The sequence below is a fragment of the Ranitomeya imitator genome, chromosome 4, assembly GCF_032444005.1.
Source record: "Ranitomeya imitator isolate aRanImi1 chromosome 4, aRanImi1.pri, whole genome shotgun sequence".
NCBI lineage: Eukaryota > Metazoa > Chordata > Amphibia > Anura > Dendrobatidae > Ranitomeya > Ranitomeya imitator.
Genome location: NC_091285.1, coordinates 275,710,096 through 275,854,274, shown reverse-complemented (window position 1 = coordinate 275,854,274; position 144,179 = coordinate 275,710,096). Strand labels below are relative to the sequence as shown.

At 43.9% G+C, this 144,179-nt stretch overlaps 1 protein-coding gene across 1 annotated transcript; it reads right to left on the bottom strand.

Annotated features, from left to right (window-relative positions):
- Positions 1-30,593: 30,593 nt before the first annotated feature.
- Positions 30,594-105,840, bottom strand: RAP1B (RAP1B, member of RAS oncogene family). Its single transcript, XM_069764640.1, has 8 exons — positions 105,687-105,840; positions 68,648-68,732; positions 60,663-60,731; positions 52,345-52,401; positions 51,932-52,072; positions 47,416-47,559; positions 35,833-35,948; positions 30,594-32,650 (listed from the first exon to the last, which is right to left on the bottom strand). The coding sequence occupies exons 2-7, from the start codon at positions 68,702-68,704 to the stop codon at positions 35,862-35,864; spliced, it is 555 nt and encodes a 184-aa protein (XP_069620741.1). The 5' UTR covers positions 68,705-68,732; positions 105,687-105,840; the 3' UTR covers positions 30,594-32,650; positions 35,833-35,861.
- Positions 105,841-144,179: the final 38,339 nt, after the last annotated feature.

Sequence of the window (144,179 nt, the reverse complement as noted above, 5' to 3'; positions counted from 1 at the left end):
GACACCTCATTTATATCATTTTTTTATGTTTTGGCGCTTTTATACGATAAAAAATATTTTATAGAAAAAATAATTATTTTTGCATCGTTTTATTCTCAGGACTATAACTTTTTTATTTTTTTGCTGATGATGCTGTATGGCGGCTCGTTTTTTGCGGGACAAGATGATGTTTTCAGCGGTACCATGGTTATTTATATCTGTCTTTTTGATCGCGTGTTATTCCACTTTTTGTTTGGCGGTATGATAATAAAGCGTTGTTTTTTGCCTCGTTTTTTTTTTTTTCTTACGGTGTTTACTGAAGGGGTTAACTAGTGGGCCAGTTTTATAGGTCGGGCCGTTACGGATGCGGCGATACTACATATGTGTACTTTTATTGTTTTTTTTTTATTTATTTAGATAAAGAAATGTATTTATGGGAATAATATTTTTTTTTTTTTCATTATTTAGGAATATTTTTTTTTATTTTTTATTTTACACATTTGGAATTTTTTTTTTTTACTTTTTTACTTTGTCCCGGGGGGGCGGGGGGGGAACATCACTGATCAATGATCTGACAGTTTGCATAGCACTCTGTCAGATCACTAATCTGACTTACAGTGCTGCAGGCTTCACAGTGCCTGCTCTGAGCAGGCTCTGTGAAGCCACCTCCCTCCCTGCAGGACCCGGATCCGCGGCCATCTTGGATCCGGGTCTGGAGCAGGCAGGGAGGGAGGTAAGACCCTCGCAGCAACGCGATCACATCGCGTTGCTGCGGGGGGCTCAGGGAAGCCCGCAGGGGGCCCACTCCCTGCGCGATGCTTCCCTGCACCACCGGCACATCGCGATCATCTTTGATCGCGGTGTGCCAGGGGTTAAAGTGCTGGGGGCGGTCTGTGACCGCTCCTGGCACATAGTGCCGGATGTCAGCTGCGATAGGCAGCTGACACCCGGCCGCGATTGGCCACGCTCCCCCCGTGAGCGCCGCCGATCGCGCTGGACGTACTATCCGTCCGTGGTCATAGGGGCCCACCCCACCTCGACGGGATAGTACGTCCGATGTCAGAAAGGGGTTAAAAGTCTATTTTATTTGTAATATTTTTTATGTTTTCCAATGTGGGCATGATTTTTGCTTTCCAGATATTTATGCCCGATTCATCAATTGTGACTTTTTAAAGTCACAAAATGTTGCCATATTTGTACTCCAGGAGTGATTTTACCTGTGCCTGAAATGTTTTCTTACAAATTTAGCAATATTCATAGTCAAACCTGCATATTATTTTCTATACCAACACACAAATAAGATAAGACAAAAATAAGCATTATTGATTTTGCACAAAATTCATGAGCCATGTGCTCCATTTTGCAGAATTTGGAGAAAAAGAGGTCAAAGAATACTACAAGATGCAAAAATAAGAGTGACAGTATGATGGCCTCCACACCCACTCATTCAGTATGATGGGCTCTCACAGCTCCCCCACACCATGTATGATGGGCCCCACAACCCCTCAGACAGTATGATGAGCGTGCAAACTATGTACAATGGCACAACACAGTATAATGGCCCCTCACCTCACACTATATACAAAAGGCTCCCAACAGCCCCTCCTACAGGTACACCTCTTTCAGATGCGAATACATTTGAACACTTGGGTGCAGCCACATGAGCAATGCATTGCCCATCATCCTGTCCCGACGTGCAGCAGCGTGATGACATCAGTACACTGCTGCAAGAGCAACAGGAGCAGAGACGTCAGGCACTGGTAATAATAGCTCTACAGAAGGGCTAAAGATGAAATGTGGTATCACTTTAGATGTGGGAGGGGAGAATATTGGTGTCACTTTCCAAAGCATATTATAGGACAATAGGTCACATTATAATACTTTAATTCTTAATGGTACCATGTCAAGATTTGCAGCTGAAGACAAAGGGGGAGTAAAATCTCATCTTGGCATCTGTGCTACATGACAAAAAGGATGGCATTGACTTCAATTGGAGATGTCACTTATAAGGTACCTGGATGCAAATGTTTACTCGCGATACTGACTTTGACTCCTCAGTACTGTGGTTCCTGTATTGCCCAGAATCTGATGATGACTGGTAACAACTCCCAGTATATCCTTACCATTGTTAAGGACATACTAGGAATTGTACTGTAGGTTCAAGTACTGCAATTATACAATTCCTGGCAAAAAATTATGTAATCACCGGCCTTGGAGGATGTTCATTCAGTTGTTTAATTTTGTAGAAAAAAAAGCAGATCACAGACATGACGCAAAACTAAAGTCATTTCAAACGGCAACTTTCTGGGTTTAAGAACCACTAAAAGAAATCAATAACAAAAAATGTGGTAGTCAGTGATGGTTACTTTTTTAACCAAGCATAGGGTAAAAATTATGGAGTCACTCAATTATGAGGGAAAAATTATGGAATCATGAGAAACAAACAAAAAAAACACTCCAAAACATCACTAGTATTTTGTTGCACCACCCCTGGCTTTTATAACAGCTTGCAGTCTCTGAGGCATGGACTTAATGAGTGTCAAACAATACTCTTCATCAATCTGGCTCCAACTTTCTCTGATTGCTGTTGCCAGATCAGCTTTGCAGGTTGGAGCTTTGTCATGGACCATTTTCTTCAACTTCCACCAAGGATTTTCAATTGGATTGAGATCCGGACTATTTGCAGGCCATGACATTGACCTTATGTGTCTTTTTTCAAGGAATGTTTGCACAGTTTTGCAATATGGCAGGATTCATTGTCATCTTGAAAAATGATTTCATTATCCCGAAACATCCTTTCAATTGATGGGATAAGAAAAGTGTAAAAATATCAACATAAACTTGTGCATTTATTGAAGATGTAATGACAGCCATCTCCCCAGTGCCTTTACCGGACATGAAGCCCCATATCATCAATGACTGAGGAAATTTGCATGTTCTCTTGAGGCAGTCATCTTTATAAATCTCATTGGAACGGCCCCAAACAAAAGTTCCAGCATCATCACCTTGCCCAATGCAGACTTGCAATTCATCCACAGTCCACGATTGCTTTTCCTTAGCCCAGTGTAACCTTGTTTTTTTTGGTTTAGTTGTTAATGATGGCTTTCGTTTATAGCTTTTCTGTATGTAAATCCTATTTCCTTTAGGCGGTTTCTTACAGTTCGGTCACAGACGTTGACTCCAGTTTCCACCCATTCATTCGTTTTGTTGTGCATTTCCTGTTTTGGATACATATTGCTTTAAGTTTCCGGTTTTGACGCTTTGATGTCTCCCTTGGTCTACCAGTATGTTTGCCTTTAACCCCTTCCCGACCTTTGACGCCACGTAGGCGTCATGAAAGTCGGTGCCATTCCGACCCATGACGCCTATGCGGCGTCATGGAAAGATCGCGTCCCTGCAGATCGGGTGAAAGGGTTAACTCCCATTTCACCCGATCTGCAGGGACAGGGGGAGTGGTAGTTTAGCCCAGGGGGGGTGGCTTCACCCCCTCGTGGCTACGATCGCTCTGATTGGCTGTTGAAAGTGAAACTGCCAATCAGAGCGATTTGTAATATTTCACCCATTATAACGGGTGAAATATTACAATCCAGCCATGGCCGATGCTGAAATATCATCGGCCATGGCTGGAAATACTAGTGTGCCCCCACCCCACCCCTCCGATCGCCGCCCCCCCCAGCCCTCCGATCTGGCCGGTACACTGCTCCGGCTCCCCTCCGTCCAGTGCTCCGCTCCCCCCCGTGCTCTTGTCCGCTCCCCCCGTGCTCCAATCACCCCCCCGTGCTCCAATCACCCCCCCTGCACTCCGATCCACCCCCCCCCGGTGCTCCGTTCCACCCCCCCGTGCTCCATTCCAGCCCCCCGTGCTCCGTTCCACGCCCCCCGTGCTCCGTTCCACCCCTCCCGCGCTCCGATTCCTCCCCCCATGCTCCGATCCCCCCCCCCCGTGGTCCCCCCCCACCCCATCATACTTACCGATCCAGCCGGGGTCCCGTCCGTCTTCTCCCTGGGAGCCGCCATCTTCCAAAATGGCGGGCGCATGCGCAGTGCGCCCGCCGAATCTGCCGGCCGGCAGATTCGTTCCAAAGTGCATTTTGATCACTGAGATATAATCTATCTCAGTGATCAAAATAAAAAAAATAATAAATGACCCCCCCCTTTGTCACCCCCATAGGTAGGGACAATAAAAAAATAAAGAAATTTTTTTTTTCCACTAATGTTAGAATAGGGTTAGGGGTAGGGTTAGGGCTAGGGTTAGGGGTAGGGTTAGGGCTAGGGTTAGGGTTAGGGGTAGGGTTAGGGTTAGGGGTAGGGTTAGGGTTAGGGCTAGGGGTAGGGTTAGGGTTAGGGTTAGGGGTAGGGTTAGGGCTAGGGTTAGGGTTTCGGTATGTGCACACGTATTCTGGTCCTCTGCGGATTTTTCCGCTGCGGATTTGATAAATCCGCAGTGCTAAACCGCTGCGGATTTATGGCGGATTTACCGCGGTTTTTCTGCGCATTTCACTGCGGTTTTACAACTGCGATTTTCTATTTGAGCAGTTGTAAAACCGCTGCGGAATCCGCACAAAGAAGTGACATGCTGCGGAATGTAAACCGCTGCGTTTCCGTGCAGTTTTTCCGCAGCATGGGCACAGCGATTTTTGTTTCCCGTAGGTTTACATTGAACTGTAAACTCATGGGAAACTGCTGCGGATCCGCAGCGTTTTCCGCAGTGTGTGCACATACCTTTAGAATTAGGCTATGTGCACACGGTGCGGATTTGGCTGCGGATTCGCAGCAGTGTTCCATCAGGTTTACAGTACCATGTAAACATATGGAAACCAAATCCGCTGTGCCCATGGTGCAGAAAATACCACGCGGAAACGCTGCGTTGTATTTTCCGCAGCATGTCAATTCTTTGTGCGGATTCCGCAGCGTTTTACACCTGTTCCTCAATAGGAATCCGCAGGTGAAATCCGCACAAAAAACACTGGAAATCCGCGGAAAATCCGCAGGTAAAACGCAGTGCCTTTTACCCACGGATTTTTCAAAAATGGTGCGAAAATATCTCACACGAATCCGCAACGTGGGCACATAGCCTTAGGGTTAGGGTTGGAATTAGGGTTGTGGTTATGGTTAGGGGTGTGTTGGGGTTAGGGTTGTGGTTAGGGGTGTGTTGCGGTTAGGGTTGTGTTTAGGGTTATGGCTACAGTTGGGATTAGGGTTAGGGGTGTGTTGGGGTTAGTGTTGGAGGTAGAATTGAGGGGTTACCACTGTTTAGGCACATCAGGGGTCTCCAAACGCAACATGGCGCCACCATTGATTCCAGCCAATCTCGTATTCAAAAAGTCAAATGGTGCTCCCTCACTTCCGAGCCCTGACGTGTGCCCAAACAGTGGTTTACCCCCACATATGGGGTACCAGCATACTCAGGACAAACTGCGCAACAATTACTGGGGTCCAATTTCTCCTGTTACCCTTGTGAATCAAAAAAAATGCTTGCTAAAACATCATTTTTGAGGAAAGAAAAATGATTTTTTATTTTCACGGCTCTGCGTTGTAAACGTCTGTGAAGCACTTGGGGGTTCAAAGTGCTCACCACATATCTAGATAAGTTCCTTGGGGGTCTAATTTCTAAAATGGGGTCACTTGTGGGGGTTTCTACTGTTTAGGCACACCAGGGGCTCTGCAAACGCAACGTGACACCCGCAGACCATTCCATCAAAGTCTGCATTTCAAAAGTCACTACTTCCCTTCTGAGCCCCGACGTGTGCCCAAACAGTGGTTTACCCCCACTCATGGGGTATCAGCGTACTCAGGAGAAACTGGACAACAACTTTTGGGGTCCAATTTCTCCTGTAACCCTTGGGAAAATAAAAAATTCTGGGCTAAATAATTATTTTTGAGGAAAGAAAACGTATTTATTATTTTCACGGCTCTGCATTATAAACTTCTATGAAGCACTTGGGGGTTCAAAGTGCTCACCACACATCTAGATAAGTTCCTTTGGGGGTCTAGTTTCCAAAATGGGGTCACTTGTGGGGGGTTTCTACTGTTAAGCCACATCAGGGGCTCTGCAAACGCAACGTGACGCCCACAGAGCATTCCATCAAAGTCTGCATTTCAAAACGTCACTACTTCACTTCCGAGCCCCGGCATGTGCCCAAACAGTGATTTACCCCCACATATGGGGTATCAGCGTACTCAGGAGAAACTGGACAACAACTTTTGGGGTCAAATTTCTCCTGTTACCCTTGGGAAAATAAAAAATTGCAGGCTAAAAGATCATTTTTGAGAAAATAATTTTTTTTTTTTTTTCATGGCTCTGCGTTATAAACTTCTGTGAAGCACTTGAGGGTTCAAAGTCCTCACCACACATCTAGATTAGTTCCTTTGGGGGTCTAGTTTCCAAAATGGTGTCATTTCTGGGGGATCTCCAATGTTTAGGCACACAGGGGCTCTCCAAACGTGACATGGTGTCCGCTAATGATTGGAGCTAATTTTCCATTTAAAAAGCCAAATGGCGTGCCATCCCTTCCGAACCCTGCCGTGCACCCAAACAGTGGTTTACCCCCACATATTGGGTATCTGCGTACTCAGGACAAACAGGAAAACAATATTTGGGGTCCAATTTCTCCTATTATCCTTGGCAAAATAGGAAATTCCAGGCTAAAAATCATTTTTGAGGAAAGAAAAATTATTTTTTATTTTCATGGCTCTGCGTTATAAACTTCTGTGAAGCACCTGGGGGTTTAAAGTGCTCAATATGCATCTAGATAAGTTCCTTGGGGGGTCTAGTTTCCAAAATGGGGTCACTTGTGGGGGAGCTCCAATGTTTAGGCACACAGGGGCTCTCCAAACGCGACATGGTGTCCGCTAACAATTGGAGCTAATTTTCCATTCAAAAAGTCAAATGGCGCGCCTTCCCTTCCGAGCCCTGCCGAGTGCCCAAACAGTGGTTTACCCCCACATATGAGGTATCGACGTACTCGGGAGAAATTGCCCAACAAATTTTATGATCCATTTTACCCTACTGCCCATGTGAAAATGAAAAAATTGAGGCGAAAAGAATTTTTTTGTGAAAAAAAAGTACTTTTTCATTTTTACAGATCAATTTGTGAAGCACCTGAGGGTTTAAAGTGCTCACTAGGCATCTAAATAAGTTCCTTGGGGGGTCTAGTTTCCAAAATGGGGTCACTTGTGGGGGAGCGCCAATGTTTAGGCACACAGGAGCTCTCCAAACGCGACATGGTGTCCGCTAACGATGGAAATAATTTTTCATTCAAAAAGTCAAATGGCGCTCCTTCCCTTCCGAGCCTTACCATGTGCCCAAACAGTGGTTTACCCCCACATGTGAGGTATTGGTGTACTCAGGAGAAATTGCCCAACACATTTTAGGATCCATTTTATCCTGTTGCCCATGTGAAAATGAAAAAATTGAGGCTAAAAGAATTTTTTTGTGAAAAAAAAGTACTTTTTCATTTTTACGGATTAATTTGTGAAGCACCTGGGGGTTCAAAGTGCTCACTATGCATCTAGATAAGTTCCTTGGGGCGTCTAGTTTCCAAAATGGGGTCACTTGTGGGGGAGCTCCAATTTTTAGGCACACGGGGGCTCTCCAAACGTGTCCGCTAAAGAGTGGAGCCAATTTTTGATTCAAAAAGTCAAATGGTGCTCCTTCCCTTCCAAGCCCTGCCGTGCGCCCAAACAGTGGTTTACCCCCACATATGAGGTATCAGCGTACTCAGGACAAATTGGACAACAACTTTCGTGGTTCAGTTTCTCCTTTTACCATTGGGAAAATAAAAAAATTGTTGCTAAAAGATAATTTTTGTGACTAAAAAGTTAAATGTTCATTTTTTCCTTCCATGTTGCTTCTGCTGCTGTGAAGCACCTGAAGGGTTAATAAACTTCTTGAATGTGGTTTTGAGTACCTTGAGGGGTGCAGTTTTTAGAATGGTGTCACTTTTGGGTATTTTCAGCCATATAGACCCCTCAAACTGACTTCAAATGTGAGGTGGTCCCTAAAAAAAATGGTTTTGTAAATTTCGTTGTAAAAATGACAAATCGCTGGTCAAATTTTAACCCTTATAACTTCCTAACAAAAAAAAATTTTGTTTCCAAAATTGTGCTGATGTAAAGTAAACATGTGGGAAATGTTATTTATTAACTATTTTGTGTCACATATCTCTCTGGTTTAACAGAATAAAAATTCAAAATGTGAAAATTGCGAAATTTTCAAAATTTTCGCCAAATTTCCGTTTTTATCACAAATAAACGCAGAATTTATTGACCTAAATTTACCACTAACATGAAGCCCAATATGTCACGAAAAAACAATCTCAGAACCGCTAGGATCCGTTGAAGCGTTCCTGAGTTATTACCTCATAAAGGGACACTGGTCAGAATTGCAAAAAACGGCAAGGTCTTTAAGGTCAAAATAGGCTGGGTCATGAAGGGGTTAGCAACCTTCCCATGTTGTTTGCATTTGGTCCAGATTTTAGACACAGCTGACTGTGAACAAACATCTTTTGCAATATTGCATAGGCTATGTGCACACGTTGCGGATCTTGCTGCGGATCTGCAGCTGCGGGTCCACAGCAGCTTTCCATGCGTTTACAGTACAATGTAAACCTATGGAAAACGCAATCCGCAGTGCCCATGCTGTGGAAAAAAAGCGCGGAAACGCTGCGGCTTACATTCCGCAGCATGTCAATTCTTTGTGCAGATTCTGCTGCGGTTTACACCTGCTCCTCTATAGGAATCCGCAGGTGTAAATCCACAGGTGGAATCCGCACAAATTCCGCATAAAAACCGTGGTAAATCCGCAGGTAAAACGCAGTGCCTTTCACCTGCGGATATCTGAAATCCGCTGCGGAAAAATCCGCAGCCCTAAAAAATACATGTACACATACCCTTACCCTCTTTTAAGAGTTTGATAATCCTGACCTTTGTTTCAATTGACATCTTTAGTGTTGGAGCCATGATTCATGTCAGTCCACTTGGTGCAACAGCTCTCCAAGGTGTGATCACTCCTTTTTAGATGCAGACTAACGAGCAGATCTAATTTGATGCAGGTGTTAGTTTTGGGAATGAAAATTTACAGGGTGATTCCACAATTTTTTCCCTCATAATTGAGGGACTCCATAACCCCTTTACCCCCAAGGGTGGTTTGCACGTTAATGACCGGGCCAATTTTTACAATTCTGACCACTGTCCCTTTATGAGGTTATAACTCTGGAACGCTTCAACGGATCCCAGTGAATCTGACAATGTTTTCTCGTGACATATTGTACTTCATGACAATGGTAAAAATTCTTTGATAGTACCTGCGTTTATTTGTGAAAAAAACGGAAATTTGGCGAAAATTATGAAAATTTCGCAATTTACATCAGCACAATTTTGGAACCAAAATTTTTTTTTGTTAGGGAGTTATAAGGGTTAAAAGTTGACCAGCAATTTCTCATTTCTACCACACCATTTTATTTTAGGGACCACATCTCATTTGAAGTCATTTTGAGGGGTCTATATGATAGAAAATACCCAAGTGTGACACCATTCTAAAAACTACACCCCTCAAGGTGCTCAAAACCATATTCAAGAAGTTTATTAACCCTTCTGGTGCTTCACAGGAACTTTTTGAATGTTTAAATAAAAATGAACATTTAACTTTTTTTCACAAAAAATTTAATTCAGCTCCAATTTGTTTTATTTTACCAAGGGTAACAGGAGAAAATGGACCCCAAACATTGTTGTACAATTTGTCCTGAGTACGCCAATACCCCACATGTGGGGGTAAACTACTGTTTGGGCGCATGGCAGAGCTCGGAAGTGAAGGAGCGCCATTTGACTTTTCAATGCAAAATTGACTGGAATTGAGATGGGATGCCATGTTTCGTTTGGAGAGCCCCTGATGTGCCTAAACATTGAAACCCCCCACAAGTGACACCATTTTGGAAAGTAGACCCCCTAAGGAACTTATCTAGAGGTGTGGTGAGCACTTTGACCAACCAAGTGCTTCACAGAAGTTTATAATGTAGAACCATAAAAATAAAAAATCATATTTTTTCACAAAAATTATTTTTTCGCCCCCAATTTTTTATTTTTCCAAGGGTAAGAGAAGAAATTGGACCCCAAAAGTTGTTGTACAATTTGTCCTGAGTACGCTGATAGCCCATATGTGGGGGTAAACCACTGTTTGGGCGGATGGGAGAGCTCGGAAGGGAAGGAGCGCCGTTTGACTTTTCAATGCAAAATTGACAGGAATTGAGATGGGACGCCATGTTGCGTTTGAAGAGCCACTGATGTGCCTAAACATTGAAACCCCCCACAAGTGACACCATTTTGGAAAGTAGACCCCCTAAGGAACTTATCTAGAGGTGTGGTGAGCACTTTGACCCACCAAGTGCTTCACAGAAGTTTATAATGCAGAGCGGTAAAAATAAAACAAAATTTTTTTCCCACAAAAATTATTTTTTTAGCCCCCAGTTTTGTATTTTCCCGAGGGTAACAGGAGAAATTGGACCCCAAAATGTGTTGCCCAATTTGTCCTGAGTGCGATGATACACCATATGTGGGGGGAACCACTGTTTGGGCACATGGGAGGGCTCGGAAGGGAAGGAGTGCCATTTGAATGCAGACTTAGATGGAATGGTCTGCAGGTGTCACATTGCGTTTGCAGAGCCCCTAATGTACCTAAACAGTAGAAACCCCCCACAAGTGACACCATTTTGGAAAGTAGACCTCCTTAGGAACTTATCTAGATGTGTGCTGAGCGCTTTGACCCACCAAGGGCTTCACAGAAGTTTATAATGGAGAGCCATAAAAATAAAACAAAAATTTTTTCCCACAAAAATTATATTTTAGCCCCCAGTTTTGTATTTTCCCGAGGGTAACATGAGAAATTGGACCCCACAATTTGTTGTCCAATTTGTCCTGAGTGCACTGATACCCCATATGTGGGGGGGAACCACTGTTTGGGCGCATGGGAGGGCTCGGAAGGGAAGGAGCTCCATTTGGAATGAGGACTTAGATGGAATGGTCTGCAGGTGTCACATTGCATTTGCCCCTAATGTACCTAAACAGTAGAAACCTCCCACAAGTGACACCATTTTGGAAACTAGACCCCCTAAGGAACTCATCTAGATGTGTTGTGATAGCTTTGAACCCCCAAGTGTTTCACTACAGTTTGTAACGCAGAGCCGTGAAAATTAAAAAAAAAAATCTTTCCCCCCAAAATTATTTTTTAGCCCCCAGTTTTGTATTTTCCCGAGGGTAAGAGGAGAAATTCGACCCCAAAAGTTGTTGTCCAATTTGTCCTGAGTACGCTGATACCCCGTATGTTGGGGGGAACCACCGTTTGAGCGCATGGCAGAGCTCGGAAGGGAAGGAGCGCCATTTGGAATGCAGACTTAGATGGAATGGTCTGCAGGCGTCACATTGCGTTTGCAGAACCCCTAATGTACCTAAACAGTAGAAACCCCCCACAAGTGACCCCATATTGGAAACTAGACCCCCCAGGGAACTAATCTAGATGTGTTGTGAGAACTTTGAACCCCCAAGTGTTTCGCTACAGTTTATAACGCAGAGCCGTGAAAATAAAAAATCCTTTTTTTTCCCACAGAAATTATTTTTTAGCCCCCAGTTTTGTATTTTCCCAAGTGTAACAGCACCTGTTCACACTCAGTCTATGTTTGGATGTGCAGATCAGGTTTTTTGAAATGTATTCTCTAGCCTTCTGATCGTGCACTCCCCGCCTCCTAGCTTCAGGTGTTTTAATTATAGTAGGTCCAATACCCCTCCACATAGAGAGAGAATTTGAGTCCAAGAAGAGGTTTCACATGTACCCATTCAGATGGAGACGTTTATTCTCAGTGAGGTAGGTCAAACGTAGGATCTCGTATAAGAGAGATGCCTTAACGTGGCTACGAGGTACACATAAAATTGGCCATTTTTGTGCGCTAAAAGCTCTCATTTTTCATATTTCTAGTGCAGTAATGCAGTTCAAATTCCGTTTTTTCAAGTTTGCATGTTTTGGCGCTGCAGTGTGCTGCCCTATTTATTTAACTATATACGAGTTGGCGACTCTGGGTTCAGCACCTGTTCACACTCAGTCTATGTTTGGATGTGCAGATCAGGTTTTTTGAAATGTATTCTCTAGCCTTCTGATCGTGCACTCCCCGCCTCCTAGCTTCAGGTGTTTTAATTATAGTAGGTCCAATACCCCTCCACATAGAGAGAGAATTTGAGTCCAAGAAGAGGTTTCACATGTACCCATTCAGATGGAGACGTTTATTCTCAGTGAGGTAGGTCAAACGTAGGACCTCGTATAAGAGAGATGCCTTAACGTGGCTACGAGGTACACATAAAATTGGCCATTTTTGTGCGCTAAAAGCTCTCATTTTTCATATTTCTAGTGCAGTAATGCAGTTCAAATTCCGTTTTTTCAAGTTTGCATGTTTTGGCGCTGCAGTGTGCTGCCCTATTTATTTAACTATATACGAGTTGGCGACTCTGGGTTCAGCACCTGTTCACACTCAGTCTATGTTTGGATGTGCAGATCAGGTTTTTTGAAATGTATTCTCTAGCCTTCTGATCGTGCACTCCCCGCCTCCTAGCTTCAGGTGTTTTAATTATAGTAGGTCCAATACCCCTCCACATAGAGAGAGAATTTGAGTCCAAGAAGAGGTTTCACATGTACCCATTCAGATGGAGACGTTTATTCTCAGTGAGGTAGGTCAAACGTAGGACCTCGTATAAGAGAGATGCCTTAACGTGGCTACGAGGTACACATAAAATTGGCCATTTTTGTGCGCTAAAAGCTCTCATTTTTCATATTTCTAGTGCAGTAATGCAGTTCAAATTCCATTTTTTCAAGTTTGCATGTTTTGGCGCTGCAGTGTGCTGCCCTATTTATTTAACTATATACGAGTTGGCGACTCTGGGTTCAGCACCTGTTCACACTCAGTCTATGTTTGGATGTGCAGATCAGGTTTTTTGAAATGTATTCTCTAGCCTTCTGATCGTGCACTCCCCGCCTCCTAGCTTCAGGTGTTTTAATTATAGTAGGTCCAATACCCCTCCACATAGAGAGAGAATTTGAGTCCAAGAAGAGGTTTCACATGTACCCATTCAGATGGAGACGTTTATTCTCAGTGAGGTAGGTCAAACGTAGGACCTCGTATAAGAGAGATGCCTTAACGTGGCTACGAGGTACACATAAAATTGGCCATTTTTGTGCGCTAAAAGCTCTCATTTTTCATATTTCTAGTGCAGTAATGCAGTTCAAATTCCGTTTTTTCAAGTTTGCATGTTTTGGCGCTGCAGTGTGCTGCCCTATTTATTTAACTATATACGAGTTGGCGACTCTGGGTTCAGCACCTGTTCACACTCAGTCTATGTTTGGATGTGCAGATCAGGTTTTTTGAAATGTATTCTCTAGCCTTCTGATCGTGCACTCCCCGCCTCCTAGCTTCAGGTGTTTTAATTATAGTAGGTCCAATACCCCTCCACATAGAGAGAGAATTTGAGTCCAAGAAGAGGTTTCACATGTACCCATTCAGATGGAGACGTTTATTCTCAGTGAGGTAGGTCAAACGTAGGACCTCGTATAAGAGAGATGCCTTAACGTGGCTACGAGGTACACATAAAATTGGCCATTTTTGTGCGCTAAAAGCTCTCATTTTTCATATTTCTAGTGCAGTAATGCAGTTCAAATTCCGTTTTTTCAAGTTTGCATGTTTTGGCGCTGCAGTGTGCTGCCCTATTTATTTAACTATATACGAGTTGGCGACTCTGGGTTCAGCACCTGTTCACACTCAGTCTATGTTTGGATGTGCAGATCAGGTTTTTTGAAATGTAACAGGAGAAATTGAACCCCAAAAGTTGTTGTCCTATTTGTCCTGAGTACGCTGATACCCCATATGTTGGGGTAAACCCCTGTTTGGGCACACGGGAGAGCTCGGAAGGGAAGAAGCACTGTTTTACTTTTTCAACGCAGAATTGGCTGGAATTGAGATCGGACGCCATGTCGCGTTTGGAGAGCCCCTGATGTGCCTAAACAGTGGAAACCCCACAATTATAACTGAAACCCTAATCCTAACACACCCCTAATGCTAATCCCAACAGTAACCCTAACCACACCTCTAACCCTGACACACCCCTAACCCTATTCCCAACTGTAAATGTAATCTAAACCCTAACTGTAACTTTAGCCCCAACCCGAACCCTAACTTTAGCCCCAACCCAAACTGTAGCCCTAACCCTAGCCCTAACCCTAGCCCTAACCCTAGCCCTAACCCTAATGGGAAAATGGAAATAAATACATTTTTTAAATTTTTCCCTAACTAAGGGGGTGATGAAGGGGGGTTTGATTTACTTTTATAGCGGGTTATTTAGCGGATTTTTATAATTGGCAGCCGTCACACACTGAAATACGCTTTTTATTGCAAAAAATATTTTTTACGTTACCACATTTTGAGAGCTATAATTTTTCCATATTTTGGTCCACAGAGTCATGTGAGGTCTTGTTTTTTGCGGGACGAGTTGACGTTTTTATTGGTAACATTTTCGAGCACGTGACTTTTTTGATCGCTTTTTATTCCGATTTTTGTGAGGCAGAATGACCAAAAACCAGCTATTCATGAATTTCTTTTGGGGGAGGCGTTTATACCGTTCCGCGTTTGGTAAAATTGATAAAGCAGTTTTATTCTTCAGATCAGTACGATTACAGCGACACCTCATTTATATCATTTTTTTTGTGTTTTGGCGCTTTTATACGATAAAAACTATTTTATAGAAAAAATAATTATTTTTGCATCACTTTATTCTCAGGACTATAACTTTTTTAGTTTTTTGCTGATGATGCTGTATCACGGCTCTTTTTTTGTGGGACAAGATGACGCTTTCAGCGGTACCATGGTTATTTATATCTTTCTTTTTGATTGCGTGTTATTCCACTTTTTGTTCGGCGGTATGATAATAAAGCGTTGTTTTTTGCCTGGTTTTTTTTTTTTTTTTCTTACGGTGTTTACTGAAGAGGTTAACTAGTGGGCCAGTTTTATAGGTCGGGCCGTTACGGACGCGGCGATACTAAATATATGTACTTTTATTGTTTTTTTTTTTTTATTTAGATAAAGAAATGTATTTATGGGAATAATATATATATTTTTTTTACACATTTGAAAAAATTTTTTTTTACTTTTTTACTTTGTCCCAGGGGGGAACAACACAGATCGGTGATCTGACAGTTTGCACAGCACTCTGTCAGATCACCGATCTGATAGGAGTGCAGGCTGCTTCACAGTGCCTGCTCTGAGCAGGCTCTGTGAAGCCACCTCCCTCCCTGCAGGACCCGGATCCGCGGCCATCTTGGATCCGGGGCTCGAGCAGGGAGGGAGGAAGGTAAGACCCTCGCAGCAACGCGATCACATCGCGTTGCTGCGGGGGGCTCAGGGAAGCCCGCAGGAAGCCCCCACCCTGCGCGATGCTTCCCTGCACCGCCGGCACATCGCGATCATCTTTGATCGCGGTGTGCCAGGGGTTAATGTGCCGGGGGCGGTCCGTGACCGCTCCTGGCACATAGTGCCGGATGTCAGCTGCGATAGGCAGCTGACACCCAGCCGCGATCGGCGGCGCTCCTCCCGTGAGCGCCGCCGATCGCGCTGGACGTACTATCCCGTCCATGGTCATGGGGGCCCACCCCACCTCGACGGGATAGTACGTCCCATGTCAGAAAGGGGTTAATTGTTACCCTATGCTTGGTTAAAAAACGTAACCATTACTGACTACCACATTTTTTGTATTTGATTTCTTTTAGTGTTTCTTCAAGCCAGAAAGTTGCCATTTGAAATGACTTTAGTTTTGTGCCATGTCTGTGATCTGCTTTTTTTCTACAGAATTAAACAACTGAATGAACATCCTCCAAGGCCGGTGATTCCATAATTTTTGCCAGGGGCTGTATATGGGGCTGGCATTTCAATTAATCACTGTACTAAGCTGGCTGCTATATACATATACTAATGATGGTTCTGGTGCTGCATTCATGTACTGATGTTGGTTCTGGCGCCACACATGTGCCAACAGCGGTTTTGATTTTGTAGACATGTAGCAATCCATAACGTGGCTATGTTAAACCGAAAAAATCCTCAAACCTTAAAGATTATGAGCATAAACATTACAAATCCATCTCAAATACTCAAAACCTGGTCCTGGTGATGTATTAATTTACTGATAGTGGTTCTGGTGATGTATTCATGTAAGTAGCCCTTTATGAGATTGGTTCAGTATGGCAATGTGGCCCTTGGACCAAAAAATGTTGGGATTCCCTGTCATACGGTTTAGTTTGAAGAGCCTATCAGAAATATGTATACATCAGAAAAATTCCTTTCTATACAGAGAATCTAGGATATGGAGCCTCTGTTCAAAAGACCCTAGAACATGTGTAAAGATGGGCCTTAAGGTACCGTCACACTAGACGATATCGCTAGCGATCCGTGACGTTGCAGCGTCCTCACTAGCGATATCGTCTAGTGTGACAGGCAGCAGCGATCAGGCCCCTGCTGTGCTGTCGCTGGTCGGGGAAGAAAGTCCAGAACTTTATTTGGTCGCTGGACTCCCCGCAGACATCGCTGAATCGGCGTGTGTGACACCGATTCAGCGATGTCTTCTCTGGTAACCAGGGTAAACATCGGGTAACTAAGCGCAGGGCCGCGCTTAGTAACCCGATGTTTACCCTGGTTACCATCCTAAAAGTAAAAAAAACAAACAGTACATACTTACCTACAGCCGTCTGTCCTCCAGCGCTGTGCTCTGCTCTCCTCCTGCACTGGCTGTGAGCGTCGGTCAGCTGGAAAGCAGAGCGGTGACGTCACCGCTCTGCTTTCCGGCCGCTGTGCTAACACAGACAGTACAGGAGGAGTGCAGAGCACAGCGCTGGAGGACAGACGGCTGTAGGTAAGTATGTAGTGTTTGTTTTTTTTACTTTTAGGATGGTAACCAGGGTAAACATCGGGTTACTAAGCGCGGCCCTGCGCTTAGTTACCCGATGTTTACCCTGGTTACCGGCATCGTTGGTCGCTGGAGAGCGGTCTGTGTGACAGCTCTCCAGCGACGCTGCAGCGATCCGGATCATTGTCGGTATCGCTGCAGCGTCGCTAAGTGTGACGGTACCTTTAGGTTGAATTTTGCTATACAGAGAAAAGGTTAAATTTTACAAATCAGAATGTATAAATGGAAACATTCACTACTTGATCAGTGTTTTTGGACCACCGGGTGTGTGTAATCTAGCTAGACTGGCATGGATTTGACAGACTACAATGAAGAGATGTATCCAGCAATGTTTGTTCCTATATAAATTAAACTTCCCTCAGGCTACAGAGTCAACATCTCCCTTGTAATGTGTGTTAAGGCAAGAAAATCTACGAGTAAACACATGGATGCAGCAATTGTTAAGATCTAATACACCACTGTTTGATATGTACTGTAAAACAGGAATTTTTTGTTTTTTTAAAGCGTCTGCATTGCTCAAGGACAAGTTGTGACCCAGAAAAAGGTTGGCTATTTACCATTGTTACTCATTACTCAAATCAAACATGCATTGTTGTTTTAACTAAAACTCCGTAGTATTTCACTGTAAAGGGTCACAGGCACAGCAAAACTCAACCCTCAATGACTGCAAATGCATTTACACTGCAAAAATAAAACTCTGCTGACTGTTCCATAATACCAAGTAGACAGGATGTCCTGGCGAGAACAGGAACTGGACATGTGCTGTGGTTTTGCTTTCAGTGTGAAATAAGTAAATGATTCACTTATTATTTTAACTAAAGAGGTTGAAGAGTTAGGTATAATCAAGTATGCTGTAACAGCTAAGGAAAATACTGTATACAGCCTATAAACTGTGGGTCTATATAATATCCTATGCCACAACACAGCATCTCCACATATATATATATATAAAACAACTAAAAATATTTATTCAGTAATCATGCAATCTATTCACTCAGGACTACAGAATAAATGAATGCAAAAATTATACAATATATCGCCACATTTTTATGACTATGAAGCTTCACATATAATACAGAAACCTGCATTGTCTGCATGGCAGCATAAAGAATCCCTGTAAATCCAAGTGGCATATTATAAACGTTCTCATATACACTTCCACTTTTATTAGAAAACACCACCCTAACATGTCATCTGATGGAGCTTGCCAAAATTTTTTGTCATCTGTTGTAATTATCATTAATGCTCTAATGTCTCTGTTCTTCAATAACTTATGCTTGGTGTAATACAGCTATATACAACTCAAGAGCCGGCATGGAGTACTAAACTCACTCATGTCCTAAGGAGATAATTGCATTTAAACAGATTTTCCATGATGAAAAAAAAATTCAGCAGAAAACCAGCCATATTTTTTAAAAACTCCCAGGCAACCCACTTAAGTTGTATTTTATTTTTTAAGAGACGTCAGCTCTTGAGCCATGGTGACTTGATCGATCTGTAGGAAGACCGATCTTGTGCAAGCGTAGATACAGTGCCTACAAGTAGTATTCAACCCCCTGCAGATTTAGCAGGTTTACACATTTGGAATTAACTTGGCATTGTGACATTTGGACTGTAGATCAGCCTGGAAGTGTGAAATGCACTGCAGCAAAAAAGAATGTTATTTCTTTGTTTATTTTTTTTTTTTTTTAATTGTGAAAAGTCTTTTCAGAGGGTCATTTATTATTCAACCCCTCAACCCACCAGAATTCTATTTGGTTCCCCTAAAGTATTAAGAAGTAGTTCAGGCACAAAGAACAATGAGCTTCACATGTTTGGATTAATTATCTTTTTCCAGCCTTTTCTGACTATTTAAGACCCTCCCCAAACTTGTGAACAGCACTCATACATGGTCAACATGGGAAAGACAAAGGAGCATTCCAAGGCCATCAGAGACAAGATCGTGGAGGGTCACAAGGCTGGCAAGGGGTACAAAACCCTTTCCAAGGAGTTGGGCCTACCTGTCTCCACTGTTGGGAGCATCATCCGGAAGTGGAAGGCTTATGGAACTACTGTTAGCCTTCCACGGCCTGGACAGCCTTTGAAAGTTTCCTCCCGCGCCGAGGCCAGGCTTGTCCGAAGAGTCAAGGCTAACCCAAGGAAAACAAGGAAGGAGCTCCGGGAAGATCTCATGGCAGTGGGGACATTGGTTTCAGTCAATACCATAAGTAACGTACTCCACCGCAATGGTCTCCGTTCCAGACGAGCCCGTAAGGTACCTTTACTTTCAAAGCGTCATGTCAAGGCTCGTCTACAGTTTGCTCATGATCACTTGGAGGACTCTGAGACTGACTGGTTCAAGGTTCTCTGGTCTGATGAGACCAAGATCGAGATCTTTGGTGCCAACCACACACGTGACGTTTGGAGACTGGATGGCACTGCATACGACCCCAAGAATACCATCCCTACAGTCAAGCATGGTGGTGGCAGCATCATGCTGTGGGGCTGTTTCTCAGCCAAGGGGCCTGGCCATCTGGTCCGCATCCATGGGAAGATGGATAGCACGGCCTACCTGGAGATTTTGGCCAAGAACCTCCGCTCCTCCATCAAGGATCTTAAGATGGGTCGTCATTTCATCTTCCAACAAGACAACGACCCAAAGCACACAGCCAAGAAAACCAAGGCCTGGTTCAAGAGGCAAAAAATCAAGGTGTTGCAGTGGCCTAGTCAGTCTCCTGACCTTAACCCAATTGAAAACTTGTGGAAGGAGCTCAAGATTAAAGTCCACATGAGACACCCAAAGAACCTAGATATCTTGGAGAAGATCTGCATGGAGGAGTGGGCCAAGATAACTCCAGAGACCTGTGCCGGCCTGATCAGGTCTTATAAAAGACGATTATTAGCTGTAATTGCAAACAAAGGTTATTCCACAAAATATTAAACCTAGGGGTTGAATAATAATTGACCCACACTTTTATGTTTAAAATTTATAAAAATTTAACTGAGCAACAAAACTTTTTGGTTTGTAAGATTTATGCATCTGTTAATAAATCCTGCTCTTGTTTGAAGTTTGAAGGCTCTAACTTATTTGCATCTTATTAAACCTGTTAAATCTGCAGGGGTTGAATACTACTTGTAGGCATTGTAGGTCCACCAGGGTCTTCTCCACCGTTATCTTGATAGTATCAAGCCATCATGTTGCTAGTCTGCCTCTTCGCCTTACTCCTTCTCTTCTTCCAGACATGAAGTCCTTCTCTTGTGATGATTACTATCTTCATATGACATGTCCAAAGTAGGACAGTTGTAGCTTGGTGATCCTTGCTGTGAGTGACATGTCTGGCTTGATTTGTTCGTTTTCTTACCATCCATGGCATTGGTAACATCCTTCTCTAGCACCACATAATGAAGGCATGTATTCTTTTTCTGTCTTGTTTCTTTATTGCCATGTTTTACACAGAAAAACATGAAAAGATAATCATGTATAGTTAAAGTCTTGACAACATGCCTCATGCAAATTTTCTTTCCCCCTAAATTTTAGACAATATGATTTGTAGAATGTCTTCTAACAAATCAGAACGTGGTTGAAATAGATTGTCATAGTGTGTAATGTCATGTCAACTTACCTGTTGGTATGGTATTTTTGGGGTGACATGAAGTGCCTTTTGGCCTCCAAACATGGTGTGTGTTATGGCATCCAAAGGGTGAATGTGGTCTGGTGAGACCAAAATTGAACTAAGTACTACAAAGGCTTGTCTAAATGTTGATGAGCTAATTTTAAACGCCGTTAAACATGTTTTTTGTTCAGCAATTGAGTCTTGCGTCATGAGTGTGCAAACAGGCCAAGGAGATAGAGTGCATTCCTTATAGTTTTCTTTGAAACAATTGTACCTGCGGATGACAGGTCTTTAAATAGCTTTACCCAAAGGTGGTCCTTAGACAACTCTTTTGATAATTCTTTCCACTCCTCTGTCTGAAATCTTGGGGAGAAAACCTGGTCATGGCCAGTTTATGTTGAAATTATGTTCTTTCCACTTCTGATTATGGCCCCAACAGCGCTCACTGGAACCTTAAGTAGTTCAGAAATTCTTCTGTAACCAATGCCATCAGTATGTTTTGCAACAATAAGATTGCAAAGTCTTTGAGACCGCTCACTGGCTTCACCCCATCATGAGATGCTTTTTGTGTGGCACCTCAGTAATAAGACACCTTTTATAGGCCATCGGTTGAATTGGCTGATTTTTTTCCACTAATCAGCAGCATTACTCTGTAATTACTGATAGATTTCATCTAACGTCATGACTTTTCATGGCATTTTTGTACCTCTCTTCATGTGTTGAATACTTTTTGCTTGTGTCATTTTACATTATTACACAACTTAATTTATGGACATCTATGGTTTGATTTGCCTGTTTGGATTGGATGGGTTATTGACATCTCGTGAGAATTTCATGTCGATAGCAAATTGGAATACAATGTAGGAGAACGTGGTCAAATTCTGCGCTGCTAAATCATGTATCAAAGGTATTATTAACCCCTTCATGACCCAGCCTATTTTGACCTTAAAGACCTTGCCATTTTTTGCAATTCTGACCAGTGTCCCTTTATGAGCTAATAACTCGGGAACGCTTCAACGGATCCTAGCGATTCTGAGATTGTTTTCTCGTGACATATTAGGCTTCATGTTAGTGGTAAATTTAGGTCAATAAATTCTGTGTTTATTTGTGATGAAAACGGAAATTTGGCAAAAATTTTGAAAATTTTGCAATTTTCACATTTTGAATTTTTATTTTGTTAAACCAGAGTTATGTGACACAAAATAGTTAATAAATAACATTTCCCACACGTCTACTTTACATCAGCACAATTTTGGAAACAAAATTTTTTTTTGCTAGGAAGTTATAAGGGTTAAAATTTGACCAGCGATTTCTCATTTTTACAACGAAATTTACAAAACCATTTTTTTTAGGGACCACCTCACATTTGAAGTCAGTTTGAGGGGTCTATATGGCTGAAAATACCCAAAAGTGACACCATTCTAAAAACTGCACCCCTCAAGGTGCACAAAACCACATTCCAGAAGTTTATTAACCCTTCAGGTGCTTCACAGCAGCAGAAGCAACATGGAAGGAAAAAATTAACATTTAACTTTTTAGTCACAAAAATGATCTTTGAGCAACAATTTTTTTATTTTCCCAATGGTAAAAGGAGAAACTGAACCACGAAAGTTGTTGTCCAATTTGTCCTGAGTACGCTGATACCTCATATGTAGGGGTAAACCACTGTCTGGGCGCACGGCAGGGCTTGGAAGGGAAGGAGCGCCATTTGACTTTTTGAATGAAAAATTGGCTGCACTCTTTAGCGGACACCATGTCACATTTGGAGAGCCCCCGTGTGCCTAAAAATTGGAGCTCCCCCACAAGTGACCCCATTTTGGAAACTAGACCCCCCAAGGAACTTATCTAGATGCCTAGTGAGCACTTTAAACCCTCAGGTGCTTCACAAATTGATCCGTAAAAATGAAAAAGTAGTTTTTTTTTTCACAAAAAAATTCTTTTCGCCTCAATTTTTTCATTTTCACATGGGCAATAGGATAAAATAGATCCTAAAATTTGTTGGGCAATTTCTCCCGAGTACGCCGATACCTCATACGTGGGGGTAAACCACTGTTTGGGCACACGGCAGGGCTCGGAAGGGAAGGCGCGCCTTTTGACTTTTTGAATGGAAAATTAGCTCCAATTGTTAGCGGACACCATGTCGCGTTTGGAGAGCCCCTGTGTGCCTATGCATTAGAGCTCCCCCACAAATGACCCCATTTTGGAAACTAGACCCCCCAAGGAACTTATCTAGATACATACTGAGCACTTTAAACCCCCAGGTGCTTCACAGAAGTTTATAACGCAGAGCCATGAAAATAAAATATAATTTTTCTTTCCTCAAAAATGATTTTTTAGCCTGGAATTTCCTATTTTGCCAACGGTAATAGGAGAAATTGGACCACAAATTTTGTTGTCCAGTTTGTTCTGAGTACGCAGATACCCCATATGTGGGGGTAAACCAATGTTTGGGCGCACGGCAGGGCTCAGAAGGGAAGGCACGCCATTTGGCTTTTAAATGGAAAATTAGTTCCAATCATTAGCGGACACCATGTCGCGTTTGGAGAGCCCCTGTGTGCCTAAACATTGGAGATCCCCCACAAATGACCCCATTTTGGAAACTAGACCCCCAAAGGAACTAATCTAGACGTGTGGTGAGCACTTTGAACCCTCAAGTGCTTCACAGAAGTTTATAATGCAGAGCCATGAAAAAAAAAAATTTCTTTTCTCAAAAATGATTTTTTAGCCCGCAATTTTTTATTTTCCCAAGGGTAACAGGAGAAATTTGACCCCAAAAGTTGTTGTCCAGTTTCTCCTCAGTATGCCGATACCCCATATATGGGGGTAAACCACTGTTTGGGCACATGCTAGGGCTCGGAAGTGAAGTAGTGACGTTTTGAAATGCAGACTTTGATGGAATGCTCTGCGGGCGTCACGTTGCGTTTGCAGAGCCCCTGATGTGGCTGAACAGTAGAAACCCCCCACAAGTGACCTCATTTTGGAAACTAGACCCCAAATGGAACTTATCTAGATGTGAGGTGAGCACTTTGAACCCCCAAGTGCTTCACAGAAGTTTATAACACAGAGCAGTGAAAATAATAAATACGTTTTTTCCTCAAAAATAATTTTTTAGCCCAGAATTTTTAAATTTTCCCAAGGGTAACAGGAGAAATTTGACCCCAATATTTGTTGTCCAGTTTCTCCTGAGTACGCTGATACCCGATGTGTGGGGGTAAACCACTGTTTGGGCACACATCGGGGCTCAGAAGGGAAGTAGTGACTTTTGAAATGCAAACTTTGATGGAATGGTCTGCGGACATCAAGTTGCGTTTGCAGAGCCCCTGGTGTGCCTAAACAGTAGAAACCCCCCACAAGTGACCCCATTTTGTAAACTAGACCCCCCAAGGAACTTATCTAGATATGTGGTGAGCACTTTGAACCCCCAAATGCTTCACAGACGTTTACAACGCAGAGCCGTGAAAATAAAAAATCATTTTTCTTTCCTCAAAAATGATGTTTTAGCAAGCAATTTTTTATTTTCTCAAGGGTAACAAGAGACATTGGACCCCAGTAATTGTTGCGCAGTTTGTCCTGAGTATGCTGGTACCCCATATGTGGGGGTAAACCACTGTTTGGGCACACGTCGGGGCTCGAAGTGGGGGAGCACCATTTGACTTTTTGAATACAAGATTGGCTGGAATCAATGGTGGCGCCATGTTGCGTTTGGAGACCCCCTGATGTGCCTAAACAGTGGAAACCCCTCACTTCTACCTCCAACACTAACCCCCCCACACCCCTAACCCTTATCCCAACTGTAGCCGTAACCCTAATCACAACCCTAACCCCAACACACCCCTAACCACAACCCTAATTCCAACCCAACCCTAAGGCTATGTGCCCACGTTGCGGATTCGTGTGAGATTTTTCAGCATCATTTTTGAAAAATCCGCGGGTAAAAGGCACTGCGTTTTACCTGCGGATTTACCGTGGATTTCCAGTGTTTTTTGTGCGGATTTCACCTGCGGATTCCTATTGAGGAACAGGTATAAAACGCTGCGGAATCCGCACAAAGAATTGACATGCTGCGGAAAATACAACGCAGCGTTTCCGCGCTGTATTTTCCGCACCATGGGCACAGCGGATTTGGTTTTCCATGGTACTGTAAACCTGATGGAACACTGCTGCGAATCCGCAGCGGCCAATCCGCTGCAGATCCGCAGCCAAATCCGCACCGTGTGCACATAGCCTAATTCTAAAGGTATGTGCACACGCTGCGGAAAACGATGCGGATCCGCAGCAGTTTCCCATGAGTTTAGAGTTCAATGTAAACCTATGGGAAACAAAAATCGCTGTACACATGCTGCAGAAAAACTGCACGGAAACGCAGCGGTTTACATTCCGCAGCATGTCACTTCTTTCTGCGGATTCTGCAGCGGTTTTACAACTGCTCCAATAGAAAATCGCAGTTGTAAAACCGCAGCGAAATGCGCAGAAAAACCGCGGTAAATCCGCAGTGGTTTAGCACTGCGGATTTATCAAATCCGCTGCGGAAAAATCCACAGGAGGACCAGAATACGTGTGCACATTCCTAACCCTAACCCTACCCCTAACCCTAGTTCTAACTCCAACCTTAGTGGGGGAAAAAAAAAAAAATTCTTTATTTTATTATTGTCCCTACCTATGGGGGTGACAAAGGGGGGGGGGTCATTTACTGTTTTTTTTATTTTGATCACTGTGAGGTTTTATCACAGTGATCAAAATTCACTCTGGAACGAATCTGCTGGCTGGAAGATGGCGGCGCCCAGGAAAGAAGACGGACGGACCCCGGGAGGCTCGGTAAGTATAAGGGGGGGAGATCAGGGCACGGGGGGGGCGGCGTCGGAGCACGGGGGGGGGGCGTCGGAGCATGGGGGGGTGGATCGGTTGGCGGGCGGGTGGATCGGTGTGTGGGCGGGTGGATCGGTGTGCGGGGGGTGGATCGCAGTGTGGGGGGATGGATCGGAGTGCAGGGGGGTGGGATTGGAGCACGGGGGGAGCGGACAGGAGGACGGGGGAGCGGAGCACAGGACGGAGGGGAGCGGACCACAGATCGGAGGGCTGGGGGGGCGATCGGTGGGGTGGGGGCACATTAGTGTTTCCAGCCATGGCTGATGATATTGCAGCATGGGCCATGGCTGGATTGTAATATTTCACCAGTTTTTTAGGTGAAATATTACAAATCGCTCTGATTGGCAGTTTCACTTTCAACAGCCAATCAGAGCAATCGTAGCCACGAGGGGGTGAAGGAAGCCCCCCCCCCCCCTCGGGCTAAAGTACAACTCCTCCTGTCCCTGCACGCCGGGTGAAATTACAGTTAACCCTTTCACCCGGCCTGCAGGAACGCGATTCTGCCATGACGCATACGCTGCGTCATGGGTCGGAATGGCACCGACTTTCATGACGCAGCGTATGCGTCAAAGGTCGGGAAGGGGTTAAAAGTGGTCTTTATTCAAAGCGTTTCTGAGTTTCAAAGAACTCCATCAGAAAATACCACATAAGAATTATACCACATTCTTACGTGGTATTTCCTGATGGAGTTCTTTGAAACTCAGAAAAGCGTTGAATAAAGACCACTTTTAATAATACCTTTGGACTACATGATTCAGCAGCGCAGAATTTGACCATGTTCTCCTACATTGTATTCTCAACGGCCGCTCCCTCGTGGATCTGCAGCAGCAAATCTTTCCAATGCTGGTCTTAAGCTACGTCTGGTGAATGCTTTTACCTTGCATTGACTGCTCAATCTCGGATAAAACCCTATTGCGCCATTTTCCTCCAACAGTTTTCATAATAGAAAATTGGAGACATGTTCAATATTTATTTCACCTGCTGTGTAGATCAAGGTTTTAGGAGCACTTCCCAGTGGTGTAAATATTTATATATACACACACACTACACAGTGAAGGAAATAAATTATTTGATCCATTGCTGATTTTGTAAGTTTGCCCACTGACAAAGACATGAACAGTCTAAAATTTTAAGGGTAGGTTAATTTTAACATTGAGATATAGAATATCAAAAATAAAATCCAGAAAATCACATTTTACATAATTTATACAATGTATTTGTATTTTGCAGTTAAAAATAATGATTTGATTCCTCTCGCAAACAAGAGATACTTGGTGGCAAAACCCTTGCTGGCAAGCACAGCAGTCAGACATTTTTTTTTATTGATGATGATGTTTGCGCACGTCAGGAGGAATTTTGGTCCACTTCTCTCTAAATCATTAAGATTTTGAGGCTGTCGCTTGGCCACTCGGAGCTCCAACTCCCTCCACAAGTTTTCTATGGGATTAAAGTCTGGAAACTGGCTATGCCACTCCATGACCTTAATGTGATTCTTTTTCAGCTCCTCCTTTGTTGCCTTGGCTGTATGTTTTGGGTCATTGCCTTGCTGTAAGACCCAGCAACGATCCATTTTTAATGTCCCGATGGAGGGAAGGAGGTTGTTACTCAGGATTTTATGGTACATGGCTACACGCGGTGAAGCAGTCCTGTGCCCTTAGCAGAGAAACCCCCCCAAAACATGTTTCCACCTCCATGCTTTGACTGTGGGGACAGTGTTCTTTGGGTCATTGGCAGCATTTCTCTTCCTCCAAAACGCGGCGAGTAGAGTTAATGCCAAAGACCTTAATTTCTGTCTCATCTGACCACATGGTTTTGTAGCCCATTCCAGATTTCTGCAGGTCTATGATTTTGTTTCTGAAATCCTTAGAAAGCTCTTTGGTCTTGCCCATGTTTTAGAGGTTAGTCTGAGTCTGAGGACAGGAGTCTTTTATAAAGGGGACTATGTAAGACAGCTGTCTTTAATGCAGGTAACGAGTTGATTAGGAACATCTAACTGGTCTGTAGGAGCCAGAACTCAATGGTTGGTAGGAGATAAAATACTTATTTCTCACTGCAAAATGCAAAAACAAAATTTATATAATTTATACAATGTGAATTTCTGGATTTTATTTTTGATATTCTCTCTCTCAATGTTAAAATTAACCTACCCTTAAAATTACACTGGTCTACAAAAAAAAAAAACATTTTTCTGGCATGGACTTTAAGCACAGTTTTAGACTAATTTGAGGGTGCTGAATTCAAATCTGATCTTATAATTTCTCTATCACATCACGTTTTTTGCGCTATAGGTATATAGTCCATTTTCATGAATTCCATGGTAAATATAAGTAGTTTATGAAAAGTGCCGGTTTATACGGTTCACTAAGGTAAATTTAGTTTTCATTTAGTCTCCCAATAAATGTGAAAATATCTTTGTTTTCTTTCAACATGCATAATTCCCATTTGTTATAACACCCTTGTTTTCTGTGCTACTGGGACAGTAGAGCTACAGCAGAGCATTGGGTGAAAACTGAATGGCCTCAGCGACAGTTTGGCATCTGGCGATAAGAACGTCATCCATGATCCTCTAGTGGATAGGAAGAACATTGTCTTTCCTCCCTTACACATAAAACTTGGATTGATGAAGCAGTTCGTCAAAGCTCTCAATCACAGTGGAGAATGCTTTAACTATATATGTTCAACTTTTCCTGGTCTTAGCGAAGAGAAGAAAAAGGCTGGAAGATTTGATGGACCTCAAATAAGAACACTTATTAGAGACCCAAATTTTATCACATCAATGAATGAGACAGAAGAAAGAGCTTGGAATGCATTTTGTAATGTGGTGCAGAATTTTCTAGGGAATAAGAAAGCAGACAACTATGAAGAGATTGTGGAAGAGCTACTAATGAGTCTGCGACATCTTGGATGTAGAATGAGTATCAAGATTCACTATTTACACAGCCATTTGGACTTTTTTCCAGAGAACCTTGGGGATGTGAGCGAGGAACAAGGGGAGCGTTTTCATCAGAACATTAAAACAATGGAAGAACGGTATCAAGGCCGGTGGGACTCACATATGATGGCTGACTATTGCTGGAGCTTGATGGGAGACAACCCAGAAGCTGTACATCACAGATCAGCCAAGAAAAGAAAGTTCAAATAACTGCCATTTGTCATTCATCTGTGTGCCATATATAGGTGTTTTTATATTTTGTAGTTTAATTCTGTAAGTATATTTGATTTGCTGTACATAGACTTAGTAATATTTGTTATTCCTTGATTAAAAATATACAAAATGTAGTACCAAAAATCATGTGTTTTTATCATAAAACATTAGGAGTAATTTTCATAAAAAATTGGAAATATCTCGAAATCCTGATGTGATAGCACAAAACGGAGTTCATATTCGTAATCAGCAGCCAAAATTGACTTAAAATATGTTTTAAAACCTTTTACTAGAAAATTTGCGTTGACCAGTGTTATAGATTGTTCATGTCTTTGTCAATGGGCAAACTGACAAAATCCGCAAGGGATCAAATAATTATTTCCTTCAAAATTTATATATACAGCTCTTTTAAAAATTTTATAGACCACTGCAAAATTTTTATTTTGTCTGATTTTTCTCTTTATAGGTACCAGTATATTTTTGAGTAAAATGTAAATTGCTCTTTTATTCTATAAACTACTGACAAGTCTTCAAACTTCCAAGCACTAAATTTTGTATTTATTTTCAGAAAATGAGAAATGATCAAAATAACAAAAAATTCATTGTTTGCAGAACTCAAATAATGCTAAGAAAACTAGTTCATAATCATTTAGAAACAACAATACTAATGTTTTGACTCAGGAAGAATTCAGAAATCAATATTTTGTGGAATAACCATGATTTTTAATCACAGCTTTCATGCGTCTTGGCATGCTTTCCACCAGCCTTGCACACTGCTTTTGAGTGACCTTATGCTACTCCTGGTACAAAAATGTAAGCAGTTCTTCTTTGTTTGATGGCTTGTGACTATCCATCTTCCTCTTGATTACATTCCAGAGGTTTTCAATGAGGTTCAGGTCTGGAGATTTGGCTGGCCATGACAGGGATTTGCTGTGGTGGTCCTTCATCCACACATTGATTGACCTTGCTGTGTGGCATGGTGCATTGTTCTGCTGGAAAAACCAGTCCTCAGAGTTTGGGAACATTGCCTGAGCAGAAGAAATCAACTTTTTCCAGGATAACCTTGTATGCCTCTTGATTGATACGTCCTTCGCAAAGATTAACCTGCCCAATTCCAGCCTTGCTGAAGCATCCCCAGATCATCACCGGTCCTCCACCAAATTTCACAGGGGGTGCCACACACTATGGCATGTACGCCTCTCCAGGTCTCCGTCTAACCATTAGACGACCAGGTGTTGAAAATTAGACTTATCAGAGAACATTACCTTACTCCAGTCCTCTATGGTCCACTACTTATGGTCTTTGGCAAGCTTCAGCCTGGCTCTCCTTTGCATCTCTCATTGATGAAAGGCTTATTTCTAGCTTTACATGACTTGAGCCCTGCCTCTAGGAGCCTGTTACGAACTGTTCTTGCCATGCTTTGTTGTCCCCAATGTCTGCTGCTTAACCTTGTTGTAATGGACTGCCGTCTTAGAAACTTTAAGGATGGAGGCAACATGACGCTCACTGTATCCCTCTGCTAGTTAAGCCAGAATAGAGCCATTCTTTTCCTCACGCAAGAGACTTTTCTTTTTAACTCCTTTGGCATGGTTAAAAGTTATTTTTTCATTCCTATTACTTTTGGGATATTACCAGCACTTGTTTTGCCATCCAGCTTGTCCTATTGCAAGGGGATTGTGAACACCATAGCAGGGTTTTTTTATTCTTTCTTTCATTAAATAAGATTTGGTTCAGGTGATCACCTAATCAGAAGCACATTAAGTAGAATGAGGTGTACTCTGGTTGGAATTCAACTGATACTGGAATGGAATGGCTGTCAGACATGTAGAGATGCCGATTTTTATAAAACTGTGTAGTGGTCTCTTAATTTTTGCCAGAGCTGGCTGTATGTACAGTATGCATGTATGTAATATATTTATTGTGTCCATTTATATGAAACTATATAGAACATAGTATGAAAAGGGGACATGTGGATAATATAGACCATTATGTTTACCGATCCTGATGAAAGATGAAGAACTTGCACATTAAATCCAAATGCATTTTATTTTGGTAAGAGACTCTTTGCTTATAACAGACACTACAGATTCAGACATATGTTGTGGCTAGTAATCGATGGAGCTAGTAAACAGAACTGACGTGTACATGCCACAGCCTTTAAGTTCGAGGATCATGAGACAAATCTGTATACAAGAAAGTACAGTATTTTATTTCCGTCTGTGTATAAGCAGAGTTCAGCCGTCAATTCGCAAAGGGGGAAAAAACTAAATAAAAACGATCTGTAAGCAATGGGGGGGAAAAAAAAAAGTTACAGGACAGGCTGCCACTTTGGCAAAGCAAATAAAAGTCACTTGAAAACTCTAGGAAGAATTGGTGTTCCTCCTGAGCAGAAAATATCCTTCAGTTTGCTGCCTGAACAAAATAAGCAGAAAGAAAACAATGAGATAATTAACCTTTAATGCACAATGTGAACAAAAACACCTGCAAGTCAAGAAAATCATTCAATTATTTACGCTGTCATTGCTATTTGTGATGTTTTCAAGAAGCGCTGCTATTTTTTTTTTTTTAGACTGCTATATGCATCTTCCAGAACAAAGAATTAAATTGACTTTTACAAAATATTCATGTATTATATCGCAGAACTGCCTGTGACACTGGAGGGCCCTATGTTTCTCCAAATTGGCACATAAGAGGGGAAGGCTGCAGAGTGTTTATGCGGTGCAATTCAGTGATGCCAGCATTACCAGGTGCTGTTAGTAGAAAGCACTAAAGTGGCAGATTCTCGTGATAAGAGCCCTTCCATGGCAATGCAAATTTATTGAGCTGATGCTGTTATACAAAATTGCACCACTTTATTTAAGGCTTTACATTTGGCCACCATAAAGCAGTTGCAGCATTAGGTTGGTCAATTGAATTACTGTGGTTCCCTGCTGGATATATAAACCATTTTTACACCCAATCATTAATGCATACAAAGCAACAAGGCATTGATATAAATAAACCAGGAAAAAAAGGTAATTACTGCAACATAGGCCTTGTGACTGATAACACAGGATTAAAAATTACGTCCCACATTCACATCCACTAGACTCTTCCACCATTAACCAACGCAACCAAAACAATACGCATGGGAAACAACCACTGACAAGAAAAGGTACTAAATCTGTATTATTTGGTATTGCAAATACACATATGCATGAGCAAGCAGGGGGAAAGACAGGGGATCACAGTGAGAATCTACAGCTGCAGAAGCCTGGAAAATGATTTACAAAATATTGATAAATCATTAAAAAAAGAACTCTTAAAATATACACTTCTTGTTGTAGACCCCTACTGTATACACATCTATAAACAGTTGTCCCTACGTAAACCGAGAGGGGAATGGAAACACTTGAGTAATAAAGAGAAAGGAACTTATGGGTGTCCCTCCAAAGAGCTATCAAAGGCAGAATGTTCAACCAAGACAGACTATGAAAAATACATTTATTGTCATGACTCCCTTGCGTCCAGAAGGGTGCAATGCAAGTCTCCACAGGATTCCCTAAAAATGAAGGAAGAAGGAAGGCAGAAAAAAAAAATCAGTTGTGAGAAGCACTTCATATAACACAATAGATGTTGCTCTTGTATTTCTTTAAAGGAAGAAAAAAAATAGTTACAAGAAGCTAGGAATACCAAAGATGCATGGTCATCGGGAGTAGTCTATAGAGGAGCTCTTTGGACTTTCTCGTTTAGTAAGCTAAAATAGTGGTGCTTTTCATTGTACACTCCGATAGAAAGGAGGGGCTCGTGAAAGAATACAGTACACGTTTTTGGACGCGTGAAAACATTGCTGCGTGAACAATGTCTCTGGTAGCAGTAATACTGGATGTTGGCTCTGTTGTTCCCAGTTGCATATGTGAATAACATCTCAAAAGCAGGCATCTTTCTTGTGACTTTAGGAGGGGGATCTGATGGTGCACAATCTAAGCTTGCAACTTCCATCCATACTGTAAAGGGTACCACCCCAGGAAAGTCCATTGGAGTCATTGACAGGATAATTTGAGTTGGAATGCTGGGACTGTTGTTAGACAACAGTTCTTCAGACCTGAAATGAGGGGCAAAAATCAGTGGAACTCCTTGAATAAGATTTACAAGATCAGTAGCTGGTTAGTTATGCTGCATCCATTCTTATCTGCACTGAACTGGTTAGTTGGAGTTGGCACAAAATGAACGTTTTATCTGCTAGCTTTAATACGACTGACACCGTAACCATTATTACCTGTATTAACAGAAATGAAAATCATATTTCCAATTATGGCCTATCCTAGTGGTGGCAAACCGTTGGCACTTTCACAGTTTTGCTAGACGTAGTGTGTGAGGATAGGGCATTGCTTTATTCAGAAGGGCAATGGATGTGAATATATATTTTGCAGTGTGTGTGTGTGTGTGTGTGTGTGTGTGTGTGTGTGTGTGTGTGTGTGTGTATAAAAGGAACTGGGATAAAGGTGTCACTCATGCGCTGCCAATGACGGATCGAAAAGGTAATAATATATCAAAACATTTATTGTGTAGGTTTAAAGAGTCAACGCATTTTGAGGTCATGCAGGACCTCTTCATCAGGACAAAAGCCTAGGTTTCTAGTTTTTTGTCCTGATGAAGAGGTCCTGCGTGACCTCGAAATGTGTTGACTCTTTAACCCTGCACAACAAAACGTTTTAATATATTTAATATATTACCTTGTCAGTTCCGTCATCAGCAGGGCATGAGTAACACCTTCATCCCGATTCCTTTATGCAGTTTGGCCCAGTTTAAGACCGGTGTCCTTGCAGCAGCTGATATATGCCCGTTACATGTCGTTTTTAAGCAACCACAGCAGGTGAGTGGATCCATTTCCTTTGACATCCCATTGTTATCGGATAAGACCCTATTGCGCTCTTGTCGTTCCCAGTCTTACATCTTTATATATTTTGCAGCGGGGCACAAGCATTTTGCAGAGGGGAGTGTGCGTTTTGCAGAGGGGAGCGTGCGTGTAGTATTTTGCATGTCTCCTGTGAAGCCGGCACCAGCCACAATGCCACTTGTAATGCCCGCACCAGTCCTGGGTTAAATTGCAGTGTTGGCCCTTTGTAGATAAATCATGGGTTGCTGTTTAGGTCTTTAAAAAGGTTTGCCATCACTGACCTATCCACATGAGCCATAAATGTCTGACTGGTGCTGGTCCCAAAAGTGAAAACCGCATTTAACGTCTATGGCAGTTTCTGTGGGTAAATGTTCTAGATAGAAAAAGCTACATTTAAAGGGTTATTCTATTAGCTCTAATTTTACTACTTATAAATTTATAAACAGATTTTTATTTAAACATGATTGAAGCCCAAATGTAATGTAATTCTAGCAATCGTGATCATAAATGATGCAGCATATTTTTAGAATGGATTGATTATTGTTGAAACCAAGTACAGGCGCTCAGTGCTTCACAGCATGGCCAAATCTTTTAAATACTTGTTCCCACCTGTTTGGTTTGCATGTATCTCCACCATTCTCTGGCTCACAAAATACAGAGCTGTCAATCAAAGATGAGGGGATGGAGATTGAGGGAATACAACTAGGTGGGAAGGTGTATATAATGATTGCCCCTGCCAAGAATCATCAAGCGGCTGTACTTCGGTAAAACAATTATCCTGTGCTGATAGAGACTCTTTAATCTTTTTCACAAAGACAACCCCTTAGAGACCCCCACACCATGAGAGTTAGAAACAAAGCACATCATATCAGAGAAAGAAAGTGGATTTGCTGTGCTCAGGCAACTTGTACTTGCTCTGCAGTGAGATCAGGGCTGTCAATAAGGCTACGTTCACATTAGCGTTCCGCTAATGTGCGTCGCTGTTGCGTCGGCGACGCGCCCCTATGTTTAACATGGGGGACGCGTGCGTTTTTTTTGTTGCGTTTTCCGACACGTGCGTCGTTTCCGACGCTAGCGTCGGACACAAGAAAATGCAACAAGTTGCATTTTTCGTGCGTCCGATTTTCGTCAAAAAACGACGCACGCGTCGCAAAACGCAGCGTTTTTGCGTGCGTTTGCGCGCTTTTTTTGTGCGTCGTGCGTTGCGTCACCGACGCACCGGCGCGCAACGCTAATGTCAACGTAGCCTTAATCTCACATAAGAGTAAACTGTCTGTTCTGGACTACTACTGTGAGATATTAGGACATCCTGCTCTGATTTCACTGCAGGGCTAGAATGAACACAATAGACATTAGTGTGATACTGACACTTTGAGCTCATCTCCAGACAGGCAATGTGGGGGAGGGCTGGTACAGCTAAGCTGACAGCGATAGGAGAGCTGATAGAAAGGTTTGTAATGCGACACAGCTAAACTCAGCTGTGCTGCCCCATCACCCACAGGGGCTTTGTTTAAAATAAAAAAAAAAAAAACCAAAAAAAAAAAAACCTGCACACTATTTTATTCCACTGTGCAGCCACAATTACATAGTGTGTCCAGTTCAACATGAAACAATTGGTGACAGGTCCTATTTAATATATGTTTCGACACAATGTGGCTTTGTGTAACTGGCTGTTTTATAGCCAGCTACTAGGTAGGTGTACAGTACATTAATTTATGAAGTTCTATATTACATGGGTAATGGGAAGCAATGCCCAGATTCCCATCTGCCCTGCTTACTAGAGATGAAGGATTATGTGCAATGTCATTGGCAAACACAAGAAATTAGCTTAATTGGCTAATAAACAGCTTAAAGGGGTTGTCCGGTCCAAATTGGTAAGTCAGCAGTCACTCTGTGACTGCAGACTTATGAATTCCCCCAGCGCGCACACTGTGTGCTGTGGAGATTCGCCAGTTTCTGAGTCGGGACTGGAGGGTATGTATGAGTTATACATACTCTCAGCCAGAGCTTGTCCAGTGGGTGCAGCCTCGCTTCATACAGTTGTATGGAGCGAAGCTGTGCCCCGACTAGTGACAGCTGTCCAGTGAGCGTGGTCTAGCTCCATAAAATTTTATGGGGCAACACTGAGGCAACTGGCCTGAGCTCTGGGCTGGAGTTTAACACATACATACCCTCCAATCTTGGGTCAGTATCTGGCGAATCCCAGCAGAGTACAGTGAATGCATTGGGGAGTTTCATAAGTCTGTAGTCAAACAAAGTGACTGCAGACTTGTTGATTTGGGCCGAACAACCCCATTAAAAGGAGGGAAAATGAACTTACTGTACCTAAGGTTTATTGCTTAAATTACTGATGGATCAGACACTAACAGAATATCAAGGAGTCATACCTGGCTCAGAGCTACAGCACATCTGTGTATTAAAGCAGCTGACATGTTGACTTTTTGCGTGCCTTGCCCGGTACAGGAGTTTTTCTGTTAATTTGTCGTACAAGATCATAAAAAATCTGTGAATGAAAAAGAAGAACAAAAGTAATTTGCTGGGAAAGGCAAACACATGGATTAAATTCACTACATTTTGGGGGTCAGTCGTCAGGTATGAATGGAATCTAAAGCTTTAAAGTTTTCTGGATCATGAAGGGTTTCAAAATATAAATAAGGAGGTTTGTTAACTAAAGCCTTATAGTTAAAATGCAGATTCTACGTGTAAAAGTTGTATCAAACATAAATCTTCTGGCTGATCCATGTTGCCAGCTGCATACAAGTCAACCAATAGTTATTGACTATCCTAACACAGGCAAACACAACAGTGATGCATGTAATGGAAATCACTGCACACTCAGAACCGGTATGATGCAAAATATTACACAAGTTTATTGTGTTCACAGTTAATGTTGCCACAAAAGAAAACGTGCTGATAGAAACCCTACAACAGTGATGCACACAGTTGATTCCTAATAAGACTGTTCTATTACCATGTACAGTACATACTCTTGTCAGAAAATCTCCTGATGGGGGGCGTGGTTTGCCAAGGGAAGAGAGCAGACGTTCTTCACAGGGGAAGCCTACAAAGAGCGGATTTTTGGATTCCTATATCATATACTTCATGCCAGGAGCCAGTCACGCAAAGATGGGATTTATTCCCAAGAAGATTAATACAGATCGGAACCAGAGAGGAGCTAGGATGAATGGAGGCCTAAAGACCCACAGAAGGACGCAGACCGGGTATGCAGGGACTAATCTGCTTCCTCCCCTCACCCAGCGTAAGCTGACTAAGCAGGGAGCACCACCGCACACAAAGCCCAAGACCAGCAAGACACCAACCGCTGGCACAATCCCAGATCAGCCCCGCAGCGCTGAGGAGAGTGGCCGGCATGGAGCAGAGGCACAGCGAGACGAGTGCAGACCGGGAAGCAAGATGGCGCCCGCCCTGCCGCAGCTGAGACACAACGCTCCGGAGTTTGTGCTGAGGCTGCGGGCGGCTGTCACTCCGAAGCTAAAGGACACTGCGGCGCCGGAGAGAGAGGATGCGCTGCTACAGCAGGACCGGCCCGGAGAGCTGTGCACCGATGAGATCCCTGCATCGGACGACTCTGTGCCGAGACTGCGGGCGGCCGCCGAACCTCCGATACAAGATGTAGCGGCGCCGAAGAGAGACGTCGCACAGCTGCAGCAGGACTGGCCTGGCCAACACTACTATGCCGGTAAGAAAGCGGGAGTACGCTGTGGAACTTTACCGGAGGCAGGAGATTGCAAGGGGAGGGGGAAAATGGCGGCGGTTACCAGCCACGAGACTCTGCAGGGGGATGGGGATACTCAAGAAAGATTCAACGAATATGATAACTGCGGCAGGCCTACTGCACAGACGAACAGCCAGCAAATGATTCAATTAAAAGCCCACAGTCTACCCACAATGACGGGGATTATTGCTGAATGCAAGGCTACCCAGACCATACATGAAACGGTGAGCGCTACACCGCTTCAACACCGCTACAGTATGAAGCAGCCCCATACACTTCAAAGGAGGTGTGCCACCCCTAAATCCCCTGATAGCTGCACGAAACTTTCAGGAAATATACAGGGGGACATTATATCTGGGGACACACCGATTAAAAGTCGCTACAAAGCACCATTAGCGCTGGTAAGCAGTCATAACTCTATTGATGACTTCATAGCTTACGTGGAGAGGCGTAGACTTTCATATAAAGCAAAAAATCTACACGCACACGCAATCAACACTGACAACGAGACTGTCGAATCGCTCGGATGGCTCTCTCGGTTCACGGGAGAATCTGGGGAGCTCACATTCAGAGGAATTCTTTATAGATACAGACTCATCAGACCATAAACTCAGTGACTCTTCTGACGAAAACTCGTCCTCATCTTCCTCTTCGGGAAGCGCGTCTTCACATGACTATTTTAAGCCAGCGGGAGACTCCAACCCCGGGTGTTCTTCTCCTTTCCCTTCACAAATAGATGAGATCCCTGCGTCGGATGACCATCCCACAGAAGGTTTCATGATCATGATACTTAAAGATTTGCTAATCTCAATAGACTCTTTGCCACGTAATAAAGCTAACCACAGAGCCATACCGGATGGCTTCAAAATTAATTGGCCCGAGTCCACGATAACAAATAACCCCAAAGCTACAGAAGCCTTTGTTAAAAAAATCATCCAGGACACATTAATGACAGCGACCATTGACAACCACTCCGCTTCATCCACAACCTCGGATAAAGCCAAATACGCTACTTATGAAAAAAAATAAACCCAGCTCTACGCAAACTCTTCCCACATTTTCAGAACCCATAATTAAAATCCAAAGAGATATCGCCTCCTTCAGATTCGATCTGGATAATTACGAGAATTATAGGAGAAAAAACAACATCAAGATTAGAGGAATCTCTGATTCGATCCAAACTTCTCAACTTAGGAGTTATGTTTCCTCAATGGTCTCTCATTCATTTCCTGGTACTCATGGGAGCCATCTGATTGATAAAGCATTCAGAATCCGTAGACCGCCTTCTCTCTCGCACGAATTAGCAACTGATGTCATAGTGTCATTCTACCCAAATTGGTTGAGAAATGCCCTCCTAGATGTGTCAAAGGAGCAAAAATTTCTCTCATCCCCATACAGCCACCTAATTTTTTTCAAAGACATATCAAAAACTCTACAAAAAAGGAAAGCTTTTTCCCAAACCACACGCGCTCTTCTACAAGCTGGGATTCCCTATACCTGGACTGGGTCCTCAACCCTCCAAGTGAAATATGCCTGCGAACTTATTCATATACTCCCTCCGGAAGAGGGAGTCGCTTTCCTTAAAGGTGCTGGAATCAAAATCTCAGCGGTCTCCTCCTTTCTACAAAAAATCTGGGTCTCCTGGATACTTGCTCCGGTTATCCTGATTAAAAGAACTCTAGGCTACTTCTTCACTACTATAAGAAGTTTTTTCCACTTTCTTAACTACTTCTAAGAACCAAACTTTCTCTCCATTCAGTTTAGGGTCGCCCAAGGGTGTTTCCAGACATGACGGGCCTACGTGTACAAAAGAATATAATGTACTTTTACTTTAATTTACTTGTTTTTCTTACAGGTTCTAGATTTACTCTGAAGCTTTTATTAGCTATAATTAGCTGTGTAATCTTCTAAAGCATTTATATGTACATTGATACGCCTGTCTTCTCTTTCCCATTCCCTGTATTACAGGGAATTATCTATCCTTCCCCCTTACCTTTCTTTTCCTTCCCCTTTCCCTTAACCCCATAAAAATTTGCAAAATCAATAAAACATATTGAAAAAGAATATCTCCTGATCACATGGGCAAATGTGGTGCCAGTGACATTATACGTACATACAAATTATTGCCAATTTGTCTGGCAAGTTTCAATGGGTCAATAACTGGGAACAAGTGCAGCTATGAAAGCTTGTTCCCCAACTACTGGTTCATCCAAATGGGAGACGTTTATTAGCATCCTGGATAGGACCTGTGCACAGTATATACCGTATGGGAATAAACATACCAGAAATAGGAGGAAACCAATATGGCTAAATCGAGCTGTAAGGGGAGCAATAAGTGACCAAAAGAAAGCATTTAGAGAATTAAAGGAAGTAGGTAGTGATGAGGCATTACATAAATAAAGAAAATTAACTAAATTATGTAAAAAGCAAATTAAGGCAGCAAAAATTGAGACAAAGAGACTCTGTGCCAGAGAGAGTAAAAATAATCCCAAAATATTCTTTAACTACGTAAATAGTAAGAAACTGAAAAATGATAGTGTTGGCCCCCTTAAAAATAGTCTGGGTGAAATGGTGGATGAGGAAAAAGCCAATATGCTAAATGACTTTTTTCATCAGTATTTACTCAAGAAAATCCCATGGCAGACAATATGATCAGTGATAACAAAATTCCCCATTAACCCCTTAGCGACCGCCTAAACGCCTTTTAACGGCGGCCGCTAAGGGTACTTAAACCACAGCGCCGTTAATTAACGGCGCTGTGGAAAAAGTAAATAGCGACCCCCAGAGGCCGATTTTCTCCGGGGTCTCGGCTGCCGGGGGTAGCCGAGACCCCAGAGAACATGATTCGGGGTTTTTTTTTAACCCACCCCGCATTTGCGATCGCCGGTAATTAACCGTTTACCGGCGATCGCAAAAAAAAAAAAAAAAAACGCGATCTCTTTTTAATTTCTCTGTCCTCCGATGTGATCGCACATCGGAGGACAGAGAAAAGGGGTCCCAGGTGGCCCCCCAATACTCACCTAGCTCTCCCGATGCTCCTCGTGTCTCCCGGTGGGCGCCGCCATCTTCAAAATGGCGGGCGCATGCGCAGTGCGCCCGCCGGCCGGCCCCGCGAGAATCTTTGGGGTCTCGGCTGCCGGGGGTAGCCGAGACCCCAAAGAGCATGATCGGGGTCGGTTTTACCGACCCCTGTTTTGCGATCGCTGGTAATTAACTGTTTACCGGCGACCGCAAAAAAAAAAAAAAAAAAGTGTAATTCTCTGTCCTCTGATGTGATAGGGGTGATGGGGTAGGGTTAGGGCTAGGGTTAGGGTTGGGGCTAAATTTAGGGTTAGGGTTGGGGCTATATTTAGGGTTAGGGTTGGGGCTAAATTTAGGGTTAGGCTTCTTTCACACTTACGTCGGTACGGGGCCGTCGCAATGCGTCGGCCCGACATACCGACGGACGTTGTGAAAATTGTGCACAACGTGGGCAGCAGCTGTAGTTTTTCAACGCATCCGCTGCCCAATCTATGTCCTGGGGAGGAGGGGGCGGAGTTACGGCCACGCATGCGCGGTCAGAAATGGCGGATGCGACGTACAAAAAAACGTTTCATTGAACGTTTTTTTGTGCCGACGGTCCGCCAAAACACAACTGATCCAGTGCACGACGGACGCGACGTGTGGCCATCCGTCACGATCCGTCGGCAATACAAGTCTATGGGCAAAAAACGCATCATGCGGGCACATTTGCAGGATCCGTTTCTTGTCCAAAACGACGGATTGCGACGGATGCCAAACGACGCAAGTGTGAAAGTAGCCTTAGGGCTAGGGTTAGGGTTGGGGCTAAAGTTACGGTTAGAGCTGGGATTAGGGTTAGGGTTTGGATTAGGGTTGGTATTAGGGTTAGGGTTGGCATTAGGGTTACGCTTGGGATTAGGGTTAGGTTTAGGGTTAAGGTTAGGGTTGTGATTAGGGGTGTATTGGGATTAGGGTTAGGTTTGAGGTTAGGGTTGAGATTAGGATTAGGGGTGTGTTGGATTTAGGGTTTTGATTAGGGTTATGGTTAGGGTTGACATTAGGGTTGTTTTGGGGTAAGGGTTGTGATTATGGTTAGGGTTAGTGATTAGGATTATGGATCAGGTTGGGATTAGGGGTGTGTTGGGGTTAGGGTTGGAGCTAGAATTGGGGGGTTTCCACTGTTTAGGTACATCAGGGGGTCTCCAAACACGACAGCCAATTTTGCGCTCAAAAAGTCAAATGGTGCTCCCTCCCTTCTGAGCTCTGCCGTGCGCCCAAACAGTGGGTTACCCCCACATATGGGGCATCAGCGTACTCGGGATAAATTGGACAACAACTTCTGGGGTCCAATTTCTCTTGTTACCCTTGTGAAAATAAAAACTTGGGGGCTACAATATCTTTTTTGTGAAAAAAAAATATATTTTTTATTTTCACGACTCTGCATTCTAAACTTCTGTGAAGCACTTGGGCATTCAAAGTTCTCACCACACATCTAGATAAGTTCCTTGGGGGGTCTAGTTTCCAAAATGGGGTCACTTGTGGGGGGTTACTACAGTTTAGGTACATCAGGGGCTCTGCAAACGCAACATAATGCCCACAGACCATTCTATCAAAGTCTGCATTCCAAAACGGCGCTCCTTCCTTCCGAGCTCTGCCGTGCGCCCAAACAGTGGTTTACCCCCACATATGGGGTACCAGCATACTCAGGACAAATTGGACAACAACTTTTGGGGTCCAATTTCTCTTGTTACCCTTGTGAAAATAAAAACTTGGGGGCTAAAAAATCTTTTTTGTGGAAAAAAAAAATATTTTTTATTTTCACGGCTCTGCATTATAAACTTCTGTGAAGCACTTGGGCATTCAAGGTTCTCACCACACATCTAGATAAGTTCCATGGGGGGTCTAGTTTCCAAAATGGGGTCACTTGTGGGGGATTTCTAATGTTTAGGCACATCAGGGGCTCTCCAAACGCGACATGGCGTCCGATCTCAATTCCAGCCAATTCTACATTGAAAAAGTAAAACAGCACTCTTTCTCTTCCAAGCTCTGCGGTGCGCCCAAACAGTGGTTTACCCCCACATATTGGGTATCGACGTACTCAGGAGAAATTGCACAACAACTTTTGTGGTCTAATTTCTCCTGTTACCCTTGTGAAAATAAGAATTTGTGGGCGAAAAGATCATTTTTGTGTAAACAAAAGCGATTTTTTATTTTCACGGCTCTACGTTATAAACTTCTGTGAAGCACATGGGGGTTCAAAGTGCTCACCACACATCTAGATATGTTCCTTAAGGGGTCTAGTTTCCAAAATGGTGTCACTTGTGGGGGGTTTCCACTGTTTAGGCACATCAGGGGCTCTCTAAACGTGACATGGTGTCCGATCTCAATTCCAGCCAATTCTGCATTGAAAAAGTCAAACGGCGCTCCTTCACTTCTAAGTTCTGCGGTGCGCCCAAAAAGTGGTTTACCCCCACATATGGGGTATTGGCGTATTCAGGAGAAATTGCATAACAAAATTGATGGTTACATTTCTGTTTTTACACTTGTGAAAATAAAAAAAATGGTTCTGAATTAAGATGTTTGCAAAAAAAAGTTAAATGTTCATTTTTTCCTTCCACATTGTTTCAGTTCCTGTGAAGCACGTAAAGGGTTAATAAACTTCTTGAATGTGGTTTTGAGAACCTTGAGGGGTGTAGTTTTTAGAATGGTGTCACACTTCATTATTTTCTATCATATAGACCCCTCAAAATGACTTCAAATGTGATGTGGTCCCTAAAAAAAATAAAATGGTGTTGTAAAAATGAGAAATTGCTGGTCAACTTTTAACCCTTATAACTACCTAACAAAAAAAAATTTTGTTTCCAAAATTGTGCTGATGTAAAGTAGACATGTGGGAAATGTTATTTATTAACTATTTTTTGTGACATATCTCTCTGATTTAAGGGCATAAAAATACAAAGTTTGAAAATTGCAAAATTTTAAAAATTTTCGCCATATTTCCGTTTTTTTCATAAATAATCGCAAGTAATATCGAAGAAATGTTACCACTAACATAAAGTACAATATGTCACGAAAAAACAATCTCAGAATCAGCGGGATCCGTTGAAGCGTTCCAGAGTTATAACCTCATAAAAAGACAGTGGTCAGAATTGCAAAAATTGGCCTGGTCATTAAGTACCAAATTGGCTCTGTCACTAAGGAGTTAAATGTCACCTGCTTAACCTACCGTAGCAGGAAGGACGTCGGCATCTAAAAATTACTAAAATTGACAAATCTCCGGGCCCAGATGGGATACACCCTCGAGTACTGCAGGAAATAAGTACAGTCATTGATGGACCATTATTTTTAATCTTCAAAGACTCCATAATAACAGGGTCTGTACAACAGGACTGACGTATAGCAAATGAGGTGCCAAAATTCAAAAAGGGGACAAAAACTGAACTCTAATTATAGGCCAGTAAGCTTAACCTCCATTATGGGTAAAACACTGGAGGGAATTCTAAAGGATGCTATACTGGGGTATCTGAAGAGGAATAGCCTCATAACCCAGTATCAGCACGGGTTTACTAGGGACCGTTCATGTCAGACTAATTTGATCAGTTTCTATGAAGAGGTAAGTTCCGGATTGGACCAAGGGAACGCAGTGGACGTAGTGTATATGGACTTCTCAAAAGCTTTTAATACGGTGCCACACAAAAGGTTGATACATAAAATGAGGATAATGGAAATAGGGGAAAATATGTGTAAGTGGGTTAAGAGCTGGCTCAGGGATAGGAAACAAAGGGTGGTTATTAATGGAACACACTTGGACTGGGTCGCGGTTAGCAGTGGGGTACCACAGGGGTCAGTATTGGGCCCTCTTCTTTTTAACATATTTATTAATGACCTTGTAGGGGGCATTCAGAGCAGAATTTCAATATTTGCAGATGACACTAAACTCTGCAGGGTAATCAATACAGAGGAGGACAATTTTATACTACAGGATGATTTATGTAAACTAGAAGTTTGGGCTGACAAATGGCAAATGAGCTTTAATGGGGATAAATGCAAGGTCATGCACTTGGGTAGAAGTAATAAGATGTATAACTATGTGCTTAATTCTAAAACTCTGGGCAAAACCGTCAATGAAAAAGACCTGGGAGTATGGGTGGATGACAAACTCATGTTCAATGGCCAGTGTCAGGCAGCTGCTACTAAGGCAAATAAAATAATGGGATGCATTAAAAGAGGCTTAGATGCTCATGAGGAGAACATAATTTTACCCCTTTACAAGTCACTAGTTCGACCACACTTAGAATACTGTGTACAGTTCTGGTCTCCGGTGTATAGGTAAGACATAGCTGAACTAGAGCGAGTGCAGAGAAGAGCAACTAAGGTTATTAGAGGACTGGGGGGTCTGCAATACCAAGGTAGATTATTACACTTGGGGCTATTTAGTTTGGAAAAACGAAGACTAAGGGTTGATCTTATTACAATGTATAAATATATGAGGGGACAGTACAAAGACCTTTCTGATGATCTATTTAATCATAGACATGAGACGGGGACAAGGGGGCATCCTCTACGTCTGGAGGAAAGAAGGTTTAAGCATAATAACAGACGCGGATTCTTTACTGTAAGAGCAGTGAGGCTATGGAACTCTCTGCAGTATGATGTTGTAATGAGTGATTCATTACTTAAATTTAATAGGGGACTGGATGCCTTAGGGTACCGTCACACAGTGGCACATTGATCGCTAGGACGGCACGATCCGTGACGTTCCAGCGATATCCTTACGATCTCGCTGTGTCTGACACGCTACTGCGATCAGGGACCCCGCTGAGAATCGTACGTCGTAGCAGATCGTTTGAAACTTTCTTTCGTCGCTGGATCTCCCGCTGACATCGCTGAATCGGCGTGTGTGACGCCGATTCAGCGATGTCTTCACTGGTAACCAGGGTAAACATCGGGTTACTAAGCGCAGGGCTGCGCTTAGTAACCCGATGTTTACCCTGGTTACCAGCGTAAACGTAAAAAAAAACAAACACTACATACTTACATTCCAGTGTCTGTCCCCTGGCGCTGTGCTTCTCTGCACTGGCTGTGAGCGCCGGCCAGCCGGAAAGCACAGCGGTGACGTCACCGCTCTGCTTTACGGCTGACCGGCGCTGACAGTCTAGAGGAAAGCAGAGCGCCGGAGGACAGACACGGAAGGTAAGTATGTAGTGTTTGTTTTTTTTACGTTTACGCTAGTAAGCAGGGTAAACATCGGGTTACTAAGCGCAGCCCTGCGCTTAGTAACCCGATGTTTACCCTGGTTACCAGGGGACTTCGGGATCGTTGGTCGCTGGAGAGCGGTCTGTGTGACAGCTCTCCAGCGACCACAGCGACGCTGCAGCGATCGACATCGTTGTCGTATCGCTGCAGCGTCGTTTCAGTGTGACGGTACCCTTATTTGAAAAGTATAATGTTACAGGTTATATGTATTAGATTTCTTGATAGGGTGTTGATCCAGGGAACTAGTCTGATTGCCGTATGTGGAGTCGGGAAGGATTTTTTTTCCCCCAATGTGGAGCTTACTTTTTGCCACATGGGTTTTTTTTGCCTTCCTCTGGATCAACATGTTAGGTTAGGCTATGAGTTAAACTAGATGGACTTAGGGTACCGTCACACTATACGATTTACCTACGATCACGACCAGCGATACGACCTGGCTGTGATCGTAGGTAAATCGTAGTGTGGTCGGTGGGGAGCTGTCACACAGACAGTTCTCCAGCGACCAACGATCCCGAGGTCCCCGGGTAACCAGGGTAAACATCGGGTTACTAAGCGCAGGACCGCGCTTAGTAACCCGATGTTTACCCTGGTTACAAGCGTAAAACTAAAAAAAAAACAAACAGCACATACTTACATTCTGGTGTCCGTCAGGTCCCTTGCCGTCTGCTTCACGCACTCACTGACTGCCGGCCGTAAAGTGAAAGTGAAAGCACAGCCGCTGTGCTCTGCTTTCACTTTACGGCCGGCAGTCACAGTGCGGGAAGCAGAGACGGCAAGGGACCTGACGGACACCAGAATGTAAGTATGTGCTGTTTGTTTTTTATTAGTTTTACGCTTGTAACCAGGGTAAACATCGGGTTACTAAGCGCGGCCCTGCGCTTAGTAACCCGATGTTTACCCTGGTTACAAGCGAACGCATCGCTGGATCGCATCGCTAGATCGGTGTCACACACACCGATCTAGCGATGACAGTGGGAGATCCAGCGATGAAAGAAAGTTCTAAACGATCTGCTACGACGTACGATTCTCAGCAGGATCCCTGATCGCTGCTGCGTGTCAGACACAGCGATATCGTAACGATATCGCTGGAACGTCACGAATCGTACCGTCGTAGCGATCGAAATGGCAGTGTGTGACGGTACCCTTAAAGTCTTCCTTCAACCTTAATAACTATGAATAGGGCAGATCTGGGACTTTTCCTACTGTTTGGAGAACTGTTTTTACCTAATCTCATGTTCTTTTCACTCATCCATATTATTGGGCAAAGATTAATATGCAATGAAAGTGGTTATTATAAAAGTAAATACCTTTGAACAAAAGATGACTAATAAAAGACCATGCAAGAGTGACCAAACTGGAAAACTTTCACATCACTTGATCTGCTAACAGAGCTACAAGATCTAGCCCAATCGAGGTATAAGGATAAAGCTGCATTCACATGTTGGTTTCGGGGTTGTCTTCTAATCTGAATGTAATCTCATTTGTTTATGAGACGGCTGAGTTCAGGTCAGGGGATCCGCTGCTGGTCCATAAATCTCAGTAAGGCCGGAGTCACACTACAGTGAGATACGGCCGAGTCTCGCAGGTTAAAAGCAAGCTCTGGCACTCCGGAGCGGAGCGTGCAGCTCCATGTATTGCTATGCGTCCGCACGCTCCGCTCTGGAGTGCCGGTGCCAGAGCTTGGTTTTAACCTGTAAGACTCGGCCGTATCTCGCTGTGTGTGATCCCGGCCTAAGTATACGGATCATGAAACAAGGACACTTGAATGCAGGCTTACTAAAAGTAAGCAACACGGTCTTTCGTCAACTGAAGACATTTGTATTGTCTTATTCAATTCTGGGGAACCATGCAGTGTATAATGCCTCACCATGTACATTGCCAATACATGGTAAATTAGGTCATAAATAAATAGTTCACCTCAAGAAAACCTTTGTCAAAACTGTAACATAACTTGCCACAAACGTGATCTAATGTTTACCTCGTTGACATTAATCTTGGACTTGGCAGAAGACTCCAGGAATGCACAATTGTTCCACTGTCTTGCTAGATTCTGCCCTTGCTCTTTGCCAACAACCCTTTCATCTTCCAAGTCACATTTGTTTCCAACCAAAATCATTGGCACCTAGAAATGAGAGATTGGGTTAGACATTTCACCTTATACATTGATCGTTATATGCATATGAAAGAAGCACTCCCATCAGCACTTGTATCCTCAATCTTTTGCAGTTAATATATATTATATAGCACTGTGTTCTCGCTCTCTCTGGAACAGGAAGTCCAAATTTTATCCCCGGATTTTAAAAAAATGGATCCGTCGCATCAGTTTTTCAAAATTTTTGCTGTATCCGTTTTTTTGCAAAATTCGCCGGATTGTGCTTGACAGTAAAAACCTGATGTATGAAAGTAGCCTTAGCTGGGTAGAAAGGCAAAATGATCAGTTGTAAGTGCACGGTGCTATATAATATGATAACTGCAATTTATCAAGAGGATAAAACTAATATAAGTGATTCTTGAAAGAAAATGATACTAAAGGGTTTCTAAAAAAGTTTTAATTTTCCAGAGCCACTTCTGCTTGACTATGCCTTCAGGAAAGGGAGCAATCAGTAAAAAAAAAGGAGGCGACGCGGAGTGGGGAACAGAGCTGGAGTGACAGAGGCTTCAGATCTACAGCCTCATTAACATATTTGTGCAAACACTGATTTCTCAGTAAAGGAGGATTGAATTGGCCATGTAAAGGTACTGCTGTACAAATATGTAAAAGAGCTACATGCATATATAAATCGTTTGCGGTGTGAAATCCTTCTGACAGATTCCCTTTAAAGGGAACCTGTCAACCCCAAAATCGAAGATAAGCTAAGCCCACCGGCATCAGGGGCTTATCTACAGCATTCTGTAATTCTGTAAGAACCTAGACAGGTTTGGTGTGTATGAACTTGTAATGACCTGGAGAATCAAAATGGCAGTTTTAGCATTTAGTGAAACAAAAAACAAGTGTGGGATTGCACCTTTTTTCAATTTCACCACACTTGGAATTGTTTTCCCGTTTTCTAGTGCATGACATGGTAAGACCAATAATGTCGTTCAAAAGTACAGCCCATTACACAAAAAAATAAGCCCTCACATGGTCATATTGACAGAAAAATAAAAAAAAGTTATGACTCTGGGAAGGAGGGGAGCAATACCCCATGGTGATGAAGGGGTTAATACCCTATGCACATAGAAAAGCACCATGGGATTTCTCATGCTGGCATATGGTCTTAGAAGGGGAATCTGCATCTCCTTGTAGATAAGAGAACATGCAAACAACATGAACACTATGTATTCCTACTAAGGTGAACTTAATGCAAGGTGACTAGCAGAAAATGATCACTATCGTTGTTGTATAGTAGGCAACTTAAAGGGGATGACGGGCCAACATCCATAATACACTCCCAAATATTGCAAATAGTCTACAGGAATGTAAAAGGCACTAGAAAAGCAGCTGTAGGTAATCTGGGGTCTGTGAGACCACTCTTGCCTAAAAAAAGGAATGATATAAAAGAGAACGTTTTGATCAAAAGTTTGTAATCTCTGTAGATGAATTTTCACACACGTCCACTTTTCTCAACAAATATATTTTAGGGTTTTTTTTATTCTGTGTGATATGTACATTTAATACAGGAAATGAAACTGCATTACAGGAACAGCACTGCCTAAATTCACTAAGTATATAGAAAGGATGTGGTGACAGTAGTTACACTGCCCATTTAGAAGAAACAGTCCCTTACTGGTTTATTTTGTTTTCTTTGTGAGAGTAAACAAATATATCCCCTTATTAACTCAACAATACAAAGCTACCCGATTGTTAGCCGCAAAGTAGAAATTAGTGTCAGCGCCATCCATCCCTGCAGATATTCTGAAAAGCTGGCCCGGGACCGATCCTACATTATCGCTGACGACACTGCACATGCAATATGGCCTGAAGAGTCTGATGTTGGGCAGGCGTGCTGCCTCCTGTGTAATGTAAACAGCATTAGGTGTTCTTGTATCGCTGCGCTCAGATAATCCAGGGGGTTTCTGTGAGAATTAGCTCTTATCAAAGACTGAGCAGTGAAGTGGAAATTACTAAAGTGCTTCACTGTACTAAATAAAGCTTAAAGAGGTAAAGCTCATCACTATGGAGAAAAATCATGAAAAAAAAAGTTCCTCCTACACAGCGCTGAGGAACATGTGAGGACTGCATTAGACTGCTGACTACGAAGTGCCGCATAACGGGCAGTCAAGAACGGATTCAGAAAGTCAATCTTCTCTCAAATAGGTCAGACCCAAAAGTCTTGCTAAATACGAAGACGAATTAAAAGAGACAATAAGACATCTGCAAACTTAGCAAAAATGATACTGCAGAGAAAGTATGCAGATATCTTGATGAAAAAGGATACATGATCTGCAATTGTACAACAGAAACGAAGGTCATGCTGACTACTAGTGCTACGCGGACAAACCCCCCTTTAACCTTGTTATTATGTAATAACCAAGGTGACAAACCAACAATCAAACCAAAAGAATTTTTAGAAGTCAACAGCACTATTCTTACTCTTAGTAATAGTGCATGTTTTACCCCACAGTTAAAGGGGACTTGTCAATTGTTAAAAAATAGCGATAAATACCTTGTAAAAAATCCATCAGCTCCCCCAATTTTGTGTTGCACCACTCCATTGGGGTATTCTTCACATTTGTTGCTCTTGGACCAAAGCATGTAAAATTTCTGCTTTCAGTCCAACTGGGCTTTTCTCCAGACTCTTTCCTGGGGGAGTGGACTTTTACCCCTCCCAGACACTGCCAATCACAGCTCAGCAGCATCTAAGACTGCTTAGTACTGTTAGCATATTGTGATTGGCAGGGTCTGGGGCAGAGGGGTGTAAGCACAAACCCCTAGGGAACAGTCTGAAGGAACATCTACTTGGACTGCAAGCAGAAATTTTACATGTAGAGGGCCAAAAGCAACAAACATGAATACCTCCCTAATGGAGTGGCGCAACACATAAAAAGGATAAGAGCGGCAAAACAAGAGGAGCTTGGGGATTTTTACAAGGAATTTAAAAGGTTATTCGATCTCCAAGATCCTATCCCAATATGTAGTAGGTGTAATAACATTATCAAATACCTTCAATAAGAAATGAAATATAGCTCTTCTGATTTGCTATGTTGCTTATCCCATGTACAGGGCATTGCAGTAGCTTAGTTACCCATGGTTACGACCACTCTAAGTGACAGCTAGTCGCTAGTGGTTGTAACCATGGACACCTAACTACTGCAATGCCCTGTTCATGGGGTAAGTGACATAGCAAATCAGAAGATCTACACTACATTTCTAATTGGAGGTATTTGCTATTATTATATGTACTACATATTGGGATAGGAATTTAGAGATGGGAATAGCCCAGACAGGTTCCCTCTAGACAAGGGATAAGTCCTTTTTAAAAACTTATCTGACATGAATATCAGACCACTAATAGTTGTGGATGTCATCCATGTTTTATGCTGACCCTAAACTCACTGTAAAAAAAAAAAAAGCAAACGGTTCTCAGAATTATTCTCATTTAATGTGAAAAGAAAGCTTCCTAACTCTATAAGCGCTGCATATTATTGTGGTTACTCTTATGTCACACACGTAGAGGCCTTATACGAGTTTTGTTTTTTAAACTAAGCTGTAAAGTAGATAAAATATACGCAAAAGTTCATACAAAAGCATGAATGGGTTTGGACTTGCATGTTTTATATGGAGCCTTATTAATAAAGGGACTCTGGTCCATGGAATAGCTAAAGCTGCTAATTAACCTTATAATCTGGAAAGCCATCAAGAAAAAAAAAAATAATCATAATTTAAATTGCCAAGCATGTAACGCATGAACGAGCAGGGTCCAAAGGAGTGAGACATGCTAATTGGTCCCTGCTCCGGTTCACACATCCTTATGCCTAGTAGAGTATATGGAAAGGATAAATGGAAAATAAAAGTGGCCATTATAGGGAGGAAACTTAATAAACCCTGTACTCCAATGTACACTAATGCCTCCCCTTGGAAACACGCTAACTTTATATATTTAAACAGAATGTCTTCTAATAAGAACACCAAGCATATACCCTACTACAAAGGAGGTCTTTGCATCAGACCATTGCATGCCCTTAAAGAAATTATCCGTACTTCACAAAATGTAGCTCAAACCCTTTAGACAGTACACTAAAAGGATCTTCGCTTTCAAAACCAGAAAGAAAAAAAAATTAACTGGTTAACGGAAGGAAACACCAGGCAGGAAAAGATCTACTCTAGTAGATCTTGAGGATTGCTTAAAAGACACCAAGGTGATAAATGATGGGTTCTGTTATGGGATGCCATAAGTGTAAGTCACGTAAAATGACACTAATTGCTGACTTATCGTTTTGATAAAAATCCCAAAGTCAGGACTGAAAATGAATGAAGCCAAAACATTCCATGGGTAATTCCATGGTAATCTTACATCATCAGTGTCTTTGACTCTGAGGATCTGTTCTCGGAGGTCCTGTAAATCATTAAATGTGGACTGTGCAGTTATGGAGTACACTAATGCAAAGCCTTGTCCATTCTTCATATAAAGGTCCCTCATTGCTGTGAATTGTTCCTGGGTGAAGGAAAAAAAAAATAAAGCACGTCACAAAAGAATCTTAAATATGCTAGCATTTTGTATGCACGCATTCTACATTAACATTACATTTATCTAACAAGTTTCCCAGACCAAAAGCTTTTATCAGTGGCAAACTAAACACAAAATGTCAATGCCCAGTGAGGTCTTGGAAAAGGTAAACTTCATTGATGTTAGGATTGAATAGAAGATTGTGACATTTTGTTAGTGACCTTTCACATGACTGTACATGAGACGCACATAGAACATACCGTTCCTGCCGTGTCTAAAATTTCGAGCATACATTGTTGACCATCAACTTCAACTTGCTGCAAAAATAAAATAGAAAAAAAATATGCATGTCAACCAATAATTAACATAAAATACAAAGTCTCTATGGTTACTATGTGTGCAATATATAAAAAGACAAAAAATACATTACGCATTATTTACATCCATGGCCGTTCTGTTCAGGGTACATTAATTGAACAAGTGTATGGAATCGAAAGGAGTTGTCCAGATAATATACAATTATTACATCACACAAAATCATAATTTCCAAGATGTTGCCGTCACATCCTTGTTATAGACTAAACTTTTGTTTTCCTCCTCAGAACCTCCACTTAATGTCTCCAGGCGCTTCTTCTCACTAGGGCTGGACACAATGGGGTGGATGTTCTGAGAAAGAATCAAAAGATCAGCATGCGGTGGCACTTACAGTTATCCAGCGGTCATTTGTAACCACAGAAGAAATGTTTTTTTCTAGCCGATTAAAAACAAGTTAGGCAGTATGAGATCTAACAGATTATGTATATAACACTTCAGCAGAGATATTGAAATTAATCTATTTAAAATCTCGTGCTCCTTGGATAGATCTCTGCTACCTTTCACTTCTGTCTGGAAAATTGACGCCACCACAGATTTTGCATCTTTAGTAGTGATGAGCGAATATACTCGTTACTCGACATTTCTCGAGCATGGTCAGGGGTCCTCCGAGTATTTTTTAGTGCTCGGAAATTTAGTTTTTATTGCTGCAGCTGAATGATTTACATCTGTTAGCCAGCATAAGTACATGTGGGGGTTGCCTGGTTGCTAGGGAATCCCCACATGTAATCAAGCTGGCTAACAGATGTAAAACATTCAGCTACAGCAATAAAAACTAAATTTCCGAGCACTAAAAAATACTTGGAGGACCCCCGAGCGTACTCGAAATCTCGAGTAACGAGTATATTCGCTCAACAATAATCTTTAGGCTATGTCCATAGATGACAGATATTTCCCACTGTATGTGTATAATGCATCTGCAAAATCAACAGTGACAAGAACTGCAACAATCCTCAATTATTATGCTTTGCTTATATAGCGCTATCATATTCCGCAGTGCTGTACATACATCATCGCTGTCCCCGATGGGGATCACAATCAAGATTCCCCATCAGTATGTCTTGGAGTGTGGGAGGAAACCGGAAAGCTAAGAGGAAACCCACCCAAACATGGGGAGAACGTACAAACTCCTTGCAGATGTTGTCCTTGGTGGGATTTGAACCTAGGACCCCAATGCTGCAAAGCTGCAGTGAGAATCATTGTTGAAAGACACAATTCAGGAAACTGAAGTGGTCTATGTACCATGGCTTGCGAAAGTATTCACTCCCTTGGCATTTTTCGTGCTTTGCTACCGCACAACCAGGAGTTTCTTTGTCTGAGGATTTGCACCAGTTCATGTAAAGAACATGCCTACAACTGTGAACTTTTGGTTTTCTTTTATTGTGAAGCAAACAACAAATAAGACAATAAATGAAAACTTCAGTGTGCATAACTATTCACCCCCCATGGGTTCCGGCCAACCTATATGTAGGCTTTACTGAGAGAGGTGTCCACATTCACCCATGCATACAGACATTGGCCTTAGGTAAGTGTTCACATTTGGACAGGAAGGTCAGGGACCCATCAGATTAATGAGACCACCTTGACGATGCTTTGATGGGCTCACACTATTTGGCCAAATTCTGTGTAAAGCATCTCAAATATTTTTCCTAATGTTCAAAAAGCCATTTTGCTATTCATATTTATGCATTTCATATTTGACATGCTTTGGCACGATAGAGTGCAACCTTTTTTTGTATATTGTATATGGAGGTACCTGCTCCTGGTATGCACCTATTCACAATAGTTTGGATGTGCCAGTCATTTTTCTGTCACTTTTGTATATCAGTCATATTCAAAAATTACAGCTCAAGTTGCTTTCGATAAGTCTCTGAGCTTTCCTCATATTGCCACTGGGATTTTTGCCTATTCCTCAAGACACACCTGCTCCATCTCCTGTAAGGCTGCTTTCACACCTCAGTTTTTTGCCATCAAAAACGGATCTGTTGCAAATTGTGAAAAACTGATGGGAGGGGGAGAGAGAGACACGGAGAGAGAGGGAGGGGGAGAGAGACAGACAGAGAGAGAGAGAGAGAGAGAGAGAGAGAGAGAGAGGCAGAGAGAGACCAGAATGAAAAATGCAAAAAAAAAAAAAAAAAAAATAAATAAATAAAATCGGTGCATGCTCAGTTTAAAGATCATATGTCATCTAGCAAAAGCCGGATCAGTCGCTGTCTGTTTTTTTCAACAGACATAAAAATTTTTACTATGTCAATTTTCTCCGGCAGCCGGAAAACAAATTTTTGACAGATCTGTCGAAAAACGGATGAAACGTGAGGCCATCCGTCGCTAATACAAGTCTATGAGAAAAAAAAAAAAAAGGATCCGGCAGCAACTTTTGCCGGATGTGTTTTTTCAAAATTCGCCGGATTGTGCCTGACGGCAAAAACCGGATGTGTGAAAGCAGCCTAAATTAGATTTGTCTCTGGTGAACAGAAACCTTCAAGTCTGACCACAGATTCTTATTTGGATTAAGATCCCAATCTTACTGACAGACAGAAACTGTCGCTGACAAACAGGTTTTGCTTAAGAATATCTATGCATCTTCCCCTCGAATCAAACCATTTACCCTGTTACTGAAAAACATCCCCACAGCATGAGGCTGCTACCACCATGATTCACTGTGGGGATGGTGTAATTGGGGTGATAGATGCCAAACTAACACAGCCTAACAGTTTAAAATTGAACTTTTTGGTCACCAAGGTAATCTCATCTGACCAAAGCATCTTCCTCCGTACATATGGAGTCTCCCACATGTCTTTTGGCAAACTCAAAACGATCCTTACAATGTGTGTGTGTGTGTGTGTGTGTGTGTGTGTGTGTGTGTGTGTGTGTGTGTGTGTGTGTGTGTGTGTGTGTGTGTGTGTGTAAGTAAAGGCTTTTTTCTGCCCATTTTGCCATAAAGGCCAGCTCTATGGAGTGTACGGTTTATTGTGATCATATGGACAGACACTCCAGTCTATGCTTGGGAACTCTGCAGCACCTCTTGGGTCACCTTTGCTGTCTGTGTCGCCTCTCTAATGCCCTCCTTGCCTGGGTTCAGAGTTTTGATGTGTGGCGCGGCCCTTTCTTGGCCGATTTGTGGTGGTACCATATTCTATCCATTTGATAATGCTCTGGGAGATCAGAAATTTGGATTTTTTATTTATTTATTTTAAATAACCCAACCCTGACTTGTGTTTAACAACTTTGTCTCTGACTTGTTTGGAGATCTCCTTGGTCTTCATGGTGTTGTTTGGTTAGTGGTGCCTCTTGCTTTATGGTGTTGCAGCCTCTGTGGCCTTTCAGAAAAGGTCTTTATACTGACAGACCTTGTGACAGATTGCACACTTGTGAATTTTGAAGGCAATTGCTTGCACTATAAATTTTTAGGGGATTCATAGCAAAAGTGGCGATTACATATGCACATGACAATTTTTAGTTATTTGACCCTAAAAAAAAGTTAAAATTATGCCTATATTAGTTTCTCTTCACCAACTTAGACTATTTACTGCATCAAATGCAAATTGTATTGACATTTTTTTTTAACTTCATGTCGTAACGTAGCAAAGTATGTAAAATCCATGGAGGGTGAGTAGAATACTTTCTCAAGTCATGGCAAATGTGGCTTTTTGCAGTTCCCTGCATAGCTGATGCCTTATGCAGTGGATGACATGTGTGAACATAGGGTGACTTCCATTTCCCAGATAGGGGGCTTAAAGTGCATGCATGAAACATGTAGAAAGGGATGCCATCACTAAACCTGCATCCTCTGCTCTCAGTGTTATAGGGGTCTTCAGAGGTTATGATGACCAAACCGATCATCACGAGATAGCATATCATTGCTTATAAAGATAGCCATAGCTCTGTAAGCAGTCACATATCATCTAAAGGCACTAATATTTTTTAAAAGGAACATAGAATCTGAATTTTTTTCTAATAAAAAAAGCAAAATAAACATTTCAGCATGTATTCTAAATCTGTTTTATTTTGCAATTTTTCTTTAAATTATTTTCTGTATGTGACAGTAGGCTAGCAAGTCTAGCTAGCAAGAAGTTATCTTGCATAAATTGCTGCTTTGAACTCTGACACCGCAATGGCAGAGATTTACTTTACATCAACCACAGAGAAAGGTGTTTATGTCTCAAATCAGAAAAAGACCTAGAGATTTATATGAGAGTGTTGCAGGCATGTTTTGTGACCCGTGCAGGGGTCACTGCGCAGGGAGGGAGCGGAAGAGAACTGTCACAATCTCCTACTGTCTAATCATAAGTTATATAATAAGTGTTACTTATGCTGAATGCTTAGAAGAGACAACTATAAAATAAGAAGTGTCATCCAGAGATCAATGTGGTTATTTTCTGAGGACGAGGTTGGAGTACCTCGAAACATGTAGATCCACACAACAGAATAAATGTTTTTATTTTTATTAATTCTCTGTTATCCTTTGTGGGATAGTGACAGCAGTGCAGAAAAGCCGTCCATCTCCATCTACTATCCTCCTGGTCCATCACCCATGGTCTGCAGCAGCTGTCTTCATTGTTGCAATTGTAACAAAACAAGGGGAGCTGCACCCTGTTTATTCATCCTCTGTATCACGGGAATCACCTTATTTGTGCTATTGCTCCCTAGTTTTTTCACCATGCTTTCAGGACAGTGACATGGGAAAAAATTACATTTTAACTGTTTGTAATGCTAGTCTTTATTGAAGGCGAGTGTTGGAGTAAGATGCGCATAAATCAATACCAGGCACAGGCCACTTAAGGAATAGAGCACATTTCTGACATCATCATACCCAGTTCCTCCTACTTTGGCGGAATGATCTAGGACTGGCGTGAAAATGCCAAAAGTAGCAACATGTTTGTGCAACTACGAATTGTGCATTAATTTAGCGACTTCTTAATATTTGACACCAGAAATTGTTGCCTATGTGTCTGGCTTATTCCTTCAGCATTCCAAGTAGCCAAACAGCAGATTCTATTTGTGATTTTTTTGGCTACTAGGACCACCTGCCTGTAGGTGTGCATAGATCTAGTAGGCCTCATTTGCAGTACATCAGCTTTAATATAAAAATGTACATATGGTAATTGAATGATTTCTCCACCAACAAAACCACACTCCCATTACGACAGAAGTGCAACTATGTAGTCAGATGGTTTATAGAACCATGGCTCGAAAGATGCCAAGTGGTAGGGGCTTAAAAGGATTTTCTTTTAAAACATTGCAGAAGGTAATTGTCAAAATTTCATTTTAACCCCTTAGTGACAGAGCCAATTTTGTACTTCATGGCCAAGCCAATTTTTACAATTCTGACCACTGTCACTGTATGAGGTAATAACTCTGGAACGCTTCAACGGATCCCACCGATTCTGAGATTGTTTTTTTGTGACATATTGTACTTCACGCTAGTGGTAAAATTTCTTTGATATGACTTGCATTTATTAAAAAAAAAAAAAAAAAAAAATGAAAGTTTGGCAAAAAATTTTGCTAATTTCAAACTTAATTTTTGTACCTTTTTTTTTTCCCCACATAAATTTTTTTTTTTACTTTGGTTCCAAACTTTTTTTTTTTTTCACAAGGGTATCAGGAGAAAATGGAAAACAAAATTTGTTGTGCAATTTCTACTGAGTACGCCGATACCCCATATGTGGGGGAAAGCAAATGTCTGGGCACATAGCAAGGTTCAGATGGGAGGGAGCACCGTTTTGACTTTTTGAACCCAAATTGGCTGGAATCAATGGCGGGCGCCATGTCGCGGTTTGAGACCCCCTGATGTACTTACACAGTGGAAACCCCCAAACTCCAACCCTAATGCAGCCCTAACCCCAACACCACAATCCTAACCCCAACCCTAGCCCCAAGCCTAACCCCAACCCTAGCCCCAAGCTTAACCCCAACCCTAGCCCCAGGCCTAGCCCCAAGCCTAACCCCAACCCTAACCCCAATTCTTGGCGAGCGCACTGTGCATGCACCCGGCATTTTCTTCACGGAAGGGCAGGGAGAAAGTCGGTGGGACTGGAGGGGGGGGGGGAGGGGTTGGAACCCATTTTTCTCTCAACTGATGTGCTAGATCATATCAGAGGAGAGAGGAATAAATGGAAAATCAGACTATTTTGCGGTCGCAACACTGGGGATGGTAAAAACCAGCCCGAATCATGTTCTCCGGAGTCTTGACTACCCTCGGTAGCCGAGACGCTGGAGAATTTCCGAAGCTGGGGAGCGCTATAACCTTATTTCTCAGCGCCGTTAAAAAGTAGCGCTGAGTGTAAGTACTCTTAACTGCCGCCATTAAAAGGCATATCATTGGTCGTTAAAAGGTTAAAAGGTAAGGACAAAGTTCTTTTGAGCAGGTTCGTAAAAAAAACAAACAAAAAAAAGCCTGAAAAGTTGCTTAAAAAAAAACCCCATCACTTGAAAGATTCATACCATTCATTTCTATTGTAAAATCTCTTTGATGATCATATTTTCAGTCTTTTGTGTTTTTATGCTAAAACAAAAAAACAAACACACATGAACGCTTCTTTGAAAAGGCTCATGATACAATCAGCTCCAAGCTGGGCAATGTCCAATCAAAAGGCTATTAAACGGGAAGGGGGGGGGGGGGGAACTTTTCAGGAAAAAGTCTCTCGCAAAACCCTACAAAAACTTTTCAAAACCACTTAAGGAAACGAAAAAGGTCTTCAAAAACTGTCCTGGACCAATTTCCACTTGAAAACTTTGTTCACATACTCCCAAACTGCTATGCTTTTATGAAAAAAGGCGTATGAACCCTGCATTTTATAATAAAAAATATTGCAAATTACACTACAGTAGTTATCAGCAGAAACAAATAAATTCCTATTACGTAATACATTTTAGAAGTTAAAAAAAATAAATAAAAAAAAAAACTTTAGGATTGTGTAATAACTATTAAGGTGCTGTTTGTTCTTACCCAAGTCCACTTCTGTCTATCTGATGTCCAGCAATGCACAAGACACTTCTCTAAGAATATTATGTCACTTGCAGTCAGCATGATGTGTAAATGCCATCCCTCCAAAGCTGCAGGCAATAGAAGGCCATGGCAATACTTTGCAGGAACTGCTGACAGTATCATTTGTAGACTTTTAGTCTGTATTAGTGCAGCAGAGCTTGAATGAAAATAAAAAATGATGCACTAACCCTTCATAAATTGTATATATACACTAAAATACTAGAAAAAAACAACAAAAAAAACGCATACAGAATTTATTGGCGCTAAAACTCGAGTTACAGAAGCAATTGTCTATGGTGGGAAAAGACTTGGGACCCAACGCATCAAAGTTTTCAAGACAATTCTGGCGTTAGGCTATGTGCACACGTAGGAAATGTGGTGCAGAATTTTCTGCACTAAATCTGCATCTGCAGATTTGATGCAGTTTCTGTGCAGTTTCTGCGCAGTTTCTATGCAGTTTCTGTGCAGTTTCTGTGCAGTTTCTGCGCAATTTCTGTGCAGATTCTATGCAGTTTCTGTGCAGTACAATGTAAATGAATGTGAAAAGAAAAAAGCTGTGCACATGGTGCAGAAAAATCTGCTGCAGAAACGCTGCAGAACTGCACAAAAGAAGCGACGTGCACTTCTTTGAAATCTGCAGCGTTTCTGCGCAGATTTTTCTGCACCATGTGCACAGCTTTTTTGCTTTTTTCTTTTCACATTGATTTACATTGTACTGTAAATCACAGTGCAGTTCTGCAGCAGAAAAATCTGCTGCAGTTCTGCACCAATTCTGCACTAAATCTGCATCGTGTGCACATACCCTAAAAGCTTTGAAGAATGGCAAAATTTTGGCACAACTGAGCAACATTTAAACTGGCGTCTTCTGCTCAAATGCCCAGAACTGTGGCAGCATGATGAGTGGCAGAACCAGCAAAACGCCAGTCTTGATGCATTGGCTTGACTGCAGGTTTTTTGCTGCATTTTTTAAGCGAAATAAAAGCTGGTTGTCACAGCACCAGCGAAAGCTATGAGATTTCAGAAATCTCATGCACACGTGTTTTTTTTTGCACCCCATTTTGAGAACTGCAGCTTTTTTTAAATCTGCAGCATGTCACTTCTTTCAGAACACTTGCAAATGATAAGGCAACTTGCATCTTTTACGTGATCAGTCGAACAAACAAAATTGTGTCTCAGGTCATTTTATGTATACCACAAGATATAATCGTCAAAACCAACCTTTCTGTAGGAGTCTTCTATTGTGGGGTCATATTTTTCAACAAAAATTCCTTGGACAAACTGGACGGTCTGTTAAAGATCAAAAAAATCTTTATTAATGGCACGAATTTGTAAATTAAGACATTACCCTGCAATATGACCCTTATACTGTTCTTTGCGACACACAATGGCAGATTACCGTGCTGCATGAAGCAGTTAGTCATATATGTGCCACTTTACCGCCAATTGAACGCACACCAGGAAGCATCGGAGACTAGTACAAACAGATAAAGTACCCGGGAACGCTCACTTCTCACATTAATGGTGACACATACTGTTCTAAGCTTATCTAAATGTCTACGGAAAAAGCAGAGCAGATGTAACTGGAAATATAAAGTTATCGATCCATGTAGTCAGCCAATGAGAAACACACAATGGATATAGAACTCGGCACGCTATTCAACGTGCTGCGCTAATGCATTTCATATAGATACACAGGTCACTATTATGGCAAGTACAATATAGCAGGAACGCAGATTCAGGTCTAGGCATATATGCAACTAGTGCTTTACTTACGTGGGAGACCAGTGCTTCTCGGCTGTATGTGTCATCAGTTCAACTCCGTAGATGTGAATGGGGCTGAGCTGTATTATAATACACCATCTATAAATGTGGCACGGTTTCTGGAAGTAAGCTTTTTAATTTCCTGATTCTGTTCAAGAAAAGTGAACGTTGTGACTAAGTGTAGGTGCGCACGATCAGGAATTGGCAGCGCTTAGCACATGTCCGCAGCGTCCAAGGCACTGCCGGCTATTGAACGCAGGTGATTCCACATGTGTTCAGTGAAGTGTGTGGATTCACCGCGTCCTATACATTGAACGGGAGAAATTAATCTTGCGGAGGCTCGAGTCTCCACAAATAGACATGCTGCGGTCTGGAAAGATGCACCGCATGTCCGTCTCCATGGTTGAGCCATCCACTATGTAACATCTGGCAGCTGCAGGTTGGACGCTGCACAAGTACATAGTGTCCAAACCACAGTGATTACTGATCGTGTATACATATCCTAAGATAGTCACCACTGGCCAAAACGGAAACTAGTGCAGAAGGACTGTGTTTGTACATATTCCATATCATGATCCGTACTGGTAATCTTTCTTTATGCAGTGTCAAAAAAGCAATGCTAAAGCACTCACAGAACACACAAACATTTAGATTTGAATGCAACCAGGGCTGTGGAGCCGGAGCCCATTTTGGTGGAGTTGGAGTCATGGAAATTGAAGAGTCAGAGGCTTACCGACTCCACAGCCCTGACTGCAACTACTCTCAATATGTTACCCCCCCATTGCAGTTAGGATACCCTGAAACATTTCTCTATAGCTCCACTTCCTGTCTAACTGCATGGATGTCGCGTCACTATTAGTTGCAGCAACTCTGTAGTAAATAGTAATATATAAGTGACGAGCCCTGGAAATGAATGGACAGAGACATCACCATCCTTGTGGCTTACATTTATAGTGCTGTGCGTGGCACGGGTACAGCTTCAGCCCCATAAATGTATGGCAGATGTCACCAAGGGTTTAATAATCTCTGTGCTTGCTTTGAAGTGGAGGAAACGTGTTGGTCACCAGGGAACAACAAAACAGTAAAGCTGCAGGGTTCAACAATCCAGCTGCAGGGTTCAACAAGTTGCACGTTTGAACGACATCATTGGTTTTAGCGTGTCGTGTACTAGAAAACGGGGAAAAAAATTCCAAGTACGGTGAAATTGCACAAAAAAAAAGTGCAATCCAACACTTGTTTTTTTGTTTGGCTTTTTTGCTAAAAATGACCTGACATTATGATTCTCCAGGTCATTACGAGTTCATAGACACCAAACATTTCTAGGTTATTTTTTATCTAAGTGGTGAAAAAAAATTCCAAACTTTGCAAAAAAAAAAAAAAAAATTGTGCAATTTTCCGATACCTGTAGCGTCTCCATTTTTCACGATCTGGGGTTGGGTGAGTGATTATTTTTTGCGAGCCGAGCTGATGTTTTTAACCCCTTTCTGACATATGACGTACAATCCCGTCGAGGTGGAGTGGGTCCGTATGACCACTGATGGGATAGTACGTCATATGCGATCGGCCGCACTCACGGGGGGAGCGCGGCCGAGTGTCAGCTGACTATTGCAGCTGACATCCGGCACTATGTGCCAAGAGGGGTCACGGACCGCCCCTGGCACATTAACCCCCGGAACACCGCGATCAAGCATGATTGCAGTGTTCCAGCGGTATAGGGAAGCATCGCGCAAGGAGGGGGCTCCCTGCAGGCTTCCCTGAGACCCTTGGTACAAGGTAAGCCTGCAGCCCTGCCTGTCAGATCGCAGATCTGACACAGTGCTGTGCAAAGTGTCAGATCAGCGATCTGACCCAATAACAATATATATTGTTCCCATAAATACATTTCTAAAGCGTATTAACGCTACTTTCTCCCATCTCCCTACTGCATCTCTAGAGCTGAGCCACAGTGATCTTGGGGTTCCTCTTTACCTCTCATCAAGGCTCTTCGCCCACGATTGCTCAGTTTGGCTGGACGGCCAGGTCTAGGAAGACTTCTGGTGGTCCCAAACTTCTTCTATTTAAGGATTATGGAGGCCACTGTGCTCTTAAGGTACCGTCACACTAAGCGACGCTGCAGCGATACCGACAACGATCCGGATCGCTGCAGCGTCGCTGTTTGGTCGCTGGAGAGCTGTCACACAGACAGCTCTCCAGCGACCAACGATGCCGGTAACCAGGGTAAACATCGGGTTACTAAGCGCAGCCCTGCGCTTAGTAACCCGATGTTTACCCTGGTTACCACCGTTAAAGTAAAAAAACAGACACTACATACTTACCTACCGCTGTCTGTCCTCGGCGCTCTGCTTCTCTGGTCTGGCTGTGAGCACAGCGGCCGGAAAGCAGAGCGGTGACCCTGGTTACCAGCGAAGACATCGCTGAATCGGTGTCACACACACCGATTCAGCGATGTCAGCGGGAGAGCCAGCGACGAAATAAAGTTCTGGCCTTTCTTCCCCGACCAGCGACATCACAGCAGGGGCCTGATCGCTGCTGCCTGTCACACTGGACGATATCGCTAGCGAGGACGCTGCAACGTCACGGATCGCTAGCGATATCGTCTAGTGTGACGGTACCTTGAGTACTGCAAAAATTTTGTTGTAACCTTGGCCAGAGCCGTGTCTTGCCACAATTCTGTCTCTGAGCTCCTTGGCCAGCATCTTTGACCTCATGATTCTCATTTGGTCTGACATGCACTGTGAGGTCTTATATAGACAGGTGTGTGCCTTTCCAAATCAAGTCTTATCAGTTTAATTAAACACGGCTGGCCTCCAATGAAGGAGTAGAACCATCACAAGGAAAAGGAACGCATGTGACTTAAATATGAGTGCCTGAGCAAATGGTCTGAATACTTATGACCATGTGATATTCCAGTTTTTCTTTTTTATTAAATTTGCTAAAATTTCTACATTTTTTCAGTCAATATGCTGAATTTACCAAATGGCTTCAATGAAATAAAGAGTGAAAAATTTAAAGGGGTATGAATACTTTAGGTACCGGCAGGGCCGGCGTCAGCACCCGGCACAGCGGGCAAATGCCGGGGCCTTGGGAAGAAAGGGGGGCCCACTAGCAGCTGGGAGAGCAGAGCAGGAGATAACATGCTCTCTCCGCCCACAAAGTCACTGCTGGCTGCGTTCTCTTAACCCCTATGTGCCAGCTCTGACACAAGCATCTTCTCACTCAGTCAGTGCAGCCAGGCAGGCACACATAGGGGTTAACAGAAGGCAGCCAGTGTGACTGTTTGTGGGCGGAGAGAGCAGTTCTCTGCTCTGGCCCCTGGCTGGCTGCAGACAGTGCTGCTGAGCTGAACTTATCAGGAAGATTCCGGAGGAGCTAGTCCTACCAGAGTGCAAAGGTATCCAGCAATAATTGCAGTTGGTCCTGTGGCTCAGTCTGCTGCGCTGTCTGTCTCTGCTGCCTAAAAATGTGGGTGATGTCTGGAGGAGCAGCTGGTGGGGTGCAGCCTGCAGCCACCCAGCTCTCCCAGAACCCCAGAATACATGCATGCTGCACCAAACCTGCACCAGTGGGGTAGGAAGAAGCTTAACCCCTTCCCATCTGTATGAAGGTTATTGCTAAACCTTAAATATAACAATCTGACCCGCATAAATGGGGTTAACCAGATGCCAGGAGGAAGGGGAGCTGCTGCCATGGATAACACTGAGCTGTTGGCTGTACATTGGGGCCCCGTGGCCCCATGCTGGTGACTGGAGGGACTCTGCCCAGTGCTGGCATGTGGGTGATTTCTGCTCCGGAGTCTCAGCTTCTCTCCTCCACATCACACTGTGTAGTCACAGCAACATTGGTTGTGTCTGTCCAGGTCCCAGCAGCTGCCACTGCTCCCACCAAGGACATGGCATCACTTAACCCTTCCCCTGCAGCCACCGGCAACAAATCCACATTATTCCTTGATTAAATCAGGTTCCAACCCAATAGAGGAGCAGACATTTCCTGCTGCCATTAGGGTCCGGGAGGGGGTGACATTGGCTGCCCTGCTACTCTGTAGTGGGGGGTGACAAGTGTAACATGGGGTAACAATGAAGGAGAAATGCACAGGATAATAGTGAGAGCGACAGAGGGCAGTGTATGGTATGGAGCAGTCACGGGTGGGCTGCAGGATCCCCCCATACTGTACATGACTGCTCGGGACAGGGAGGCGTTTAATGAGCTTCTAATGACGGGGCACTAATTGGGTCATTAGGGTTTGTGGAAAGGATTCAGCATCAGGTCCCTCATTAATGCCCGAGCGATGTTACTTTGTAGCACAGATCTGTTAGGGCCGCAAAACCAAACAACGTTGTTTATGTAGAAAAGTCTTTGTTTCATAGAAAAACTCAAAACAGAAAAGATTTTCTGATACAACAACGCCCTGCTCACGACACTGCACAGCACCTCTCCTGTATATATACACTGCACAGCACCTTTCCCCCTGTATATATACACTGCACAGCACCTTTCCTCCTGTATGTATACATTGCACAGCACCTCTCCTGTATATATACACTGCACAGCACCTTTCCTCCTGTATATATACACTGCACAGTACCACTCCTCCTGTCCTGTATATATACACTGCAGAATTTACAATAGCTGTCACTCATGTAAGAAGTGAAATCTGGCATTGTACTATACATTTCTCTGCCATATCTGTGCATCATAAATCGGGTATGTGTTAAAGGGGGGGGGGCCCACTGAGACTCTTTCGCCCGGGGCCCTCAAAAACCTGGAGCCGGCCCTGGGTACCGGGTGTGTGTGTGTGTGTGTGTGTGTGTGTGTGTGTGTGTGTGTGTGTGTGTGTGTGTGCGTGTGCGTGTGCGTGTGCGTGTGCGTGCATTCCATAGTGTTCATATCCTTGAAAAAAAAACATTGGCACATATCTTGCCCAGTGTTTGTTCTTGGAAGATGCATATTTCATGGTCAGATTCATTTCATGTCCTACAACAAACTAAAATATCTGGATCGGATAGCAGCATTTCAATAGCTAAGCAAGCATTATACAATGTAGAGCACAAAGCAGGCTGTACTGCATTGTCACCATATAAAAAAGCAGAATTTGAAATGTGAGCCAAAAGTGAAGTTTCAGTTCAGGTGGCAAGATATTAAATTAAATGGCATTTTTGAACATACCGTAGGTTTACAGAGGGAAAAAAAAAACAGCCATCAAGATCACATTTCCTATCTGTTAGCAGCAGTAACAGCCTCCCCCAACAGAATTCAACTCACTATGCAAGTCTGAAAACTAATAAATCAGAGTGCCAGAACAAACAGACACGAGGCATCTGACACAGGAAAGAACAGGGAACTGAGCTGACTACAATAAACAAATGACACCATTCTTTCTCAACGTCACCACCCGCTCGCCAGTATTATAGAATCATTCAGGTTCTCAGAAGGTTTCAGTGCTTTTTTTTATTCTTTCAAACTCTGTCCTAGTTTAGCTGTTCAATTTGAGTCGTGTCACTAAGCGGATAAAAGGAAATTCAGTACATAGATTCCTCTGTAAATCTAGTAAGTAAAATTTCAAGCTGAAGGCTACCCTACCTAGAAAAATGTGTCAGTGACTGACTTAATGTGTGAAGCTTTGGTCAGAGTGGTTCTAGGTGTTGAGACCCCTAAAACTAGCTAAAGCTAGAAGACAGAAGTATTTAACTGTTTGAGGTGACCTGTCAACTTCAAAAAATTTTCACTTGTCCAAGCACGTCTGTATCATGATCCTGGATCTAAACTTATGACACGTTTTACTGTTTTAATATGGAGTCTAAGTTTACAGCATATGCTGTAAGTTCTATCTAGTGAAGCCAGGGGCGTAATGACCACGGTTGAAGCAGTAAACGCTGTGACTGGGCCAGGCAGGTGAGGGACCCGCCGACACCAGCAAAACTTCAACTGGATGCGAGTCTCTGGATGCACTTTCAGATGAAGTGTATTGTAGCGCACAGACCCATCAGGTCCGTGTGCCCCAATATATGCAGCTAGCCAATCAGAGACCAGCAGCTGACTGCGCACTCCTGCACTGCACACCTAGGGTGCATGGCAGCGAAGTCATGCACTCCCGCCACTTGCACACTGAAGTCAGCTGCCGGCTTCAGAACAGGACGCTGTGCAGCAGCAGAGGGAAGGGGAGTATTTTGTTTTTTTAAATCTGAGTACACGATGCCCGTGGCTAGACTGCTACTAAATGATGACTATGGGCTGTGGCATTATCCTATATGTATGAAAAAGAAAAAAAACACTACTGTAAAGTAATAATAATAATCTTTATTTTTATATAGCACTAACATATTCCGCAGCGCTTTACATTTTGCACCCATTATCATCACTGTCCCTGATGGGGCTCACAATCTAAATTCCCTATCAGTATGTCTTTGGAATGTGGGAGGAAACCGGAGTACCCGGAGGAAACCCACGCAAACACGGAGAGAACATACAAACTCTTTGCAGATGTTGTCCTTGGTGGGGTTTGAACCCAGGACTCCAGCGCTATGCACACTACACCTAAGAAGAATGAGGGGTGTCAGGTGTTTATTGACCTTTCAGTTATATTGATTAACTATTGCAAGGTATTAGCTATACATATGCATTTGTGCGGATATCCTATATCTACAATTTGTACAGGGCTTGAGTGGCTGTACCCACATGTTTTTGCTTATGTTTTAATTTTATCTTTTGCAATAATGTGCCAATAAAGTTTATTTTTACATTATTTTTCTTAGGTGTAGTGTGCATACTTTACAGTAGTGCTTTTTTCTTCTTCTTCCATTTACTTTTACTACTGGCTATTGCACGTCATAACATTATGCTACGCTATAGTTGTGCGCCCGGGGTACCCAACTGCTTATCCTACATGACTATGGGGGGCGCATTACCCTACATGTATGATTATGAGGGGCGCATTATACTACGTGGAGGACTATGAGGGGCCCATTATACTACATGGAGGACTATGGGGCGTGCATTATACTATATAGAGGAGAATGGGGAGTGCATTATATTTATGCTATGGGGCCCCATTACTTCTATCTTAGCCCTTGGTGAGTGTAATGGTTTATTTATTTATTTCATTTTTTATACATTAAAGAAAGACAGCAGAAGGGGGGGACATATACCAGGATGGGAGATATATATGCCAGGATGAGGGACAGAAATACCAGGATGGAGGATGTATATTTATGAAACGCCAAAAGATAAAGTAATTCTACAAATAATACACACGCGGTTCAGGGGTCCAATTCATTGTTTACCAGGTACAGCATGTACTGGTGGTAGTGATTGTAAAACACTATCCTGTTCACTTAAAAGGAACCTGCCATGTCCCCAAATACGATCAGTATTGTATATCCGGAAAACAACCTTTAACTGCAAACCTCAGTAAGCCTTAAAAAAAACAAAACAAAAACACTACTTACCAGTGCAGACTTCCCGACACCACCTGACCCAAGGACAACCAGTTTATATTCACGCATGGTGCAGGCCTTGACTTAACTCCACACCCTTAAAAATAAAATATACAATATTAAAGTTTACATTATGCAGATACTACGGTACATAAATATAAAATTCACTTTGTGGGAAAATAAATCTTGTTGTCTATTGGGACTTTGAAATTAATGGCAGATAGCACATTCCTCAACACTAAAATTTAAGGGTATGTGCACACGTTGCAGATTCCATTGCGGATATTTCAGCGCGGATTCTAAGAAATCCCTGAGGATATCACCTGTGTTTTTACACCTGCAGATTCCAATTATGGAACAGGTGTAAAACGCTACAGAATCCACAAAGAATTGACATGCTGCGGAAAATAAACCGCAGCTTTTCCGCAGCATGTGCACTACGGATTTGGTTTTCCATAGGTTTAGATGCTACTGTACAACACATGGAAAACTTTTGCGAATCCGCAGCGTCAAATCCTTTGCAGATCCGCAGCCAAATCCGCAAAGTGTGCACATACCTTAAAGGTTGAAAAGTCAAGGAAATCCCAGGATATATAGACATGTTGATATGCAAATAAAATATGGAAGCATTTAAAAAGTACGGTAACCTCCATTTATTGGAGCTTAGACAAAGAGATCCATCATTGCTTAAGACCAGAGGCTTAAATGGAGGCACAAAATGGAAACCACATAGGCATCGCCATGAAGAGGACTTAATGATGGAACTTCACACTGGTCCTACTCCTGGGATTATGCTGTGAGGTGGCATTATGTTCAGTAGCCAAACCCCTCTAGTCTTATAACAGGGAAAGCTGAAGGGTAATTCACTTGACTCCTCTGCTGGCAGTTGTACGGTCGCTGAACCCCTCTAACCTTCATTCCAGGTACATAAAAAATTAAAATTTCCATTAAAAAAAGCAAACAAAAAAACCACAGCAAAAACGCAACGTGTGAACATAGCCTAACAGTGCCCTTAGTGGTAGTATGCCAAACTATTGGCATTACTGCTCAGCAATGAATGCCATGATGTGAGTGGTATTACGTGAGCACTATGGCCACTGACTGTCCATTTGGGAAGGACCATGTAAGCATGTACTCACCGCAGCCAAAGTAGGAGTGTAAAAAAAAGCCAAGTGAATATTGGAACATTACTAATTTATTTTTTCTTCTTTTTAAATAAACAAAATTGCATTAAACAAACACTTCCACCCCCACCAGCCCCCACCCCCCCAAAAAAAAAAAAAAAAAAAAAAAAAATCGGCAACTTAAAAAAATATTTATATGCAACACAAAAACTAGATTTAAGCACCATGCCATTATCTGATGATGGCTTCCCTTTAATAAACGGGTTGTTAAAGCAAACAAACAGTGGAATCAGTCTTACATTCTTTGAAGTATTAGTCATTCCATGAAAGCTCCAACTTTTTTCAACATTACCCATTCTCAGATCCACCCTTTATGTCAATGACATTTATGAAATGCTTCCAAGTGTATGAGCACTATCGGCAAATGAATGAATATTGAATCCATCACATTGATGAAAAAAATATATCCATTTTTTGTCTTAAAGGGGTATTCACATCCCCAAAATCTTATCCCAATATGTAGTATGTGTAATAATAATAATACTACTAATAATAATAGCAAATACCTCTAAATAGCAATGTAGTATAGTTCTTCTAATTCGCTATGTCGCGTACCCCATATATGGCATTGCACTAGCTTAGGTATCCATGGTTACGACCACTAACAACCAGTTGTCACTATGTGAGTGGTAGTAACCATGGATATCCAAGCTACTGCCATGCCCTGCACATGGGGTAAACGACAGACAATCAGAAGAACTATACTACATTTTTAACTGGCAGTATTGGAGAGCAGGTGCTAGAAGGGCGCTTGCACGGGAGGCGAGTACAGCTGTTATTTTAAAATGGGGGAAAGAGAGTGATTGAGAAGGGGTTGTCCAAGTACAGAACAAACTCTTTAAAAATATATTTAGAATAAGTGGTTGGCTATGTGGAAAACAGCAACACTACGAGGGCCAGAATGTATTCAATGTGCATCCTTGACTAAGAAATAGGAATGTGGGGTGGGAGTTCCAAAAAAAATAATACATTTATAAATGTTAGGCCTTGTGTGCACAGCAAGAAATCCATATGGTGGCATACAGAACCCCTAGTTCTCTTGCTGGGCACTCTGTATACATCATACAGCTCCGTTCAGAATATGTCATGGGAAACCTTTCTACAAGCAAAGATCGTGCAGTTGTAGGAGTATCGGACACAGCTGAACTCCCAGAGAACATGCAGAGATGGTTTATCACCTTTGCCTTCCTGATCGGCTGAATAAGTACTGTGTATACAGTATAGGACGGCTTCCTCTTCCGCACCCAGAAATCATATGATTGCCAGGTGCAGGGATAGAGGAGAAGCTGCGGGGCCTCAAGAGACCTAGATCATCTTTGCAGACAGGGAAATACAGATCGATATAAAAAAGGATTTAAATGTTGAAAAGGTCTTAAATGATTATATGGGGGCATAATGTGTGAAATAAATAGGTGGATAAATAAAGCAAAAAAAAAAAAGAGGAAAAAAAAGGCAGTGACAGTCCAAATAGCTGTTTATAGTCCCTGCTGAACAAAAAAAAAACAAACAAAAAAACAAAAAAAAAAAAAACTAGCAGTCCGTATAGACTGATCTACTCTAGATTCACCCCCAGTGTTAATCCATTATTGTATATCTTCAGAATCTGATCAGAGTTACAAGGAACTTCTCTCTGCAGCCAACACCCAATGCTTCAGGAAGTAGGCTTGCAGATACAGCGCTATATTTAAACATGTGCTCAGTTTTCCACTTTCAGACCTTTGAAATGATGGATTAAAAACAATGTCTAGGTTGCAAGTGGTCTGCTAAAAGAGCATATCCACCTAGATTTACAAAATGCCAGTAATAAGGGGTCAATGTGCCATCCGCTTTGGTCAAGTTCTTAAAACTCATAGTGAGATATTTCATAAATGGGTTGCCCAGTTTTAAACTACAAGTCTGCAGTAACTATGTGACTGCAGACTTGATATTCCTCTGCGGGCAATGTGAGGATTCTCCAGTGCTGGCGGTCATGTGTCTGCAAGGATGGAACTTGAATACCTCCTGTCACATCCCGACTAGACTGTATCGGGCCTCGCTCCATACACTTGCATTGAGCGAGGCTGCAGGCATGTAGTCGGCACGTGAGCTCATGTATGCAAAGGACCGGCACTGGAGAATCCTCACAGTACGCACCATACGTGGAATCATAAGTCTGCAATCACTTAGTGTGACTGTACAGTTGTAGATTAAGACCAAATAACCACATTAAGGTCCTCTTATATACATTCCCGCAGTTATCAGCATGATCGGCCAGCGCTCTTGTGTATGGGGACCTTCCAACCCTCCTCCGATAAGAAGAGGTTGGGGTAGAGAATCATCCGAAAAAAGTTCCTGCTAGAGGAATCTGGTAATGGCTGTCTCAGAGAACAGAGGAGCGCTTAGCCAGAAGAGACAAATGACTGTCCAGCCAACAACTATTTAGTATGTATGAGGGGCTTCAGGCTTGGTGAACACTGCGTTCAGCAGTGATCTGATGCCTCCCAACTAGGGCTTTTGCCCAAATTCCTGAAAAGCAGGATTCAGATGTGCCCCCGACTGAGTCTTTCATTACTATGAGACAAACTAAGTTGAAATGAACTATTTGCGGCCGTGTCAGTCTTTTCTGTTAGTCTAAAGAACATAATCAACTAAAAAGCAGAGAGAGACGCATTTATCTAATTGTAGTTAATGTCTCCGACAGGTTCAAGTCAGAATCCTGGATTTCGGGTTTCAGATGGCGCGATGTATGAAAGCTATCAAGGCACTATTCAATGCAGAGTGGATCTAGCCACACTTAGATCCGTTTCAGTTTTCAAAGTGTGACAACAGGAAGAGGTTGCCAGGATTGCTCTAGTTGTCACCCAATATGAAATACTCCAAAGTGACCCCTCCATTACAGCAACATGTATAAAGTGCATTCACATGTTGCGATTGTGCCACAAAAGAAAACAGAACCAAACTCTGTAAATACATACAAAAATTACATTTTATGCATTGTTTAGTAAACACAGGCATATATATGCTGGTAAATTTGAAATGTATGTTTTTGTCTGCTGTTTTTCCACATCCCCTCGACAATGATAAAGGGAACCTGTCAGCAGATTTTGCTGCTATAACATGCGGCCACCACCTTTCAGGACTTATCTACAGAATTCCCGGGTCCAGCAGCTCCCATCTTCATAGCTCCCCGGCATCGGCGCAGTGCGGGGGCATACTTCACGGTCCTGTTGAGGGCAAAGTACTGCAGTGCGCAGTGAGACTCTCTGACCTTTCCCAGCGCCAGCACACTGCAGTACTTTACTCTGCCCTCGACAGGACAGGGAAGTACGCCAGCGCAGGAGCGCAATGCTGGGGAGAGATGAAGCAAGCAGGATGGTGGTGTTGCAAGAAGATGGGAGGTGCCGGACCTGGACCTGCGACCCCCATCGGACCAGACCGCCCCCGGGCGAGTATAATAGAACTTATTTTTCTTCACTTGCAGGTTGGATCCGGGGATTATCTACAGCATTACAGAATGCTGTAGATAAGGCAGTGGCCGCATCTTATAGCGGCAAAATCTGCTGACAGGTTCCCTTTAAGTCAAAGTGCCGGAAAAGTGCCATGACGAGCAAATACTGCATTTAAAAAACAAAGGCTTGAAAAAGTCCACAAAATGCTTCATACTGAAGTGTTTCATTAAAGGAATACCACGGTCATTACAGCATATTTAGAACATTTATTCACTTGATTAGGGAGAAGGAAGAATCCCATGCAACAATAGGTGGGATAAATTCTAGGCAGACCCTCGTATTTCTACCAAGCAAGAAAAGCATAATAATATGAAGTGAAACTACAAGCAGAATGGCCCTATACAACTTGTCTGTGTTATTTCTTTCCCCCAACATGCAGATTTCAAAACTGTGCCATTTGAAGAGCATCCCTAAATTTTCCATTAATATCATTGGGAAGCAGATTTCACAGATTTCACAGATTTTAGCGCAGAATAACTTATTTTCTGAATGTTTTATGCCTAACTACTGCATGTAGTCAAATCTCTGCAGCGGCTCATAATGGTAAAATGAGTGCCTCCTTAACCCCCTACACAACATAGAATATGTCATATAAAATGTGAAATAAAAGATAAAAATAATAGTTTAATATTTTAAACATAAAAATTAAGTTGTTACAGTCCCTTTACTAGCTGATTTGAGCTGTCCAGAAGACAGGCAGTATAAATGAGAGCCTGGAATAGATTTCCTCTAAACCGCTCTGACATTTAAGAGAAATTATACCGGAGTTTGAAGATCCCAACACAGCTCCAGGTGACTCGCGGGTCACGTCAGTCAGCTGCAGTGGTGCTGTCAAAAGTGGGCCGGGGGATCTACAACCCACATACAGGTCCTTCTCAAAAAATTAGCATATAGTGTTAAATTTCATTATTTACCATAATGTAATGATTACAATTAAACTTTCATATATTATAGATTCATTATCCACCAACTGAAATTTGTCAGGTCTTTTATTGTTTTAATACTGATGATTTTGGCATACAACTCCTGATAACCCAAAAAACCTGTCTCAATAAATTAGCATATCAAGAAAAGGTTCTCTAAACGACCTATTACCCTAATCTTCTGAATCAACTAATTAACTCTAAACACATGCAAAAGATACCTGAGGCTTTTATAAACTCCCTGCCTGGTTCATTACTCAAAACCCCCATCATGGGTAAGACTAGCGACCTGACAGATGTCAAGAAGGCCATTGACACCCTCAAGCAAGAGGGTAAGACCCAGAAAGAAATTTCTCAACAAATGGGCTGTTCCCAGAGTGCTGTATCAAGGCACCTCAATGATAAGTCTGTTGGAAGGAAACAATGTGGCAGAAAACGCTGTACAACGAGAAGAGGAGACCGGACCCTGAGGACCTGTATATCTGGCTGCAATCATGCAGCTACACTTTGGTTCATGCTTCTCATGTGTTGGGCAGCGTGAATCAGCTGACAAGTTCCCTTTAAATAGCAGATAGCGCCAATTAACCACATCACCAGTTTTAGTCATTTTTGTGAAATATAATATATTATATATATAATAAGGATTTAAAATCAAAGTTTGGATAAAAGCATTACAAGCAGCAGAATATTAATCCTAAAAGCAGATAAAACATACTGACTACTTTTTAACATCAGGGTTGAAAAATCCACCACTGTACTTTTGAACTTTACGTACTAGGCTTTCAGAGTCAACTCGAAAAATTATAAACGCTCATTAGGTCTAACCAGTATATGTACAAGAAAATCTCTTTAACCCAGCAGGAACTGGTGCCAGATCATAATGGAAAATGAAAAGGGAACTAAAAAGCTGTGAACCAGCAGAACTTATCTGCTAACTCAGTCTGACAGGTTTACAAGGGGGACATGGACCAGGAGGAAAGAAAGGTGCACTGCTCTGCTCAGTGAGCTTCCATGCTCCGGTGTGAACAGTCCTGTTACAGTCACTGTGGGGGGTTTTTTCTCAAAAATCGCACTTTTTTGCAATATGCATAAAGGAAAATTAGAAATTACTGATATTGCTTTTTGGGAAACATTTAATATTTTCTGTCTTTTTACTTTATGTGACTAGAACAAGAGGCAAAAAAAGAATTAAAACTAAAGTTTTCACACAGACTACAGGAGAAGAAAAAATATGGTCACATTTTTTTTCCCACTTCACTTGTTAACCTTGCTGTATAGCTTGGGTTAGAATAAAAGTAATTACATAGTAACTAAACTTACTTATATCTTTGTAAAGTTATGAATCTTTTTAATGTACAGCATTATATGTCTTCCTTTTCTCGCTTACGGTAGTTCATTTATTTGAAGTAGCTGTTTTGAAGGAGTATGTACTCATGTGTTTGCGGGGGTACATACTCTGATATTCTCCTACACTCTCAAAATATACCAATAGGGATTCTAGATTGTGAGCCGCAATGGGGACAGCAATGATGAGGTCTAAAGTGCTGAGGTTGAAACAGTTCAAGTTTGAGAAAAAAAGCACAGCAATGGAGTACATTACAAAGATTCACAACTTTGCAAAAGCTAATAAATAAAAAAAGTTTTGTCCTTAAAGGATAAAATTTAATTTAAGTTTTATAATTGGAGTTAGAAAAAGAGGATCTGATCTCTATATACTTTGCATTCAGCTCTCCTATTACTTTCTCCAAGCTAATCTATCACATTTCTTTATCAACCGACAACAGTAGAGCAGGGTGTGTGTTCTTTATGGCAGCTTATAGAACTGGTGATACACACAATACATAAAGGAACCTTGTCCCTCAGGGTATGTTCCCACGGTCAATAAACGCTGAAGGTTGGACGCTGCGTACATCCGCAGCATCCAACCCGCAGCGTCCGGAGACGGACATGCAGAACGTCTTTCCAGACCGCAGCATGTCTATTTACCTTGCAGAGACGCTCAGTCTCCACAAGATAAATATCACCCGTCCACTGTATTGGGCGCAGTGATTCCGCACGGTTCAATGAACACATGCGGAATCACCCGTTTTCAAAAGCCGGCAGCGCTTTGGATGCAGCGGACATGTGCTGCATCCAAAGCTCTGACGATCACTGACAGTGGGGACGTAGCCTTATTGTTATCCTCTGAACAGGAATTTAAAGGGAATCTGTCACCTCATTTTACGCATATAAGCTTCGGCCACTGCCATTAGGGGCTTATCTACAGCATTCTGTAATGATAAGCCCCCCCACCCCGATGTAACCTGAAAGAAAACAAGATATATTACACTCACCCAGGGGCGGTCCGGGTCCGATGGGCATCGCAGGCCCGGGTCCGGCGTTCCCATCTTCATGCGATGAGGTCCTCTTCCTTGCTTTGTGCCGCGGCTCCGGTGCAGGTGTACTGATGTGCCCTGTTGAGGGCAGCGCAAAGTACTGCAGTGCGCAGGCGCTGGGCCTGAGCTTTCCCGGCACCTAGGCATTGCAGTACTTTACTCTGCACCTACCCGGAGTAACCTTTCTGGCAGAGGTGCACGCCAGTTGTAAGATGCCTGCGCCAGTTGTAAGATGCCTGCGTCTCTCTATGAATTTGGCACATCTTATTCCAGTGTAACTTTCAATCAGATTAGCATACAAATGCTAGTCTTAATGAATCAGGGCCATTATTTCCCTTCCACAAGGATAAATCTAATTAACGAAACAAAAATTAACTACATGACACATTTCCTTTAAAGAAAGAATTCAGTCACTGTATAAAACTGCAGTGACAGCCAAAAAGAAGCTGACAAGAGAAATGCTAAGCCCCGATGCACAAATTTGCGGCTTTCCAGCCAGGTCTACAATAATGACAGTGAAAGCTCAGTTAGTTTGCTTCTATACCACTTCCCAGACCTTCCAGCCTAAACGTATCACCTCATTAACCTTCTATATATAGAAGCTCGGACTCAGGGGCTGGGAAGGAATGAACCCCCAGACTGCTCACAGCATGCTAACAATACCTTTGGATACAGAGGAGCCCCAGGATTTACAGCTCTGTAGATCTTTCCTAATCCGAACACCGCAAATGAATCCCGTAGATTTTCTGGACAGTGCCATGTACTCCATTCAGAATCACAGGCACAGCCATGATATGCTATGGGACCATTCATTATCAAGCCAGCAGATGTATTTAACTCATGGCAGCACTGGGAGTTGCTCCAGGGAGTAAAGCCCCCATGTGACCTTCATCCTGTACAATTACATTTCCTAAGGACATGTGCACTGTCCTCAGAGAACAGACTTTAGTACCAGGCCTAATGGAAGCATGGCCAAAATGCAGGCACTGGTTCTGCACCAAGAGTGACTGTATCATTATTTTCATCTATTAACATTAAGCATGAAAAAAATAAAAGTACAACTAAAGTTTATTGCACAGCATTCTGCTGCATACTTCAAAAGGAGTCGCTGTGACGGAGCAGCTATGTGCTGTTCTCACACACGGGAAAGGGCTTGGCATTATAGGCGGCAGCTTTAGGCTAGCGCAACACGCTGACTCCGACAGCACTACTAATTAGGATCTTGTGGGCTGCAGCTTCATACCATAGCTAAAATTCATCAGGAGCACTACAAGTAGTTTCTGTGCACATCTAATCTTATGGCCATGAGTGTAATATGAAGGCAAGTCCCGGCCCAGTGGTGGGTATGATAACCTGAACCAGTATTTCTCTGATCCTGTGGAGGCTGTTTATTTCAGCTCGACCTCAGGTCTAATGACTCAACTCCCCCCCCCCCCCAAAAAAAAAAAAAGCACGCCAGCTGAAACGCGCGTTGGGGTTGTGGCACCGCAACACAGGTCTAAGGTATTTATACTATAATATACACATATACGCCCTGCAAGACTGACATCATTACTACTATGTAGATACCCATATCAAGCTAAGCTATCTGCAATTGGATGCCCCCAGATTTCATATTTTGCTTCATACAATTACCATTTTGTAATTTAACATTTTGTTTTGCATATATATATACACATACACACACACACACACATATATATATATATACATATATATATATATACATATTTATATATACATATATATATATATATATATATATATATACATATATATATATATATATATATATATACATACATATATATATATATATATATATATATATATACATACATATATATATATATATATATATATATATATATATACATACATATATATATATATATATATATATATATATATATATATATATATATATATATATATATATATATATATATATATATATATATACTATTTGCCTTTCTCTATTGTCATCCAATATCATCACCCTAGTCTACACTACTTAGTACAATTTTTAATATATTTGATTCGATAAAAGTCATTTTATTTTTCTACTTGGTCCTTCTGTGCATTTTTTTTCTATATGCTTTTAAAGTAGTTTCTGCGTAGCTCTAATCTTATGGCCATGAGTGTAATATGAGGGTAAGTCCTGGCCCAGTGGTGGGTATAATGACCTGAACTATAAGGCCGGCGTCACACTTGCGAGTTTTACGGACGTAAGAGCGCAGAAACTACGTCCGTAAAACTCGCAAAAAATACGGCACAATTATTCTCTATGCCCCTGCTCCTATCTGCCGTATTTTACTGATCAGTATTATACGGCTTTCTACGGCCGTACAAAATCGCAGCATGCTGCGTTTGTCACCGTACTGCGCAAGAAATACGCCAATGAAAGTCTATGGAAGCGTGAAAAATACGGATTACACACGGACAAGCAGTGTGACTTGCGAGAAATACGCAGCGCTGTTAGAGAGAAAAGCCGGTAATTCAGTGCGGTGTACAGTAAAATCACACTGACAGCTTACAGTCCAATAGGTAGAATAAATGTGTACACACAGAATAGATATAGATATATATATATGTCAGTGAGACACACATATGTATATATATATAAATATTTATTCCAGCGCTATACAGCTTGAAAGCCGGTAATTCAATTACCGGCTTTTTCTTTCTCCTTCCTAAAACCCGACATGATTTGAGACATGGCTTACATACAGTAAACCATGTCTTCTCTCCATTTTTTTTGCAGATTCCACACTACTAATGTCAGTAGTGTGTATCTGCTAAATTTGGCCTTTCTAGCTCTTAAAATAAAGGGTTAAATGGCGGAAAAAATTGGCGTGGGCTCCCGCGCAATTTTCTCTGCCAGAGTAGTAAAGCCAGTGACTGAGGGCAGATATTAATAGCCTGGAGAGGGTCCATGGTTATTGGCCCCCCCCCCTGGCTAAAAACACCTGCCCCCAGCCACCCCAGAAAAGGCACATCTGGAAGATGCGCCTATTCTGGCACTTGGCCACTCTCTTCCCATTCCCGTGTAGCGGTGGGATATGGGGTAATGAAGGGTTAATGCCACCTTGCTATTGTAAGGTGACATTAAGCCTAATTAATAATGGAGAGGTGTCAATTATGACACCTATCCATTATTAATCCAATTGTAGTAAAGGGTTAAATAAAACACACACATTATTAAAAATTATTTTAATGAAATAAAAACAATGGTTGTTGGAGTATTTTATTCAACGCCCAATCCACTCACTGAAGACCATCGTTCTGTAAGTAAAAAAACATAATAAACCAACAATATACTTACCCTCCGCAGATCTGTAACGTCCAACGATGTAAATCCTTCTGAAGGGGTTAAAACATTTTGCAGAAAGGAGTTCCGCTAATGCAGGCTGCTCCTTGCTGCAAAACCCTGGGGAATGAGGCTAAATATAGATCAATGATCTATATTTAGCTTCGTAAGCGGTGAGGCGCCCTCTGCTGGCTGTTCATAGATCGTGGGAACTTACCTAGAAGGCTCCCAGGCTTTCTAGGAAATTTCCCACGATCTATGAACATCCAGCAGAGGGCGCCTCACCGCAAATGAAGCTAAATATAGATCATTGATCTATATTTAGCCTCATTCCCTGGGGTTTTGCAGCAAGGAGCAGCCTGCATTAGCGGAACTCCTTTCTCCAAAATGTTTTAACCCCTTCAGAAGGATTTACATCGTTGGACGTTACAGATCTGCGGAGGGTAAGTATATTGTTGGTTTATTATGTTTTTTTACTTACAGAACGATGGTCTTCAGTGAGTGGATTGGGCGTTGAATAAAATACTCCAACAACCATTGTTTTTATTTCATTAAAATAATTTTAAATAATGTGTTTGTGTTTTATTTAACCCTTTCATTCAATTGGATTAATAATGGATAGGTGTCATAATTGACGCCTCTCCATTATTAATTAGGCTTAATGTCACCTTACAATAGCAAGGTGACATTAACCCTTCATTACCCCATATCCCACCGCTACACGGGAATGGGAAGAGAGTGGCCAAGTGCCAGAATAGGCGCATCTTACAGATGTGCCTTTTCTGGGGTGGCTGGGGGCAGATATTTTTAGCCAGGGGGGGGGCCAATAACCATGGACCCTCTCCAGGCTAATAATATCTGCCCTCAGTCACTGGCTTTACTACTCTGGCGGAGAAAATTGCGCGGGAGCCCACGCCAATTTTTTCCGCCATTTAACCCTTTATTTTAAGAGCTAGAACGGCCAAATTTTGCAGATACACACTACTGACATTAGTAGTGTGGAATCTGCAAAAAAAATGGAGAGAAGACATGGTTTACTGTATGTAAACCATGTCTCAAATCATGTCGGGTTTTAGGAAGGGGAAAGAAAAAGCCGGTAATTGAATTACCGGCTTTCAAGCTGAAGCCTGCGAGAAAACCACGCAGTACGGATGCCATACGGATGACATACGGAGGATGCCATGCGCAAAAAACGCTGACACACCCTGCCTACGGAGGAGCTACGGACCACTATTTTCGGGACTTTTCAGCGTATTACGGCCGTAATATACGGACCGTATTGTTTTACGCTGTGTGTGACGCCGGCCTAATACTTCTCTGATCCTAGGAGGCTGTTCGTTTGAGTCATTAGACCTAAAGTCGAGCTGAGACTTGCACCCATATGACACCTGGGTAAAAACTGCCTTCAATGTGAGATTCAGATCTTTGCCATGACAATTTAAAGGGGTTGTCCAGTGAAAACAACTTATCACCTATCCACATGATGGGTGATAATTTGGTGATCGGTGGAGGTCACTGGGACCTCACCAACTGGTAGAACGTGAAACTTTCATCTCCGTTAGAATTGAATGGCAGTGTGCATGCTGGTCCGCCACTCCATTCACTCCCTATTGGGCTGCAGAGTTCTGCGCTTTCTCCAGAAATCCCATAGAGAATGAGTGCAGCAGCAGTCAGACGTCCAACCTGTAATCAGGATACAAACTATCTGATCTACAGATCGGTACGGGTCCCAGGAACAAGTTACAGTATCACCTATCCAATGGATCACTTGTTTTAAATGAAAAACCCCTTTAAAGTCTAGATTCACATATCTGGTGCTTTATATATTGAGACAATACAAAGGCAAAAAAAGTAACAAAACTGACGGATCATTACATTATAGTCTATGAAGATATTGGAGTTCAGCACTTAGGCTATGTTCACACGCTGCGGATTTTGCTGCGGATCCGCAGCAGTTTCCCATGCGTTTACAGTACAATGTATGTAGAAAAGCCGCGGAGACACCATCACGGGTTTCTCAACGCAATCACTGCGTTGAGAAACACGTGATGGTGTCTCTGCGGTGTTGGATGTTTTGATCTCTCCGAGGTCATTCATCCCTATGTTTACAGTACAATGTAAACCTATGGGAAATGCAATCCGCAGTGCACATGCTGCGGAAAAAAACGAGCGGAAACGCAGCGGTTTACATTCCGCAGCATGCCAATTCTTTGTGCGGAATCCACAGCGGTTTTACACCTGCTCCATAATAGAAAACTGCAGGTGTAAAACCGCAGTGGAATCCGCACAAAAACCACTGTAAATCCGCAATAAATCTGCAGAAAAAAGTGTTTTTGCCCTGCGGATTTATCAAATCCGCTGCGGAAAAATCCACAGTGGACCATTCTCCGTGTGCACATACCCTTACACTTTTCTGATTCCTATGGTGGAAGAGAAAACTGGAAATAGCAGGGCAGAGTTTCTTTTTAAAATCAGAAGTGATCAGGATGGCATGCAGACAAGTGGCCATGACATTCTCAGAAATGAAGTTTTCCTTGTGCCGTAGAATCTGACAGTGAGGATAGCCCACTCATACAGCACAGGCTGCCCAGCCATTACCGGCCATATATGGTCATGTACAGCCAAATCCTGAATTCCTCCTCTGTAGAGGCCTCTCCATCCGCTCACCCCAAGCGCCTGCACATTTCTTCACTGTCATGCTCACTCCCCAGAAATCCTCAGCATTTCAATAGAAGTCCAAACTTCATAGAATGTTAAAAAGAAATATTGTTCTAATCTGCTGCATCCCAAAGGATGAAAATGCCAACTAGATTGGGGCTGGCAGAATGTACTTACCAGTACTTCTGGTCCCAGATGCCAGGAAGGAATATGGAGTGACAGAGGCTTCAGTTCCACCATAGCCATATACATACCAATTCAAATGCTAATTTCTCAGTAGTGGAGGAACAGACTGGCCATGTAAAGGTATTACCAGACTTGTATTTGAAAGAGCAACACACACACAGTTTTGTTATGAAATTCTGCGGATTCTCTTTAAAGGGGGGTTTTCCAACAAACAAAAGTTCGCAAATAAGCAACAGGAACAGTGTGCACACATCCCACTGTTAAAATGGACCTGTCCCCAGGTGAAAAGTGGCCAATTTGTGCTCATATATTATGCCTGTTGCTCACCAGTATCCAGTTCTTCACTGCTTTGTTATAGTTTTTTTTTTAATTTGCCATACGGTTTTGGAGATATGGGCCTTTTTATTTGGTGCTTATTCTGTTTTTTTACCAAGAAGGCGTCACTCGCAGGGTAATAATGCAGAGCAGACTGAAGTCACACTGCCACGGAATCCAGTGAGCCACGCCTGCTTGGAAATGACAATAAAAATTTGCACTAAATGCAAAAGCCTTTGTGTCTAGAGCAGTATGGTGGATTTTAAAAATCTCCTTCTTGCATTAACTTTTTTTTTTATCCCATTTTTTTTTTACAATTTTTTTTTTTTTTTTAATTCCGATTTGCTTTCTTCAATAACGCAGCAAGTCCATTTTTTAGTGTTTTACCTAAATTGGCGTTAGGCCTCATTCAGATGTCAGGTTGTTTGACAAACGAAAAAAAAAAAAACACAGTCAGTCTCTCCACCGTCTCCTATCAGTAAGCAAAGGATGGCACACAAGTGCTGTCTGATTTCTGCAATGACCCAAAGGTTTTCATTGCCAAGTTTAATCCGACAACCAAATCAACATTGGACATGTCTCTATAGATTTGCACAGAGGGAAATGAAAAAAAAATTGGGACATGTGAACAGCCCTACAGACTTTTATATGCACGACTGATTGTACTGTACACTGTACATGGTCAGAAGGCTGCCAGAGAAAAGCTACCAGTGAGCGGCGTTACACAGAGATCATAAATACGGAGGACAACCGGATAGCAGGTTTATTAGTCCTTTAATGAGACAATCACTGTTTTATCAGCAGGAGATTATCAAAAGTACAGCAAGCAGCCCAGTAAGTGAAACATCACTGGAATCAGTGTCTGTGCACCTACATTATAATGGTCTCATATTAGGTGGCAAAAATCTGATGACAGATTTCCATTAAAATACACAAACAATTTGACAGACTGAGTTTCAAATCGCAATGCCAGTCAATTTTTGCTGCGTAAATTCTCTGCCCAGTTTGCAAATTCAGTGCTTCTATAGTAAAGTGAAGCTCATTTTCCAACTCTTATGTTTGGGAATGTTCCCTAAATTTGCTATAAGACTGCTGTGTAAGGCAAGTGGCAATAAGATGATCCATGGGTTTAGACCAGAGAAAAAGTGAAAATATACAGTACAGACCAAAAGTTTGGACACACCTTCTCATTTAAAGATTTTTCTGTATTTTCATGTCTATGAAAATTGTAAATTCACACTGAAGGCATCAAAACTATGAATTAACACATGTGGAATTATATACTTTACAAAAAAGTGTGAAACAACTGAAATTATATTCTAGGTTCTTCAAAGTAGCCACCTTTGGCTTTGATGACTGCTTTGCACACTCTTGGCATTCTCTTGATGAGCTTCAAGAGGTAGTCACCGGGAATGGTTTTCACTTCACAGGTGTGCCCTGTCAGGTTTAATAAGTGGGATGTCGTGCCTGAGGAGGTGTGTCCAAACTTTTGGTCTGTACTGTATATTATTAGAAATATAACTTCCCCGCTGATGTAATGAAATATAGAGATTTCATGATCGATGAGCAGGGCAAGCCAACCAACAATGAATAGCGGTGGACATGCTACACTTGAAGAAGCTGTTGCATAGCCTGTGGGGGAGGAGGGTATCTTATTAGGGTAGCTGAGGCTGATGATTGCATGCAGCACCAGAGTGGCACAAAACCATAAAACCATGTAGCAATAAGGGGAAGCCCGTGCCACAGTGATTTTCTTTTTTCATGTATGACGGGATGAAGACAAAAAAAAGAAAGTTCACCCACCTGCTGGGGGTGCGCCAGTAGTCATATAGCAATCTGCAGCGAGGATAAAGTCGCCGGACTGCAGATTAATATGCCTGCATGAGTCTCCCAGCAATGGTGTATCTGCAGAACTCAGTGACTGCAGCTACCCTGGAAGGTTTATCACTGCAGAGGCATCAAATAAGAAATTATGTCAGACACTGGGAGCAAAAACTGTCTTTCTAAATGACTGCGGTTGCTTTTTTAGCCTGTGTGATGTGTACATGACAATACTGGTATTAATAGTTCTTATCACAATCACTGGTCACGTCTAAAAAAGAAAAAAGGAAGAACATGAGCCCTCCCAGCCCGGATCCGGCTCTAGACTAAGAACTGTATTATCCTGATAGGAGGAGCGGAAACAAGCAAAGATCTAGGGAGATCCACCTATAATCCACATTGTTACAGCCACAGACCGTCGATTTCCTATTCAGACTGCACGGCTCGGTCACCAGTTCTGAGGATACAGGAAATTGACAAAAGTACCTTAACAGCCCACCATCCATGACTCTTGCATCACCCCCGTACAAAGGATATGTTGGGGAAGCAAAGGAGGCCTTTTAGAGTTAATAAATAAAAGGAATCACTGAAGTATATTTAATTCCAGGAGGAATCTTCAATACATTACTTTAATGCTGATCCATTCGCCACTAATATTCAATTAAGGAATTCCCGCAGCATTGTTAGCGAGGACACGCACTAGTGATGCATAGATAAAAGGCATCACATTCTGTGCCAGTGAAGCTGGAAGTGGTAGACATCTGATCCCTTACTGTGTTCTCTTTGTCTTATCATTACACTTAAGTAGTATCCAAATGGCGGTGCTCAAGGGCAACATAGCGTTAACACCGTCCAGGACCAGGTAACCAAGATCATACCATGTTCTTTGCTTTATGTTTATGGGTGCATGTGCACCCTCTTGGTTAAGTTCCTGGGGTCGTGGTTAAGGTGTTCAGGGATGGCTTTCTTCCTCTCTTTTCATGTTTCATATGTCACTTTCCTGGTTCCAGCGGTCATTTTGGATGATATGAGTAGCTTATTTCTCCGTGCCTTATTTTTTCACATGTGCCTCATAGTTTTATAGGCGTGATGGAGATTTGTATAATATACATCCGTTGGTTCCATGGCATGGTGTTCAGGGGTATGTAGTATATTTTACACCTATTGTAGCCATCCCATTATTTATGGGGTTGTTTTTCCCATTTTCCACACTCTGGTCTTATATTCGATAGGGAGCTAGTGCGAGGCCTACACGTTTTCTATAGGGGAGTACCTGTATTGTGACCTGTGCCGTTTCCCCATCTGTGTCCTATTCTTGTCATAGTGATTTTAATATGTATTTTGAATAAAGAGTTTTGTATTTTGATTATAGTTACCCTTGTTGGTCGTTTTCTTTTGTGGTTCCCACATCTTCTCTGTGTCATTACACTTAAGGTACTGTCACACTAGACGATATCGCTAGCGATCCGTGACGTTGCAGCGTCCTCGTTAGCGATATCGTCCAGTGTGACAGGCAGCAGCGATCAGGCCCCTGCTGGGAGATCGCTGGTCGGGGAAGAAAGTCCAGAACTTTATTTCGTCGCTGGACTCCCCGCAGACATCGCTGAATTGGCGTGTGTGACACCGATTCAGCGATGTCTTTGCTGGTAACCAGGGTAAACATCGGGTAACTAAGCGCAGGGCCGCGCTTAGTAACCCGATGTTTACCCTGGTTACCATCCTAAAAGTAAAAAAAACAAACACTACATACTTACCTACAGCCGTCTGTCCCCGGCGCTGTGCTCTGCTCTCCTCCTGCTCTGGCTGTGAGCGTCGGTCAGCCGGAAAGCAGAGCGGTGACGTCACCGCTCTGCTTTCTGGCTGCCCGGCGCTCACAGCCAGACCAGAGAAGCAGAGCGCCGAGGACAGACAGCGGTAGGTAAGTATGTAGTGTTTGTTTTTTTACTTTTTAGGATGGTAACCAGGGTAAACATCGGGTTACTAAGCGCGGCCCTGCGCTTAGTTACCCGATGTTTACCCTGGTTACCGGGGACCTCGGGATCGTTGGTCGCTGGAGAGCTGTCTGTGTGACGGCTCTCCAGCGACCAAACAGCGACGCTGCAGCGATCCGGATCGTTGTCGGTATCGCTGCAGCGTCGCTATGTGTGACGGTACCTTTACACATAGTACATACTGTCACCACCGCACGATGGGATGCCAGTAAGAATGTCACCGCAATGAAGACCGGTTAGCTGCTGTCACCACGTGACATCGGCCATTATACACAGCTGCTCAACTAGTAGGAAAGAGGGCTGACCGCGCCAAAAGAACAGAGTCAAACATTGGACAAACTGCTTCAGTTTTACAGCATGGTAAAATGTAACTGAAATCCTGAAAAAGAACTTTAAAGGGGCCTTGGAAGATTCAGCGTTGACATTGATGGAACAGCGCCAGTAATGGGAGGACATATAGGGCAATTTTATTTAACAAGGAGGAATACGATATTTAAGAAGGGGGTGTCCGGGTAGTGGATAATCCATGACAAACTTCATCCAAGACTTGTTTCTAATCTTTTCTAAATGCGAATTGAATTCTGTCACATTGTAATGATATTTACAGTACTTCCCCCATCATGGCAGATTCCTTGCTGTGCAGAACTCTTAACCCACACATCAGTAATTAAAAATGTTACAGCACTGATTAGTTGGACGAAATAGTCATGGCTCAGTTTAATAGCAAGACTTTACAGAACCTTATTAGGCCATTAAAGTAAAGAATATCTGGCACAATCTGAATGATTACTAAGGGCAATCATACCAAAACAGCTACAGTAACGCAAATCATCGCTTCTGACTGATGAGCTTTACCAGCTTGAAAATCCACAACAAAATCAGTGTGTTATGTGTGGATTTTGTCATGGATTTTTTTGCATATTTCTGTGACAGACTTGACATGCTACTTCAGTATGCACATGTGGATTATTTCCACTATATTGCAAAAAAAAACCCTATCCATTACTCTGTAAATTGTCGCACATTATCTGCAATATCTGCATTGAAAAACCACAATGCAAACAGGTCAAACCAGTAAAATCCACAGCTTTAATTGACATAATGCATATTGTGGTTCCACGGTGCCAGTCAAATTGTGAAATCTCATCCACAACGCTGCTACTGTAATAGGAAGCAGATTTTCCAGATGGAAACAATTGCTGCATATACACAGGAGTGGTTATACCATGATGTGGCCATACACAAGATATGTGTATATCGTTACCCGAGATTTCCCGAGCACGCTCGGGTGTCCTCCGAGTATTTTTTAGTTCTCGGAGTTTTAGTTTTTAGCGCTGCAGCTGAATGATTTACATCTGTTAGCCAGCATAAGTACATGTGGGGGTTGCCTGGTTGCTAGGGAATCCCCACATGTAATCAAGCTGGCTAAGAGATGTAAATCATTCAGCTGCGGCGCAGAAAACGAAATCTCCGAGCACTAAAAAATTTTCCGAGGTCACTAGAGCATGCTAATGCAACGTTGCTCATGTCTGCAAAACCCCGGAGAATGTAGGTAAAGTAGGTCATTGACCTATATTTACCTGCATTTGCGGTGAGGCGCCCTCTGCTGGCTGTTCCTAGATCGTGGGAACTTTCCTAGAAAGCTCCCTGGCTCGAGTTCATATGAGGACAACCAGCAGAGGGCGCCTCACCGCAAATGCAGGTAAATATAGGTCATTGACCTACTCTACCTAGATTCTCCGGGGTTTTGCAGACATGAGCAACGTTGCATTAGCAAAGCTCGTGGCTGCAAAATATTTTAACCCCTTCAGATGGATTTACATCGTTGGACGTGACAGATCCTCGTAAGGTAGGTATAACGTTGGTTTATTTTTTTTTTTTTTTATTTACAGATCGAGGGTCTTCAGTGAGTGGATTGAGAGTAGAATAAATTAATACAACAACCTTTGTGATTTTTTCATTAAATTAATTTTTAATGTGTGTTTTTTTAACCCTTTACTAGTATTGGATTAATAATGGATAGGTGTCATAATTGACGCCTCTCCATTATTAATTTGGCTTAATGTCACCTTACAATAGCAAGGTGGCATTAACCCTTCATTACCCCATATCCCACCGCTACACGGGAATGGGAAGAGAGTGGCCAAGTGCCAGAATAGGCGCATCTTCCAGATGTGCCTTTTCTGGGGTGGCTGGGGGCAGGTGTTTTTAGCCAGGGGGGGCCAATAACCATGGACCCTCTCCAGGCTAATAATATCTGCCCTCAGTCACTGGCTTTACTACTCTGGCGGAGAAAATTGTGCGGGAGCCCACACCAATTTTTTCCGCCATTTAACCCTTTAATTTAATAGCTAGAACGGCCAAATTTTGCATATACACATTACTAACATTAGTAGTGTGGAATATGCAAAAAAAATGGGGATATGAGATGGTTTACTGTATGTAATCATGTCTCATATGTCGGGTTTAGGAAGGAGAAAGCAAAAGGCGGTAATTGAATTACCGGCTTTCTGCTATATCGCGCTGGATGAAATATATATATATATATATACATATATATATATACATATACATATATGTGTCTCACTGACATATATATATATCCGTAAAACTTGCTAGTGTGAGGCCGGCCTTATACAGATACTTTTCCAATCCAGCTATTTAAAATACTTTTCAAAATAACATATTATAAAGCTGTTAGTCCTCCTGAAAATGAATGGAGGAATTGACAATTGGCTGTTACCATTCCTCTTATCAAAAGGGCTAGTCCCCACAATCTATCCAGTCAGTGCTGACCGTGCCAACACATGCCCCATTAACAATCAGAATGGTAAAATGCAGTGGTCAGTTTATTCATACAATTACAGGAGAAATCCCTCGAGAGCTGTAACAGTTCTGGGAAAAGCCGTTACAGGATGAGCAACATATATACTCGAGTATAAACCGACCAGAGTATAAGCCGAGGCACCTAATTTTGCCACGGAAAAATGGGTAAGCTTATTGACTAGAGTATAAGCTGGGTATGTATTGTCCCCTCATCCCTGTCCTGCTCTGTGTGGCTCCCCCCATCCCATCCTTGTATGCATGGCTCGGCTTCCTCCCTGTCCCATCCTTGTATGCATGGCTCGGCTCCCCCCATCCCATCCTTGTATGCATGGCTTGGCTCCCTCGTCCCATCCTTGTATGCATGGGCCCCCCGTCCCATATTGTATGCATGGCTCGGCTCCCCCCGTCCAATCCTTATATGTATGGCTCCCCCCGCCCATCACATCTTGTATGCATGGCTCGTCTCCCCTGTCTCATCCTTGTATGCTGGGTCCCCCCCCATCCCATATGCATGGCTCCACTGGGCTCCCCCCATTCTTTCCTGTCATACTCACCCTCCTTGCACCATCGCGGCACGTCCCTGCATCTCCGTTGGCTCGACGGCAGCTCTTCCAGTGCTGAGCGGTCACGTGGTACCGCTCATTAAGGTGATGAATATGTGCTCCACGCCTATGGGAGTAGAGATGGGTGCATATTCATTACCTTAATGAGCAGTACTACGTGACTGCTCAGCACAGGAAGCGATGAAGCACCGGGACAATGGAGATGCAGGGACGTTCAGTGACAGCGCGAGGAGGGCGAGTATGATGTCACAGCCGCCGGCTCCTGCCGCTGCTCCACCACTCCCCTCCCCCTTACTGGACCATAACTCATGTATAAGCCGAGGGGGGCGTTTTCAGCACAAAAGAATGTGCTGAAAATCTCGGCTTATACACGAGTTTATACTGTATATTATAGGGAATGCAAGTATTTACTAACACGTCAGGACTAGTGACAGTAAACACGCCAGAAGATCATGCAAAGTTTCTTCAGAAATTAAAGATATTCCAGGACTGCTAGGAGAGTTCCGCACATTTCCCTGTTCTGTCTTCAGAAAGCATGTAGCCTGGTGACAGACTAGACAGAAAATTAGTGCAAACGTGGCATGTCTAAAATTGCTCTGGCACCAGGTCATTTCTAGAGGCAACAAGAACAATTCTATTCACATTTACTATAATATGGAACTGTTTAGGAGTAAAATCATAGGCAAAAACTAAAAATGCTCGCCATTCACATAGAACCCTACACCTCTTAATGCTGACAATTGTCACCAAGTGTATGGTGCTTTATCTGACACCAAGTGACAGGACTACAACCATGGGTTTGGTCTCCACCAAGGATGCTTGCACACTGTTCTGGAACCCGTTCATTGGTGTCGCCAGGGTTTACGCCCAAACACTCCCGCTAAACAGGATTCAGACGCAAGCGTTGACAGGGTCATATACTATAAATGATGCACGACAGAGCGAACGTGCGGACAAACAAACAGTCTAGGTAGGGGTGCCGACGGTAGATGTATACATCTGATAAAGATGAACACAGCGCACGTTCAGTCTGCGTCTATGGCCCCATCGGCACATTTGTCCATATCAAGTTTTGCAGTATTAAGGGGGTGGGGGTTGAACACAAGCTCCGACAGGACCCACAAACATGGAGAAAAGCGCAATGTGAAAGCACTATAAGGCCTCTTTCACATATTTGATACATCCATTATATGGACACATAAGGAAAAAGGATGCATCAGTTTTGGCATCTGAATTTTCATTTATTGCTATTGTTTTTTTGTCCTTAGGCCATGTTCCCAAAATAAGCTTTTGTTTAGTTTTTGATGTTGCAGAATTTCTGCACCCATTATATAAATCGTGTTACTTGCATTTTTCATTGCATTTTGTGTCTCTTGTTGGTGTTACACTTTACATAAAAGGTGCTTTGTTTTGTTTTTGATACTGCCTGTTTTTTTGCTTTAGCAAAACTTTATTGACATACTTAAATGTGGAGTACATGCATTTTTTATGCATTTCCGCACCTAATGTAAGTCTATGGGGAAATTCCACAGAATACCCCACAAGAGAAATAGACATGCTGCAGATTTGAAATCCTTTAAGCATTGTGAGCATGAGATTTCTATAAATCTCATCCACTTTGCTAGAACTGTAAAGGTACCTTCACACTAAACTGTTTGGTCGCTGGAGAGCTGTCACACAGACCGCTCTCCAGCGACCAACGATGCCGGTAACCAGGGTAAACATCGGGTTACTAAGCGCAGGGCCGCGCTTAGTAACCCAATGTTTACCCTGGTTACCAGCGTAAAAGTAAAAAAAAAAAAAAAAAACAGTACATACTTACCTTCCGCTGTCTGTCCTCCGGCGCTGTGCTTTCCTGAACTGTGTTATATGGATAAATTAAAGATGATGAGATTGCTTGGGTAAAGAAGGTCAAAATCGTAGAGGCGCGCTATGAAAAGTTTCTCAAAAGGAAAATCAAAGCAAAAGCCAACAATCAAATGCACACAGTGACAATCCAAATCCCTTAACATGACATCCATGTATTATATGGGTAAAAAATTACACAGCACGTGTTATGTAGGGACTAATAAGGAGCGATTAACAAGTTCCTACATAGATAAAAATCAATAGATCTGGGAAATAAAGATTTGGATTGCTCAGGCTACTTTCACACATCAGGTTTTTGCCATCATGCTGGATCCATCAACATCAGAAAAAAACTGATGCAACGGATCCAATTTTTTTTTTTTTGCTGGATGCGACTAGCTGATGAGAGAGAAAGATATTTTTGACGCATCCGGCAAAAAAAACGGATGAAACATTAAGCCATCCGTCACTAATACAACTCTGTGAAAAAGACGAATCCGTTTTTTTTTTTTAATTTGCCGGATTGTGCCTGACGGCAAAAACCTGATGTGTGAAAGTAGCCTTATTGTTTCCATGGAGTGGGCAGTGAAGAGTATACAGAAATTACAATGACAGCAATTCACATTAAGCGCTAGCTGAATATAACGAAACCCTCATTCAGACGTCAGTATGAGATCAGTATTTTGGATCAGCGTTTGTATGCCAAAATCAGGAGTGGAGCTTGCAGACAAAAACCATAATTGAGAGACTGATACATGTTCTGTGTTTAGACACACAAATTCAGATAAAAAATACTGACGTGTGAATGAAAACTAAAAAGTGTTTTTTCAGGTACCTAATATTTATCTTCAATATCCCAATAAGAGTCTGACCTGGCACCCCACCCATCTGCCTTTGGGACAACAAGTGTCACAGGAGCTACTTTACAACACAACAATGCCAGGCCACGTGTTGCTTGTGCTACTGTGAGCAGCTTGCGTAGACTAAATGTGCTACCATGACCTGCAGCGTCTTCGGACTTGTCTCCCTTCGAGAACATCTGGGACATCACTGGTCAGCAAATTGTAAAGGGAGCTGCCAGCAGGAGATCTTGATTATTTGTTTGTCCAAGTGCATTCAGCATGGCAGAACATTCTTCAGATACCTACTGATACACTCATTTACAGCAAGAGCATGCCATTGAGTGTAAAGGTACCGTCACATTTAGCGACGCTGCAGCGTCGCTGTTTAGTCATTGTGTGGTCCCTGGAGAGCTGTCACACAGACAGCTCTCCAGCGACCAACGATGCCGAAGTCCCCGGGTAACCAGGGTAAATATCGGGTTACTAAGCGCAGGGCCATGCTTAGTAACCCGATGTTTACCCTGGTTACCATTGTAAAAGTTAAAAAAAAAAAAACAGTACATACTTACATTCCGGTGTCTGTCACGTCCCCCGGCGTCAGCTTCCCTGCACTGTGTCAGCGCCGACCGTCCGTAAAGCAGAGCACAGCGGTGACGTCACCGCTGTGCTCTGCTTTACGGCCGGCCGGCGCTGACAGTCAGTGCAGGGAAGCTGACGCCGGGGGACGTGACAGACACCGGAATGTGAGTATGTACTGTTTGTTTCTTTTTTAACTTTTACAATGGTAACCAGGGTAAACATCGATATTTACCCTGGTTACCAGTGAACACATCGCTGGATCAGCGTCACACACGCCGATCCAGCGATGACAGCGGGTGATCAGCGACCAAAAAAAAGGTCCTGATCATTCCCAGCGACCAACGATCTCCCAGCAGCGGCCTGATCGTTGGTCGCTGTCACGCATAACGATTTTGTTAACGATATCACTGCTACATCACAAAAAGCAATGATATCGTTAACAAAATCGTTATGTGTGAAGGTACCTTAAGTGCGTGTATTTCTGTTAGTGGCGCTCATACTCGATCGAGTTGTTTTGAAGAACTTTGCCTATTAACATGCCTACCCATCCTGTGAATTTCAGCATTTCACGCCTTTTCCTGCTTGGTATTGCAATTTTAAGGTTTAGAAGTGTATATATCCTATTGTAATCTCTCTGGATATCTCTACCCTCAGTCCCAAAGTGGAAAGCCACACAACCTCACTAATCTTAGCCATGTTCACATGTTTGTGACGTTCGTTTAGTGCATATGTCCATAGCATTACATTAGCCAAGTGGAGGCCAATAGTAAGTCCAATAGGGAATAGAGTACTGAACTTAATGATTCCATCATATGGAGTCCTGATAAATTTGTACACCACACAGTACAGTACATGACTTTTAAAACAATGTGATGGGAACACGGCCTTAATGGAACAGAAGTATAAATTCACAATAATGTTTTGTTAAAGGTTAAAAAGACCTTGACAGCTACGATGGTGGATATTACACATATTATATGCAGTGCATTGTATTCTCTGGAACTTCGGCAACACACACACAAATAGCAATACAATTGTGTAATCTACATAGCACTGAGTGTCAAGGGCACACTAAGGGTATGTGCACACGATGCGGATTCTCTGCGGATCCACAGCGTTTTTTGCAGTGCAGAAACGCTGCAGATCCGCAATTGATTTACAGTACAATGTAAATCAATGAGAAAAAAAAAGCTGTGCACACGTTGCGGAAAATCGGGTGTGGAAAGGATTAACCCCTTTCTGACATCGGACGTACTATCCCGTCCATGTGGGGTGGGCCCCTATGACCATGGACGGGATAGTACGTCCAGCGCGATCGGCGGCGCTCACGGGGGGAGCGCCGCCGATCGCGGCCGGGTGTCAGCTGCCTATCGCAGCTGACATCTGGCACTATGTGCCAGGAGCGGTCACGGACCGCCCCCGGCACATTAACCCCTGGCACACCGCGATCAAAGATGATCGCGATGTGCCGGCGGTGCAGGGAAGCACCGCGCAGGGAGGGGGCTCCCTGCGGGCTTCCCTGAGCCCCCCGCAGCAACGCGATGTGATCGCGTTGCTGCGAGGGTCTTACCTCCCTCCCTCCCTGCTCGAGCCCCGGATCCAAGATGGCCGCGGATCCGGGTCCTGCAGGGAGGGAGGTGGCTTCACAGAGCCTGCTCAGAGCAGGCACTGTGAAGGCTGCAGCGCTGCATGTCAGATCAGTGATCTGACAGAGTGCTGTGCACACTGTCAGATCACTGATCTGTGATGTCCCCCCCGGGACAAAGTAAAAAAAAAAATTTTCAAATGTGTAAAAAAAAATAAAAAAAAATAAAAAAAAATATTATTCCCATAAATACATTTCTTTATCTAAATAAAAAAAACAAAACAATAAAAGTACACATTTAGTATCGCCGCGTCCGTAACGGCCCGACCTATAAAACTGGCCCACTAGTTAACCCCTTCAGTAAACACCGTAAGAAAAAAAAAAAAAAAACGAGGCAAAAAACAACGCTTTATTATCATACCGCCGAACAAAAAGTGGAATAACACGCGATCAAAAAAGCAGATATAAATAACCATGGTACCGCTGAAAACGTCATCTTGTCCCGCAAAAAACGAGCCGCCATACAGCATCATCAGCAAAATAATAAAAAAGTTATAGTCCTGAGAATAAAGCGATGCCAAAATAATTATTTTTTCTATAAAATAGTTTTTATCGTATAAAAGCGCCAAAACATAAAAAAATGATATAAATGAGGTGTCACTGTAATCGTACTGACCCGAAGAATAAAACTGCTTTATCAATTTTACCAAACGCGGAACGGTATAAACGCCTCCCCCAAAAGAAATTCATGAATAGCTGGTTTTTGGTCATTCTGCCTCACAAAAATCGGAATAAAAAGCGATCAAAAAATGTCACGTGCCCGAAAATGTTACCAATAAAAACGTCAACTCGTCCCGCAAAAAACAAGACCTCACATGACTCTGTGGACCAAAATATAGAAAAATTATAGCTCTCAAAATGTGGTAACGCAAAAAATATTTTTTGCAATAAAAAGCGTCTTTCAGTGTGTGACGGCTGCCAATCATAAAAATCCGCTAAAAAACCCGCTATAAAAGTAAATCAAACCCATCTTCATCACCCCCTTAGTTAGGGAAAAATTAAAAAAATGTATTTATTTCCATTTTCCCATTAGGGCTAGGGTTAGAGTTAGGGCTAGGGTTAGGGCTAGGGTTAGGGCTAGGGTTAGGGCTAGGGTTAGGGCTAGGGTTAGGGCTAGGGTTAGGGTTAGGGCTAGGGCTAGGGTTAGGGCTAAAGTTACAGTTAGGGTTTAGATTACATTTACGGTTGGGAATAGGGTTGGGATTAGGGTTAGGGGTGTGTCTGGGTTAGAGGTGTGGTTAGGGTTACTGTTGGGATTAGGGTTAGGGACGTGTTTGGATTAGGGTTTCAGTTATAATTGTGGGGTTTCCACTGTTTAGGCACATCAGGGGCTCTCCAAACGCGAAATGGCATCCGATCTCAATTCCAGCCAATTCTGCGTTGAAAAAGTAAAACAGTGCTTCTTCCCTTCCGAGCTCTCCCGTGTGCCCAAACAGGGGTTTACCCCAACATATGGGGTATCAGCGTACTCAGGACAAATAGGACAACAACTTTTGGGGTCCAATTTCTCCTGTTACCCTTGGGAAAATACAAAACTCGGGGCTAAAACATATTTTTTGTGGGAAAAAAAAAGATTTTTTATTTTCACGGCTCTGCGTTACAAACTGTAGTGAAACACTTGGGGGTTCAAAGCTATCACAACACATCTAGATGAGTTCCTTAGGGGGTCTAGTTTCCAAAATGGTGTCACTTGTGGGAGGTTTCTACTGTTTAGGTACATTAGGGGCTCTGCAAATGCAATGTGACACCTGCAGACCATTCCATCTAAGTCCTCATTCCAAATGGAGCTCCTTCCCTTCCGAGCCCTCCCATACGCCCAAACAGTGGTTCCCCCCCACATATGGGGTATCAGCGCACTCAGGACAAATTGGACAACAAATTGTGGGGTCGAATTTCTCCTGTTACCCTCGGGAAAATACAAAACTGGGGGCTAAAAAATAATTTTTGTGGGAAAAAATTTTTGTTTTATTTTTACGGCTCTCCATTATAAACTTCTGTGAAGCCCTTGGTGGGTCAAAGCGCTCAGCACACATCTAGATAAGTTCCTAAGGGGGTCTACTTTCCAAAATGGTGTCACTTGTGGGGGGTTTCAATGTTTAGGCACATCAGTGGCTCTTCAAACGCAACATGGCGTCCCATCTCAATTCCTGTCAATTTTGCATTGAAAAGTCAAACGGCGCTCCTTCCCTTCCGAGCTCTCCCATCCGCCCAGTGGTTTACCCCCACATATGGGGTATCAGCGTACTCAGGACAAATTGTACAACAACTTTTGGGGTCCAATTTCTTCTCTTACCCTTGGGAAAATAAAAAATTGGGGGCGAAAAGATCATATTTTTTCACAAAAATTATTTTTTATTTTTACGGTTCTACATTATAAACTTCTGTGAAGCACTTGGTGGGTCAAAGTGCTCACCACACCTCTAGATAAGTTCCTTAGGGGGTCTACTTTCCAAAATGGTGTCACTTGTGGGGGGTTTCAATGTTTAGCCACATCAGGGGCTCTCCAAACGAAACATGGCATCCCATCTCAATTCCAGTCAATTTTGCATTGAAAAGTCAAATGGCACTCCTTCGCTTCCGAGCTCTGCCATGCGCCCAAACAGTGGTTTACCCCCACATGTGGGGTATTGGCATACTCAGGACAAATTGTACAACAATGTTTGGGGTCCATTTTCTCCTGTTACCCTTGGTAAAATAAAACAAATTGGAGCTGAATTAAATTTTTTGTGAAAAAAAGTTAAATGTTCATTTTTATTTAAACATTCAAAAAATTCCTGTGAAGCACCAGAAGGGTTAATAAACTTCTTGAATATGGTTTTGAGCACCTTGAGGGGTGTAGTTTTTTGAATGGTGTCACACTTGGGTATTTTCTATCATATAGACCCCTCAAAATGACTTCAAATGAGATGTGGTCCCTAAAATAAAATGGTGTTGTAGAAATGAGAAATTGCTGGTCAACTTTTAACCCTTATAACTCCCTAACAAAAAAAAATTTTGGTTCCAAAATTGTGCTGATGTAAAGTAGACATGTGGGAAATGTTACTTATTAAGTATATTGTGTGACATATCTCTGTGATTTAATTGCATAAAAATTCAAAGTTGGAAAATTGCGAAATTTTCATAATTTTCGCCAAATTTCCGTTTTTTTCACAAATAAACGCAGGTACTATCAAAGAATTTTTACCATTGTCATGAAGTACAATATGTCACGAGAAAACAATGTCAGAATCACCAGGATCCATTGAAGCGTTCCAGAGTTATAACCTCATAAAGGGACAGTGGTCAGAATTGTAAAAATTGGCCCGGTCATTAACGTGCAAACCACCCTTGGGGGTAAAGGGGTTAAAAGAAGTAGCAGGTCACTTCTTTTTTGCGGATCTGCAGCGTTTTTGTACCCATTCCATGATAGAAATCCGCAGGGGTAAAAAATGCAGTAAATCCGCAAAAAAAAAAAAAACGCAGCAAAAACGCACAAAAAACACCGCGGATCCGCACAAAAAACGTGAAATCCGCAGCTGCGTTTTCTGCCAGGAGAGGCAGAATCTGCACCAGAAATTCCTAAGGCTAATCCGCAACGTGTGCACATAGCCTTATTGCTATGGGGGTGCCCTTACAATTGTACACCAGAGAAAGTGCCCAATTTCAGAATAAAGATGTTTTTTGCACACTGCAAGGAAATTTAGATGGCCACACACATCAGCTGTGAGCCCTCTACAGATTTCCCCATAAACTGAATCAGTCAATTGAAGGGATGAGTGGACCTGTGGAAATTTGGGTTTGTCTGAACTTTAGTCCAAAGTTTGGTTCGGGTACCAGAACTGACCCCAAACTTGAACCCCATACAAATAAATGGTGAGCTGAACTTTGGAGCTGGAAAGTATCCCTCTCTCTCTCTCTCTCTTTCATTACTTGTTTTCTGTGTTCATGATTCACCTCTGGTTTTGTCTGAAAACAGATGAAAATACTGATTTAATACTAAATTTTTAACAAGAGATCAGGAGTTAAGACTGCCGTACTCTTGTCATTCATGTTTGGTCTGTGAAGGCTGCCATGTTCAACTACAGCATGATGCAACGTAAAAAAAAATCCAACAAAGCAAATCAAAGTTATCTGTCATCATCTGTCACACTCATTCATATCATAAAGAGAGGACCAATTTTGCGCCCAACATTTCTAGTGTATAAAAGAAGTCAACCTAGATGACAAGTACCAACTGAGATCCCAATAAATGGCAAATTAGAAATCAACTCTAAGGCCATGTTTCCACACAGTTTAAATACTGAGTTTTGCTGCAAAGTTTAACTGTCCAAGCAATGGATCGTTATACTAGATGAATGTGGATAAAATTCGCGCTGCTGCAACAAATGATGGATCCACATATAGTTAGATGTTCGGGTGGTTTATTCAACGCGTTTCGAAGCTAATGGCGGCTTCTTCAGGAAGTTTCCACAGAAAGATATAGGTATAAGCATTTATGCTGTGTGTGAACACAAAACTAGGCTGGATTCAAACAAATCAGTCATGAGGTTTCTTCAAAGAGTAGCAGCCGTTCTTTCCACAGTTTCACTGCACAATTACCTGATCTTGCAGGAAAGTGACTGATTGTAATGGCTATGGTAGTACTGAAAGACAGCAGCTATTTCACCTCCATAAGTGATTGTGCAGGGAAACAGTGAACAGACCAGAAGTGGTACAGGGATGTTAAAGTTTAAAGCCACAGCATGACTGCTACATTTAAACACAGTATTATGAAAAAAAATAAATAAAATGATCCGGACTTGGACAGCCGAGGCAGGCTTTAGGTACCTGTCACCCCCAACATCGAAGGTGAGCTAAGGCCACCAGCATTAGGGGCTTATCTACAGAATTCTGGAATGCTGTAGATAAGTCCCGATGTATCCTGAAAGATGAGAAAAAGAGGTTAGATTATACTCACCCAGGGGCAGTCCCGGTCCTGTTCTGGTCCGATGGGCGTTGCGGTCCGGGGCCTCCCATCTTCTTACGATGACGTCCTCTTCTTGTCTTCATGCTGCGGCTCTGGCGCAGGAGTACTTTGTCTGCCCTATTGTTGCAAAGTACTGCAGTGCGCAGGTGCTGGGCCTCTCTGACCTTTCCAGCACTTGCGCACTGCAGTACTTTGCTCTGCCCTCAACAGAGCAGACAAAGTACGCCGGAGCCGCAGCGTGAATACAAGAAGAGGACGTCATCGTAGGAAGATGGGAGGCCCCGGACCGAACCGCGACGCCTATCGTACCGGGACCACCCCTAGGTGAGTATAATCTAACCTCTTTTTCTCATCTTTCAGGATACATCGGGGGCTTATCTACAACATTACAGAATGCTGTACATAAGCCCCTGATGCAGGTGGGCTTAGCTCACCTTCGATGTTGGGGGTGACAGGTTCCCTTTAAACAATATAGTAAATATCAAGTTCTTGTTTTACTATGGTTGTGCTAGGTGGTAATTAGCATTGCAGTTATTACAGAAAAACATTTTAAAACATGCTTACCCTGAAAAGCCTTAGTACTTTGCAGTTATATGCATCCTGCTACGGAACAGATGAGCCAGGACTATATATAAAGGCTGTGTTCCAACGATGAGCTTTTATCACATTATGACACTGTATGTTTTACAGTACCAGCAAAGTGAATGGCATTTATAGAGATCTCATGCGCACAGTGCTTCTTATTTATGCTGCGTAAACGGACCTGCGGTGCGTGGTCCCAATCCGCAGCAGGCCAATTTCTCTTGCCGGTACTCCGAGTTTCTGTGTGAAATTTCCCCATAGACTTACATATGTGCGGAAAATCCGTAAATAAGAAACGCACATGCGTTTTTAGTCTGTTATGACGGAAATGCATCAAAAACACATGTACTTTGGACCTGAGGAATGTCAAATACCAGGAACTTTCAAAAACAAAGCAGCTTTATTTAAAGCATGTCACACCAAACAGTGGCAGAAAACGCAGTAAAAAACGCACGTTTAAAAAAAAGTAATGAAAAACGCAAGTAACCCAATTTACACAAAAGGTGCAGAAATGCTACGGAAATTCTGCAACGTCTAAAGCTCACCAAATACTGATCGTGGGAACGCAGTCTTGCATCTAAGGCTAGGGTCACATTGCGTTAGTGCAACCCGTTTAGCGCTAGCGGGTTGCGCTAACGCAATGTTTTTAATGGGGCCGCATCCTGGGGTCGCGGTAACGTCCCCGCTCTCGCAGATCCCTGATCTGCGAGAGCGGGGAACGGACCGCGGGCGCGCCTCAGACGCTGCGAGCAGCGTCCGCGGCGCGCCAGGAAACACCGGCGCGTCACTAGCGCGTGCCGAACATGGCACGCGCTAGTGCTGCGCGTTCCCATTGCCGTGAATGGGCGCGCTAACGGACGCGTTGCACGGCGTTAATTTCGCCGTGCAACGCTGTCCGTTAAGCGCGTTCCCATAACGCAATGGGAACCCAGCCTAAGGGTATGTGCACACGATGCAGATTTGGTGCAGAATTTTCTGCATAAAATCTGCACTAAATCTGCATCTCCTGGCAGAATCCGCAGGTGCGTTTTTTATGCGTTTTTTGTACAATTTTGGTGCGTTTTTTTTACCAATGGATTTCTATTATGGAGGGTGCAGAAATGCTGCAGAACTGCACAAAAGAAGTGACATGCACTTCTTTGAAATCTGCAGCTTTTCTGCGCAGATTTTTCTGCACCATGTGCACAGCTTTTTTTTTTCACATTGATTTACATTGTACTGTAAATCACAGTGCAGTTCTGAAGCGTTTCTGCTGCAGAAAAATCTGCTGCAGTTCTGCACTAAATCTGCATCATGTGCACATACCCTAAAGGAGTTCTCTAGTGGAATTTTTTTATTGCAATACAGTTTTAAAAAAAATAAAGAACTTAAAAAAAAAAAGGGGAAGTGATACTCATGATCTGCTGATGCTGCTACCACGACACCTCCGGGGTCTCTGCTGGTCACATCCCAACAGAGAGCAGCTAACCATTAGCCACAACAATGACCCACCTCTGCCGCTGGCCGGCCGGCTAAACAGGCATTTCCTGTGTGTTAAGACAGCACCAGTAAGCAGTGGGAACAAGTTAAGCGTCACAAGAACGATTAGGGTATGTGTCCACGTTCAGGATTGCATCAGGATTTGGTCAGGATTTTATGCAGGTAAAATCTGCACCTGAGGTCACTGGCAGGTCACCTGCGTTGTCCTTGCGTTTTTTCTGCAATGTAAGGACCTGTTGCGTTCTTAAAAGATGCGCCGCATGTCCGTTTTCGCGGGTATGCCGCATGCGTCTTAATGCATAGTGGAGACGGGATTTCATGACATCCCCTCCACTATGCTGTAACATCCGGACGCTGCGTTTTTGACGCTGTGGCTCAACGCTGCGTCAAAAATGCAGCGTTCCCTGAACGTGGAAACATACCCTTAGAACATTTTTGTTTTTTTGTTTTTTTAATACTGAGTTTTTTGCAAAAACATTTTCAACGCTGACTAACCAGAAGATTAAATTTTTGTCAGAATAGTATGCTCACAGTCCTAGAGGGCATATGCTTAGCTCCTAGTTATGCTTACTACGCCTTTATGCTAATTTAATAACTCCTATGGGTTGTGAATGTCCCACAGCCATATCTAATAGGGAGAAGTCAAAACTCCACTGGTCTCCAGAGAGCTACAAGTCCAGATGATTTTGACAACTAGATACACCGGGCTTGAGAAATAAAACAAACCAAGTAGCCATGTTTGTAAATATGAAGCGCAACAAATAAAATAGAGACTAAGCCTTTTACAAAAGGGAGTAATTAGGAGTTACACAAGTTCCATCAGTGGATGAGACGCATCATCTGGCCTCCCTTGTTTTGTGAAGCCGGCCCTATTGAGCCATCGCCTGCCAATGTCACTATTTCTTTGCTAAGGCTGAGGACAGTTACAAAAGCATGACCTGGACCATACCGGGCTAGATCTCCGCGATCTGCCTGATCACAGCTATACACTGCACAGGACCATACCGGGCTACATCTCCGCGATCTGCCTGATCACAGCTATACACTGCACAGGACCATACCGGGCTACATCTCCACGATCTGCCTGATCACAGCTATACACTGCACAGGACCATACCGGGCTACATCTCCGCGATCTGCCTGATCACAGCTATACACTGCACAGGACCATACCGGGCTACATCTCCACGATCTGCCTGATCACAGCTATACACTGCACAGGACCATACCGGGCTACATCTCCGCGATCTGCCTGATCACAGCTATACACTGCACAGGACCATATCGGGCTACATCTCCGCGATCTGCCTGATCACAGCTATACACTGCACAGGACCATACCGGGCTACATCTCCGCGATCTGCCTGATCACAGCTATACACTGCACAGGACCATACCGGGCTACATCTCCGCGATCTGCCTGATCACAGCTATACACTGCACAGGACCATACCGGGCTACATCTCCACGATCTGCCTGATCACAGCTATACACTGCACAGGACCATACCGGGCTACATCTCCACGATCTGCCTGATCACAGCTATACACTGCACAGGACCATACCGGGCTACATCTCCGCGATCTGCCTGATCACAGCTATACACTGCACAGGACCATACCGGGCTACATCTCCGCGATCTGCCTGATCACAGCTATACACTGCACAGGACCATACCGGGCTACATCTCCGCGATCTGCCTGATCACAGCTATACACTGCACAGGACCATACCGGGCTACATCTCCGCGATCTGCCTGATCACAGCTATACACTGCACAGGACCATACCGGGCTACATCTCCGCGATCTGCCTGATCACAGCTATACACTGCACAGGACCATACCGGGCTACATCTCCGCGATCTGCCTGATCACAGCTATACACTGCACAGGACCATATCGGGCTACATCTCCGCGATCTGCCTGATCACAGCTATACACTGCACAGGACCATACCGGGCTACATCTCCGCGATCTGCCTGATCACAGCTATACACTGCACAGGACCATACCGGGCTAGATCTCCGCGATCTGCCTGATCACAGCTATACACTGCACAGGACCATATCGGGCTAGATCTCCGCGATCTGCCTGATCACAGCTATACACTGCACAGGACCATACCGGGCTAGATCTCCGCGATCCGCCTGATCACAGCTATACACTGCACAGGACCATACCGGGCTAGATCTCCGCGATCCGCCTGATCACAGCTATACACTGCACAGGACCATATCGGGCTAGATCTCCGCGATCTGCCTGATCACAGCTATACACTGCACAGGACCATACCGGGCTAGATCTCCGCGATCTGCCTGATCACAGCTATACACTGCACAGGACCATACCGGGCTAGATCTCCGCGATCTGCCTGATCACAGCTATACACTGCACAGGACCATACCGGGCTAGATCTCCGCGATCTGCCTGATCACAGCTATACACTGCACAGGACCATATCGGGCTAGATCTCCGCGATCTGCCTGATCACAGCTATACACTGCACAGGACCAAACCGGGCTAGATCTCCGCGATCCGCCTGATCACAGCTATACACTGCACAGGACCATATCGGGCTAGATCTCCGCGATCTGGCTGATCACAGCTATACACTGCACAGGACCATATCGGGCTAGATCTCCGCGATCTGCCTGATCACAGCTATACACTGCACAGGACCATACCGGGCTAGATCTCCGCGATCTGCCTGATCACAGCTATACACTGCACAGGACCATATCGGGCTAGATCTCCGCGATCTGCCTGATCACAGCTATACACTGCACAGGACCATATCGGGCTAGATCTCCGCGATCTGCCTGATCACAGCTATACACTGCACAGGACCAAAGCGGGCTAGATCTCCGCAATCTGCCTGATCACAGCTATACACTGCACAGGAAAACAGGTGACATTTATTAACTATTTACGCAGTCACTACACATCAGCAGGAACCAAAATTCTTTCCAAAGGCCAGTGCTCTTCCTTCCCTTTTGCAGGCCACAGAGGGGAGGGGATGCTCTGCTCAGAGACCTCTTTCCGCTCATGGTTTAGGTGGGGCTCAATGCTCTCACTATTTCCTATGTCCATGGCAGAGAAATGATGCTGCTGTAGGTAGCTCTGCCTGCCATGTCTCCCTGGTCCCTACTACCTGACCCCAGCTGCTCCGCAGTCATCCTCCCTGGTAGTGTCAGATCCCTGGAGAAAGATGGTGCCATCCTGAGCAGTCAGGTGCCTGCACACAGAGGAGTGCCATGGCAAACACTACAAGTATGCAGAAAATGGCAGGAGTGGCCGGCCCTGCACTGCCGCACACCCAGCCATTGTCTGCCGCGCTGCCCACACCCCTGCTCAGAGTTACCCGACAAGTCCCCAATTCACACACACAGCAGCATACCGCAGCGGCCGCGGCACGACAGCACCTGGGCCCGGCCCTCACCTCACTGCCCCATCCTGGAGCCCTATATCTCGGGAACATGCGCACACTCACCCCGCTGTCCTCCCTCTCCTGGATGGGCCCGGGCGCTCCGCCGCCTCCCGCTTGTCCTCCTCCGCTCGGGACACACAGCGCCACCAACCCAGCCTGGGTGAGGCTCCCAGCTCTCCCCCTCCCGTGACGTCACCGCGCCAGTCTCCCTCACTCCGTGCGCGCTCCAGAGGATCCGACTGCGCGCGATCGCGCTGCACGTCACCGTCTCTGAGGAGGCAGAGTTCAGCGCGGCCACGAGAGTTAACCCGTTCACTGCATGGGGTGGGGCACTTTGCAGCCCTTATTCCTGCCGGTGTAGCGGGACACTGGTGGAATATGCAAATAAACGTGAGGACAGAAGTGTGTGAGATGTGCTTAGGTGTGTAACAATAGAGCGTTAGAAAGTTGCTCAGAAGCGCAGAAAGTCGCACAGTCGGTGAGGCAATGCGACAAGTTACACTGGTCACGGTCACAGCTTGTGAGAGCCTGGCACCTGAAGGAACCCCGCATTTTCCTCAGCCTGAGAGCAGCGCACACTGGTCACTAAAGGCTACTTTCACACTAGCGTCGTGCACTACACGTCACAATGCGTCGTTTTGCAGAAAAAAACGCATCCTGCAAAGTTGCAGGATGTGTTTTTTCTCCATAGGCGTATATTTGCGACGCATTGCCACACGTCGCGACCGTTGTGTTGTGGCGGACCGTCCGAACTAAAAAAGTTGCATCTTTTTTTGAGCGTTGTGTCCGCCATTTCCGACCGTGCATGCGCGGCCGGAACTCCGCCCCCACCTACCCGCAACTCACAATGGGGCAGCGGATGCGCTGCGACGGGCCGAGTACGACGCTAGTGTGAAAGTAGCCTAATAGGTGACATGTATCCACAGGGATAGATGAGAAATTATCAGTAGTGTCCTACCACTGGGACCCCCACTGTTTGCAAATTTTGGGGTCACCTCAGAGAATTCAGCAGTAGTGTGCAATCATGGCCTCAGCTCCACGCACTATGTGAGACGGGCAACGGCTGAGCCACAGAAGAGTTGATGGGTTCCCGGGGGCCCCAATGCCAAGGTGGCCCCTACATAAGCGCTGCACTATTCATACAGGCTGACTGGCTGCTTCCACAGCTTTTCACAACCTAATAAACTGGGCAGTTTGTAGAGATGGGTACAACGATTCGCAGGACTCCACTCCATCGCCAGGTAAGTAGTCTCTGGCCACTGGACGACGGGGCCTCATTAATCTCTTACCTTCCAGGATCCCTGACGCGGCGTTTGATTGGCTGGGCTGACACAATGTCATCTGTGCATCACAATACACCACGCCAGCCTAGCAAATGAAAAACCGCATTGCGGATCCTGGAACTTAAGAGATTCATGAGCCTCCCGTCCAGTGGCCGATGGAGCAGAGTCTCGACTCCCAACCATCAATCTGCCCAACCAGTGGTGTAACTTAAAGCTTGTGGGCACCAATGCAGAATCTTCAGTGGGGCCCCCAACTAACACAGGTCTTTACTAGTAATAGTATTTTCATATGGGGCCCCCCTACCCTACAGGGCCCACGTGCGATTGCAACCCTTGCACCTATTATACAAGTAGTTACGCCTCTGTGACCAACTCTGCTTGTTTGTTTTTATACAAATTAATGTATTATTATATACAGTAGATGAATAAAACCCGGGACCCCCATAATCATAATTATACTGGGGCTACACATGACACATGGCTAAATATTGCTGCATGACAGCCTAATTCAAATGAATGGGGTCACACTGTTACCCGTAAGTACCGCAACAAAAAAATCCACCTAGCTCTGACTTTTTGCATTGTTCTTGTCAGTACCTTGCAGGTCACAATGAGATCCCATTCACTTGTACTACGCTGTGATGTAGAAGTGGTATACAGCGATACTTAAGTTGGCCATGCAAGCTGTGTTGGAGCCAAAGCCAGGATATAACAAAAGAACTTTAACTAGAATGTGCCCTAACAGCTGCAGACACTCAGGCCTGCTGGGATTCAGAGTTTTACACACTTATGGCTCATCCTCTCCTGTTTGGTTTCTCTTTCCTTTCACTTCCCTGTGTCTCACTCTGTTGTTCGGTGTGTATGTATTTTATATGGTAGATATTTTCATTTATCCCTGTCTTTCTTCCCTCGTTTATCTGGTTATTGTGTTCCTATACACTTCAGCTTTTCACTATCCTGGGTGGGGGTGAGGACAGATCAGGGTGGAAATAGAAGCATAGCAAGGCAAGTGAACCCGGCGTCTCCACCTTCAGGAGTAATCCTAAGGGCAGGGAAAGACTAGGGCACCCCTAGTCCCATTTGGAAGTGTGGAGGTCCAGAAACTGGCAATTTAGGAAAATTCCTGGAGATGTTCCGAACAGTGTTCGACGTACCAGGCAGCTCCTCCTCAGCTGCCTTGTACCTTTTGACTCTGAGTCAAGGTATGCTTCACACTTCTGTGACCTTGCTGTGGAGCTGGCTTGGATTGAAGAAACCCTGGTGGTGACCTTCTGGCAGAGTCTTTCCAGTTGTATTAAGGATTAATTGGCTGGCAGAGATATACCATCTTCCCTGGTTGCCCTTATAGATCTGGCTACTAGGATTGATTCACGTTTCCATGAGTGAACTCTGGAACACACTCAACCAGGTTGGCTCCTACCTTCCATGACCTCTTGCTGTTACAAGCCACACCTAGAGCCGATGCAAGTGGACCAGGCCAAACATTCTGTATACAGCCACAGCGAAGGTATGGAGAGAATAAGTGAATGTACTGTAGAGGTAAAGGGCATTATGTTCGTTAGTCCCCAGGAACGCCAGAAAAATATTTAGATTTGAGAGTCCTAAATCTAAATATTTTTAGATCTACTGGCTAACATGGCACAAAGATATATATCTTTCCTTTATCAGGAAGGCCAAGAAACTCCAGCACTTAGGGTTGGTCGGAGAGATGATCTAAGTTTAAAAAGATTGCTCTCCAAAACCATAGACTGAGGTCACCCTGTCCTGGGGTGAGAGGTGTCTCTTGTCGGCAGCTCATTTAACTCTGGATCCCTTGCATTCTTCATCCTTCAGGACCTAGTTCTTCAGCTACCTACATATACAACAGCTTGATCATCCCCTGGCTATTGCCTCCATTGACGGACAATTCCTGTCAGAACCTATCCAATATATCATGCTGCCAGTCATGTTGCAGATTGGAGTCCTGCATTCCGAATTTTTTTTTATTTAAATCAGTAAACTCTTCTCCTGGCCCTTCCATGGTTGCATTGACACATGCCGGTTACTGACTTGTCCACCGGGACCGTTGTGTGCTACTAACTGCCTTGACAAGGCCTTGCCCAATTCTCCGCCTTCCATGCCTTTGAACCTTTCTTCTCTGCCCACTTATTATTGAGCCTTTGCAGACGTCTTTTGTGAAGGTATAGGTCTTGCCACCCCATGGACCTTACGATTGTCCCATTGATCTTCAGTCTGACACTTCTCCACCCTGGGGTTGGTTGTATCCTCTACTCCTACCTGAGACTCGTGCCATGTCAGAATGCATCCAAGAAAACTTAGCTAAGGGATTTATCCATAAAGTCCTCTTCTCCTGCCCATGCCAGTTTCTTTATCACTACAAAGAGGAATGGTTCCCTATGTCTCTGTATTGACTATTGGGGCCTTAACCCCCTTAACAACCGCCGATATGCCTTTTAATGGTGGCAGTTATGGGTACTTATTCCTCAGCGCTGCTTTTTAACGGCCCTGAGAAATAAGGCTATAGCGCCCCTCAGCGTTGGAAAATCTCCTGGGTCTCAGCTATTGGGGGTAGCTGAGAACCCAGAGAACATGATTCAGGTCGGTTTTTACCATCCCCAGTGTTGTGAACACTGGCGACCGCAAAAAAAAGTCTGATTTCCTATTTATTTTTCCTCTGATATGATCTAGCACATCAGAGGAGAGAGCAATGCGGTCCCCTGAGCCCACCTGGTACCTTCAGTGTACCCGTTCTCTCCGGCTGTGTACCCCAGCCCTCTGAGTCTTCTTCCAGATAGAAAATGGTGGGTGCATGCGCAATGCACCGCTGAGATCTGCCGGCATGCACCTGGCAACAATAGGAGATTTTTCCTATTGGTTAATTTTGTTCACTGTGATAGACACTAATAAAAAAAGTAAATGAAACCCCCTTTTATCACCCCTTGGGTAAAAATAATAAAATAAAAAAATGTATTTATTTCCATTTTTCCATTAGGGTAAGGGTTGGGGCTAGGGTTAGGGTTGGGGTTAGAGCTAGGGTTGGGCTAGGGTTATTGTTGGGGCTAGGGTTGGGTTAGAGTTGATTTAGGGTTAGGGTTGGGCTAGGGGCTAGGTTTAGAGCTAGGGTTGGGGCTAGGATTAGGGTTGTGTTGGGGTTAGGGTTGTGTTGAGGTTAAGGGTTGTGGCGTTGGGGTTAGGGTTGAGATTAGGGTTAGGGGTGTGTTGGGGTTAGGGCTGTGTTAGGGTTGAGTTAGAATTGGGGGGTTTCCACTGTTTAGGTACATCAGGGAGTCTCCAAATGCGACATGGCACCCGCCACTGATTCCAGCCAATTTTGCAGTCAAACGGTGCTCCCTCCCTTCTGAGCCTTGCCATGTACCAAAACAGTGGCTTTCCCCCACATATGGAGTATCGGCATACTAAGGAGAAATTGCTCAACAAGTTTTGTGCTCCATTTTCTCCTGATACCCTTGTGAAAATAAAAAGGTTTGGTTCCAAAGTAAATTTTTTGAGAAAAAAGTAAAATGTTCATTTACATTGCTTTAATTCTCATGAAGCACCTGAAGAATTAATAAACTTCTTGAATGTGGTTTTGTGCACCTTGAAGGGTGCAGTGTTTAGAATGGTGTCACTTTTGGGTATTTTATGTTATATTGACCCCTGAAACTCGATTCAAATGTGAGGTGGTCCCTAAAAAGTGTGGTTTTGTAAATTTTGTTGGAAAAATGAGAAATCACTGATCAACTTTTAACCCTTATAATGTCCTAACAAAAAAAATAATGTTTCCAAATTTGTGCTGATGGAAAGGTGACATGTGGAAAATGTTAGTTATTAACTATTTTGTGTGACACCACTCTCTGATTTAAGGGCACACAATCAAAATTTTGAAAATTGCAAAATGTTCAAAATGTTTGCCAAATTTCAGGGTTTTTTTTCATAATTAAACGCAAGTTACTGTATATCGAAGAAAGTTTACCACTAACATGTACAAGTACAATATGTCACAAAAAACATTCTCAGAATCAGTGGGATACATCTCCTGATGTGTCTGAGGAATCACAGCCCATCATTAACCCTGCTACTACTGTTGAAGTGGCTCCTATTCTCTGTAAAGACATCCCTCCTGGTAAGAACTTTATTCCTACTGTTAGGAGGTGGAGAATTTTGTCCTGGGGACACGAATCCAAGCTGGCCAGCAATGTGGGCATACATAAGTCTACTGAGCTGATTGCTCACCACTTCTGGTGGCTGTCTCTGACCAATGATGTTTGGAAGTTTGTAACAGCCTGTTAACAGTGCGCCAGAGACAAGTCCACCAGGAACAAGCCTGCTGGTCTCCTTCAGCCTCCCTTTATCTCCTCTCTATGGTTTACAACACCATCTGGGTTGTGGTCGACTTGTTTACTAAGATGGCTCACTTCATTACACTGCTTGGCCTTCCCTTCACTCCCAAGCTCACCATGCAGTTCTTTCAGCATGTGTTTCATCATCATGGGCTTCCCCATAGTCTCTGAACGTGGGGTCCAGTTCATATCAAAGTTTTGGAGAGCTCTTTGCAAGCTCAATCAGGTTCTCATAAACTACCTACGACGCTTTATCTCTTCCCATCAGGATGATTGAATGCAATTACTTTCCTGGGTGAAGTTTTCCTACAACAACGTTGGGAATCTTATGGGTCATCTTCTTTTTTCATTGTATACGCCCATCATTCTCAAGTACCCTCTCCTATGTCTGCTTCCTCTGGGATACCAGCATCAAATTCCTCATATGGCAAGGTCTTTCAGATCTGGCAGCAAACTCAGGCCTTCCTCCTTAAGGCCATGTCTCGGATGAAGTCTCATGAGACAGGAAGAGAAGTTCTCAGCCTCTTTATCAACCTGGAGATTACATGTGAAAAGAGGTATACATAATAAAATACAAGTACAGTAATCTTAAACAATGCAAGTCATGACTGGCACAGAAGGAGAGAGGACCCTGCCCACGAGGGCTCACAGTCTACAAAAGTCTGGTTACCTTCCCAAAATATTCGCCTGATGGTGCCTCCTTTTAAATTTGCCCCTTGGTACCTTGGGCCATTCAAAATCCTCAGACAAGTCAATCTTGTGACTTATACTCTTCAGTTCCCAGTGAATCTTCCGATTCTGAATTATTTCCACGTGTCGCTCCTGTAACCAGTGGTCGTGAATAACTTCTTTAATTCTCATATTCACACCTCTACTTTTGTTCCGGAAGGTCCTTCAGATGGGTTTGATGTAAAGGATATTTTGCATTCTAAGAATGTTCAGGAAATGAACCTTCTATTTGGTTGATTGGAAGGATTTTGGTCTTGAGGAGAGATCTTGGGACCATGCTGAAAACATCTGCACCCCTATCATTTTTTAGATATTTTTCCATTGGTCTGGCCAAGAACAAAGGTGGCATAAGGGAAGTACTGTCACGCTGGAAAGTTCCATGTCGTCCTACTCACTACATTCACTGCTCTACTACTCCCAGTATCGGGCCATCACACTGAACTGCTTCTTGCAGCACTGCTGCATTCCCCTGTTGCTTGGAGAGTCTCTTCCTGGTGTGAGGTAGTGACCCCTGTTACAGCTATGGGGCGCTGTGTGTTCTCCACAGGTTGTGCATGCAGACGGATGAAGTCCATAGGTATGCATGGGAGTCACAGATTTCCGATCCGGGTTTTCCATGTGGCCGAAGGCCACAGGTTTGTGTGTGTTAAAAGCCCTGCAGTAAGGGGTATGGGTGTGTCAGGTGTCAGGTGTGTGAGGTGCACGTCAGTGTCAGTCTGGTGTGTGCTGGTGTGCGGAGCAGAGGTCTGCAGAGCTCTAGCTGAGTGCATGGAGGCACAGGCCAGGGGAGCCAGCACCCAGGGCAGCTGAATAGCCTAGCACCCGCAGCGTACGTGGCAATGCAAGTCGTCCATGGTACTGGTCTCGGATGTGGACAGTCCTGTGCCCGGAGGGGGATGTCCTATGCCCGAAGGAGTCGGATGTGGACAGTCCTGTGCCCGAAAGAGGACCAGCATGTGTAACGATTGCAAACAGGTGAATATGGTGCCCGGCTGCTATCCGGAGGATATCATGGGCTGTGTACGGCTGTGTGAGTAAAGAGACTGTAAGAGACTGTGACACAGCAATGCAGGACACCCACGAGAACTAGCCAGAGGAAGGCTGGTGTGTGTAGTGTCTGCAACATGTAAAGCTGTGTGTTTAGAGACTTTAATATGGCGTGCGGTCGCCCAGGAAAACTGGACAAGGGAAGTCTGGTCTGATTAGGGACTGCAATCTAAAGCCGTATGATGTGTAGTGCTATAAACCAGGCACTGAGATGAGATGAACTGTATGTAATGAACTTTAATGTCATGTACTATAAAAGTGCTATGCACCTTTAATGCTGTGAAGAAACACATTAGAGACTTTTGTGTTGGAACTTTGTGGGTCACTGCCTCTTCACTGCGTACGATGCTACTGAAGCCTTACATGGGCTATAGAGAGGCGCATCCAGATTCTCTAGGAATTTAACTCAGATGTGTCCTACAGAGTTTTGCTTTCCTGGGCAGGGGGAATATTTTAGGCAGCTCCTTCCTTCACACCTTGCCTGAACTTATGTTCCTAGTTTCAGTTCATCTCTAGAGACACCTCTGATTGTTTTGTCTCTGCTGTTACTGACCCGGCTTGTTTACTTGTTCTGTCTGATCTCTCTGTTCCTGACACCGGTTTCATATTTGGAACCTGTGCTGCCTGCACAGACTGTTTGACCACGCCTTCTGTGCTTCATTTTGTGACTCTGTTGCATGTCTGGGCACTACCCTGTAGATAAAGTGTTATCCGAGCATGCTGGTGTGCTAACCAAGTCTCTTCGGCGTGCTCGAAAAATATGTTTGAGTCCCTGCGACTGCATGTCTCGCGGCTGTTAGAAAATCGCAACACATGCAGCTGCGGGGCTTGAATATATTTTTCGAGCTCGACAAAGATACTCAGCACATGAGCATGCTCAAATAACACCTATTAGCTCATCACTACTGCGTTGGAGTGGCACCTTGTGACTACCATAATGGCAAAGCACATCCTCACCATCAGATGCTCTAGTGAAGACCAGGTAGTCACTTAGTTATGCGCCTCCAGGACAAGCACAGTAACTGGCGCCATGGGTCCACACCGATCACAGTCACATGGTGCTTTACAATTTAAACACTGTTTTGATCCCATCACACCACAATTTGCAACCATGGCTATATGTAGGGGCCACTACATGTGTCATTATAGGGTCAATCAAGTTGTTTGGAAGGAGATTTGTTGTTGGTGTATATGAAGAAGTAAAAGCATAGTTATAAAGAATTGTGTGTTTGTCCCACAAATCAGATTACAAAAGAGGAGAAATGTACCTTATTCAAATTTTTTTTTTTTTAAAAAAAGCATACACAGATCCTAAAAAACGTTGCATCAACATTAAGTATAGTGCTCAGCATAAATGAGTATACTCCAACATATTTGTCCAAAAACCTTTTGAATTCCTTTCAGAATCAATATTTTCTATGGAATACCTTACTACTAATTACTGCCACAAAAGTGCGCCATTGATAGCAAAGCAGATTGTTATTTTGAATTCCCAAAAAAGTAATTGTCTTAACAAATTATTTCAAGACCGTGTTGCAAAAATAAATACACACGTGGTCACAATTATTGGTACCCCTCGTTTAATGACAAAAAACCCTTGAATCTGACAAAAGTAATAATAAATAAAAGACCTATAAAAATGAACAAATGAAAGTCAGACATTGCTATTCAACCATGCTTCCACAGAATAAAAAACAAAACAAAAACTAAACTCATGAAATAGGCCTGGACAGAAATTATAGTACCCCTTAAAATAATGTGACAATAGGGACATGTTAAATCAAGGTGTGTCCACTAACAAGTATCGCAGGTGTCTACTATCTTGGAATCAGTGAGTGGGCCTGTATATAGGGCTACAAATACTCACTATGCCGGTTGGTGACATGGTGTGTATCACACTCAACATGGACCAGAGGAAGCAAATGAAAGAGTTGTCTCAGGAGATTAGAAAGAAAATTATTGACAAACATGTTAAAGGTAAAAGTTATAAGACTAGCTCCAAGCAACTTGATATTCCTGTTACTACAGTTGCACATATTATTCAGAAATTTAAGATCCATGGGACTGTAGCCAACCTCCCTGGACGTGGCCACAGGAAGAAAAGGGACATCAGTGTCAGATCACACCATCCGTCGTTCTATGAGCCAAAGTGGACTTCATGGGAGACGACCAATGAGGACACCATTGTTGAAAAAAAATCATAAAAAAGCCAGACTTGAATTTGCCAATCTACATGTTGACAAGCCACAAAGCTTCTGGGAGAATGTCCTATGGATAAATGAGACGAAAATAGAACTTTTTAGCAGGGCACATCAGCTCTATGTTCACAGATGGAAAAATGAAGCATATCAAGAAAAGAACACTGTCCCTACTGTGAAACATTGAGGAGGCTCTGTTATGTTCTAGGGCTGCTTTGCTGCATCTGGCACAGGATGTCTAGAATCTGCAGGGTACAATGAAATCTCAAGACTATCAAGGGATTCTAGAGAGAAATGTGCTGCCCAGGGTCAGAAAGCTTGGTCTCAGTCAAAGGTCATGGGTCTCGCAACAGGATAATGACCCAAAACACACAGCTAAAAACAACCAAGAATGGCTAAGAGGAAAACATTGGACTATTCTGAAGAGGCCTTCTATGAGCCCTGACTTAAATCCTATTGAGCATCTTTGGACAGAGCTGAAACATGCCATCTAGAAAAGGCGACCTTCAAACACAAGACAGCTGGAGCAGTGTGCTCTTGAGGAGTTGGCCAAAATGCCTGTCAAGAGGTGCAGAAGTCTCATTGACAGTGTAAGGCAGTGACTGGTGTCATATGTGAGGGTCGCTATGTGTCCTTCAGGGTGTGCTCAGAAGCGTATTAGATCCGCTGGAGTGCCTTGTGCTCACAGCAAGTTGTCCATGTGTCACAAGGCAGAATAAAAGTGAGCGTGAACTTGGTCAAGTTATTTGACCAAGTAATTGCTCAGGAAAACCAGGTATGGGCTTTTATTTTTGAAACAGACTCCAGGAAGGTAGTGGGGCCTGTCCGTTTCCTCCAGCCCAGATCTTATATATGGCCACAGAGTCTGGAGGAAAGAAAAAAAAACCCTCCAAGAGGGTTTTGGGTATGTCAGTTTTGGTCTTGCGAGCAGACAGAGCAGTTGGTCTGCAGAGGCAACACAGGGCCAAGTGGAGCCAAAAGGTATGGCACCCCTGCATACATGGCAGTGTGGTCGCTCACAGCAATCAGTCCCGGACTGTCTTTTTGTTTTCCCGGCTGTGATCCGGAGGATACAGCGTGCTGTGCACTCTGAGTTTTTCTGGACAATAAACACGTTTTGTTTTGAACTTGCTTGGGTCCCTGCCTCCTCACTGCATAGCGTGAACACTGCTACACTACAACAGTTACAGGAATCGTTTGATTGCAGTGATTGCCTCAAAATGTGCAACAAAATATTAAGTTAAGGGTACCATCATTTCTGTCCAGGCCTATTTCATGAGTTTGATTTTTTTTTTTTTATTCTGTGGAAGCATGATTGAAAAGCAATGTCTGACTTTCATTTGTTCATTTTCATAGATTTTTTATTTATTATTACTTTTGTCAGATTCAAGTTATTTCTGTGACCATTGTGGATTTTCTGTCATTAAACGAGGGGTACCAACAATTTTGACCACGTATGTACATCTGAATGAAAGTCTTATTAACAAATCTAAAGTTTACACTGCAAAATTCTAATTAACAAGAACTGAACCACAAGTAATCATTAAACAGTTGTCCAGCAGATAATTGACTATTAAAGTGTATTTATTACTTAAGAAAGAAAACCTCTTCACATTTATGTTGTCAGCAATGGCACCACATGGAAGAGCAATGTCACAAGACCTGAGAAAGAAAATACTTTCTTTAGACAAGAAAAGTGGAGCTACAAGAAGATCAACAAAGCTTTATTTATTAGTCAGAACACTGTAACAAACGTTATGCAAGAATGTAAAGAACTGGTACCATCTCACAGAGACGTCCAGGCGACCATGGAAGTTAACGAGGGCTGTCCACTACTTTTTGAATGATGACCTATCCTTAAGATAGGTCATCAATGTCTGATTGGCTGGGGTCAGACACCTGGCACTCCTGCCAATCAGCTGTTATCTGAGCCTCTGGCCAGAAATACTCACTTGCGTAACTTGCTGTCTTCTAGTAGTGGCCAAGGCAGAGTACTACAAATCTGCCTCATATTTAAATAGGAAGCAGATGTGTAGTATCCTACGGCAGCCACTATCAGAAGACACCCAGCTCTGCAAGTGAGCACTTCTGGCCAGCGGCTGCCGCCGCCGCCCCCGATAGCAACTGGTTCTCAGGGGTGCCGAGTGTTGGACCCAGGCCGATCAGACATCAAAAAGTATTGGACAATCTTTTTAACACCAAAACAGGAGCGTCTTCTAATTAGAAGACTTAAAGAAAATCAACATGCAAGTTAAGGGAAAGTAAGTGAAAGACATAGAAAGCCAAACTTGGTTGAGTGTTTCCCGTGACACAAAACGTTGTACACTGCAGAAGAATGGCATACATGGGTGTCATCCATGAAGGAGCCTGTCCTAAAGCCAAGGAACAGAAAAGCCTGCTTACAATCTGCCCCGGCCCATGCTGGAAAATATAAAGACTATTGGGACTTTATACTCTGAGGTCATGAGACCAAGATAAATCTTTTTGGGACTGATTGCTTTAAAACTGTATGGCGTTGCAAAGGTGGGGAGTCCAAAGAATAATGCATGATGCCTACAGTGAAACATGGCGGTGGAAGTGTTCTTATGTGGGTCTGCATGAGTTTTGCTTGTTCTGAATACATGATCATTGTTATGCTGGAAAAGTGTATGTCTATCAAGGGCACGAAGTAATGTCAGCATGTTCTCTTTCAATATAGAGCAGTACATCTAAGGATACATGATATGTAAAAAACAGGGTATTTGGTTGATACGTTTTTTGCAAAAAATGTATACTAAGCTGCTCTACCAAACTTCACGGTATACCCATATCAGAGCAGTCCTAACTAATGTATGCAATCCCTATCTGATGTATTTAAAAACCTGATCATCTGTATATTACCTGTGTGAACAGGGTTCAGAGAGGAAAAATCCATGTGTGCATACAGAGTAGAACAGCTTTTGTGCAGATAGCCCAAGAGGAGTGGTGGATATCTCCCCAGTCTTGTAGACACAAGAGAACAATTATGGAAACAGGAACACATGGGCTACTTGCACAGTGAACAAGTCTGTAAGAACATGTTCACACACCACCAAGAAACCTGAAGACACAAAAGAGAATAGTAAAACCAAAAACACTCAGTTTGAAAAAAAATTGCAGTAATCCGCAAGTGCTAGTAAAAGATGTAAAAAACAGGGTATTTGGTTGATACGTTTTTTGCAAAAAATGTATACTAAGCTGCTCTACCAAACTTCACGGTATACCCTTATCAGAGCAGTCCTAACTAATGTATGCAATCCCTATCTGATGTATTTAAAAACCTGATCATCTGTATATTACCTGTGTGAACAGGGTTCAGAGAGGAAAAATCCATGAGCAGCTTAGTATACATTTTTTGCAAAAAACGTATCAACCAAATACCCTGTTTTTTACATCTTTTACTAGCACTTGCGGATTACTGTGATTTTTTTCAAACTGAGTGTTTTTGGTTTTACTATTCTCTTTTGTGTCTTCAGGTTTCTTGGTGGTGTGTGAACATGTTCTTACAGACTTGTTCACTGTGCAAGTAGCCCATGTGTTCCTGTTTCCATAAGGATACATGATGCCATCAATGAACTGGGAGCTAAAGTTCATTGATGGCATCATGTATTCATAGATGTACTGCTATATATTGAAACAAAACATGCTGCTATCACTTTGTGCCCTTGATAGTCATACACTTTTCCAACATAACAATGAACCACAACACTCATCTAAGTCCACTGTTACATTTTTTGAAGAATAGGATGAAGTGATTCAGTGGCCAAGTATGTGCGCTTATGTGAACCCAATCGAACGCCTATGGGGAATTTTGAAGCAAAAACTTGAGCATCACTCTCCATCCAGCATTCGGGCTCTAAAAGAGGTCGTTCGTGAAGAATGTAAATAGATAGATATATGTTTAAATATATCGCCAAATTATTCAATTCGTGCTTAGAAGACTTGGCGCTGTCCATAAAAATCATGGAGGTCATGCAAAATACTACATGTTATAGCTTTTGATATGGCATGTATTCATTTTTGCACCAACTAATTTGAGTAAAACTGAAGATTTTGTAATAAATGTTGTTATTAGCCTTACTTTCATGTTATGGATTTAAAAATGTTTTATGTAACTCAATCTTGTCAAAGTTTTGGAAATTTTTCATGTGTTCAGTGAGATGTTGATTAAAATCTTACTTTTCAAAGGGGGAGTATTCATTTATTCTGAGCACTGTATATGCAGCGCCCCAGAGACCTGGTCGTTGCAGTAGTATCGCTCTGCCACTAAGGGGAGTGATGGTACGTCTGATGGCACTAAGGGAGTTCATCTGACCAGGTATCACCAGCACACATTACACTTCACACTCCGGCCACTAGGGGGAGCAAAAGGTTTTATTTATTAGGCCACTCCTCACACTGGTAAAACTAGGGGTTGGATAGGAAGTTAGTCAGAAGCTGACTGGGTTTTGTTCAGGCAACATCCCGTGGCAGGGGGTGTTGCGGGGGGAAGAGTCAGGGGGGTCCCTGTCAGGCGTGGGAACCTGGCAGGCACCTAGCAACAAGAATAGAATGTTACGGAGCCGTGCCTGCGCTATCTGCGGCGGCATCCAAAGAAAGGACATGAAGTGAAGGATATTGTGGACAGTGAGAAACAAGATCAAAGCACAAAGGAACATCCTACTGAGGCGCGTAGCCGGTGCCCGGAACACCGAGGAAGTAACTGACTTTATGCCTTACTTCAAATACCGCAGGGCAGTTAATTATAGGTTGGCTGTCTTCCTTACATCACCTAAGCAGACATAGGGGGCAACGCATGGAGAGGGGCATCTCTAGGGTCCCAGAAGAGCTCCGAGCCTTCCCGTCAAACGGGTGTGTCCTAGCCATAACAAACCTGGGGGATGAAGAATAGAAAGAACGAGAAAGAACTAGAAAGAACGAGAACAGAAGTTGTGAGGACTATCCCGAATGCTCAGCAGGGAAGCACTACAACACACAGGCGCTAGTAGGCAACGATTTCCACCTGCAAAGGGAACTCTGGATGTGCCTTCGGACTGGCCGGTCTCTGACAGCCCTGTTAACAGTGCTCTGGATTGAGGATCCTGAAGTCACCAGTAAAGAGGTAAAGAGACTGCAACCCTGTGTCCTCGTTATTGACTGCACCTCACACCATCGCCACCTACACCACTGGGAAGCCCTGGGGACATACTTCACCTGTGGGAAGGTATACCATCTAGCTGCCATCACATCACCCCAGTGGACCCCGAGCAGCGTCAGTCACCCTGACCGAATACCACAGGTGGCGTCACAAAACCTTGACAGACTTGTATCACCTTTTATTGGACGCCCCTTAGCAGGGTCACGGACCGGGTCCAGCCACCGTGACAACCCCAGAACTGAGCCAGAGAGGACCGGTACCGAGTAACCCGCGGCCCTGCGTCTGGGGGCGCTCCAACTATAAAAGCTTTCATCATTATTATTCATCTAACAATGAATACTAAAAATATTTAATAAAATACGAGGGATAAAACACAATGGGGCTCCAGCTATGATACCTTATCCAACATGGGGACAATTATTTTTTATAAATTCATATAATTATTTTTGCAATTAGAGTTCATTGAAAAATGTTCACCTTTGGCCATCTGAAGCCTCTGTGTTGTACTCTCTATTGTTGGCTGCAGAATGAGGTGAGGTACACTACCGTGCAAAAGTTTAGGGTCACTTAGAAATTTCCTTATTTTTGAAAGAAAAGCACAGTTTTTTTCCAATGAAGCTAACATTAAATGATTCACAAATACACTCTATACATTGTTAATGTGGTAAATGACTATTTTAGCTGCAAATGTCTGGTTTGTAATGCAATATATTTATAGGTGTATAGAGGCCCATTTCAAAAACCCATCACTCCTGAGTTCTTATGGTACGTTGTGTTTGCTAACTGTGTAAGAAGGCTAATGGATGGTTAGAATACTCTCGACAACCCTTGTGCAAGTATGTTAGCACAGCTGAAAACAGTTTGGCTGATTAGAGAAGCTATAAACCTGACCTTCCTTTGAGCTAGTTGAGAATCTGGAGCATTACACTTGGTGGCTCCATTAAGCTCTCAAAATGGCCAGAAAAAAAGAACTTTCATGTGAAACTCGACAGTCTATTCTTGTTCTTAGAAATGAAGGCTATTCCATGTTGCCAAGAAACTGAAGATTTCCTACAACGGTGTGTACTACTCCCTTCAGAGGAGAGCACAAACAGGCTCTAAACAGAGTAGAAAGAGAAGTGGGAGGCCGCGCTGCACAACTGAGCAACAAGGCAAGTACCTTAGAGTCTGTAGTTTGAGAAATCGACGCCTCACAGGTCCTCAACTGACATCTTCATTAAATAGTACACACAAAACACCAGTGTCAATGTCTACAGTGAAGAGGCGACTCCAGGATGCTTGCCTTTAGGGCAGAGTGGCAAAAAAGCCATATCTGAGACTAATAAAAGGAAAAGATTAATATATGCAAAAGAACACAGACATTGGACAACGGAAGATAGGAAGAAAGTGTTATGGACAGACGAATCCAAGTTTGAGGTGTTTGGATCACACAGAAGAACATTTGTGAGACGCAGAACTGAAAAGATGCTGGAAGAGTGCCTGATGCCATCTGCCAAGCATAGTGGAGGTAATGTGATGGTCTGGGGTTGCTTTGGTGCTGATAAAGTGGGAGATTTGTACAAGGTAAAGGGGATTTTGAATAAGGAAGGCTATCACTCTATTTTGCAACGCCATGCCATACTGTTGTGAATTCTGTGGCTGAGTTCACTTCTGTGGTCACAAGTGGTATTGCAGTCTCTGGGCTTCCTCCCTCAGGTGTTTTGGTGAGCTCGTTGGCTGCCTTGCTATTTAGCTCCACCTGAGTCTGTCTTCCTTGCTCCTTGTCAATGTTCCAGTGTTGGATCTGAGCTACTGCATCTTTCCTTGGGCCTGCTGCTCTGCTAGATAAGTGCTTCTAGTTTGTTTTCTGTTTTTTTCTGTCCAGCTTGCTATTGTCTTTTGCTGGAAGCTCTGAGAAGCAGAGGGGTGCACCGCCGTGCTGTTAGTTCGGCACGGTGGGTCTTTTTGCCCCTTTGCGTGGTTTTCGTTTTAGGGTTTTTTGTAGACTGCATAGTTCTCTTTGCTATCCTCGCTCTGTCTAGAATATCGGGCCTCACTTTGCTGAATCTATTTCATTCCTACGTTTGTCTTTTCATCTTGCTAACAGTCATTATATGTGGGGGGCTGCCTATTCCTTTGGGGTATTTCTCTGAGGTAAGTCAGGCTTGTATTTCTATCTTCAGGCTAGTCAGCTCCTCAGGCAGTGCCGAGTTGCATAGGTAGTTGTTAGGCGCAATCCACTGCTGCTTATAGTTGTGTGAGGATAGATCAGGTACTGCAGTCTACAGAGATTCCACGTCTCAGAGCTCGTCCTATTGTTTTTGGTTATTGCCAGATCTCTGTATGTGCGCTGATTACTGCACGCTGTGTTGCCTGATTGCCAGCCATAACAGTACAAACAGAAAAAAACAGAAAACAAACTAGAAGCACTTATCTAGCAGAGCAGCAGGCCCAAGGAAAGATGCAGTAGCTCAGATCCAACACTGGAACATTGACAAGGAGCAAGGAAGACAGACTCAGGTGGAGCTAAATAGCAAGGCAGCCAACGAGCTCACCAAAACACCTGAGGGAGGAAGCCCAGAGACTGCAATACCACTTGTGACCACAGAAGTGAACTCAGCCACAGAATTCACAACACCATACCCTGTGGACAGCGCTTGATTGGAACCAGTTTCATCCTACAACAGGACAATGACCCAAAGCACACCTCTAAATTATGCAAGAACTATTTAGGGAAGAAGCAGACAGCTGATATTCTATCTGTAATGGAGTGGCCAGCGCAGTCACCAGATCTCAACCCCATTGAGCTGTTGGGGGAGCAGCTTGACTGTATGATACACAAAAGGTGCCCATCAAGCCAAACCTACTTGTGGGTGGGGCTTCTGGAAGCATGGGGTGAAATTTCTCCAGATTACCTCAGCAAATTAACTGCTAGAATGCCAAAGATCTGCAATGCTGTAGTTGCTGCACAGGGAGCATTCTTTGACAAAAGCAAAGTTTGAAGGAGAAAATTATTATTTCAAATAAAAATCTTTTTTTTTGAACTTTGTCAATGTCTGGACTAGATTTTAAATTCATGTGGCAACTCATTTGATTAATAAAAATGGAAAACGCAAAATTATCTGGGTAACCCCAAAATTTTAAACGGTAGTGTAACTGAGAATCTGTTAGCCAGCCTGCTGACAGGACGTTGGTAATTAGAGAGAAAATGTAAAAACAGCGCACCACCATAAAAAGAGGGATCAACCTACAGCATGCCAAGCAAAGAGCAGAATCAACAAGGACAAAGAAGCAAGACACAGAAGGGATCACCAATATATCATAAGTTAATTAATGAATATGAAGAATACAGACAGAACACACAGGGATTCAAGCTTGAGGAGGCTAATTTGCATATTCCAGGTGCCTTCTGGGAAAAGCGAAGAGTCTCCCTAAGCTAGAAGATCGTTGGGTACAGCCGGGACCAGCTGCTTGGAAAGAATCACCAAACCAGGGATTCAAGCTTGAGGAGGCTAATTTGCATATTCCAGGTGCCTTCTGGGAAAAGCGAAGAGTCTCCCTAAGCTAGAAGATCGTTGGGTACAGCCGGGACCAGCTGCTTGGAAAGAATCACCAAACCAGGGATTCAAGCTTGAGGAGGCTAATTTGCATATTCCAGGTGCCTTCTGGGAAAAGCGAAGAGTCTCCCTAAGCTAGAAGATCGTTGGGTACAGCCGGGACCAGCTGCTTGGAAAGAATCACCAAACCAGGGATTCAAGCTTGAGGAAGCTAATTTGCATATTCCAGGTGCCTTCTGGGAAAAGCGAAGAGTCTCCCTAAGCTAGAAGATCGTTGGGTACAGCCGGGACCAGCTGCTTGGAAAGAATCACCAAACCAGGGATTCAAGCTTGAGGAGGCTAATTTGCATATTCCAGGTGCCTTCTGGGAAAAGCGAAGAGTCTCCCTAAGCTAGAAGATCGTTGGGTACAGCCGGGACCAGCTGCTTGGAAAGAATCACCAAACCAGGGATTCAAGCTTGAGGAGGCTAATTTTTGCCTGTAGGACATTAATGCAAGAGAGCTTGGCTGAGTAGATTACACAAGAAGGAAAACACACAGCAAGTCAGCAGGATCTAGGAGCAACATGGCAGATGTGACAACCTACATGGTGAGCTGCAGCATGTGCTACATGTTCACAGATCGACCAGAAGAAGAATTAAATTTCACCTGTCAGAAGTGTAGACTAGTGGCCCTTTTAGAAGAAAAGGTGCGGGGTCTGGAAGAAAGAATAGCAACTTTGAAACTCATCAAAGAGAATGAAGACTTTCTAGACAGAACAGAAGCATCTCTACTGGTCACAGAAGGTGAAAAAAGTGTCAGAGAACCTCCAAAAGCAGATGAGTGGAAGCATGTGACCAAAAGAAGCAAGAAGACCATGGAGAAATCACCAACCACACAACTGAAGAACCGATATCAAATCTTTGTAGAGGATGAAGATGGCACACCTAAGGATGAAGCAATACCAGCAAGCAAAAAAGAAAAGGGCACACAGCAACAAGTGACAGCAAAAAGTACAGCCAAGAAGCAACGAAGAGTGGTGGTGGTGGGAGACTCACTACTGAGAGGCACAGAAGCAGCCATCTGCAGACCGGACATAACTGCAAGAGAAGTATGCTGCCTTCCAGGTGCGAAGATCAAGGATGTGACCGATAGGATACCAAAGCTCTTCAACTCCAAGGACGTCCACCCATTTCTTCTGATACATGTTGGCACCAATGACACGGCAAGGAAGGACCTACCGACAATCTGCAAAGACTTTGAAGAGTTGGGGAAGAAAGTAAAGGAACTGGATGCACAGGTAGTTTTTTCTTCTATCCTTCCAGTAGACGGGCATGGCACCAGGAGATGGAACAGGATCCTTGATGCAAACAACTGGCTAAGACGATGGTGCAGACAACAAGGATTTGGATTCCTGGACCACGGTGTGAAATGAGGATGTCGAGTCCATATGGGTCGAAATTCGTGGAGGGAAAAATGGTAACAAAATTCTCATTGGGGTCTGTTACAAACCCCCAAATATAACAGAAACCATGGAAAGTCTACTTCTAAAGCAGATAGATGAAGCTGCAACCCATAATGAGGTCCTGGTTATGGGGGACTTTAACTACCCGGATATTAACTGGGAAACAGAAACCTGTGAAACCCATAAAGGCAACAGGTTTCTGCTAATAACCAAGAAAAATTATCTTTCACAATTGGTGCAGAATCCAACCAGAGGAGCAGCACTTTTAGACCTAATACTATCTAATAGACCTGACAGAATAACAAATCTGCAGGTGGTCGGGCATCTAGGAAATAGCGACCACAATATTGTACAGTTTCACCTGTCTTTCACTAGGGGGACTTGTCAGGGAGTCACAAAAACACTGAACTTTAGGAAGGCAAAGTTTGAACAGCTTAGAGATGCCCTTAATCTGGTAGACTGGGACAATATCCTCAGAAATAAGAATACAGATAATAAATGGGAAATGTTTAAAAACATCCTAAATAGGCAGTGTAAGCGGTTTATACCTTGTGGGAATAAAAGGACTAGAAATAGGAAAAACCCAATGTGGCTAAACAAAGAAGTAAGACAGGCAATTAACAGTAAAAAGAAAGCATTTGCACTACTAAAGCAGAATGGCACCATTGAAGCTCTAAAAAACTATAGGGAGAAAAATACTTTATCTAAAAAACTAATTAAAGCTGCCAAAAAGGAAACAGAGAAGCACATTGCTAAGGAGAGTAAAACTAATCCCAAACTGTTCTTCAACTATATCAATAGTAAAAGAATAAAAACTGAAAATGTAGGCCCCTTAAAAAATAGTGAGGAAAGAATGGTTGTAGATGACGAGGAAAAAGCTAACATATTAAACACCTTCTTCTCCACGGTATTCACGGTGGAAAATGAAATGCTAGGTGAAATCCCAAGAAACAATGAAAACCCTATATTAAGGGTCACCAATCTAACCCAAGAAGAGGTGCGAAACCGGCTAAATAAGATTAAAATAGATAAATCTCCGGGTCCGGATGGCATACACCCACGAGTACTAAGAGAACTAAGTAATGTAATAGATAAACCATTATTTCTTATTTTTAGGGACTCTATAGCGACAGGGTCTGTTCCGCAGGATTGGCGCATAGCAAATGTGGTGCCAATATTCAAAAAGGGCTCTAAAAGTGAACCTGGAAATTATAGGCCAGTAAGTCTAACCTCTATTGTTGGTAAAATATTTGAAGGGTTTCTGAGGGATGTTATTCTGGATTATCTCAATGAGAATAACTGTTTAACTCCATATCAGCATGGGTTTATGAGAAATCGCTCCTGTCAAACCAATCTAATCAGTTTTTATGAAGAGGTAAGCTATAGGCTGGACCACGGTGAGTCATTGGACGTGGTATATCTCGATTTTTCCAAAGCGTTTGATACCGTGCCGCACAAGAGGTTGGTACACAAAATGAGAATGCTTGGTCTGGGGGAAATTGTGTGTAAATGGGTTAGTAACTGGCTTAGTGATAGAAAGCAGAGGGTGGTTATAAATGGTATAGTCTCTAACTGGGTCGCTGTGACCAGTGGGGTACCGCAGGGGTCAGTATTGGGACCTGTTCTCTTCAACATATTCATTAATGAGCTGGTAGAAGGTTTACACAGTAAAATATCGATATTTGCAGATGATACAAAACTATGTAAAGCAGTTAATACAAGAGAAGATAGTATTCTGCTACAGATGGATCTGGATAAGTTGGAAACTTGGGCTGAAAGGTGGCAGATGAGGTTTAACAATGATAAATGTAAGGTTATACACATGGGAAGAAGGAATCAATGTCACCATTACACACTGAATGGGAAACCACTGGGTAAATCTGACAGGGAGAAGGACTTGGGGATCCTAGTTAATGATAAACTTACCTGGAGCAGCCAGTGCCAGGCAGCAGCTGCCAAGGCAAACAGGATCATGGGGTGCATTAAAAGAGGTCTGGATACACATGATGAGAGCATTATACTGCCTCTGTACAAATCCCTAGTTAGACCGCACATGGAGTACTGTGTCCAGTTTTGGGCACCGGTGCTCAGGAAGGATATAATGGAACTAGAGAGAGTACAAAGGAGGGCAACAAAATTAATAAAGGGGATGGGAGAACTACAATACCCAGATAGATTAGCGAAATTAGGAGTATTTAGTCTAGAAAAAAGACGACTGAGGGGCGATCTAATAACCATGTATAAGTATATAAGGGGACAATACAAATATCTCGCTGAGGATCTGTTTATACCAAGGAAGGTGACGGGCACAAGGGGGCATTCTTTGCGTCTGGAGGAGAGAAGGTTTTTCCACCAACATAGAAGAGGATTTTTTACTGTTAGGGCAGTGAGAATCTGGAATTGCTTGCCTGAGGAGGTGGTGATGGCGAACTCAGTCGAGGGGTTCAAGAGAGGCCTGGATGTCTTCCTGGAGCAGAACAATATTGTATCATACAATTAGGTTCTGTAGAAGGACGTAGATCTGGGGATTTATTATGATGGAATATAGGCTGAACTGGATGGACAAATGTCTTTTTTCGGCCTTACTAACTATGTTACTATGTTACTATATGTTACATAATTAAAACATAATTAAAAACAATTTAAAAGCCAAAAATGCTATATAAAAAGTCTCAACATGCTCATGAGTCAATGCCTACCCTCTAATGTCCTAAAAATGCAAATTTGAACTCTAATTTGCAATGTACACTAGTGAGAAAGTGGACACACAGTACAATGTATCAAACATATGATGGGGTGTAATATATGTATATGTCAAGGAGGGAATATGTGTCAGATATGGGGCTATTCTTATAATAACCAAAAAAAGAATGAAAACCAGATGCAAAAAATGATTTCAGAAGAAAAAATAATATATATACTTCCATTGCAACGAACCAAATCCTATGGCTGTAAATCTCACAACTGCACCAATTAGATAACAATGTGCAATGATAAAAGAAAGCACACACAATGCTGTGTATTAGGCAAATAGTAATGAATAGTGTTGAGCGATACCTTCCGATATCGGAAAGTATCGGTATCGGATTGCATCGGCCGATATTCAAAAAATATCGGATATCGCCGATACCGATACCCGATCCCAATGCAAGTCAATGGGATCAAAATATCGGAATTAAAATAAACCCTTTCCTTGTAGGTTCATTCTACATGAAGGAAAACAACTAAGAATAATGCAGGATGTATTTGGGGAGGTGGCGGAGACATTAAAGGCATAGAGGTTTAGCCCAATCAAATAGAATAGCATGATTTTTTTTTTTTTTTAAAGACGTTCGGAGTGACAAAGATATTGACTATGTAAATTTTTTTTTTAGTTTGTCAGATATTGATGTTTCACTATTCCACGCCCTTCCCCTTCTTTTTTTTTTACTTTTCCCACACTTTCATCTTCATCATCATCAGCATCTTTGACATCAACTTCTTCTTCACCTTATTCATCTTCTTCATCTTCTACCTATTTTTTTTTTATTACATTCTTCATATTCATTTTATTCAACTATTATTATTCTTCCTATTCTACATATTCATTTTATACAACTGTTATTATTCTTCCTATTCTACTTCTTCATCATATTCTCATTTGTGACAGGCATTCCCGTAGTTGTTATCTATAAAAGTTTGAAGATTACACCTTCCGTTCTGCCTGTCACAAAAGTTACATTTGTCCGCGTTCAGTTTGGCCTGCAGCATCAGGCTTTATCCAGGGGCACCACGAGGAGGAACGGACTCACCCCCATACACTGCTTAGTCTTCTTCTGCATATAATTTAGATAATATCTTTTGCTCTGATATTAAGTGTTATGCTTAATTTTCTTCTGCTCTTTGTTCTGCAGCCTCTTGTTCTTCTGCTTCTCGGTCTTCCATGTCGTCGTCTCCAGGGTCGTCGTCTCCAGGGTCGTCGTCTCCGCCGTCGTCGACTCCGCCGTCGTCGTCGTCATCGGGGTGGTCTTCAGGGTCGTCATCTCCAGGGTCGTCGTCATCTCACTGGTTGTCGTCTCTGGTGTCGTCGTCATCTTAGGGGTGGTCTTCCGGGTCGTCGACTTTAGGGTCTTCAACTTGGAAATGTAGCAGAAGGTACAAGAAGGCTGAGAAAATGCCAAGAACCAGCTGATGGAACTGGAACTCGGATGGCTAGCCGAAGGTTCAAGAGCCTATGGAACTACCGAGGACCAGCTGACGTTACTGGAACCCGGTTACTAAGCAGGAGGTACCCGTGCTAAAAAGCACTACCAAGGACCGCCTGACGTTGGCGGAACTCGGATACCCAGAAGGAGGCACCTAAGCCAAAGGCTCTGCCCGGAACCAGCTGACGTTACTGGAACCAGGATGGGGAGCAGAAGGTACAAGAGCAAAAGACACTGCCGAGAACCAGCTGACGGTACTGGAACCTGGATGGGTAGCCGAAGGTCCAAGAGCCAATGGAACTACCGAGGACCAGCTGACGTTACTGGAACCCGGTTACTAAGCAGGAGGTACCCGTGCCTGAAAGCACTACCAAGGACCACCTGACGTTGGTGGAACTTGGATACCCAGAAGGAGGCACCTAAGCCAAAGGCTCTGCCCGGAACCAGCTGACGGTACTGGAACCAGGATGGGGAGCAGAAGGTACAAGAGCAAAAGACACTGCCGAGAACCAGCTGACGGTGCTGGAACCAGGATGTGGACCAGAAGGTCCACAGGAGAGGAGAGAACAGCTAGGCCGCGAAGCAGCCGCAGTTACCGAACCCCAACAGTCCTACAGGGGGAGCTTGGCCTACTGGCACTACAGAACCAGCCTTGACTACCAATTCACGCAGCCCACATAGGAAGCTCCTAAACTGGAGGCACCCTGGAGTTGGCTAACCCGACCGCAACACGACGGGGCAACGCATAGGTGTCTCAGTGAGATTGACAGTACCCGGAAACAGCTGACGGTGCTGGAACCAGGCTGGGCACGAGGGAGTACCCGTGACAAAAACACTGACGAGAACCAGCTGGCAGTGCTGGAACCCGGATGCGTTGCCCCAGTGTGCAAGAGCCAATGGCACCGAGGACCAGCTGACGGTGCTGGAACCCGGTTACTAAGCTGTAGGTGCCCGCGCTTAAAAGCACTACCAAGGACCGCCTGGCGTTGGCGGAACTCGGATACCCAGGAGGAGGCACCTAAGCCAAAGGCTCTGCCCGGAACCAGCTGACAGTGCTGGAACCAGGTGGTGGACCAGAAGGTCCACAGGAGAGGGGAGAACAGCTAGGCTGCGAGGCAGCTGCAGTTACCGAACCCCAACAGTCCTACAGGGGGAGCTTGGCCTACTGGCACTACAGAACCAGCCTTGACTACCAATTCACGCAGCCCACATAGGAAGCTCCTAAACTGGAGGCACCCTGGAGTTGGCTAACCCGACCGCAACACGACGGGGCAACGCATAGGTGTCTCAGTGAGTTTGACAGTATCCGGAAACAGCTGACGGTGCTGGAACCAGGCTGGGCACGAGGGAGTACCCGTGACAAAAACACTGGCCGAGAACCAGCTGGCGGTGCTGGAACCCGGATGCGTTGCCTATTCAAGATTGTCTTCCTAGAGCTCCAACTAGCGGTGTTGGAGCAAAGGGTAAGCAGGGGAAGCATAGTGTAGGCCGAAGCCTGCACTGGAGGCAGCTTTGTGTCTGCGTTGCGTTTGCAGGACACGATGCCGGCTACACAGCGGGGGAACAGCTGGCGGTGCTTAACCCCACTAACACATTGGCTCGTGTTTTTCTCTGTGCAGCTAGCACGTCCGGACAGAAACTGGCGGTGTTAGAGCCCAGGGTCAGCAGGAGGAGGAGAGGAGCAGAGTGTAGGCCGAAGCCTAATTGAACCAATTTCAAAGGTAACCTTTAACCCACCCTCAGGTGTTACAATGTAGAAGAGCCACACCTTGTGCAGCAGTAATGCTCCACAAGTGAGAGGTTGCTCTTTAAATTTTGCTCATTGCACACGCAGAATGAAAGGTGTACACAATTTTGCCCATTGTACAGTTGAACTGTATTGGAGGCATGACTTGTCTTTTTAAGGAGACGCGGCACAGGTGTTCAAAAATAACGCCTTGGTGCTGGGCGCAGCCTCCTGAGTGTTGATATTTGCTGTACAGGAGTCTGTGCTCTTGTTAGCCCTTGGCCATGTGCTGTGAGCGCAGCCTGTCTTATGACCTCATTTCATGTTGGCCGGTGCGGTTATCGATGGCCATGAATCCCAGACCCCCAGTGTGTTTTCAATAATTCACACTGCGGGGCTGGGATTCATGGCCTTGTGCAGTAAATATGTTCGCCGCTCACAAATGTCCTTACACCTGTTTCAGACTGGGCGGCCTCAGCTGATCCCTTATCGCATGCCGCGGCCATAAGGCCGCACAGTCTGAAGAAGGCGGAAGGAGATGCGTGAAGACAGGCGAACATATGCACTGCATATGCCCATCAATCACACCCTCGCAGTCAAAATAGATCAGACAACGAGGGGCGTTGTGTCGGGCAGGGCGGACGCACAGGCACAAGCAGCCAATGAATGATGTCAGAATTTGGGCAGCGCTACCAAGGGGGGTGCTGCGTGTCATTTAAAAAGGAGAATCACACCTCAGGGGCAGTGAAATGGTCTGTAATGAGGCACATTTTGTACGTGTTAAATTCAACGTGGGTAAGGAGAAAAAGTCAGCCACCTTGTACAAATGCAGCAGTACTGCTGTACAAGGTGGCTGTTATACATAGAAACACCTGGGGGGGGCAGGTTCCCTTTAATTTCAGTTCAGGAGCCTGCATGGCGTTTGCAGGACACGTTGCCGGCTACACAGCAGGGGAACAGCTGGCGGTGCTGAACCCCACTGACACATTGGCTGGTGTTTTTCTCTGTGCAGCTAGCACGTCCGGGCAAAAACTGGCAGTGTTAGAGCCCAGGGTCAGCAGGAGGAGGAGAGGAGCAGAGTGTAGGCCGAAGCCTACACTGGTGGCAGCTTTTGGTCTGTTGTGCCAGCGTGGCTTGTGCTGGACACGATGCCGGCTACACAGCAGGGGAACAGCTGGCGGTGCTGAACCCCACTAACACATTGGCTGGTGTTCTTCTCTGTGCAGCTAGCACGTCCGGGCAGAAACTGGCGGTGTTAGAGCCCAGGGTCAGCAGGAGGAGGAGAGGAGCAGAGAGTAGGCCAAAGCCTGCACTGGTGGCAGCTTTTGGTCTGTTGTGCCAGCGTGGCTTGTACTGGACACGTTGCCGGCTACACAGCAGGGGAACAGCTGGCGGTGCTGAACCCCACTGACACATCAACGAGTGTTTTTTCTGTGTAGACAACACTTCCAGGTGACAACTGACAGTGTTGAAACCCAGGGAATCAAAGATGAGCAGAGTGTAGGCTGAAGCCTGCAGTGGAGCAAGTTGAAAGGGAACCTTTAACCCCCCCAGGCATTTGTTGCTGAAAGAGCCATCTTGTACAGCAGTAATACTGCACATGGAAAATGGTGGCTCCTGAAATTATGCTCCTTGCAAACGCTGAAGTACACACTCATATAATGTGTCCCCTCACACCGTTAAACCGTCCCGGAGGTGGGACTTTCCTTTGTAATGTGACACAGCACAGCCGTCATTCCAACCCCCTTGGTGCCGTGCGCCACCTCCTCAACGTTGTTTGGTTCTGTCACGGAGCCCGCGCTGTAATGTTATCCCTTGGCCATGCACAGTTAGCGGTGCCCGTCTTCTGACATCATGTAGGCGTCAGTCTGGCAGTGCCTGTGCGTCCAAGCTGCCCGAGATCCAACCTCGCAGTGTCATCTAATGTAATCCCACTGCGGGCCTGGGATCTATGGGCATGTGCAGTGCATATCATCGCCTCTCACTCCCCTCCTTCCTGCTTCTTCAGTCTGTGCGGCGTCACGGCCGTGGCATGCTATTAGGGATCAGCTGACACCGCCTAGTCTGAAGAAGCGTGAAGAAGGGGAGTGAGAGGCTAGTATATGCACTGCGCATGGCCATGGATACCAGGCCCACTGTGGGATCACATTAGACAACACTGCGAGGTGGGATTTCGGGTAGCGTGGACGCACAGGCGCAGCCAGGACGACAACAAATGATGTCAGAGGACGGGCAGCGCAAACTGTGCATGGCCAAGGGATAACATAACAGCGCAGGGTCCATGACAGAATCAAACAACGCTAAGGAGGCAGCGCACGGAGCCAAGGGGGTAGGAATGACAGCTGTGCTGCGTCACATTACAAAGGAAAGTCCCACCTCCGGGACGGTTTGACGGTGTGAGGGGACACATTACATGAGTGTGTAGTTCAGCGTTTCCAAGGAGCATAATTTCAAGAGCGACCTTTTCCTTGTGCAGTATTAGTGCTGCACAAGGTGGCTCTTTCAGTAACAAACGCCTAGGGGGGGGGGGGACAGGTTCCCTTACATTTTTGTTGTGCCAGCGTGGCGGTCGCATGACACGTTGCCAGATACACAGCTGGGGATCAGCTGACGTTACTGAACCCCGATAACAGAGGAGCGACTGTTGACTGTGCAGACAGCACTTCCAGGCACCAACTGGCGGTGTTAGAGCCCAGGGACAGCAGGAGGAGCAGATTGGAGGTATTACCGCACACACAGCTGGGGATCAGCTGACGTTACTGAACCCCAATAACAGAAGAGCGACTGTTGACTGTGCACACAGCACTTCCAGGCACCAACTGGCGGTGTTAGAGCCCAGGGACAGCAGGAGGAGCAGATTGGAGGTATTGCCGCACACACAGCTGGGGATCAGCTGACGTTACTGAACCCCAATAACAGAGGAGCGACTGTTGACTGTGCAGACAGCACTTCCAAGCACCAACTGGCGGTGTTAGAGCCCAGGGACAGCAGGAGGAGCAGAGGAACAGAGTGTAGGCCGAAGCCAGATTGGAGCAAGTTGAAAGGGAACCTTTAACCCCCCCCCCAAGACATTTGTAGCTGAAAGAGCCATCTTGTGCAGCACTAAGGATGCAAAAGGAAAAGGTTGCTCTTTTAATTATGCTCCTTGCAAACACAGAAGCAAACACTAAAAATGTGTCCCCTTATACCGTAAAACCGTCCCGGAGGTGGGAATTTCCTTCGTAATGGGACGCAGCACAGCTGTCATTCCTATCCCCTTGGTGCCGTGCGCTGCCTCCTCAGCGTTGTTTTAAGCTGTCACGGAGCCTGCGCTGTTCTGTTATCCCTTGGCCATGCCCAATTTGCGCTGCCTGTCTTCTGACATAATTTGGTGTCAGGCTGTGAGTGCCTGTGCGTCCACGCTGCTACAGATCCCACCTCGCAGTGTCATCTAATGTAATCCCACTGCGGGCCTTGGATTCATGGGCATGCACAGTGCATATCCTCGAATCTCACTCCCCTCCTTCCCTCTTCTTCAGACTGTGCGGCGTCACGGCCGTGGCATGCTATTAGGGATCAGCTGACGACGCACAGTCTAAAGAAGGCGGAGGGAGATGAGCGAGAGCCCGAGGGGAAGATATGCACTACGCATGCCCATGGATCCCAGGCTCGCAGTGTGATTCAATCAGAAGACACTGCGAGGCAAGATCTCGGGCAGCGAGGGCGCACAAGCGCAGCCAGCCTGACACCAAATTATGTCAGAAGACAGGCAGCGCAAATTGGGCATGGCCAAGGGATAACAGAACAGCGCAGGCTCCGTGACAGCTTCAAACAACGCTGAGGAGGCAGCGCATGGCACCAAGGGGGTAGGAATGACGGCTGTGCTGCGTCACATTACGAAGGAAAGTCCCAGCTCCGGGACGGTATAACGGTATCAGTGAACACATTTTATAAGTGTTAAGTTCTGCGTGTGCAAGGAGCTAAACTAAAAGAGCTACCTTTACCTTGTGCAGCATTACTGCTGCACAAGGCGGCTCTTTCAGTAACAAACGCCGGGGGGGGGGCAGGTTCCCTTACATTTAGGTTGTTGTGCCAGCGTGGCGGTCGCAGGACACATTGCCGGCTACACAGCTGGGGATCAGCTGACGTTACTGAAACCCAATAACACTGGGTCGTATGTTTTGACTGTGCAGCCTGCACTTCTGAGCCGCAACTGGCGGTGTTGGAGCCCAGGACTAGCAGTTCAGGTGGTAGAAAGATGAACACATCAGGAGACCTGGATGACACCCAATTACTTAATCAGGCAGAGGAGTGGCAAATTCCTGCGAGATCCAGGCCTGGTTCATTTTCAGGAAAGTAAGCCCGTCAACGTTATCGGAGGATAGTCGCATGCGACGGTCTGTTAGTACACCACCTGCGGCACTAAAGACACGTTCCGATAAGACACTAGCCGCAGGGCAAGCCAGCACCTTCAATGCATACTGGCTTAGCTCTGGCCATGTATCCAGCTTAGAGACCCAAAACTTGAACGGGGAAGAGCCGTCTGGGAGTACAGTAAGAGGGCAAGCCATGTAGTCTGTCACCATCTGACGGAACCGTTGCCTCCTGCTGACTGGAGCCGCCGGTGATGGTGTAGACATTTGGGGCGGGCACACAAAAGTTTGCCACAGTTGTGCCATACTGGGCTTGCCTTGGGCAGAGGTACTGCTTCTGCTCCCTCTTTGTGCAGAGCCTCCCCCACTGCCTCGACGCACTGAGCTGCTTTGTAAAGTACTAGCAGCACTCCTCTCAGTTGGACTGGAGAAGATGATGGAATTCACCAGTGTGTCGTGGTACTCCCGCATTTTACGCTCCCGGGTCAACGCTGGGATGAGGTTTTGGACGTTGTCCCGGTAGCGAGGATCGAGGAGGGTGAACACCCAATAATCAGGCATGTTGAGAATGTGGTCGATGCGGCGGTCGTTTCTCAGGCACTGCAGCATGAAATCCACCATGTGCTGCAGACTGCCAACTGGCCCAGAAACGCTGTCCCCTGCTTGAGACATGATCTCTGCCCGCTTGTCATCACCCCACCCTCGCTGTACACACTGACCACTGGACAATTGTGTCACTCCCTCCTCTGGACGGAGCTCTTCCTCCTCCATTGACTCCTCCTCATCCTCCTCACAAAGTGGCCCCTGCGTACCCCTTTGTGAGGAACCACGTGGCGCTGACTCTCCAGAAGCTGATGGAAAAGGTGACTCCTCATCCTCCACCTCTTCCACAACATCATCCCTTAACGCTTGCAAAGTTTGTTGAAGCAGGCAGATAAGGGGGACAGTCATGCTGACTAGTGCATCATCTGCACTTGCCATCCGCGTGGAATAATCGAAAGGACGCAAAACCTGGCAGACGTCCTTCATAGTGGCCCACTCTGTGGTTGTGAAGTCTGATCGGCGCTGACTGCGACTTTTTAGCGCCTGATGCAGCTGGTACTCCATTACTGCTTGCTGCTGCTCACACAACCGCTCCAACATATGTAACGTGGAATTCCACCTGGTAGGTAGGTCACATATGATGCGGTGTTCCGGAAGGCGGAATCGGGGCTGCAGAGCAGCAAAGCGGGATCTTGCCGAGCTGGAACGCCGCAAGTGAGCACACTCTAGGCGGACCTTGTGCAGCAGTGCATCAAGATCCGGATAGTCTCTCAGAAAACTCTGCACAACCAAATTGAGCACATGTGCCAGACATGGGATGTGAGTGAGGTTGCCAATGGCCAAAGCTGCCACCAGATTTCGGCCATTGTCACACACTACCATGCCTGGCTGGAGATTCGCTGGCACTAACCACACATCGCTCTCCTGCTTGATGGCATTCCAGAGCTCCTGCGCTGTGTGGCTTCGATTCCCCAATGAAACTAGTTTCAAGACGGCCTGTTGACGTTTGGCCACGGCTGTGCTCATGTCGGTCATAGGTAAACATAGTAACATAGTAACATAGTTAGTAAGGCCGAAAAAAGACATTTGTCCATCCAGTTCAGCCTATATTCCATCATAATAAATCCCCAGATCTACGTCCTTCTACAGAACCTAATTGTATGATACAATATTGTTCTGCTCCAGGAAGACATCCAGGCCTCTCTTGAACCCCTCGACTGAGTTCGCCATCACCACCTCCTCAGGCAAGCAATTCCAGATTCTCACTGCCCTAACAGTAAAAAATCCTCTTCTATGTTGGTGGAAAAACCTTCTCTCCTCCAGACGCAAAGAATGCCCCCTTGTGCCCGTCACCTTCCTTGGTATAAACAGATCCTCAGCGAGATATTTGTATTGTACCCTTATATACTTATACATGGTTATTAGATCGCCCCTCAGTCGTCTTTTTTCTAGACTAAATAATCCTAATTTCGCTAATCTATCTGGGTATTGTAGTTCTCCCATCCCCTTTATTAATTTTGTTGCCCTCCTTTGTACTCTCTCTAGTTCCATTATATCCTTCCTGAGCACCGGTGCCCAAAACTGGACACAGTACTCCATGTGCGGTCTAACTAGGGATTTGTACAGAGGCAGTATAATGCTCTCATCATGTGTATCCAGACCTCTTTTAATGCACCCCATGATCCTGTTTGCATTGGCAGCTGCTGCCTGGCACTGGCTGCTCCAGGTAAGTTTATCATTAACTAGGATCCCCAAGTCCTTCTCCCTGTCAGATTTACCCAGTGGTTTCCCGTTCAGTGTGTAATGGTGATATTGATTCCTTCTTCCCATGTGTATAACCTTACATTTATCATTGTTAAACCTCATCTGCCATCTTTCAGCCCAAGTTTCCAACTTATCCAGATCCATCTGTAGCAGAATACTATCTTCTCTTGTATTAACTGCTTTACATAGTTTTGTATCATCTGCAAATATCGATATTTTACTGTGTAAACCTTCTACCAGATCATTAATGAATATGTTGAAGAGAACAGGTCCCAATACTGACCCCTGCGGTACCCCACTGGTCACAGCGACCCAGTTAGAGACTATACCATTTATAACCACCCTCTGCTTTCTATCACTAAGCCAGTTACTAACCCATTTACACACATTTTCCCCCAGACCAAGCATTCTCATTTTGTGTACCAACCTCTTGTGCGGCACGGTATCAAACGCTTTGGAAAAATCTAGATATACCACGTCCAATGACTCACCGTGGTCCAGCCTATAGCTTACCTCTTCATAAAAACTGATTAGATTGGTTTGACAGGAGCGATTTCTCATAAACCCATGCTGATATGGAGTTAAACAGTTATTCTCATTGAGATAATCCAGAATAACATCCCTCAGAAACCCTTCAAATATTTTACCAACAATAGAGGTTAGACTTACTGGCCTATAATTTCCAGGTTCACTTTTAGAGCCCTTTTTGAATATTGACACCACATTTGCTATGCGCCAATCCTGCGGAACAGACCCTGTCGCTATAGAGTCCCTAAAAATAAGAAATAATGGTTTATCTATTACATTACTTAGTTCTCTTAGTACTCGTGGGTGTATGCCATCCGGACCCGGAGATTTATCTATTTTAATCTTATTTAGCCGGTTTCACACCTCTTCTTGGGTTAGATTGGTGACCCTTAACCCCTTTCTGACATCGGACGTACTATCCCGTCCATGTGGGGTGGGCCCCTATGACCATGGACGGGATAGTACGTCCAGCGCGATCGGCGGCGCTCACGGGGGGAGCGCCGCCGATCGCGGCCGGGTGTCAGCTGCCTATCGCAGCTGACATCCGGCACTATGTGCCAGGAGCGGTCACGGACCGCCCCCGGCACATTAACCTCTGGCACACCGCGATCAAAGATGATCGCGATGTGCCGGCGGTGCAGGGAAGCACCGCGCAGGGAGGGGGCTCCCTGCGGGCTTCCCTGAGCCCCCCGCAGCAACGCGATGTGATCGCGTTGCTGCGAGGGTCTCCTCACCTCCCTCCCTGCTCGAGCCCCGGATCCAAGATGGCCACGGATCCGGGTCCTGCAGGGAGGGAGGTGGCTTCACCGAGCCTGCTCAGAGCAGGCACTGTGAAGGCTGCAGCGCTGCATGTCAGATCAGTGATCTGACAGAGTGCTTTGCAAACTGTCAGATCACTGATCTGTGATGTCCCCCCCTGGGACAAAGTAAAAAAGTAAAAAAAAAAATTTTCAAATGTGTAAAAAAAAAAAAAAAAAAATATTCCAAAATAATGAAAAAAAAAAAAAATATTATTCCCATAAATACATTTCTTTATCTAAATAAAAAAATAAAAAAAAATAAAAGTACACATATTTAGTATCGCCGCGTCCGTAACGGCCCGACCTATAAAACTGGCCCACTAGTTAACCCCTTCAGTAAACACCGTAAGAAAAAAAAAAAAAACGAGGCAAAAAACAACGCTTTATTATCATACCGCCGAACAAAAAGTGGAATAACACGCGATCAAAAAGACAGATATAAATAACCATGGTACCGCCGAAAACGTCATCTTGTCCTGCAAAAAACGAGCTGCCATACAGCATCATCAGCAAAAAAATAAAAAAGTTATAGTCCTGAGAATAAAGCGATGCCAAAATAATTATTTTTTCTATAAAATAGTTTTTATCGTATAAAAGCGCCAAAACATAAAAAAATGATATAAATGAGGTGTCGCTGTAATCGTACTGACCCGAAGAATAAAACTGCTTTATCAATTTTACCAAACGCGAAATGGTATAAGCGCCTCCCCCAAAAGAAATTCATGAATAGCTGGTTTTTGGTCATTCTGCCTCACAAAAATCGGAATAAAAAGCGATCAAAAAATGTCACGTGCCTGAAAATGTTACCAATAAAAACGTCAACTCGTCCCGCAAAAAACAAGACCTCACATGACTCTGTGGACCAAAATATAGAAAAATTATAGCTCTCAAAATGTGGTAACGCAAAAAATATTTTTTGCAATAAAAAGCGTCTTTCAGTGTGTGACGGCTGCCAATCATAAAAATCCGCTAAAAAACCCGCTATAAAAGTAAATCAAACCCCCCTTCATCACCCCCTTAGTTAGGGAAAAATTAAAAAAATGTATTTATTTCCATTTTCCTATTAGGGCTAGGGTTAGAGTTAGGGCTAGGGTTAGGGCTAGGGTTAGGGCTAGGGTTAGGGTTAGGGTTAGGGCTAGGGTTAGGGCTAGGGTTAGGGTTAGGGCTAGGGTTAGGGCTAGGGTTAGGGTTAGGGCTAGGGCTAGGGTTAGGGCTAGGGCTAGGGTTAGGGCTAGGGTTAGGGTTAGGGCTAGGGTTAGGGCTAGAGCTAGGGTTAGGGCTAGGGTTAGGATTAGGGTTAGGGCTAGGGTTAGGGCTAGGGCTACAGTTTGGGTTGGGGCTAAAGTTACAGTTAGGGTTTAGATTACATTTACGGTTGGGAATAGGGTTGGGATTAGGGTTAGGGGTGTGTCAGGGTTAGAGGTGTGGTTAGGGTTACCGTTGGAATTAGGGTTAGGGGTGTGTTTGGATTAGGGTTTCAGTTATAATTGGGAGGTTTCCACTGTTTAGGCACATCAGGGGCTCTCCAAACGCGACATGGCGTCCGATCTCAATTCCAGCCAATTCTGCGTTGAAAAAGTAAAACAGTGCTTCTTCCCTTCCGAGCTCTCCCGTGTGCCCAAATAGGGGTTTATCCCAACATATGGGGTATCAGCGTACTCAGGACAAATAGGACAACAACTTTTGGGGTCCAATTTCTCCTGTTACCCTTGGGAAAATACAAAACTCGGGGCTAAAACATATTTTTTTGTGGGAAAAAAAAGGATTTTTTATTTTCACGGCTCTGCGTTATAAACTGTAGTGAAACACTTGGGGGTTCAAAGTTCTCACAACACATCTAGATTAGTTCCCTGGGGGGTCTAGTTTCCAATATGGGGTCACTTGTGGGGGGTTTCTACTGTTTAGGTACATTAGGGGTTCTGCAAACGCAATGTGACGTCTGCAGACCATTCCATCTAAGTCTGCATTCCAAATGGCGCTCCTTCCCTTCCGAGCTCTGCCATGCGCTCAAACGGTGGTTTCCCCCAACATACGGGGTATCAGCGTACTCAGGACAAATTGGACAACAACTTTTGGGGTCGAATTTCTCCTCTTACCCTCGGGAAAATGCAAAACTGGGGGCTAAAAAATAATTTTGGGGGGAAAGATTTTTTTTTTTAATTTTCACGGCTCTGCGTTACAAACTGTAGTGAAACACTTGGGGGTTTAAAGCTATCACAACACATCTAGATGAGTTCCTTAAGGGGTCTAGTTTCCAAAATGGTGTCACTTGTGGGAGGTTTCTACTGTTTAGGTACTTTAGGGGCTCTGCAAATGCAATGTGACACCTGCAGACCATTCCATCTAAGTCCTCATTCCAAATGGAGCTCCTTCCCTTCTGAGCCCTCCCATGCGCCCAAACAGTGGTTCCTCCCACATATGGGGTATCAGCGCACTCAGGACAAATTAGACAACAAATTGTGGGGTCGAATTTCTCCTGTTACCCTCGGGAAAATACAAAACTGGGGGCTAAAAAATAATTTTTGTGGGAAAAATTTTTTGTTTTACCGTATATACTCGAGTATAAGCCGAGATTTTCAGCCCAAATTTTTGGGCTGAAAGTGCCCCTCTCGGCTTATACTCGAGTCAGTGTGGGTGGCAGGGTCGGCGGGTGAGGGCGCTGAGGTATACTTACCTAGTCCCAGCGATCCTCGCGCTGTCCCTGCCGTCCCACGGGCTTCTGTGCTGCAGCTTCTTCCCCTCTTCAGCGGTCACGTGGGACCGCTCATTAGAGATATGAATAAGCGGCTCCACCTCCCATAGGGGCGGAGCCGCCTATTCATTCCTCTAATCAGCGGTGCCGGTGACCGCTGACAGGAAGAGCTGCGGCACCGAAGACCAGGCAGAGGGACAGCGCGAGGATCGCCAGGACTAGGTAAGTATAGCATATTCACCTGTCCTCGTTCCAGCCGTCGAGCGTCGCTCCATTTTCCCGGCCGGCGCCTCCATCTTCCCGGCGTCTGCGCTCTGACTGTGCAGGCAGAGGGCGCGATGACGCATATAGTGTGCGCGGCGCCCTCTACCTGATCAGTCAGAGCAGAGACGCCGGGAAGATGGAGGCGCCGGAACGAGACGCCGGGAGCTGCAATCAAGGGAGGTGAGTATGTGGTTTGTTTTTTTATTGCAGCAGCGGCGGCAGAGATTTCTATGGGGCACAATGAACGGTGCAGAGCACCGTATATGGCACAGCAATGGGGCACAATGAACGGTGCAGAGCACCGTATATGGCACAGCAATGGGGCACAATGAACGGTGCAGAGCACTGTATATGGCACATCTATGGGGCACAGTGAACGGTGCAGGGCACTGTATATGGCACAGCAATGGGGCACAATGAACGGTGCAAAGCACCGTATATGGCACAGCAATGGGGCACAATGAACGGTGCAGAGCACCGTATATGGCACAGCAATGGGGCACAGTGAACGGTGCAGAGCACTGTATATGGCACATCTATGGGGCACAGTGAACGGTGCAGGGCACCGTATATGGCACAGCAATGGGGCACAATGAACGGTGCAAAGCACCGTATATGGCACAGCAATGGGGCACAATGAACGGTGCAGAGCACCGTATATGGCACAGCAATGGGGCACAATGAACGGAGCAGAGCACTGTATATGGGCACAGATATGGGGCACAATGAACGGTGCAGAGCACTGTATATGGCACATCTATGGGGCACAGTGAACGGTGCAGAGCACTGTATATGGCACAGCAATGGGGCACAATGAACGGTGCAGAGCACCGTATATGGCACATCTATGGGGCACAGTGAACGGTGCAGAGCACCGTATATGGCACAGCAATGGGGCACAGTGAACGGTGCAGAGCACTGTATATGGCACATCTATGGGGCACAGTGAACGGTGCAGGGCACCGTATATGGCACAGCAATGGGGCACAATGAACGGTGCAAAGCACCGTATATGGCACAGCAATGGGGCACAATGAACGGTGCAGAGCACCGTATATGGCACAGCAATGGGGCACAATGAACGGAGCAGAGCACTGTATATGGGCACAGATATGGGGCACAATGAACGGTGCAGAGCACTGTATATGGCACAGCAATGGGGCACAATGAACGGTGCAGAGCACCGTATATGGCACAGCTATGGGGCACAATGAACGGTGCAGAGCACTATATGGGGCACAGCTATGGGGAAATAATGAACGGTGTAGAGCACTATATGGCACAGCTATGGGGAAATAATGATCTATTTTTATTTTTGAAATTCACCGGTAAATGCTGCATTTCCACCCTAGGCTTATACTCGAGTCAATAAGTTTTCCCAGTTTTTTGTGGCAAAATTAGGGGGGTCGGCTTATACTCGGGTCGGCTTATACTCGAGTATATACGGTATTTTTACGGCTCTCCATTATAAACTTCTGTGAAGCCCTTGGTGGGTCAAAGCGCTCAGCACACATCTAGATAAGTTCCTAAGGGGGTCTACTTTCCAAAATGGTGTCACTTGTGGGGGGTTTCTACTGTTTAGGTACATTAGGGCTCTGCAAACGCAATGTGACACCTGCAGACCATTCCATCTAAGTCTGCATTCAAATGGCACTCCTTCCCTTCTGAGCCCTCCCATGTGCCCAAACAGTGGTTCCCCCCACATATGGTGTATCATCGCACTCAGGACAAATTGGGCAACACATTTTGGGGTCCAATTTCTCCTGTTACCCTCAGGAAAATACAAAACTGGGGGCTAAAAAAATAATTTTTGTGGGAAAAAAATTTTGTTTTATTTTTACGGCTCTGCATTATAAACTTCTGTGAAGCACTTGGTGGGTCAAAGTGCTCACCACACCTCTAGATAAGTTCCTTAGGGGGTCTACTTTCCAAAATGGTGTCATTTGTGGGGGGTTTCAATGTTTAGGCACA

What these genes read in the sequence shown, in the direction of transcription:
- RAP1B (XM_069764640.1), bottom strand. Translation starts at nt 68,704, where the DNA reads ATGCGTGAATATAAACTGGTTGTCCTTGGGTCAGGTGGTGTCGGGAAG. An exon ending in TAGAAGACTCCTACAGAAAG is followed by an intron (nt 52,402 to 60,662) that starts GTTGGTTTTGAC and finishes TTATTTTTGCAG; the next exon opens with CAAGTTGAAGTTGATGGTCA. An exon ending in GAGTCAAAGACACTGATGAT is followed by an intron (nt 47,560 to 51,931) that starts GTAAGATTACCA and finishes TCTCATTTCTAG; the next exon opens with GTGCCAATGATTTTGGTTGG.